General features: G+C 37.8%; 12 protein-coding genes, 1 long non-coding RNA gene and 2 pseudogenes across 17 annotated transcripts; 8 read left to right on the top strand and 7 right to left on the bottom strand.

Moving 5' to 3' along the window:
• Window positions 1-7855: 7855 nt before the first annotated feature.
• Window positions 7856-10514, top strand: LOC126610767 (ethylene-responsive transcription factor ERF054-like). Its single transcript, XM_050278897.1, has one exon. The coding sequence runs from the start codon at window positions 8356-8358 to the stop codon at window positions 9676-9678; it is 1323 nt and encodes a 440-aa protein (XP_050134854.1). The 5' UTR covers window positions 7856-8355; the 3' UTR covers window positions 9679-10514.
• Window positions 10515-14659: 4145 nt separating this feature from the next.
• LOC126610987 (protein STABILIZED1-like) lies at window positions 14660-19127 on the bottom strand. The gene is made up of 2 exons (XM_050279171.1): window positions 15961-19127; window positions 14660-15104 (listed from the first exon to the last, which is right to left on the bottom strand). The coding sequence occupies exon 1, from the start codon at window positions 19059-19061 to the stop codon at window positions 15981-15983; it is 3081 nt and encodes a 1026-aa protein (XP_050135128.1). The 5' UTR covers window positions 19062-19127; the 3' UTR covers window positions 14660-15104; window positions 15961-15980.
• A 6359-nt stretch (window positions 19128-25486) lies between these two features.
• LOC126611386 (probable polyol transporter 4) lies at window positions 25487-28349 on the top strand. Its single transcript, XM_050279622.1, has 2 exons — window positions 25487-25953; window positions 26573-28349. The coding sequence occupies exons 1-2, from the start codon at window positions 25716-25718 to the stop codon at window positions 27934-27936; spliced, it is 1602 nt and encodes a 533-aa protein (XP_050135579.1). The 5' UTR covers window positions 25487-25715; the 3' UTR covers window positions 27937-28349.
• Window positions 28350-31590: 3241 nt separating this feature from the next.
• On the top strand, window positions 31591-33930 carry LOC126611637 (uncharacterized). The gene is made up of 5 exons (XM_050279997.1): window positions 31591-31759; window positions 31982-32196; window positions 32663-32833; window positions 32982-33217; window positions 33490-33930. Exons 1-5 carry the CDS (start codon window positions 31690-31692, stop codon window positions 33737-33739), a joined length of 942 nt encoding a protein of 313 aa, XP_050135954.1. The 5' UTR covers window positions 31591-31689; the 3' UTR covers window positions 33740-33930.
• A 2547-nt stretch (window positions 33931-36477) lies between these two features.
• LOC126612480 (uncharacterized) lies at window positions 36478-38185 on the top strand. Its single transcript, XM_050280903.1, has 5 exons — window positions 36478-36645; window positions 36740-36954; window positions 37031-37201; window positions 37314-37549; window positions 37759-38185. Exons 1-5 carry the CDS (start codon window positions 36576-36578, stop codon window positions 38015-38017), a joined length of 951 nt encoding a protein of 316 aa, XP_050136860.1. The 5' UTR covers window positions 36478-36575; the 3' UTR covers window positions 38018-38185.
• A 4074-nt stretch (window positions 38186-42259) lies between these two features.
• Window positions 42260-43685, top strand: LOC126609646 (E3 ubiquitin-protein ligase MIEL1-like). The gene has a single exon (XM_050277499.1). It carries the CDS (start codon window positions 42390-42392, stop codon window positions 43038-43040), a length of 651 nt encoding a protein of 216 aa, XP_050133456.1. The 5' UTR covers window positions 42260-42389; the 3' UTR covers window positions 43041-43685.
• A 2809-nt stretch (window positions 43686-46494) lies between these two features.
• On the bottom strand, window positions 46495-48840 carry LOC126609645 (amino acid transporter AVT1I-like). Its single transcript, XM_050277498.1, has 3 exons — window positions 48643-48840; window positions 47351-47967; window positions 46495-47193 (listed from the first exon to the last, which is right to left on the bottom strand). The coding sequence occupies exons 1-3, from the start codon at window positions 48809-48811 to the stop codon at window positions 46675-46677; spliced, it is 1305 nt and encodes a 434-aa protein (XP_050133455.1). The 5' UTR covers window positions 48812-48840; the 3' UTR covers window positions 46495-46674.
• Window positions 48841-59047: 10207 nt separating this feature from the next.
• Window positions 59048-62226, top strand: LOC126610273 (uncharacterized). Its single transcript, XM_050278286.1, has 5 exons — window positions 59048-59285; window positions 59443-59615; window positions 60162-60260; window positions 60349-60500; window positions 61608-62226. Exons 2-5 carry the CDS (start codon window positions 59445-59447, stop codon window positions 61993-61995), a joined length of 810 nt encoding a protein of 269 aa, XP_050134243.1. The 5' UTR covers window positions 59048-59285; window positions 59443-59444; the 3' UTR covers window positions 61996-62226.
• Window positions 62227-62686: 460 nt separating this feature from the next.
• Window positions 62687-64664, bottom strand: LOC126610274 (B-box zinc finger protein 24-like). Its single transcript, XM_050278287.1, has 3 exons — window positions 64370-64664; window positions 63329-63634; window positions 62687-63178 (listed from the first exon to the last, which is right to left on the bottom strand). The coding sequence occupies exons 1-3, from the start codon at window positions 64556-64558 to the stop codon at window positions 62945-62947; spliced, it is 729 nt and encodes a 242-aa protein (XP_050134244.1). The 5' UTR covers window positions 64559-64664; the 3' UTR covers window positions 62687-62944.
• Window positions 64665-70840: 6176 nt separating this feature from the next.
• On the top strand, window positions 70841-109567 carry LOC126610272 (clathrin light chain 1-like). 4 transcript variants are annotated; one of them, XM_050278284.1, is made up of 4 exons: window positions 70841-71600; window positions 72352-72505; window positions 72658-73224; window positions 109283-109567. In XM_050278284.1, the coding sequence occupies exons 1-4, from the start codon at window positions 71119-71121 to the stop codon at window positions 109340-109342; spliced, it is 1263 nt and encodes a 420-aa protein (XP_050134241.1). In that variant the 5' UTR covers window positions 70841-71118; the 3' UTR covers window positions 109343-109567. The 4 variants fall into 4 exon arrangements, with proteins under 4 accessions (XP_050134241.1, XP_050134242.1, XP_050134239.1 ...); XM_050278285.1 differs by lacking the exon at window positions 109283-109567 and adding an exon at window positions 83262-83808 and having other exon boundaries at window positions 72658-73165; XM_050278282.1 differs by lacking the exon at window positions 109283-109567 and adding an exon at window positions 83282-83808 and having other exon boundaries at window positions 70842-71600.
• On the bottom strand, window positions 73906-119654 carry LOC126610269 (putative UPF0481 protein At3g02645). 2 transcript variants are annotated; one of them, XM_050278281.1, is made up of 3 exons: window positions 119648-119654; window positions 109929-111390; window positions 73906-73965 (listed from the first exon to the last, which is right to left on the bottom strand). In XM_050278281.1, exon 2 carries the CDS (start codon window positions 111358-111360, stop codon window positions 109933-109935), a length of 1428 nt encoding a protein of 475 aa, XP_050134238.1. In that variant the 5' UTR covers window positions 111361-111390; window positions 119648-119654; the 3' UTR covers window positions 73906-73965; window positions 109929-109932. The 2 variants fall into 2 exon arrangements, with proteins under 2 accessions (XP_050134238.1, XP_050134236.1); XM_050278279.1 differs by lacking the exon at window positions 73906-73965 and having other exon boundaries at window positions 109797-111390.
• LOC126610382 (uncharacterized) lies at window positions 74406-75232 on the bottom strand (annotated as a pseudogene).
• Window positions 82011-83247, top strand: LOC126610276 (uncharacterized). Its single transcript, XR_007618452.1, has 3 exons — window positions 82011-82045; window positions 82587-82740; window positions 82892-83247. It is a non-coding gene; the product is annotated as an uncharacterized LOC126610276 (long non-coding RNA).
• On the bottom strand, window positions 83692-89106 carry LOC126610271 (UPF0481 protein At3g47200-like; annotated as a pseudogene).
• A 5476-nt stretch (window positions 119655-125130) lies between the features above and the next one.
• LOC126609554 (expansin-B3-like) lies at window positions 125131-127500 on the bottom strand. Its single transcript, XM_050277400.1, has 4 exons — window positions 127185-127500; window positions 126554-126854; window positions 126341-126470; window positions 125131-125716 (listed from the first exon to the last, which is right to left on the bottom strand). Exons 1-4 carry the CDS (start codon window positions 127336-127338, stop codon window positions 125519-125521), a joined length of 783 nt encoding a protein of 260 aa, XP_050133357.1. The 5' UTR covers window positions 127339-127500; the 3' UTR covers window positions 125131-125518.
• Window positions 127501-133394: the final 5894 nt, after the last annotated feature.

The raw sequence follows: 133394 nt of genomic DNA, 5'->3' as shown, positions 1-133394 counted from the left end.
TTAAAGAGACACGCGATGAGAGAAACCAATCAAGAAGTTTAGGGAAGGCCCTTAACATCTCCGAATTCATGCCCATTTAGTGAACAATTGATTAAAGAGACATGTGATGAAAGAAACCAATCAAGTAGTTTAGGGAAGGCTCTTAACGCCATCCGAATTCATGGTCTATGTCCGGGCGACGATTATAGGGATCGCTATCTCTCACACTGATCCTGCTGGTCTTCCTTTATTAGGCCATGCTGGGCCAATCTCACTTGCGAGCCCTTCTAGACTCGTGGATACCTCTTGGCCTTTTACTAAGCTCACTGAGGCCACCAACTCCAAGATGGTCCAACACCTTGGTTTATAGGACTCCATCATGTGTGCGAACTACAAGGCTACAATGAGGATGTGGTTGGAAAACGTTTCCTTCGACGTTTTCAAGAACTCAGAAAAATTAAAGGAAGATGTAAGCATTTGTATTTAGATGCCGTTAATACAGTGTTGATTGGAAACACCAATTTGTGAATGCAAATTTCTGTCTTCTTCTTCTTGGATGAAAATGCACCTGCAAAACAATTAACATCTTCGGTCAAGGCCAAGAGCCTCACGCGCCCACGATGAATTGGAGGGGGGTTTGGCTGAAGAACCTCTGATACCAAAGTTAGAATTTGAGGGAAAAGTGTTGAGAGAAATTTGGAGAATTTAGCAAGAAAGTTAGGATTAGGTTTTTGGAGAAATGAGGTGGTATTTATGGGGGTGTGGCTAGAAAAGAGGTCCAGCCACTTATGATGGTTTTTGGGTGTAATTGTAAGATATTATGTCAAAATAATATTTTTCAATCAATTAGGAAATTAATTAATTAATTTAGGTAATTAATCCTATTTTGAATGAATAATTGAAGGTTACCTCGTGGGAGGATTTGATAAGGATGGATGAAGTATGTTTTGAATAGATACCAATTTTGATCACTTTTGACTCTGATTAAGTCATGATTGTCCGCTGCTTGGGTGTAAGAGTTCCCGATGTGCCCCGAGGATAATTTTATCTTTTTCACCTAAAAATCCACGTGTCGCCTTTATATTTTTTTAGATTATTTTTTGCTCCACAAATACGTCAATATAACGGTATTAATATGATGTTAATATTCAAATATAATATCGTCGTTCATGTTGCTCCGTGCATTATTGAAACTGCTCTAGAGCGAATCAACGTTACGTGGCGATCCATTTGACAAGGAAAAGAATCGAAGTTCCAACTTTGAAATTGAAAAAGCCTACGTCTTAGATTTGGACAACACTGGGCCACTCCTATTACTAGACCTATTATTTGTAATCGGCTCAATATGGTAGGGCTTCTCATAGAAATACAGGATCCAATAAGAGAGTTTCTACAAGTGCCATACCTTAAACAGTAAACTTGAGAACTATAAATTTTCTTGGGCCTTCACTAATAGCTTTTAGGGAAGGGATGTTTTTTCTTTCTTTTCTATAGTTTGATTCGTGAAGTTTGTTCTCACAAATATTAACAGTTGTTAAGGACTACACTAATTAAGTATACACACAACTCCATGACACTAGGGTAGCGGTTCTCTATTCGCCTTCTTAGTTCGTAATTATTTCAAATATAAATCCATGCTATAAACATAAAATATCTAACAAGATAGTATTTCATATGCAAAATAAGCTAACAACTGTCAAATTTGAGTCGCACACGTTGACCATAATGTACTAAGATGGTTCAAGACGTAACAGGATCGTCTTGAATCATAATTGGAACTAGGTGCTCATGAAAAACATTGGTACGCTTCTAAAGTAGTTATTTTATTGTATTTAGGGGGACTAGCCACCACAAAATGTTACTAGATCACATTACACAAGTTAAGTATTTATTTTGTTGTATTTATAAGTATATGCTTGTTCGTACGTACTTTCCAACATTCTCCGCTAATGATCGCAATTGCCAATACTTATCTGGGATTGGAGAACAAGTAGATACCCCCTTATGCTATCAAAACCCAGGTTCAAACTATTACCTGTCAGTGTCATGAATTATATATAATATTATATACAATGGTGTGTTATCTGATAAGCTTATGGGGCTCATCTTTAATTTAATATAAATTTCCGTTGATTATTTCTTTTTTATTCTTCCATTAAATATGTTCTTGATTAGGACTGGCTTCCTACTACAAGAAACAAACAAATTTCTGAAATCCCCCATATAGGGCGGATCTGTGACACCATTGTTTTTATACAATTTTTGGCACATGATTTAGTAAAGCCAATTTCATAATGTATTTTAATGATCCGAATTGTCTACCTTTTAGGTCTTTCCTACAAAAGATCATCTAAATCTGAAACCATATGACCATTGGATTAAGAATTTAGAGTTTCTTTATATAACTGTATTTCTCCATTTTTTTTCACTACAAATGAATGTTTTTGTTGTTTTGGATTGACTAATTTGTGGCAAGGATGATTTATGAATGAGGTTTTAAAAGATAGATAGTTCAGATCGTTGAAATGTATTACGAAGTGGACTCTACAAAAACATGTGTAAAAAATTAGTGTCACGCATATATATATATATGTATGTATGTATATATGTATGTATGTATGTATGTATGTATATGTAGATGTAACATGGTTGTCAACAAACTTCTGCATACAAAAGAAGGTGGGAAGAACTGTTGTTAATTAAATTAATAAACAGGAATATGTTTACCATGCATGCACTCAAAACTCTTGCAAGGGAAGCGTGTGGAGACCACCATTGTTCTTGATCAGCCAGCCCAGCCATAACCAATCCTCAACTGATCAGCATCAACAATTTGAACTAATGGTCCAACAAGGATGATTAAGACTTATTTCGGATCAGTGCAAAACACATCCCCCAATTGGCCGATTAGCTAGGGTTGACTTTCTAAACCTCATAATTAAGCTCCAGATTGATAACATAGTTTATAATTATATACATATATTATATGGAATGGACTTGGTTTCGAGGAAACCTATGTTTAGGAACTAGCCAATGGCAGCAGAACACAGCTTGCTGCATCCGGCATCACTCGCCATTGTTAAATAATAAGAGTGGTGTGAGTAATGATGTAGGTACAATTGTCTTTAGCATACGTGTACAACCTACATTGTGTTAGACATTGCTAGCACCAAAGTTTTGGAGAAGGATATTGTTAATAATTTGGGAAGTAATTAGCTAAATGTATATTATTGTTAATCGTACACATTAGGTTGAGAATTTGGCTTAATATGTAGCATCGTTTTCCACTACGAGGACTCAGTTAATTGTATAGGTAAAACTTTTTCATGCACTCACCACTGATGAGTATGATATTGACGAAAAATGCTAAAGATGAGACTCTTCATGAATTATCTGCCACATTATGTTGTACAGAAGCATATGCTATCATTTATCAACAAAAAAAAAAAAAAACCTTGTTTATCTCACATCTATAGCATATAACAACAGCTTAAACTCTCCTAAAAATTAATTAATTTGATCAACGCATGGTTATTATTCAACCGTCACTAGTTTTCATGATTTGAACTATGTAGACAAGAATATAAAATATTGTGCATGTCTATATGTAGTGACATGAGAAATGCTAACAAAAACCATTCGTTCACACGTAATTGTGAGCTATTTATGTGCATGTCATCTATTTCAAAATCTATTTATGTGCATGTCATCTATTCCTCATAAGAATTTGAAAGCCTTGTTGCTGAAGACTTTATCTTCTTCCCTATTGGTGTATGTAGCTTCAAAGACTTATAGGTTTTTACCTACATGATTGGAAAAGGATCATCGCCGGATCCTTTTCTTGGCGATCCTAGGGATCCCGCGATTGTGACCGTTCATTGTACATCGTGCGGTCAGTTTTTGTTAGATACTATTTAAATTTACTTTTAAATTTTAAATTTTGAAATGATTTATGACTATACGATGTACGATGAACGATCACGTTCGCGGGATCCCTAGGATCCTTAGGAAAAGGATCCGCTGAATCCTTTTCCTACATGATTTTCATTATTTTTGCCTATCCAAACTTCCATTGGATAGAAGCAATGTTACTCTCTATATAAAGGAATCTTTCTACTACATTTTTCTCACCTCATTTTCTTGTCTGATATCCGTGTAAAAAATAAAGAGAGAGATCCATCACTTCATTCTCTTTCCACGTCAATCTCTAGCAAAATCTCTCTCATTTTGTCTTACAACAATAGTTCCATGGTTAAATAACTTGTATTTATACATAAGGGCATATATATGTGATTTGTTTGTATGCCAAACAAGGAATTGAATCACATATCTGGAAGAGTCCATATCACTTGTGAATGTGACACACATTACATGTATATATACTTGGATTTTGCCTAGAACTATAGAAATATCGTCAGCCCAATTACTCCCCGACATGCGCATGCACTGCATGCCTAATGCCTTACTTTCGGTAAACTGTATTATTGGTGTACGTAGTCAAAGAAGAAGAAGAGGAGATCTTATATTTCTCTACTCTCTCTCTCTCTCTCTCTCTCTCTCTCTCTCTCTCTCTCTCTCTCTCTACTGCTTTCTAGATAGAGAGAGATGGCTGAAGGCAACCACAATGCATGCTCGAATGAACGCCACGTTTCATTCCCAACTTCTTTCTTTTTCTTTAGGTCAAATTTCATTCCCACAGCTTCGACAGAAAAGCTTCTTTTGGTTTTGGTTTTGGTTATTGTTTATGTATATATGCACGTGTCTAATAAGCTGGATAGTTTTTTTGTTTTTAAGCCATGTTTTGGTGGGATTTCCGAATCTCAAGAGATTGAGTTCAAGTTACTAAGGAATGTATTACAAATTGTTACTTAGAGATCGGGAATGTAGTTCACGAGCATTTGAAAGATATGTGAGATAAATTTGCAAATTCTTGCTTAGAATTAGTAGCCATTCGCAAATTCTTCTTACACGTCTTTCTCTTGCACTACAAGTTATATGTAGCCTTATATATATATAGCCTCTAAAAGAAGAACACAACAACAAATTAAATTCTAAAATTTATATCTTTAGAGGTCGTGTAACTGATATTTTTTGTTGTCCTTCTTTTTGGACGGAACATTCATGTGGCACTTCCTTGTTCATTAAATTGGCTGCACAAAATATCTTGGAGGAAACATGATACTTATAAAAAGATGAACGACTTTGTTTAGTGGACTTTGGACAAAGATTCATGGAAAAAAAAGAAGAGAGAAAAGAATGATTAGAGAGCAAGAGTGGACCACCGACAGGTGCCGATTCTCACCGTCCCTCGGATGAAACCGTTTTATGGTTGTTGACTTGCGGAAAGACAAGCGGGATCTCACAATTTTATTTTCTCATGCTTCCACCGAAAGTGAGAGAGAGAGAGACCCCCCAAGCGTGGACTCGTGGATCACTTGTAGTTGTGTTCTCCCTACTTTCTTTAGCAATCTAAGCGTTTGTAGTTTTTTTAATCTAGAAAATTCTGACGGTACATGAAAGTTTTTATTGGTAGTGAAAAAAAGATACACTTAATCGGGAAAACATAAATTTAACCTTTCATAATACAAGAAAAATGATGAAAAAATATATATGAAAAATAAAAGGACATAAACTTTACCCTCTAAACAAAAATAACAAAGATACAAGAAAAAAAGAGAAGGGACATAAAACCTAACTCCTCTAAAGCCGACCCTAAAGGTCTAAAAATATTTGAAAATTTTTTGTAAAGTGGGTCTCTCAGTCACTCACATTTTAACATTAGTTCTTGTACCAACATTTCACATTTTAACATTAGTTTTTGTACCAGCATTATAAAACACTATGCAAAAAAAAAAAAAAAAACATGAGATGACAAAGAGTCTAATTTTCGAGAGAGTCCTTTCATTTCTCAAAATATTTTAGCATTCCACCATGGTTTTGAGTTCAATTCTCTTCTCTTCCTATCTGTATAAGAAAAAAAGAAAAATATCGTCTTATTGCAAATTGTAATTTTTTTTTTATAACAAACAATATTAAATACACTAAAGGGGTGATAGAGTGAGCTAACCATAATTCGCATTTGGCGAAAATCGAACATAAGACCTCCAACTTACAAATAGAGAATAATACCACTAGACTGTATTACTAAATGATTATTGCAAATTGTATTAGATTTTAATTATGCACGTGTAAATACTTGGCTTCATGTAAACAACAAATATGCCTCATTGCATCTAGACACCTAAACTGGTGAAGTTTTATACAAGTTTAAAGGTAAGAACTTCTGTGACAATTGGATTAAATTAAAGGTGACAATATCGTTTAACTTAACATGGATAGTTCAATCATTGTGCACTGACAAAAATAAAATAAAAAATTGATCACTTTGCTAACAATGGATCAGGTTAATAAATTAGATAATCACATTGGTAGTAGGTGGATTTTAGACTACTTTATACATTTATGACGGTGGTAGCCTGTTAGGGTAATGAAAAGAATTGAATAACAACAAAAACAAAAACAGTGGGCTTGATTGATCATTCACTGCACAAGAGATTTTTTTTTAGAGAGTTTTAACGAAAAACCTACGGTACTGTTCATTTTAACGAAAAATCATATTTTTACATTAAAAAATCAAACTTGGTACCATTCACTTTACCCTTTATTTTGTCCTTATCATTAAAACTCAAAGTTTTCAAACCATTTTCACTAGTTTTTCTATTTTTTTTAGTGTACCGAATAAAAATGTTTAAGTATTATAATATAATTAGTTAAAAACTTGAATAATTGTGCATAATTAATAGTGGCCTTGATTGGTTTAGTGTTGAGGCTGAGTTTCCCGTATTGTATTTGTTCCATGAATTAAATGCGGATTAACTTTTCTATCAATAAAAAATATAGACAAAAAACATATATATATATAGAAAATTATTGAGTTATTAATTGTACTTTGATAAATCAAGCAGGTGGTCGGCTGGGGTTGGAATTTTGGTGACATATCTTTGTTTGAAATAGCTGCATGTTTGACCGTCTTGCCACCCCAAAAATTTGTTGTGAATTCTTCCTAGTAACTATTGCGACCCATTCGTTTTATGGCTGAATAATTATCTTCTATATGAGTTAGCCAAAGTAGCATTATTGATTTTTTTATTGGGGATGTAAAAACAAATTAGTATAGAATTTGTTATTTACAATATTTGGATTAGAAAAGAATACCATTAAACGGTACTATTAGATGGTACCCAAAGCAGCATTATAATTTTGTCGTAATCCTAAACCTCTCATGTGTTTAGATTTTCAAATTGTGTTCTAACTTATTGGATGTATTTTAGCAGTATTTGTACCCAAACAAATGGGCGAGATAACAAATTATTCATGTAAGTAATATTTTTGCTCATCATGCTCAAATCATGGTAATATCCACCGTCTTATTTATTATCGTCGAATGAGTTTAAAAGGATTTGTTTAAAAAGTTTGCTCCTGCTGATGTCCAACGACCAATGAGTACATGCCACGTAGGAGATAAGGTTGTTATTTTTTTTGGTAAACCGTGGGAGATAAGTTTGAATTTATTGAATCGTAAGACGGTAGAAGAAGAGAGGAGTTCAAAGGAAAATGGAAGTGCGAAATCGGAAAGTTTCTGGAACAAAATATTGTATTTGGTTTAATTAACGCAGACAAAAACAGAGAGAAAGAAAGATGTAGACACGTGGCTTGCTTCCGTTGGTGGAAGGTGGCAGAGAGAAATTGGAGTGGAAGCAAGGAAACCAAGAAAAACCAATCCGTGTGGGTCCCAATCTAAAGCCAACCAATCCCGAGCCTTGTACAAATTCTCTCTCTCTCTTTCCTCAAAAAGTCTCGCTTCAAATCTTTATCTGCTCTCTTATAAACCCTCCTTCCTCCTCCGCTTCTCTGCACAAAAATCATCTGTTCTCGCTCCCCCAGCTTCTTCGCCTTCTGCCACCCAACAATTTCATCCGCAACCACTCGGATATTCGTTACTTGCCGTCACCTGCTCGCTCTCTTTGTTGAATTCAAGCTACTGCATTCAGGGAATTGAGATGGGTTCCTCAAGAATTTCCGCTTTTGGCATCCGATTCTGTTTTTTGTTCGATCGGATCAGCTGTTGAAATCGAAACCCAGATTCCAAAATCCAGTCTTTGTTCTTTTTTATTAATTCTTAGACCAAAATTCCATCTGGGTACTTGAATTTTCTTTTCTTTTGATTTTCTGGTTTGATTTTTGGAATCATCGGATTCGATTTTTTTTTCCTTTTTCTTGCGTGACCCATCTCAATTTGTTTCTTGAATCTCCCTTCGGCTTTCGGAATTTGTTTGAGAGTCTCAAAGAGAAAGCGAGCAGGTAAAGCAAGCAACAATGGCTGCAGCCAAAAAGAGTGGTAAATCCAGGATGGAAACAAGCGTAGATTGGGAGGCTAACAAAGATGGGGAGCTTGATTTTTCCTTCGAGAGGCCGCCATGGAAGCCCGGTTTTAGTGAGGCGTCCATGGCGTCGAATAGGCCTCTCAAGAAAGTCAAGAGCCCTGAAAGGCAAGACCCAATTCAATCTTCACCTTCTTTAGCTCATCAAACACCATCGCCAATCATCGCTCCCTATCCATCTTCCTCTTCAAAAATAGTTTTTCCGTTTTCTTTCAACGGGTCTCAACAGCCTATGATGCAATTCCCCCCACAATTCAACCCCACAAATGTGCCTTTATTGCCCTCACCAATTCAACACCAACAGCAACAAAATCTGCAGCAAATGATATCTTTTGAATCCCAGCAGCTGCAGCAGCAGCAGATGAGTTATCCGCCCCCAGCGACGTTGACTTGGCAGCAGCACCAGCAAATTCTTCAGTATTGGAGTGATGCTTTGAATTTGAGTCCAAGAGGGAGGGCGATGATGATGAACAGATTGGGACCAGATGGAAGGCCAATGTTTCGAGCACCGGCAATGCCGTATAATACTACAAAACTTTACAGGGGAGTGAGGCAACGGCATTGGGGTAAATGGGTAGCTGAAATTCGCCTTCCTCGAAACAGGACTCGCCTCTGGCTTGGCACCTTTGACACAGCTGAAGATGCCGCCATGGCTTACGACCGCGAGGCCTTCAAATTGAGAGGAGAGAATGCCAGGCTCAATTTCCCTGAGCTTTTTCTCAACAAAGACAAATCAGATGTTCCAACTTCATCAGATCCAAGTTCAGCAGCTACTTCGCCTCCAACCCATGAGAGTTCAAAGCCAACCAGGCGCCGCAAGCAACCTCAAAAAGTCAAGAGAAGCGCTTCCAATGTGGAGGCAATGCCGCCACCACCAATTCCACATACCCAAGAAGAGAATAGCACTGACAATGATTCGGGACTGGAGTTTAGTGAGGCTAAAGTGATTGACGAAATTGAGGCAAATACGGATTGCGCAGGAGGGAATTCGCAGCAAGAGGAAATTGTTTGGGGGGACATGGCAGATGCTTGGATTAATGCAATTCCTGCAGGTTGGGGTCCAGGTAGTCCTGTGTGGGATGATTTGGACGCCAACAACAATCTTTTGCTGCAATCACATCTCCCTTTTACCAATCCAAACCAGCAGGACTATAACACTAACATTTGTCCTCAACAAGTGCTCCATAATTCGGGTTCGGGTTCCTCTTCTTCCTCTTCATATCCCATGAAGAACTTCTTTTGGAAGGACCAAGATTGAAAAGTTCATTTCTTTTAAATTTGAGCTTTGCAATTCCCACTCACACGGTCACACCTCTATGTTGTAGAACTAGTACTAGCCCATTTCCCTCATCCTTTCTCACAAGTTCCATTTTCCGGAACCCGGTCAGGAGTTGCATTTCAAACTTTTCCTTTTTATGCTTCTCCCTCCTCTCTCTCCTCTCCCTCCTCTCCCTCCCCCCCTCTCTAATTTTTCATCACACACACACACACCACCACCCCCTCCCCCTTCTCCCTCCTCTCCCTCCTCTCCCTCCTCTCCCTCCCCCCTCTCTAATTTGTCATCACAGCCGGTTGCAATGTTTCGGAAAACAACCTATGATCCTAGAAGCCTTGTGAGTTTTTATTACAAGGGATCCTTGAAGCTTCAAATTTCAGGCCAATCTGCTGCACAAAGGCTGCTTGTTTTTTCAGGCCTTTCAGCAGTGGCACAATCTGGTTCATGCTTTTTGTTGGGCCATGCCTTAGTTTTTGTTGCCAGAAAGTGGAATTATAGCCAATGTCTTGTAAAGTAAATAATAGTATGTGTAGTTAGGAAAAGTCACTGCTGTGTAATGTTCACGAGCATGTTTTTAGTTTCCAGTTTTTATCTTAAGGCATGACCGCTGTAGAGGGAGACGGTTTTGTGATCTCCTTCTCAAGCAGTCCGACCATCACGAGCTCTCGTTTTTCAGCTCCTGGAATGGAAAAGCCAAATTATCAATATTATTTGTACATTTTGGAGTTGGTCATCTATTTCTATTGTCATATTATGTATTTGTAGCTGTGTTTGTACAAAGACTAGTACTCTCTTTTATGCATTATGATTGTGTGCGAGCCTTCAGTTTCTTTTCTACTGCTTATTCATGATTTTCCTCAACAAAATAAAATAAAATAAAGGAGTAAAATTGTAGTTGAATTAAGACTATGAATGATAGGTTCGCAGAGTAAATATGAGAGCCGATTAATATTGTGAATCAAGACATTGATGGTTCTTGTGTCACATTCCGACCCAGGCTCCATCACATCCTAGGCTCAACTATGCGGTAGCACGATATTGTTCCGCTTTGGGCCCCGGTCACGCCCTCACGGTTTTGTTTCTGGGAACTCACACGAGAACTTCCCAGTAGATCACCTATCTTAAGAATGCTCTCGTCCGAACTCACTTAACTTCGGAGTTCCTACGGAATCCGAAGCCAGTGAGCTTCCAAAATGCCTCGTGCTAGGTAGAGATGAGAATATACATATAAGGCTTACATGATCCTCATCCCTGGACGATGTGGGAAGTTACCTCTTGCGATAGTTTAGGGCGTTTCATAATAATCTCATTTTTAGTTTTTAGTTTTCATTTTTTGAAAAATGAAATTAAAGGTAATTACCAAACAAAATTTCAATTTTCAGATTTCAAATAAGTTGAAGCTAAAACTAAAAAATAAAAAATGAAATGATTATCAAACGGTTCCTTATTAATTTATCTTCTATCAACACTAGTTTAAAATTTTGTATGTATAGTACGACGTAAAATTCAGTTGATGATACTATTTATAATGTATGATTTTCTTCTTCTCCAAATAACCAATGGCAATATGGGCAGTTACTCATCGAGACGGAGTATGATTCTCTCTTCTGTTTTTTGCCTTTCCTCTTATTTCAACAATCACTATTAGATCACGTCAATATATTATGTCAATTTTTTTATAGAAAGAAAGACAAAATGTAAAGTTCAAATCACGTGAATATCTTACGACTTTTTTTACGCACTTTGAGAAAATTTCCACCCAGATTTTTTTCAATTAGTTGCTGGACAAGACGGGGTGACACTTATGTTGCAGAGACCTTTTTTCTACCCAAAACAAACAACTACTTTTGGCTTTTCTCCTCCATTTCTAAGCACAATGAACAAAAAGACCAAGTCAGCAGCTGCACGGTGGTCATCCAATCACCGTCACAACTCACTTGTTTCTCATATATTTGTAACTTTCCGCTTTCAGCTTTTAGCTATTGAAATTTTAACACGTCCTGGAATGTCCTACGCACTAGAATTTTTAGTCGTTGAACCTTCTTATTGAATCCTTGATGAACGATTTAAGGACCAAGATGTATATCATATCTCAAAACATGTAAATGGCTTTTTAGGGATTTGTAATTCGAATGACAATTCATGTAAGCAAAATATATTTTGACATTGCTTTCAAATTTAGCAGTAAAGTAGAGAATGTCAAATCTCGTAAGATTTTGACATTTTCTTTAGAACACCAAAAAAAATATCTTTGTTAAAACAATTTGTGTATAATTTTTGACATCTCATTTTAAAATGCTCTAATAAAAACAATAAGAAATGATTGAATAAAGTTGTGGAAGAAGTTAAATGAGTTAGTAGCGAATTCCCTACATAAAAAATAAAAAAAAATAAAAAAAATTTAGAAAAGAAGAACACTTTGGACATTAATTGTTTTGATCAACGTGCTAAGAGGAGTGATAAGACTGAATGATGAGGGAGGTGGGACCGGTCGCCGTCCCATGATATCACTCAAGTAGCGACAAGGATTAAGGAACATGATATAATTACAAACCATATGCCAATTTCCCTAATCGAACTTATCAAGTGTTTTAGGTTGACGTTATTAAATTAATAAATGATTCCAAAATATCTCAAATAGTGGTGAAGCCAACAAACACTTTCATTCAGCCGTAACCCAATATTTTAATTTAATTATGTCACCACCAGAGGAGGGCTGCTACAAGATAATGATGATTATGTTGTTAATTGAGATTAGTTTTAATCGGCCGCGCATGGAAGGTGATTTGATCAACTAAAGTTTTGAATTGGATTAGGGAATAATGTTACGGAAATGAAAATTTTAAACTAATTCAGTTTTAGCTTTACCCCTAGAAGATGGATTAGGTAATTTGTGTGCATAACCCGAGAGTGTATCAAAAACTTTCTTATTCCAAAGTTTAGTACTTCACCAAATTCTTTAGGAAGATCCTAATTATTTTCACCTAGTAGGTTTGAGCTGAAATATCAACATCGAGAGAGAACTGAATTAAGACAAAAACCCTCTTGAAAATTCCAACAAAGAGTTCAAAAAAAAAAAAAAAAACAATAATGGAAGAACATAAGGAAAGTGTTTCTCAACTAACCTTTCTCAAGTAACCATGTATTGAAATGGTCACTGTCTGTTTTTTATCTATTGTTCTTAGAAGGTGACGGAAGCTCTCATCTCTTCATGTGCATCAAGATTCTTCCTCACTTTCCTTCCCCTTTTGTTCTCCTCACTCTTTTGAATGTGTCTCTCCCATTGAGCTTAGATCTGCTTAGATCTCGTCCAATCAGATGAACTAGAATATGGAAACGTCATTTAAACTTCGCAATTTTTAGCAATTATGTTCCATTGGGCGTTCCAAAATGTTGACCCTAAAATTACAAAGTCTGTGTTGCGCAGACCAAGTAACTTATGAGCAAGGTATAAAATATCGATGATATCGGAAATATCGGTAGTCTAAAAACACAGAAATTTCGATGGAAATATCGGGATATTATCGATATCGATAAAAATTGAGTAAAAACCATGGAAATTGTAAGAAAAACTTGGAAATTTTTATTGAAACTTTGCAGGATGTTTATTTAGTTAATTATCTATTAATTTATCACAAAAATTTGGAAGGAAATGCATTGCATGATGGATTTCACTGATTTAAGTTGGTTATATAGTGAGCTGGCAAATATTGTGAGTGTAGAAAATATGTAATAATTAATGAAAGAAGTTTAAACACACCATAATCACTTATATATAATAAATTAGTACAATTTTTTACACTTTATACATTGCATGGTAAGATACATGAGTGACTTAGTACCACATAGAGTTCCTATCAAGGTCTAAAATATCGATGATATCGGAAATATCGGTAGTCCAAAAATACGAAAATTTCGATGGAAATATTAAGATAATATCGATATTTTAAACCTTGCTTATGAGCTAACTACGATCTTCTACTGATTATGGCCTTGCCAATTTGCTACCGAGTTCGAGTGATAAATATGATCGTGTGATATAATGCACTTCTAACTTTTGAATGAGGCAATTTTGCCCGAGAAAGAAACACTCTCGGCCTTAGTTCTAAAACCTAAAAGAAGGTTATGATTTTTCTGTGAAATCCAAAAATGATTCCACCGTCTAAGTATTGGACATAAATGTAACTTGGTAATAGCTCACTTCACCAAGAAAATTGATGAAATGACCTTGTTCCATGAAGAATCGCCGGCAGAGACTTGAGTCAATAACTAGTTGAAAAAAGAGAACCTACTATTTAACCAAACTGTCAAAACTCCTTAGCCAAGCCGATTTTACGACTCTAGTGTTGTTTGACCAAACGTCACATTTGCCGGTTGCCTCTGAAAATTCTGTTTAACCAAATTGTAATCATCCGTCGACTGCCAACTCAAAACTGTTTAACCAAACTGAAATTGTGCTGGCTTGCTAGTGGAGCAGTTAATATTTTCCTCAGGGTGAGTGTTGAGTTGATGGTCTCTTCTACACTACAAATCCTCTTGTATTTATGGGGACAAATTCTTCGATGGCAAGTCTAAGGAATGATAGAATCCTACAGGGATTGCAATTCCTCGACATGTTTATCTTTGACCCAAGCCTCACCTTCTTCGACTCGTACTACAATTCTGATCCTAGATTTGCTTATGCGACTGATTCACATTTTAGTTAGAAACCAATCATGATCCTTTAGCAGCTCATTCAAATCTCGGCAGAAGCCAATCCTGATCCTTGACCAATCCTACCTCGTCTAAGACTCGGTCGCGCCACCACCAATGCATTACTGGGCCGAGACTCACAGCCTCCTTTCTAGACTAACTTCTACCAACTCGGCCGAAATCGGAGTTTCAGGCCCAGCCAATAATATACTCTTTTAATCAAACGACTCCAAACATATTTACCGATAGTGCAAGATCGGGTATAAACAGATTTGCAGAGGGAAAAAATTGTTCTTCTCCATTTCCTTTGACCTCAGAAAAATTCCCAAGAAATCTTCGTTTCCTCGACAATGTTTAAAATATCACTAACCTATTGCTTGAAGCCCTTCATACTCGTACAAATGCACGTTGTCAATCATCAATCTCACAGGTCGATGAGGCCTCTTTCATTGTACATACTCCTACTCGTTCCAGTCCTCTTCGATACCCCCTAGTCTGATCGGAAGAATTGTATTGGAAAGACAGACAATGAGACTGAGTTGGCTGCCGATGAGATTGTCTGTTGGATCCCGACTCACATAAAAGCCAACCAGATTTCATTAACTTAAGAACGTACCTACAGACATGTCATGATTTGGAATGAGAAATTTGGTACCATATAGTTCACTTGGCATACATCTGAATCGTGTGCGAGGGGGGAAAGGGGGAGGAGCGACCTGCAAAACACAATGGAAGGCCTTAGTTTAACCTTTTAGAAAATCCATACCAAAAGGAACAGGGAACTCGCTTCTATAAACTCAAACCAAAAACCAAACAAAGAGAAACATGATAGAAAATGCTTCTGATATGATAGCAGACCTCAGTAAATCTAAGACCGTTATTTCCCGTTACAACAGAAGAAGCTCCTGTTGATTGCCACGGCAGTAATACAGAAAGAAAAGTAGCACTAGATATAATCATTCATTTCATTGCCATATCCAGGTTAAATAACAAGGTGATCTAATACAAGAAATACATTCTTACAAGCAAGTGTTCAATTCGCATGCAAAATTCTGGTAGGGAACCTAAGAAGCAGAGTATTAACTGAATCTTGGATTACAAGGTTTAACTCAATCAATTCACAAGAAGATTCAAGATAAACTAGCAAAAGAAGGGAAAATGACGATAAGACAAAACACAGCCTGACACCATTGGATACAATCACAGGGGTAACCATGTGAGCTGCAGTAGTCATAACAAAAACTGCAACACAACCTACAATACGTGAATTGAAACAAGGAAAGTGTTTGAGAAAGCTAGAGCATCAAGCACACTCAGATTTCAAAAGAATCTACAACAGAACCTGACCATACAAAGGAAGAAAAACACACAACCATCGTAATTCAAACAATAAATAAAGATAAGTTGACACATGCCATCGTAATTCGAACAATAAATAAAGACATGCTTCATCATTGTTGATACTGAGAATTCATGCTATACAAATCAATAAAAGGAGCAAAGCTACAATTAATGCGATGTATGCTTCATCAGCGAATTTTTTTCTGTATTACAAGTTTTTAAAAGCAGAACCTGGAACAGAACAGCTTGAACTACTGTTTATTATTTTCAGCTGCACTCTCTTCCTTCCCAAGAGCAACCACCACTTTCTTCAAGATAGCTTCGGTTGGTTGGTGGGAGTTCTCCACGGCCTTTGAAATAGGTTGCCATTTTTCACCATGCTTTGGTTCTGCAGCTATGCATCTTTTAAGTACATCTTTCTGGTTCTCCTCGGTCCCATGTTGAAGTTCAAATTTGTAGTACAAAGCCCAGAAATCCCCAATATCTGGCGCTAGTGTCACTGCCCTGTTAAGCCAAGTCCTAGCTTTGTCAACCTTCCTGTCATGCCAAAATAACTTAGACACAGCAGCAATGACATGGGGATCATGATCACATTTCTTGAGGGCATCCATACTCTTTGTCTTCCGTTGCGGACGGGGTACCATCTCAATAGACGCAGCCCACAAGATACCACTATTGGGACACTCCTGCAAAGCCTTTGCCATCAAGATATCAGCTTCCTTCTTATTTCCATGCCTTAATTCAGCTCGAACAGCAGCAAGCCACAATTCAGGGTTCTGAGGATTCTTCTTCCTTGCCATCGTCAGAATTGCACGAGCTTTACTCAGCCCACTCATCTTCTCTTCAAGATTAGCAAGAGAAAGCCACAGTGGAATAGAACTGGAGCAGTGCTTCTGACCTGAATCATAGGCCTCCTTGGCCTTTTCCAAATGACCAAGGCGTTCCTCTAGCTGTCCAAGCATCAACCATAATTTATAGAAGGAAGGGAAGCGCTTCAACCCATCATCAAGCAACTTCCTCTCCTCATTAATGTTCCCTAATTCTCTCTCAACAATTGCTGATTTCATCCACACTCTTTCAGTACCTCCCTTTTCTCGGGCTTTGGCAAGAAGCATTCTGGCTCTCTCTGGTTCATGGTTCTCAAATTCAAGTTTAAACGCAGCAAGCCAAATTTCCTCAGAATTAGGAATGGCAGCATAAGCTTCTTGAAGGATGGCACGAGCAGCAGGCACATCCCCAGCAAGCCACTTCTCCTTAGCTCCCATAAGCCACAAGACTTCAGCCTGTGGTCGGTAAGTCACCGCTTTACGAAGTAAAGCATCAAGAGATTCCCTAGTACCATGGCTCTTTTCAAGCTGTGCAGCTTTGAGCCATATGCTCTTCTTGGTTAAAAAGACAGTAAGTGCATGTGCATAAATGGCCCTGGCTGTTTCAATGGAACCCCTTTTCTTGCATTCCTCAGCATCAGCAACCCATGTCCTCTTCCTATCCTCTTCCTCCACACCAATCCCAATCGTGTTCCGAATGATTGCTTGGCAAGTTGCAACAGACCCTGCACGTTCAGCAGCTTCAGCCTCCTTCATCCATGCCTCTCTATCAATCGCCAACCCTTCTCTTTGCAAAGCCCTTATACCCCTTTCAATAATCTTCCCAACCATGGCTGTGTTCCCATTAGCTTCCTCCAACTTCGCTGCTGTGATCCAAATGGCAGGCTCTTTTGATAGCTTCTCTCTTGCCCTATTAAGGACCTTCCTTGCATTCTCATAAGTTTCCAATCTTGCAAGTGCAAGCCATAACTCAATGTGCAAGGGACAACACTCCACAGCCCTATGAAGCAAAAGTCTCGCATCCTCCTCATTGGCAAGCTCCACCACCGCCTTCCATAACCTAACAGAATCGGGAATGTGTTCCAAACCTTTCCTCAATACCCTGCTCCTATTCAAATCGTCACGCTCCAATTTCGCAGCCTGCATCCACAACTTCACCGAATTGGGAATCGACTTCACTCCCTTAGAAATCACGGCCTTAGCTTCATCAGGGCTTGAAAGCCTACATGCCTCTAACCACACATCCTCACTCTTAGGACATTCCTCACACCCTTTCTGAATCAATTGTCTAGCTGCCTGAATCTTCCCAGCCACCTCCTCCAGCCTGGCAGCCGCAATCCATCCAGGTGGGTGCTTTGGATTCGTCTGTGTAACACTCTTAAGCAACAACCTAGCCTTTTTAATATCCGAAATCTCAGCATCACTAGTAATCTTCATACTCTTAAGATCAGTAAGGTACCCTTTCGGGTCCACAACCGTCAATCCAGAAACAGAATCAGAAAGCCTATCTAATTTTAATGACAAAACAGTACCTCTACCCTCACCTACAGCAGTCAAATCCGTAACCGGAGTTTGAGACCATGGAGTCTCCATACCACCAGCTCCCCTACTCTTGGGGTCCAATGCCGTAACATGCTCCTTTTCCTGTCTTGCCTTCTCTAAAAGTGTATCGGGCACCGGCACAAAGCTCTCGAATCTCTTCTTCTTGTTCCTCGACGAATAGTCTCCGATTTCAGGTATGCTCTCCCATTCCTGAGCAGACACGGTGTACAACTTCCTCTTCAGAGTCGCGAATTGCTCCGTGATCTTCGGGTTCGAAGCTCTGTACTTTTCAATCTCTTCTTTCAACCGAGCTTCTCTCCTGTCCTTCCTCCTCGAGTCCATTCTTTGCTCAATGGCTTCCCACACCGCATCAGCCTCCTTGTCCTCATCATCGTATTCCGCCGATGCAAACAACCCAACATCATTTCCTTCGAATTCATCAAACTTCTGATTCTCATCGTACCCCTTATCCTCCCCTTCGTCCTCCTCCTCTTCCTCGGGCTTCCCGCGTCCGCGGCCAACCCCAGGCGGGGCAGCAGGAGCAGCAGCGCCGCCGATTGTGGTGGCCGACCTGTCCGGCAGGTCTGGCGCAGCACGTGCGGGCCCGATATCGGACCTGGTGGTGAAGCCAGTGGCACCACGGCCGAGCCCAGCGACATAATTCGGGGGAGGCTTGGAATTGAGGAACTCGAGGCGGGGTTTAGGGACGGCGGGAGGTTGGGTGCCGCCGAATAAGGGAATGTGAAGAGTTAGGGTTGACAGGGGTCGGATTCCGAGGTCGGAGAGGAGGGAGGAGTCGGATTGGGTGAGTAACTGGAGGCTTTGGGAGATGAATAGGCGCTGCTGAGAAATGGGTATGTGAGAATTTTGCTCGATTTGGAGCTTTAAGGTTTTGAGGGTGGTGGTCTTAGGGTTTAGATTTAGGGTTAGGGTTTTGTGATTTGGGGATGTGATGAACACCATGGCGAGATCGATGTGTGATCCTATGTGTGAGTGCGAGAGACGATTACGATTTGCGAGAAGTTGGAAGAATATGAATATGGGTCAAATTTGATGCCGAGTCCGTCAAATATGGGCGGGCAAGCGGGTTCAGGTCCGATGGGCCGAGATTTTGAGAAGGGTTGGTTCAGTTCAATAAATAATTTTTTATATTTCGGTAAATAATCATATTTATTTTTTAGGGTAAATAATAGAAAAGGTCCCTGAACTATACTATAAGTTTAGTTTTCATCCCTCAACTCTTATATTAGTTTCTCTCGTCCTCCAACTTAAGTTTGTGTTGCACGAATCGTCATTTCCGTCAAGTTTGTTACATTTTCTAGTTAAATATGATCACATGCCTTGCACGTGACCTTTTTGTGGTGGGCAAATATGACATTTTGTTGGCCCAAAGGAATCTCACGTGCTATAGGATGGAGAACTCAAAAGTTTTGGGGAAGAGTTCAACAGGAGATTGAGAGCTCAGTTCTAGGGTTTGAGAAATTTGAAAAGGAAATTCACTATTATTGGCTGGGAATGCACTTTCATGATTAATTATTCACATGGCGACAACGTTTCGGTGGTCTGGAGAGCATCCACAATACAGTAAGTCTTTCCTTCATTGTTTAATTTTATATTTCATGAATTTCGTTTGGATTGTTTTTGTCTAAATATGTATTCTGTTATTCACTTTGGCTTTATATGTATGGTGGTACTCTGTCTTTTTGGTCAAATGCATTTATGTGTTGGCCTTATTACTATTTATTTTTCACCATTGCTCCAGCGTCCACCACACCCAATATGCATATATTGGAGTTTGGTGAGGGTATTTATTGTAAGAATTTGATTTTGGTGAGTGCTCAACCTCACATTGTATATTATATATGGCAGGTGGTCTGGAGCTATGTACTCTTGAACTTAACCATTATGGGTTGGTAGAAAATGGAGTTTATAAAGGTGGCAAGGTATGTTATGTAGACAATTGTGTTGATGACTATTTGTCATTGGTGGATTTACAAAAGATTGGTGTAGAACTTGGCTATAATGTTGACATAACTCAGAAGGTTACAAGTTAGTGTACTACAAGAAACCTGGTAAGTTTGGTGCAAGTGCATTGATAGAGGTGAAAGATGATAGTTTTATTCCAGGGCTAATTGCTTGCATTCCTGGTAATAGAATTGTTCAATTGTATTATCATGATCCAACTGATCTAAACACCATTGGGAGTCAAGCTTTTGAGGTATGGCCAAGTTTGGATTCTGAAAACTATAATGGTGGCACTGATGAATTTAAGGGTTACCAATATTGGCCTTTTATTGATCGCCTAGCCAATGCCGACAATTCAGTAAAGAAGGTCAACACATATGAAGCTGCATTTGTTGGTATACATGGTAATATTCAGGAATATAATGAAGATGAAGCAGAAGAGGATAATGAAAATAATGAAAAAGAAGGTGAAAATGAAGAAGAGGATGAAGTATTTGTTGACAGTGATTATGGGGTAAGTGACGATGAAGAGCCAATCAATGTTGAAGAGGTAAATGGTGTGGATGCACCAAATGAAGTGTTTGATGTTAATCATCCAAATGAAGTTCTTGATTTTCATCTTCCTAATGAAGCTACAGGGGAGATTTCATCTGATGGTGAAGACATTGATATTCCTTATTCTGGTAGTGATGAAGAGGAAGGTGAACAAAACTTTAATAAATTATCTAAGAAGAGGAAAAGGAAATTACCGAGTTTTAAACAGTGGGGGAGAGACACAGATTTGAGAAATCCAGAATTTCGATTGGGAATGCAATTCGCCAATAAAGCAGATGTGAAAGAAGCTATAAAGGAGTGTGCTATTATCAACGGACGAGAAGTCAAATTTGTAAAAGATGATAAAATTAGGGTGAGAGCGAAGTGTGTTGGAAATAAGAAAACGAAGTGCCCGTTCACTATATTTGCTTCCATCATAGATTCAGATGAGCCCACTTTTGCAATCAAGACTCTTTGCTTAGATCATCATTGTGGGAGAGTTGGTAAGCTAAAGTTTGCTAATTCAAAGTGGCTAGTTGAAAAGTTTGCTGACAAGATCAAGAAAAATCCTCACTGGAATGTCGGAGCATTTAAGTCAGAGGTATTAAATCAGTACCGTATGAATGTTAGCAGGCATCAAATATACAGAGCAAAGAGGTTGTCCAAGCTGATTATTGAAGGTAGCTATAAAGAACAATATGCTAGGTTATGGGACTATGCAGAACAACTAAAGGTGGCTAATAAAGGAAGCACAATGGTTATAAGCAATAAGATGGAGGGCGATCAACAAGTTTTCCGTAGAATGTACGTGTGCTTAGAAGCTTGTAAGAAAGGTTTTTTGGAGGGGTGTAAACCTGTGATTGGTGTGGATGGTTGCCACTTGAAAGGACCATACACGGGTCAAATTTTAACTGCTGTTGGAGTTGATAGGAATAATGGTATGTTTCCAATTGCTTATGCTATAGTGGAAATTGAAAATAAGAGTTCATGGATTTGGTTCCTTGAACTTTTGAAAGCTGATTTAAATATTAAGAATGGGGCAGCTTGGGTGTTTATAAGTGACAAGCAAAAATGACTCATTCCTGCCATTCAGAGTGTCCTTCCAACAACTGAGCATAGAATGTGTTGGAGACATCTATATAACAACTTTAAAGCATCGCACCCGGGACTTGCATTGAAGAATACATTGTGGGCCTTAGCAACATCCAATACTATTCCATGGTTTGATGTAGAGATGGAAAAGATGAAACAACAGGATGAAAAAGCTTGGATTTGGATTCAGAAAAGGCCTCCACAAAATTAGAGTAGAGCTTATTTTGCATTGCACTTCAAGTGTGATATTTTGTTGAATAACCTATGTGAATCGTTTAACTCTCGCATTCTAGATGCAAGAGACAAGGCAATATTAACATGCCTTGAGAGAATTATGGTATATATCATGTTAAGGATGGCAAATAGAAGAATTGCAGCTAGGCATTGGAAGCATCCGATTGGACCTAGGATCTTCAAAATCATTGAGAAGAACAAGTTAGGAGCTAGTCAATGCATTCCTATAATGGCTGGGGACAAGAAGTTCTTAGTACAACATATGTATGGGGCTGAGTTTGTTGTGGATCTAAAAGAAAAAACATGCTCTTGCAGAAGATGGGATTTGTGTGGGATCCCATGCCCCCATGCTATTTCTTGCATTTTTTCTACGGATGAAAATGTGTGTGACTATACACATGATTGCTATAAGCAAGAGGCTTACTTGATTTCATATGATCCCATTGTTCACCCGGTTCCATCTATGGATCAGTGGAAGAAAATTGGTTTGCCTGCAATTAGCCCTCCTCCATACAAGAAGCAACCTAGAAGGCCAAAAATGTCAAGAACTAAAGAGGTAGGTGAGGTTCAAGCACCTGCTCCACCCCCTCCAAACCCCATTCCACCAGATTATATTCCACCTCCTGCAAAGCTAAAAAGAATATTTGTAAAGGTAAAGTGTGGAATTTGTGGCCAACGAGGACATAATAGGTTAAGTCATAAAAAAGAAGGGGAAAATAGCTCTTCTAACATCCAAGAGGGAGCTCAGGTATATACAATTGCTTCTTTAATTTCTTTTGCTTTGTGAAGCACTATTTCTAATATTTTTACTTTATTTGCTTTGTGTAGGGTTATAGTGATCACTTTCATCAAATCAATGGGCCAAACCCTTCTACAGGGATAGGGAAACCAAAAGGTTGTGGTATAACAAAAGGAAAGGGCAAACAAGCAACACAAAAACCAGTAAGTGTGCTTCTAAAATGATTTGGGATGTATTGGTGACTATAGAAGGATTCGTAATGTATATGATGCATATGATGTCTAGGTTTCAACTGAGAAAGACAAAGAGATCTCATCATCAATTGCAAAAGGAGATGGAGCAAGGACATCATAATCACAACCACGTTTTTAAGAAGAAAAAACAACGGAAATCATGCTGGGGATAAAAATTGGGCATGATCAATGGGATCACTGATGTTGTTTTTGGAACTTCCTTTTTGTAGCATAAATCATCTTTTATGTGGTTGTAGAATTGGTACGTATTTTGTGTAGTAAACTTTGTATTTTGGTAAGGTTGGTATTTTTATTTTGGTAATGTTGGTACTTTTGATGAAGTTGTTATGTTATCAATACTTTCGGTGATCTTTAGCACACTTTGTTGTTTTAGTATTAATCTATTATTATTATTATTATTATTATTATTAAACTTAGATAACTCTTGAGTTATGCCAAAAAATTGTATAAGATAAACAACTAGTTTATACATCACTAAAAGACGACTCCTTAAGGCAACACTACGTTGTTAACTCATATGATAAACAATTGGATTAAATAGGAAAATTGCATATCACAATTGGACTTTTTTTTTGGGGCAAAAGCATATCACAATAAGCTTTTTTTTGGCAGGAAAATTAATCTAGAAAGGTATATAATTCACATATTGGGAATCTTAGAATTCATAACTTAAAAAGACCATTATACCCTTAAATTTAACACAAAATATAACATATTTGACAGAATGACCAATTGTGCAACACGGAGTTAAGTTGGAGGACATGAGAAACTAATATAAGAGTTCAGGGACGAAAACTAAACATGAGGTAAAGTTCAGGGACCTTTGCTACCACACACCCTATTTTTTAACACCTGTCTTCTCCTCAACTAAGGTTAATAAAGTTAAACCAAAAAAAAAAAGAAGGAGAAAAAGAAAGGTTAATAAAGAATTTAAATATTAACCTATGGCTAATCTAGAGATCAGATTGTTTCCCTCCATCCGTTCGGATTTGGCGGCCTTGAAGGATTTTCTGACTTTTTATTTTGCGTACATGCTCTAGCTTTGGTCTAGATTGGTCGACCGGCGACGTAGACAAGATATGTGTGATTTTTGTTTAGGCTTTGATTCTAATCAAACGATTGTAATGCGAGTGCGTGAATCAAGAGAATAAAAATACCATGCGTAAATTGAAATTGTGTAATGCAAAGAAAAAAATGAAATACAAGAGTGAGAAGGTAATTGCGTAAAAAAAATCTAGATAGGATTACATTGTGCTTGGATAAGAATCGAACATAATATAGAGTGACAATTTACGTACTTGATCGGGGTCCTTTATCTCTTCAAAACTTGTATTTGTAGAGTTCTGATACGTTCTAACATGGTTGGCCATTAGTTGGCTCGTGTTTACGCCAATCAATGAAAATCTCCCTCAATTGGTGATGGTAGATTATATGGTGGCAGATGATTAATTAATATTCTCGACTTTGTATTTGGTTTTGTAAAATTTTCAAATGTAATAAGTTTTAAATTAAATTTAACTTGTTGGATAAGAAAATGAAATCTTTACCCAAAAGAGGTGCATGCCACTAAGCCACTTAATAATTAGTGCAAACTAAGAATATTACATTGTCTTTTCATTTTATTGGGTATGAATGTTGTCTTGTCTGTTATGGTGGTGCTTGTCTTCTAGATGTGTCACAAAGAAAGAAAAAAAATTGGAAGATCCAATTTATGAGAGACCACACAAAGGAATTGTCTTTGCACCTTCACTTTTGACTCATTCTCCATTTGACTCCTCTCCCACAAACTTTTCTCCTCCAATTAGTCCTTTGACAAACTTACCATTTTATTTGGGGCGCAACCTTTTTTCTTCTTTTTTTTTTTTCAACACAACCTTGCATGCAAGCACATAACTATTCTTTCCCAAAATAAGGGAAATATTAAACCAAAATATTAAATAATTTCAAACACGTGAGGTAAAATATAAAATAAAGGTGGTGCTATTTACACATTTTTCTCAAATTTCACTCGAATGAATTGAAAAAGATCAAATGACATAAATTCACAGAGTTCGAGGGATGTAAAAATAAACGTGTGGATAACATCGCTTTAATACAAATGAGACTTGTACAGAACCTTAGAACAAGGAGACGAGTACTTAATATATAATTTCGTCACCACGTGACATTCTGATCTAATAATATATTGTCAGGTGATTGTAAAATTGTTTTATACAACTTGCTCTTATGAGAACCAACGACCATATTAATGAGATCGCTCTTCTAGATTAGATTCATTGTTTGGATTAATTTCATTATATGTAATTTACATACTCACTACACGTTGTATATTTGAGAATGAACGAAACAACGAGAAATCCCTTTCCACATTGTATTAGAAATGAGAGCGCAAAAATATCTAATATTTTACAGACAATCTGCACAGCTGTCACCTGGAAAGCGCCATTTGAGCAGCTGAGCCTGATTAAGTGAGAGGTCGAGGTCTTGTGACGGTAAATCGGTCGCACATGTAAAATTGCCGCAAGTGGGTTTTCTTTCTTGCATTGCAAAAAGAAAGGTCCCACCTTTGCCCGCGTCTCAATTTTTATTTTTCTATTTATCATAAATTAATTAATTAATTTTTGTTTCAGATCTAAAACTCAAGCCAATCCCATGGATCTCTTCCTCTAGTCTCCAAGTATTGGGCAGTCAAACGGAAACCAAACCAAACCAAACCAAACCCCCCAAAAAACATCTGACTTGTGCTCTGTTCGTTGAGTTTTCTGTTCAGAAACAGAGAGATTCAGAAAGAAAATCGAGATGGGATTGGTGGGTGTTCCAGAAATTGGAAATGGAGAAATGGGTATGTCTGGGATTCCATTGGGAACCAAGAACAAGTACAAGAGGATGGATTCTGAGCCCGAGGTCGAGCTCACAGAGGAAAACGAGGATGGTGCTTCTCGCCACCACCTTCAACAAATCAGGAGCAAAAAAACCAGGAAATATGTCCTCGCCTGCGCCATTTTTGCCTCTCTCAACTCTGTTCTTCTTGGCTATGGTAACTACATGCTTTACCTTTTATGTATGGATGTGTATCTATACATGTATCTATAGAAATGTGTGTATTTTTGTATGTAATTATGTATTTGTGTATGTACATCTGTTCGTGCGCGCGATAATGTCTGCTCTGTGCGTTTGTTTATCTATTCGAGCGATATTCTAATTACTTAATCTAAACTACGGGGAGGAGAATTCGAACTTGTGCGGAGAGAGGTGAGCTCTGTCTGTTAGTGTTATAGGAAGTTGATGCTGTCGGTGGACGTTGTTAATTGGCATGTACGTTCTGTTATGATCTGCTTTGTTTGGTTAACTGTAGTGCCTAATTGCTTTAAGAATCTACTGTTCCCTTTTATGAATAATTCCTAAGCTTGCTGGTAGTGCTATGTGATTTATTTGCTGGTAGTCCCTATTAAAATTTTCGGGTCTAATAAGTTTCCATTCACCACAAGGCAACCGTCTTCCTAACTTCATCAATCTTGTAACTCCTCCTTGCAACAGATTAGTAAACAAAAATGATGATGTTTATAACAGTTCGCAAGTACCCTAATTTTTAAATTGTTCGAATAAGGTGATTCTGAAGATATGTGTTTAATTATATTTTTTGTTTGAATCGGCAGATGTAGGTGTCATGAGTGGAGCTATCATATTCATTCAGGAAGATTTAAAGATAACCGAGGTACAAGAAGAAGTTCTTGTTGGGATTTTGAGCATTGTTTCGCTTTTCGGTAGTTTAGCCGGCGGTAAAACATCAGATATCATTGGTAGGAAGTGGACCATGGCCTTGGCTGCTGTTGTCTTTCAAGCAGGTGCAGCTACAATGACCCTTGCTCCTTCATTTGAAATATTGATGATTGGAAGACTCTTTGCGGGCGTTGGAATTGGCTTTGGTGTCATGATTGCCCCTGTTTATATCGCTGAGATATCACCCACCATTGACAGAGGCTCACTCACCTCATTCCCAGAAATATTTATAAATCTGGGAATTTTACTCGGCTACGTCTCAAACTATGCATTTTCTGGTCTTCCGGCACATATAAACTGGAGGATAATGCTTGCAGTAGGAATTACGCCTTCAATTTTCATTGGTTTTGCACTTTTCGTAATCCCCGAGTCTCCAAGGTGGTTGGTCCTTCAGAACCGTGTTGACGAGGCAAGATCAGTGTTGATGAAAACAAATGAGAAAGAAAGTGAGGTGGAGGACAGACTAAATGAAATACTAGCAGCCGCTGACAATTCTAGTGCGGGGAAGTATGAGGAGAAAAGCGTGACGAGTGAACTAATGAATCCATCTCCTTCACTTCGTCGGATGCTTATCACAGGTTTTGGAATTCAATGTTTTCAACAGATAACAGGAATAGATGCGACTGTGTACTACAGCCCCGAAATCTTCCAAGAAGCAGGAATAAAAAATAAACAAAATGTACTTGCTGCAACTGTTGCAGTGGGTGTCACAAAGACTGTTTTTATAATGGTCGCTATTCTTCTTATAGACAAGCTCGGAAGAAAGCCCTTGCTCTATGTCAGCACGATTGGAATGACGATTTGTTTATTCAGTTTAGGATTTACTCTCTCTTTTCTTGGGAAAGGACAGTTTGGCGTTGCAATGGCAATTTTATCCGTATGCGGAAATGTAGCCTTCTTCTCTGTTGGAATTGGACCTGTTTGCTGGGTTTTGACATCTGAAATCTTCCCTCTAAGGGTGCGTGCGCAAGCAGCAGCACTCGGAGGAGTGGGTAATAGGGTGTCCAGTGGCCTGGTTGCCATGTCTTTTCTCTCAGTTTCCAATGCAATTTCATTTGGTGGAACATTCTTTATCTTTTCTGCAGTCGCTGCTCTTTCTGTCGTATTTGTCCACACCTGTGTTCCAGAAACCAAAGGAAAGTCATTGGAGCAGATTGAGTCGCTTTTTCAAACTGAACATGATCAGAAAGGAGGTCAAGTGGAACTAGGAGATGTCGAGCACCTTGTGCAGAAAGGATGATTGTTCGGGAAAGCTCATTCGATGAACAGATATATCTTCCACATCTTACCATCCTTCAACTGGTTTGGAAAAGGATACAGATTAATCATTCGTAATTCATCGCAGTGTTCACATAACTGATGGAACTACTGTGAGTCTGAATTTGCAGGATGCAGATTTCGAAAGAGAACCTTGCGCTTGTATAGATGGTTCTTTGCAACCGAATAAAATAGCTACCAGAGGGAGCACATTACATGTTTGAGTTGTATTCTTTGTTAAGTTTACAGGTTTGACAATGGGATACTTGTATTATGGTCTACAACTATTAGATTTTTCGGAATCAAATTCGTTCATGGTAGTATGCTTGCTGTACTTGTCTTTGTATGCAATTTCACATCAATGAAAAATATTAACATTTGAAAGGTAAGCAGAAACATTGTTATATATATTTTTAGTGCTTCTGAATTATGAACATCCTTTAGATGCTTGTAGGGGTGGGCATAAAAATTGAGAAACTGTGAAACCGAACCGAATTAGATGAAAAAAATCATAAAAAACCAAGTTCACCAAAACCGTTCAAACTTGGACCAAAACTGAACCGAACTAGTTTAAAATGGTTCCAATTCTGGTTTCTAATTCTCAAGAACCGAAGAAACCGCACCGGAGCATCTCTATTAATTTTTTTTTAAAATCTAATTCTTTATCCCTTTAAACCGAGTGTAATGGCTTTCTAAGATTCACATAGCCGACCCCACTTAGTGAGAAAAGGCTTTGTTGTTGTTGTTGTTGTAATTCTTTATCCCTTTGTTTTTTTTTTTTTGGAAAAAGGCTTCTTCACGTTTATTACAACTAAAAGATACACAAAAGGAAACCCAAGGCCCAAAGATCACACATAAACAAGCAAAACATGGGCCAAAAAAGACAAACTACAAATGGCCAACCAGTAGTTGAAGCCCAAAACACACAAAAGAGGTTACAGACACCAGACAATTCTACTACTTTTGCCGCTGTTCTCGATCCGACCAAGTCCTTGTCCACAGCCAAGCATCGCCATATCAATTGCAGCATCGCACATCAATTAACGTCCTGAGCACAACCACAAAGAAAGGATAGCTAGCAAGTGATTGGAAGAAGCCAACTATCAAGATGAAGTTCGTGGCAACCCGCGAACAACACTGCCGGAAAAGGCAGAGACAATGAGAAAGTGGTGGTGTGGAACACCCGAGCCGGTGGGAACACTAGAACTCTATTCACCATCTTGAAATATCACAACAACAACAAGTCGTGGTTTGGAAGTGGGTGCAGAGAGGGGCAAGAAGGAACGCCGCTGGGGGTAGGAAGAAATGGCCAGATTGGAAAAGCAGAGCAGGAAAAAAGGAAGAAGCATTGGGAGAAGCAAAAAGAAAAGAAGAAGAAGAAGAACATAAGAAAGAGGACAAGGCAGAGAAGGGGATACGGGGAGAAAACAGGAGGAGGAAGAGAAGAGTGGCAACCGACTCCAGCCAAAGCCAGAGTCGACGCTAGACCTGGCATTTGTGTCGTGTTTCTCGTGTTCGTGTTGTTTTCGTATTATACCCGATGTTTAACATGTCGTGTCGTGTAATACCTGTTAAAGTAAACGGGTAATATGACCCAACCCGAAATCAACCCGTTAATATTATCAGGTAATATGATCAAACCCATTACCAGTTAAAAAAAAATATTTTAAATCAATAAAAATGAAAATGAAAAACATAATTTGACCCCACAAAATGTAAAACATAATACTAAATTTCGGAGTTGACCTCTTCATGAAAGTTGTAAAGCTTTTCATTACGAGTGATTACATTTTTCACACTTCTACAATAATTATTATTAATTTTGCACTCAAATAAAAAACACTATTCATGAGATTTGGAGAGTTTTAAAAATCTAAACGACCATGTAACCATCGTTTAAGCGTTGAGGATGCAATTATGAACGTAAATTATGCTTTCACATCTTTCAGACTTATACATTAATGATTATGAATTTTGTTTATTTTGAACTCCCTTAAAAATACTATTCATGAGAGTTTGTATGGTTTTAAAATTTCAAACGATCATATACACATCCTTAAAATGTAGAGGATGTGACTACGAGCGTTTGCATATTTTTTCATATTTTTTGCACATGTAAATGAATTATTATAATTTTTTAATGTGTTTGGTATTTTTAAATTACGTGATATTTTTATTTTTAATGTGCTTTTATGATTTTTAATCAGAATCTTTGCCTATAATATACTATAAAAATAAATAAATAAATAAAACTTAAATTTTAAAATTTATATAGAATAATAATTAATGAACAATATATACATATTCATTATATCTATTGTATTTTATAGTAAGTTTTTTTTAGTAGTTTAAAAAAAATTAAAATCATCAAAATAACTTTTTTCTTATCGTGTCGAAATAGGTTATCCGCGTGTCACTCTCGTGTAAACCTGTTAAAGACCCGTTATTAAAGAATTATTATCGTGTGACCCAATTAGTTATCATGTTGATCCGAAACCTATTATTTTCGTGTCATTTACGTATCGTGTAAGAAATTACCATGTCTAGTTGGCGCCAAAAAAGGTGAGCAAGATGAAGACCCTCACCAAAAGGAAGGGAGGAAACTCTCACAAAAGGAGAGAAGGGCTCTCGCGGAAGGAGAGATGCCTTTATCCCTTGTTTTATATAAATACCAAGCCCAAACGAAAAATTTATATAAAAAAATTTCAAGCCCAAAATAATTACCTCAACCCATCCATTCCACCATAGCCGGCAGTTCACATTCCAATTTTCATCCCTCTCTCTCCTCTCTTATTTTCCTCATTTATCTATATGCATTATGTACATTTTAATTTCATTCCAGGATGTACACTTTGGTCATGATAGGAAGCTTTTTATCTTTTGATTTATATTTATATGTAAACTTTCTATCTTCGGGTCACAATTCTAGTAGATATAGTAGTGAGAACTCAAATTTGCTTGAATTTGTGTTGAAATATGTGTTTGGTTAGAATCGTAAACCGGCATAAACTGAATCTGAATCGGCGTAAACCAAACCGTACGGTTTTAATAATAAATTTAAGTAAAACCGCACCGAACCAAACCTTTGATATTTTTTTATTCCAATTTGAGGATGAAACCGGACCGTGCTCACCTGTAAATGCTCGTTGGGGCTCGAATTTATACCACCCAGCGGCTTCTACTTTACGACTAGTGCCTCCCATTGTACCACCCACTGGCGTCGCCATTGCTACTTCTTGCTCGTTTTGAGTTCCCATTTGATGGTGCAATCCAATGTGCCCAATTGTTTCTGGTTCTCTCAAATTTTTACTTTTTAATTTATAAAGAAATAAAGTTTTGTTCTTCCCTCATGACAATTGCCAAATTTTTATTTCTGGAATAAATGAAGAAAACTTTTCCCATGCCCACTTCGTGTAGTCATAATTTTATGTGACTGTTACTTCAAATTTTCATCCGGGAGAAGGGAGAGAAGAAGAGACAGAGCAGGTTGCAAGTTAAAAAAATAAAGATAAAATTTGGCCGCCGATCTACATCAACGGCCAAGATGCATTGGCCGACAGATCCTCACAAAATGGTCCGGGTAAGTGTCAACGTGAAGACAAGAAGCAGTTGACCAACAATGCTCATCATCTAACTACTTAATATTCGCTCAGCTCCAAGTCTCTCTCTCTCTCTCTCTCTATCTTGATTAATTTTCTCCTCTCTCTCTCTCTCTCTCTCCCCATCTGTTTCAGTAATGGAAAATATCGAGCACAAACATGTGGAAGTAAGAGGACTCAAGCTTCACGTAGCTGAAATCGGAAGCGGTACGTATGATCCTTCCAAAAGTTGTCATTTGATCTTAACACAACACCAGACGTTTTTGCGAACTTAGGACATAAAGTATAACGTTCTTTATATTAGGTTTTATAATTTCCCGAAGGAGGTCATATACCTAGGGTTTAAAGATCCGACGAGGATCTTCCTTGTAATTTTCTTTCTGTTGTCAACAAGGAAAAGAAAAATGATATGCTGATGAATTTGTGCAGGTCCAAAGGCTGTGGTTTTCCTTCATGGATTTCCGGAAATATGGTACACGTGGAGGCATCAACTGGTTGCTTTGGCAAACAAAGGCTACCGGGCAATAGCCATTGATTTCAGGGGCTATGGACTTTCCGAGCAGCCGGCTGACCCTGAAAAGGACACCTTCATTGACCTTGTCCACGATGTCGTTGCCCTTTTGGATTCTTTGGCCATTAACAAGGTAATATTAATTTAGGAGGATTTTAAAAGACTTAGATTTGATAGGATTTGAAAACTCCTACAAATTCCATATGGATTTTTAAGGATTTCTATATGGATTTTGATGGATTTCTGTGGACTTGGTTTATGATTTTGATGGATTTTTGTAGGGACATTTTTTTGTATTTCTCTTTAAGATTTATCAATGTAGTGAATGTTCCTGTTGATCTAACTAAAGTACACACACCAGTATCCCGTAATCGAAATCCAACTCCGTACTTTCATTTTGATTTAATGCACATCTGTTCTCATTTCTCTGCCCTACATGTAATTGGAATAAAAAATTAAGGCTATCGGGCGATATTTAGGGGTAATTGTGTGAGTCCATATACAATACATATGTCTAAGAACTCACACTCAGTACATTTTCGTCAAGAACTTGAAGTTAATTATATGCACACAGCCTAACAGAATGTTATTGGCACTAGGCTTTTCTTATTGGGAAAGATTTTGGAGCATTGCCTGCGTACTTAGTAGCTGCTCTCCACCCGGAGCGTGTATCTGGTGTCGTTACACTAGGTATTCCTTTCTCGCTACCAGGTCCCTCTGCTGTCCAAAATCATCTCCTTCCTGAAGGGTTCTACATATCAAGGTGGCAGGTATGTATATACATTCAATTTTCCATCAACACCTTCAGTTTTCGGCTAATAATCTCCACACTGGCATGTTCCAATCATTCATAAGCTTAATTATTCGTCTATGACATATAATTAAGGTACTAATTAGGTTCCTATTACCTAATTCCAGGAACCAGGGAGGGCAGAAGCAGATTTTGGTCGCTTTGATGTGAAGACGGTGATTAGGAACATCTACATTCTCTTCTCTAGAAGTGAGATCCCAACAGCTGCTCCTGATCAAGAAATCATGGACTTGTTTGACCCTGCAACTCCTCTGCCGCCAGGGCTTTCGGAAGAAGATCTTGATGTCTACGCATCTTTGTATGAAAAATCTGGATTCCGTTATCCATTGCGAGTTCCATACAGGTAGGTACCAAAACATAATTCTGTTCTCACAAGAAATGCTACCCTTTCTCTAGTCTAGCAGTTAACTAAGATGTGAGTATGTGTTGGGAAGTACTTATGTCTAAATACGATGCTTAATTATTGAATGACGTAGCAGTATTTGATTGATCCAGTGTCGCTCCACTTAAACCTTATTTATCAATAACAAGATGCATGTTGACACGTCATTTGGTGAACAAATTTGAAGACTCCCGAAATATCATTTCATTATTAAAGTGCCTTTGTTGCTGCAGAACCTTGGCCGTGGATTGCGGTATAACTGATCCCAAAGTCTCGGCTCCATCGCTGCTGATCGTGGGCGAGAAGGATTACGTCTTAAAATTTCCAGGGATGGAGGACTACATTCGCACTGGGGCGGTGAAGCATTTTGTGCCGGATCTGGACATTACATTCATCGAAGACGGGAGCCATTTTATGCACGAACAACTTGCAGAGAAAGTTAATCAGCTGATCCTCACATTCCTCGACAAGCATGCTATCTGATGAGTATCTGCTCAATGAGCTCAATGCGCCTGAGGAGCGAGGCATGATAAATAAGAAGTAATTAGATTTAAAAAAAAATGTGCTTCGCAAAGGTACTTGGCTACTTATTTATTTTTGTTAATTATCGAATATTTCGGAGAAGGTATTCGAATCCGGGACCTATGATATAGTGATAACTGCTTTAAACTCGAGCTATAAAGCCCCACATTTATGACGTACTTCTTAAGTAATAGATGATGGATAAATATTAGAAGTTGGAGAAATATTTCGAATACAGTCAATCTTACATCATTACTAGTTTGCATCAGTTTTTAAACATAATAACAAATAATGTGACAACTACACTAAAATTATGTAAATTACAGGAATAAAGATTTAAACTTTAGTGCAGAGAATGTAACACACCTCTCCACACAAATGGCTAAACATAAATGTAGATGTCAGTATCTTTGGACAAAGAAATTTGTCCAAAGCATCCACTTGCCGTCCAATTTAGTTTTTTTTTGGGTAAATCATATTTATGAAAAGAATGGGAAGGAAAAAAAAAAAAAAAACAGAAGAAAACAAACCAAAAACAGTGACGCTGCACCAGAAATTTCCATGTAAGACATTAACGTTTTGGTTAACAAAATTGTTGATATTCCCTATTCCAGGAAACAAATAAAATAGAGAGCTGTTATTCTCACCCCAATGTCTTATCTTTCCATCCATTTTTTTATGAATTTTTTAATTACAAATTTGTCAATTTGTAAAATGACTAATAAGGACCTTAGTTACCCTCTTTTGCATTACTTTTTTTTTTTATAAAAAATAAAAAAGAAAAATTTGGGTATGATAACTCTCACGCTATGTTTAGACGATTTGTCTCTCTTAAACCCTAACTCATCATTCCCATCTCCTTTCATTCAAAGAAAACAAAAAGAATGAACTTAGAAGATGATGTTTCTACAGAAGAAGTAGATGATTATGTTTCCGTCAAAGAGGTAAAAAATAATTTTATATGGGTCATCTTGATTTGTCGAATCGTATAATTGAAGCATAACTCTGTGACTTTTTATCTCTAATTATATATATATATATATATATATATATATATATTAGGAATAATAGTGGGTGAGAAAATAACATTTTAATTTTTTTATAGTGGGTGTAATATAAGGTAGGTGGGAAAATAAGACAACGGGGTGGGTCTAGCAGCTCTCATAAAATAAAAGCAAATTATTCGAACACTAACCAGCTAGTCAGTTAAGGAAATGGATCATCTTCGAATCCCTTCCTCTTAATTCACTAAGTCTAAAGATCCGAATCATTGAAATTCGATCAAATGGTTAAAGTTATTATAACTTTTAAAGTAGGCCCCTATTTGTAATCGTTGGATCAAATTTCAATGGTCTGGATTCCCGGACTTGATGGATTACGAGGAAGGGATCCGAAGAGGATCCCTTTCTGTCAGTTAATACACCACAATGTCACTTTGGACCCACCCCACAACATCATCTCATGAACCCAGATCCTCGCCAGTTCCTCTTTGTGAGGATCTGGGGATCTGTCAATCCTGTCCGTTCATCGTACATCGTGCGGTCAGAAATTATTTTAAATTTTTTTATTTAAAATTAAACATATATAGTACTTGACAAAAATTGACTGCACGATGTATGATGAGCGGACACGATTTACGAATACTCAGAATCCTCATTAAAAAAATCTAGAAAGGATCATGTTGGATCATCTCATAATCCAAACCCGTCAATGTTTTAAATAATAAGTCAAAAGATCACTAATGCAAAAAATGAAATAACCAAATCAAGCAACATTTAATCATCTAACAAGCAAGTGCAAGTGGTGTTTTACCATAGTGGTGTAAAGGTGTTGTGTCCTTGCATGACGGCGCGGGTTCAAACCCATTAGTGGCTAATCTAACATTTAACTTACTAACGATATTGTTTCACTCAAAAAAAAAAAAAATATCTAACAAGTTAAATAGACAGACTTAACATTTCATATAAACAATGAAACTTTTTACAAGAAGAATCAAACGGCAAAACAATTTCTGCATTTTTTTCGCAAAAGTCTTCAAGGGCTTTTTAACTAAAATGGTCTCTGAGATTTGTTTAACTCTTCATTAAGGATCAAAATGATTGATGTTGGACAATCTCATAGACCATTTTTATTGATTTTAAATTTCAAATACCAAAATAACAAGTTATACAAATGTTAGAAACCACTTTAGCTAACAAGTCATCTTCAAAGATGACTTAAAAAATGAAATGTTCATGAGACGACGTTGTAAGTGGACCCAAACGAGTGACAGTTGTGACGTCTCGATGTCATCTAAAGTTAAAAAGAAACATGAGAGCAACTCCAGCGGATGCTGGTTGCTCGGGCGACAGGGGAGGAGAAAGGGCCTGAGGGCCGGTGGGAGCAGCTCCAGCGGGGAAGGGCCCGAGTGAGGGTGGGAGGCCGAGCGAAGGGGGGTGGGAAGTCGACGGGCCTGTGGCCCGAGGGCTTTGTAATTGTTTATTTTTTTTTGTGTGTCAGAGAGAGAGAGAGAAGGGGGTTTTTTATTATTTAAACAAACAAAAAAAACTATTATTTTAATTGCTTATTGCCAGGGGAGGGTTGCAAGGGTGGAGATGTAAATGGAAATTACTGTTCATTAATGGTAGTTACTATTCATTTAAGGCAGTTACTGTTTAATAGGGTGGATTGAATAGTGGATTGTCAGGGGAAGGGCTCCATGGTGGAATTGCTCTGAAAGACTGAGAGATGACAATAAATTAACGCTTTCTCCTCTCAGTGCTGCCGGCTGATCTTCAGGAATCTCTCTCTGGCTCTCATGGAACAGATCCAGCACAGACATGTGCAAGTTAGAGGACTAAAGCTTCATGTAGCTGAAATTGGAAGAGGCAAGCTCCACAATTCTAATACCACCTCAACATCCCACCCACTTTCTTTGTCAATTTGCATCACTGATTCCCTGCTTTCATGCTGTTTCTGCAGGTCCAAAAGTGGTGCTGTTCTTGCATGGATTTCCAGAGATATGGTACACATGGAGGCATCAAATGGTTGCTGTCGCAGACAAAGGCTACCGGGCGATAGCCATTGACTTCAGAGGCTTTGGGCTTTCCGAGCAGCCGGCTGAACCCGGAAAGGCAACCTGGAAAGACCTTGTTGACGATGTCGTTGACCTTCTTGATTCTGTGAGCATTAACAAGGTAAAATATTAATTACAAGAATTTAAACTTCATTAAATTCAAAAATAAAAAGCTAATGTTTAACTATTGAAACCAGGTTGTTCTTGTTGGGAAGGATTTTGGAGCTCTGCCTGCATACCTAACACCTGCTCTCCACCCAGAGCGTGTAGCCGGCATGATAACAGTAGGTGTTCCTTTCCTTAACCCGGCTAACTCTCCTGTCCGATTTGATCTCTTACCTGAAGGCTTCTACATGTCAAGATGGAAGGTACATTCATTTTTTTCCATGAAAATTTTTCATCTGTCATGAATAAGAACAATACAAGGTTGATCACTTACTAATTACTATGCAAGATATTGCTATTCTTACCTATTTCCAGGAGCCGGGGCGGGCAGAAGCAGATTTTGGCCGCTTCGATGTCAAGACCGTGATACGAAACATCTACATTCTCTTCTCCGGGAGTGAGCTCCAAGTAGCCGCTCCTGATCAAGAAATCATGGACTTGGTAGACCCTGCCACTCCTCTACCACCATGGTTTTCGGAGGAAGATCTTGCAGTCTATGCATCTCTATATGAGAACTCTGGATTCCGTTATCCCATCCAAGTTACATACCAGTAAGTAACAAGAACAAAAACTCTTACTTTAATTTCCGTTTTCACCGGACATAAGTTCCTTAATTTCTCCCAAAGTTTTAAGCCTTCAATTTCCTAGTATGTTTCTGCTCCTTTTTTTTTCCAACGAGAAAAGGAGATGAGGAAAATAGATTGGTCCTAACATAACACATCCATGAACAGTATAATTTCATCTGAGTTTTTTTCCACAGATCCAGAACTAAGGTCGTGGATTACGGATTAAGCAGCCATCCAAAAGTGCCGGCTCCATCACTGCTTATCATGGGTGAGAAGGACTACTTCCTGAAATTTCCGGGAGTGGAGGACTACTTACGGACTGGAGCAGTGAAGCATTTTGTCCCTGATTTGGACATTGCATATATTGCAGAAGGGAGCCACTTTGTGCACGAACAATTTCCTGATCAAGTTAATCAGCTCATCATCAGTTTCCTCGAAAAACATGGTATCTAATGCAGATGCTCAATGTGCCTAAGAACAACATTTAACTAGCAGAGGAAATATCGAAGCATTACCTAAAAGGCGACGCCTTGCATTACATATTTGGGAATAAAGAAAATGTAGCTCGGGTTCCTCTGTACTGCTATCTCTACTTGATTGATTTGCTTATTTGTTCTGGAAGTATGCTCCCTTAATTTTCCAGAGAAAATTGCTATTTGTTTTCTTCTAATTTAGGTTAATGAGATTTATTAAAGGAAATGGTGGCCCAACAAAACCAGCCGGCACATCCAAGTCACATATGACGGCAATAAATCCCAACAGGAAAACACACCAGCAAACTCTCAAATTTTCAGATCAAATTGATAATATGGATGTATAACTCATGTGATTTCATTGACATTTAGTGAAAGAGATTGATACAACCTCCAATTGATCAAGCTAACAAATTTTATTGCTACTGTAAGATTTAAATACAGCTTATAGAGAGGTAACTGAACTAAATGGAACCGCATATCTTCGGGTTCCTGGTCAGAAAGGTTTGCATGTATACACATATACTCAGTAGTAAATTACAATGAGTGATGGTAATTTCTACACATGAGGCTTCCCCTTGTACAAAGACCTTTCAGTGTTCGTAAGCAGGAAATTCGCCTAAGAAGGTTCAACCATGTCGAAAAAACGATAAGCCATAAGTCCAACTCCTTCAAACAAGGAGTAGGGGCTATCACCTCCATGCTTATCACCCTGTGATATAAGCTTGTGAGCTCTATCGAGTAAGAAACAAGCAAAATCTTTCGCTCTGTATAAGAACATTTCCTGTCGGTTGGTAGAGCGAGAGGAACACGTACGCGTTTCCACTAATGCCATGGCAAATCCCCACTCTTTAGTAGTCAACGTTTCCAGACAACCTCTGCAGCATCAGAAGCTGCTTCCAAGGCATTTACCATATCTTTAATCTTAGACTGACTCACAGAGAAGAGGCAATACAAGTAAACAGTGAATAATTTGAAGAAACAGACAAACAAATGTTTGATTCAGTGGGAGAAGAAGAGACAAAAATTGGAAAAGAATATCATCTGATTCCTCGATCCTCAAAAAAACATCATGAGGTTTATAATGCAAGTTCAAGGGAAGAATGAGTGCCTTGAGGAAAAGTTTCTCTGGGAAGCAGCGGTTGTAGCTCATTAACGTTAATGAAATGTATTCATGATCATATAATTCATAAGTGGTGTACGATAAATGTTTACTTAGAAGCTCAAATGTAAAAAGCCAACGAGTTCAACAGTGTACTGAAGAACCATTTTGAACAAAGACAACCACATGAAGTTTATTAGCAAACAATTGAAAAGCAGCACATGAAACTTTATGCATGAAAAGCACAATCAAATTGATACCTTGCAGTTTTGGCAAGCGTGAGGGCAATTCCAGGTCCCATGACACCTGTGCACAAGAACATCTCGATGTCTATATGACAGCAGTGTGCATTGGCCTGCCTCGTTTTGTGTGTCGCATTTTTTATGTGACAAGCCAGCTTCGTTCTGCGTGCGACGATTCGTTTTGTGTGCTAGAAGTCCGATTCATTGTGCATGTGACAGCTTGCCTCATTTGTGGGCCTTATTTTGCATACGTAACCGTCTCGTTTTGCGTGCCAAAAGCCCAACTTATTTTTTGTGAGTAGAGCCCACTTCGTTTTACGTTTGCCTAGTTCTACGTGTGCAGAGTCCGTCTTATTTTGCATGTCGAGTTTGCCTTGTTTTGCGTGCTCAAAAATCTTATAGTTTTGCGCCCACCAAGCAAGACTTTAGGGTTTAGGGTGAATAATATGTGAAGGCGTACAAGTGCACTATAGGGAGAATGGTAGTTTCACTCATAACTTCCCGAAACGGTGAATGGTAACCTTTGGCAGGCTTGTTCGTGCCTTGCCTTTCTCATGTCTTTTCCACGCTTTGCCATGACATGTTTATTTGTGCCTGCCTTTGTCATGTCGTGCTTGTTTGGATCTATCCTTCACAAAAATGCACAATTACCTATAAAGGCGCAACGAAGGGAAGGGACGAACGAGTGTTTGATTCCATGTATGACCAAAGCATAACATTCCTTGCAAAGGCACAATATTTTTAAAGGAAAACTAATGAAAAAGGTTTGAAAACTTTGAGTTTTAACGATAAGGATAAAATAAAGGGTAAAGTGAATAGCACTAGGTTTGACTTTTTAATGTAAAAATATGGTTTTTCGTTAAAATGAACAGTACCGCGGACTTTTCGTTAAAATTCTCTATTTTTAATCCACAAACAAGCATGCGACACCATGATATGCTTGGGTTTAGCGGAAAAAGAAAATAAATAAATAAATAAATAAAATGAAGTGTAATTCTCACTTTATTGATGATGTGATTCATTGACCAGGTGATGAATGTGCATTCACGTGACATTGTGGCTCTACGTGGACAATTAAAAGTAAAAAAAAAAAAAACCTAAATAAGAAGAAAAAAAAATGTTAAAAAAAGGGTATTAATGATGTGGCAGTAAATGGACCCTGTAAAGAATATTAATATGTAACAAAATAGGAAGGAAAAAAAAAAAAAACTAAAAGAGAAAAATCTCCTCCCTCATCCTTTCTCGTCCTCCGCTCCCCTTCTCTTCTTCTGCTCCAGTCCTCCCTCACTAACCATGAGAACACAACTCCAAGCTTCTAGATTTCAAGAGCCCATCATATATCCGCTTCGGTGGCTACTCTACCTCCTTCTTTTGGCACGCCGCCGCAAACCTCCCCTATAGTCGTGAGAATATTTGACGCCGTTGACGAGGTGAAGGTCCGCATGTTTGACGCCCCTCAAGAATGTTCTTATTGCCCTTGCCCTTCTAAAACAGGTGGACTCACTCTTATGTGAAGGTAGTTACGCTCCTAACATGTGGTATGAGATTAAGTTTTACATTGATGCTTATGATGGTTAACCGTGATTTTGCTCAAGTTTCTTCACTCGATTATGAATGAGTTTGTTCTTTTGTTTTTTGGTAACGTTATTAAGGAGTTTCATTATTTTTTCTTTTAATAAACTATTTGTAAATCTAGGTGATTAGGGCAATTCCAAAAATTGTTTTCCCTGATGAATTATTTGCTAAAAATATCTATTTTCTACATTTGGTTTGTGTTTCTCACATATACATTCAGTAAGCAGTTTGACCATACTCGATAAAAAGATAATAACTAAACCCACAAAAGATTAAGAAAATTAAGAATTAAACATCAACTATTCACTCAATTTCTTTATTATAAGGAATGGCGATGATAACTTCAAGCAATCCAGAGTACATTAGAGCATATTTAAAGACAATGATTAAAATATGAAATGATTTCCATCTCCATACAATTGTTAGTTTTTAACAATTGATGAAATGAGATCAATTGCCTGAAATGCTCCCAATCTTTCTCCCACACAATGCCCTCATAATCATTAACGGCGTTGGCAGCAACGGGATCAACCATCGACTTGTTCTTGACGGAAATGACAAGCTAATAGTTGATGTCTGTCACAACCTGAGTGTCACCCCGAACAACAGGGCCAGGATAGGTAGCGTAGTACCGATCTTTCCCTATTTCAATTTATTTATTTATTTTCTGTTTTTTTGTTTTTTCCTTTGAATTTTTTTTTTCATATGTTACTTTATTTTAGTAACCACTATTAAATTTAAATATATTTAAATTGAGTTTTTAAATCGTTGATTTTAAGTGTTTAAATATGAATTATACTTTTGCACGAAACAATATGTTTATATCATATTTAGGGCCTCGTATTTAGACCTCGTATTTAGACTCGATGGACTTAAATGTAATTATGTGGTAAAGGAAAGGACAAATATGTAATAAGTGAGGAGTCCTTATTCTATAAAAGGACCCCTCACCCTCACAATTAGGAGAGACCATTTCTAGAGCCTTCTCACCCCTCTCACATCCCCTCTCATTACAGTGGCTCTGTCCCTCTTCTCAGAGAAATACAATAATCAGTGTGGACGTAGCCCAAACCTTGGGGTGAACCATGATACATCTTGTGTTATTTACATTATTTGCAGATTCACGGTCGGATTTACGTTGTTCCAAGACCTCCGATTTTGTGCATCAACATTTGGCGCCGTCTGTGGGAATCAATACGAAAAGTTGTGTCGGTTCTTTTTCATTTTTTCACCTCCACCATGAATCTGCAAAATCTGCAAAATTTGCAGAAACCCAGAACCTCCCTGGGCTCTCCAAGAAAACCCCCACCCCAAAAGCTAAAAGCAAAAACACACAAAAAAGAAAAGCCAACAGAGCCAACCCATCCTTCCCAAATTGGGAAACTTCCATTTATTCTTTAGCCTTCCCCTTTGCAATTCCTCCTCCAACTCTTATGGAAGGCTCAGCCAATGAACGTCTTGATTTTGGGAAGATGGGTTACGGAGGTAAGCATTACAGAAGAAGATGCCAGATTCGAGCTCCGTGCTGCAACGAGATATATCCGTGCCGCCATTGTCATAACGAAACAACGAGCATGTTGAGCGACCCCTTTGATCGGCATGAGCTTGTTCGCTATGATGTGAAACAAGTTGTCTGTTCAATTTGTGACATAGAGCAGCCGGTTGCAAAAGTTTGTACAAACTGTGGCGTCATTATGGGGGAATACTTCTGTGACATTTGCAAATTCTATGATGATGATACCACGAAAGAACAATTTCACTGCAATGATTGTGGGATCTGCAGAATCGGGGGTCGTGACAAATTCTATCACTGCAAGAAATGTGTTAACTACCAGTCAAGTCACTGCTCCAGCTTTCCCACACCTCCCGGGCACTCAGGGTTCAAAACCAAAAACCAGAATTTTGGAACCGGAGCCCTTGTTGATCGTGACTTCCTGCCCCGCGGCCCTGACATCTGCACTCAGGTTACAAATATACACCCACCTGATCTTTTTAGCCCCTTATATATCTCATCACGTACTGGCGCCCAGTCAGCAGGTGGTGCCCAGCCAGCAGGCGGTGCCTTATCTGTCTCTTTATCCTGATTTTTGTTTTCATAAGTTGTTTCTGCTTTCTCTGTCTCTGTCTCTTGATCTCGATCTCCATTCTCCAAGGCTGAGTTAAGTGTTATAAACTTGGCTTATTTAAGATTCAGTGGACCTAATAGATTTCTGGGTTTGTAAGTTGAAGCCATTCAGGTGCAGCCGTGCAAGTCCAGGTCAGTCAGGTTGATGAACTTTGAAGGAAGGAAATCTCAAAGAGTAATCAATCGAGAAAGAAATGGGTGGGAGTAGGAAGGCGCTGGGGACGACATGGGAGTTCTTCAGGAGAAAGGATTCCGCCGTTGGTTGCGCTTTCGCAGATCTGGAATGATCAAAAGCAGAAAGCAAAAAAATAAAAGCAATCAAGTGAGCTGCGGCACAAAAGCAAAAGAGAGAGGTGCAGTGGAAAACCAGGCAGAAGATAAGATGTCTTACAACAATTCCATTATTATTCCGCTTTGGCATTGTCTGCCATCTGCCAAAAGAGAAAAGATAAAGAAATGGAATGGGAAAAGCAAAAGCAAAGCAGAAAAACAAAAGTAAGGAATAAACACCCACACTGCAAAAGCAAGGAATAAACATCCCATCAAAATGATGTGATTTACTTTTGTTGTTTTTGAATGATGTAATTTTTTTTTTTTATCTTTCGGAGAAATTTGTAAAAAACCCATCAGAGGGTTAAAAAAAAACGGCAAAGCCCAAAATAAATGGGTTGGAATGTTGTGTGGAGAGCAAAGGACCATATGCCCAAAAGAGCCAGGCTCTCTATTATCACCAACTAGGTGACCAAAAGTACGCTCAGTACTCCAAAATTATTCGGCAACCTGCCGCTATTAGCACTAACCCGGTGATCAAAAGTACGCCCAGTACTCCAAAATTATTCGGCAACCTGCCGCTATTACCACAAACCAGGTGATGAAATGTACAACCCGTACTCTAATATCATTTGGCAACTAGCCATTCATGCCACCAACCAGGAGATGAAATGTACAACTCGTACTCTCCTTCATGCCACCAACCAGGTGATCAAAAGTACGTCCAGTACTCCAAATTATACATGAGCATTACTCATGTCATTCATACATAAACATTCATGAGCATCACTCATGACAATCATACATAAACATTCATGACCATCATTCATAAGCATCACTCATGACAACATCCATGAGCATCACTCATGTCAATCAACAAAAACATTCATAAGCATCACTCATGTCAATCAACTTCATTTACAGAGCTCTAGCTTCAAAAGCTTCATTTACAGAGCTCTGGCTTCAAAAGCTTCATTTATAAAAGCTTTAGCTTCGAAAACTTCATTTACAAAGCTCTAGCTTCAAAGCTTCACTTGCAAAGCTTCACCTACAAAGCTTCAGTGTAGGGTATACAAATACCGCTTCCTAGCCAACAGACTCTATTGACCGAAGACTTGGGGGACTACATTATGTACCATATATTGGGCCTCAACTAGGCCTCATAAAAATACTTGGGGAACTCTAGCCCATCACTTATGTATTGAGGAGCGATCCCTTATTTTATAAAATGGACTCCCTCACCTTCATTAGAGAGCAACGCCGCTAGCTGAGCAACCGTCTCACCGCGAACATCACTCATAACCCATCACTTATGTATTGAGGAGCGAGCCCTTATTCTATAAAAGGGACTCCCTCACCATCATTAGAGAGCATCGCCTCCTACTGAGCAACCACCTCGCTGCGAGCATCAACTCTAGCCCATATTTATGTATTGAGGAGTGAGCCCGTATACTATAAAAGGGACTCTCTCACCTTCAAACACCACAAGCCGAGCCAACCAAGGCAACATAAGCCACGAGTCTCGCAGTGTATGCTACTTCTAGTTGAGCGTCATTTCAGATTGAGCACTGCATCATATCGAGCATCAGTTCAAGATAGCATCTAGTTACTTTGACCCACACATGGACTGAATTTCAAGTCTCCAGCCAAAAGACTCTCTTGACTGAAGACTTGGGGGACTACTGTTTATACCATATTTAGGGCATCGTATTTAGACCTCGTATAAATACTCGAGAGACTTAAATGTAATTATGTGATAAAGGAAATGGCAAATATGTAATAAGTGAAGAGTCCTTATTCTATAAAAGGACCCCTCACCCTCACAATTAGGAGATGCCATTTTTGGAGCCTTCTCACCCCTCTCACATCCCCTCTCATTACAGAGGCTCTCTCCCTTTTCTCAGAGAAATACAATAATCAGTGTAGACGTAGCCCAAACCTTGGGGTGAACCACGATACATCTTGTGTTATTTACATTATTTGCAGATTCACGGTCGGATTTACGTTGTTCCAAGACCTCCAGTTTTGTGCATCAACACAATATATTTTGAAGAACATAAGTATGATAGTTTGTTGTTATGGTAGGATAAATAAAAACAAAATTACCAAAAAAAAAAACCACAAAAGAATTTTTTTTTGAAAAGGAGGGTTAAGTATGCTAGCGATTGGTATAAGTTATCGTCACTACTTTGCTAGCAATTTGTTCAAGATACTGTCGCTACCTTGCTTGCCACAGTTCTTGTGGAAAATCGGTAGGGAAGTACCAATCGTATCCTTTTTAAAAAAAAAAAAATTTCTCTGTTTTTTCTTTTTCCATTGATTTTTTTTCCCACGTTACTTTATTTAGAACATGAAGATGAAAAAAGAAAATTTTAACAAAAATAAAATTGATAGTTTAGGTGCAGGGAGACACAATAGCAACTCAAGCCCAGCGAGCTTAGTCGTTAGCCTCAGCCCAAACTCATGCCCTCGGGAAGGCCTAAGGTGCATTAGAAACATTGAAGGCCCATGGGAATGCCCAAGGCACAACAAAAGCATTGATGGTTGTTAGATGAGATTAATTTTGAGATATATGTTGTCAATAAATAATCAAACTTAATTAACTGCAACTAGTAAGACGGTGAATGTTACCACCATTTTAGGATGGTGAGCTAAAATGTACTCCTCAAAAGAGAAGAAAGAATTTCTCTGTCACGGGAATGGATGCTACGACAATAGTGTATTATAACTAAACATCTGGAGACGCTAAGTTGGCAGTGTCCTAAACCAATAATTAATGAGATTGTTGAGAATGAATCTCACACTGATGAGAAAAGAGACATTGCATGAGCTATAAGTAAGTTGAGTTACTGCTCATATTGCCAATTAGTTTATTAGAGGAATCCCATATTCTCAACACGCACCCTTAGGTGTGACAGATTTTATTTTAAGCCGAACACGTAGACAACACAACGGGGTAATGTGAAGCGAATATGGCAGTTTGGCTTCACATTGCTCTGATACTATGAAGAAAGTTGGGGTTCCACCATAAAACCAATTGACAATATGGGGACTAGCCTAACTTACTTTAAGCCCATGCAAGGTCTCTCGTCTAATCAATATGGAATTCACTCTCTCAACAGACAAGTCATGCAGTTTGAAATATACGATCACAGCAGCAGATTCAGCCGGAAGATTTTATTTATTTATTTATTTATTAAAAGCATCTTATTAGCTAAGGTTTGAAAGAAATTTGGAATTCTGGAAAAGATTTTCATCTCAACAGCAGCTAGCGCAAACATTGTGAAAACAGAGGAGCAGTTATGTGAGCTGCTTCATCAAGTTTACAAACGCTGTACAATTTGTAATAGAGACGTGTAAGTACCAAATATCACGACCACAACTCCGATTAAAATTATACACCAAACAATCACCATCTCGCATCCGATCTTTCGATAAGTACCCGAAATCTTTAGGTAGCAAACGCATGGTATTATAAGCGAAGCCATGACGCTAAAAAATGCTCCAACCAGTGACATGAGATACCCAAAAAAGGGCAAAGCCAAAGCTACTGTCACACTGCTGATTACCAAGGCAGTACTCAGTAATAGGCTTAAAGGTATCTTATTGTTGTGGTGACCAGGAAACCGATTTTTCGCTGCATTTAGAATTGGTGTAACCATCAGTGCATATTTGGACAGTGGATTGAGAAGAATGGTGCATATTGCAAGTTTTGAGCTAAGTTTTTGAGTTGGAAGGTTTAGAGTTATCTGGGACTCAACCCTTGACCCGAACATTAAGTACCCTAAAACTGCCATTGATGCATAACTCGCAGTGCATACGATAAAGCTCAGGAGGAGGACCTGCATCAGTTAACGAAACATCAGGTATTCGAAACTGAGCAATTAACCAGTACTTATATAGATGTGGGACTCAACGCTCACCAGCACTACTAACCAAGATATCGCATTTAGATTATAACCAAAGTAGCTATAGAGTAACATGTTTGTAACTACTTACATTTGAAAACTGACGTTTGTTTGTCATTGATGTGTAGAGGGTAGGAAACACGGGATGCGCGCAATAACAAAGGACATACAAGCTAACAGCTGTAGGGATTCCATTCCAATTAAGTGGTACAGATCCCTCGTGGTGAAATCCAATTCCATCAAAAGCGCCAGCCCACAAAATCGAGCCGAGTATGATAGCAGAGGCAAAAACCCCAGTTGCCGATACATAAGAAAGAAGACTCAGGTTATCTAACCACACAGTCGGCATTACAACAATTCCAGCGATCATAACAAAGCATTGTTTCCCACTCACTGGGAACCCTGAAGCAGCCAACTGCAAATCCATGTTTGGAAATAAGCTGTGCAAGTTATCACCCTCTATGATTAGGAAAGCTGTTGCAACTAAGTAGAGTTCTATGTTCATGAAAATCGACAACACGATTCTTCCTGTTTTCCCAAATGCCTGTTCCCCTATGTCGGGATAAGTTTTTATACTCGTATCCACGTCCATGCTTCTTTGCATTAACAACCCTGAGTAAAATGCAGCAGCAGCAGTAACAAAAAGAAGTATCAAGCTTAGCCATCCTCCTGATGCTAGCGCATAAGGAACTGACAGTATCCCAATTCCTGAAACCACATTAAAAACAGTGTATATAATTTGGGTATTAAAACTCCACAGGATCGCTTGAGCTAGCACTAACAAAAGTACTTACAGTTGCAATAGAATGTATACATGAAAGGTCTGTAACCCAAAAAAATAAAGGTTCTTAATTAGGTCAGATATCAATATATTCCCCCTCCTAATTTCCTGCGAGTGTTTGCAAATTATAACACATTAAGTAGCAGCTTGATAATCATTTTATTTTTAGTTTACAAAGAAATGAAAACTAAAAACTGAAAGCCATTTTTTTCAGGTTTCAAATTTTGGCTTCAGTTTAATTTTCAGTTTTTTAGAAAACTAAAAACTAATATCAAAAGGTTTTAGTTTTCGAAAAAAAAATAGAAACTGGAAACTGAAAACAAAATGGATATCAAACGAGCCTATGAATTTAGAGTGCAGGACACATACTTGGAGTACAATCGAATAGCCCTTTCAAGTAAGAAATTGTAGGTATAAAAAATGTCTAAAGGAGGAATTGAGATAATTGAACAAATTTACAAGCTGTCACATATACAACGTAGTTGGAATTTCATGCTCACACAAAAACAATTAAAATGACAGGAAGAAATGCTAGAATGTATACGGCCAACAGAGAACATGCATGCATGAAAATTAAAGAAGCAGAATGTACATAAATATACCTGAGAGGGCATTGAGACCATTGAAAAATGTTTTCAGAAAAGACGTAGTTGTGTTTGTAGTAATTTGGTGATCGCAGTTTGCTGCCTCTTCTGGTGGTTCGCATCTTTCGTCGTCCCTCCCGCTCAACACAAGGGGCGAGGTCAAGGACGCATGCGCATCATCATCCATTGGAGAGAGAGAGAGAGAGAGGGCTTCGAGAGCTGTTTGACGTTGTAAATTTAGCATTAATAAATAGAAAAAAAATACTGATGAATTAATTTAGAAATTAAGCACATTTTAATGGTGCCCGCACTCAAGATTCATGTCATATTCTTACATAATATATAAGTTTTTTAGTTTATCACCTTTTCTTGTTTTTCTTTTTATGAAATGAAAGTGGACATACTTTTTCAAAGTTGATAGAGTTGCCAAAGCAAAGCAACTAAGTAAATTAATATTCGAGCTAAAAATTACACACTATACTAGAGTTACAACTATTGTACCATTTTATTTGTTTATTTATATGGTATTTTGATACACTTCAAATCATCCCGATTAATCATAAACGTTCTTCGTCCGACAGGTCCCATGAGGATGCGGAGGATATGAAAAAAGATAGAGAAAGAGAGGGATTCCACCCCCGGCCACCGACCATTTCCTTGCCACATTACATTCCAACCCCTACAAAGTCAGTGCTGTCTTTCTCTGTTGCATGTTTGGTGGTGGTCCTGACGGACTTCGGCAACCATCCCCTACTCCCACCCCCTACCTCTCCTCTCTCTCTCTCTCTCTCTCTCTCTCTCTCTCTCTCTCTCTCTCTCTCTCACATTTTCCTGAGAGGATAAATTTTTTAAACCAAATTGCAAACTAAATGATGTGTCACCAATAAGAAACAAGTACGTTAATCGACATTTATTTAATAATCCAATCTTCTCCAATCATATCATTTATTTTGCAAATTTAGAAAATTTGGTCTCCCTAACATTACTCATTAATTAACTCTTCTCCTTTTCACCATATGTAGTAGTGTCTACATTGGTGTAATATTTATTAATTGAAGAATTAGAAGAACTAATGAAAAAGACTTGAAAACTTTGAGTTTTAATCAAAATGACAAAAAAGTGTTGTAAGTGAATAGTACCATGAGTGACTTTTTAGAGTAAAAATGTCTTTTTCGTTAAAAGTAAACAGTACCGGGAGTGTTTCATTAAAATTTCCTAAAAAAATTCTGAATTGAAATATGTGTTTTATTACTCGACAAAGTGAAGTAGCATTAAAGAAATGTTATAACGAATACGATACTCTGATGTAACAAAAAAAAAAATCGATTATAACACAAATCGAATGTATATCATTGTTAAATTAGAGGTAATCACTTTGGAACCCTCTCTGTATCACCGTTCACAACGTTCACTCACTCCTTCGAGAACATAAGGGGGCATTTGTTTGCCCTCACTATGTGGGACTGGACTAGATTGGACTAAGTATTATATAGTCCAATGTTTAGTAGGTAAAGGGACTATGTTTAATGAAAGAGGATCCTCGCCGGATCCTCGCCGGATCCTCTTTGTGAGAATCCCGAATATCCTCCAATCACATCCGTTCAATCCTCATTCACATTTAAAGTGATAAAACCGGACTCGCTCGGACAAACTCCTTTGCTAAGAGTTCTTAATGAGGACCCCCAAATTTCACAACACTACTAAGACCGTCATGCAGAGAGAATGTCGTCACTCATCCTACGAGAGAGACGTCGCACAACCTGCGAGAGAGACGTCCTACTCTTTCACCCTCCTCATGCTGGCCCTCATCTGCATCCTGCTCGCTCTCATCTGCATCTCGTCAAGTAAATTTCGAATATGATGATTTTCTTCTTTGATTTTGTTTTGCTGATCATGAACGACTTCGATTTTGTCTGGTAAATTAATTCTGGGTTATGAACGACTTCATTGTTTTGGGTTCAAAAACTTTCCAATAATTGACCTGTGCAATTGAAAAAATTAGGGTTTTTATTTTTAGGTTCAAATTGATATTAGATGGGGTTTTCAAATTTCAACTTTTCTGCGTTCTCACTATTGTTTCTTCATATGATCGACACCTCTAGATCTCTAATATTTGTCATAAAGTAGATTTGATATAAATTTCATCTGGTAGTTCGTAGTGCTTTTATTGGAGTGGATTTGATATAAATTTCATCTGTTAGTTGTCATAAAGTGGATTTGTTTGTTCATACATATATATATATATATATATATATATATATATATATATATGAATTTCATCTAATATTTGTACTGCCATCGTTGAATTTCATTTAATAATTGTTATGTATATAGTCTGAGTGTATGTGTATGTATGTATGTATGTACTGTGTGTGTGTGTGTCCATGTATGCTGATTTTGGGTGCGTGTGTGTGTCGATGTATACTAATTTTGTGTGTATGTGTGTACTCTGTGTATCTATGTACTTTCTATGTGTGTGTTGATGTATGCAAGTTGTGTGTGTGTGTGTGTGTGTGTGTGTGTGTGTGTGTTGTGTGTTTGTACTAAGCAACATAGATACAAACAGGTTCCACCAGGGTCTAACTCCATAAATACTTAATAGTTTCACAGGTAGTAACAAGAAAAGAGACCACATAAAGTGATTCTCAATCTCTTTAAATTGATCCTTCATCTGTTTATTGTATGAGCTAAAGCAAAAATGGCAAAACTGAAAGATGGTTTAGTTAATGATGGATTTGGGCTACGGGTACGAGCTAAAGCTAAAAAAGCATACATCCACATTACATATAGAAATTATATACCTATTGGATATAAATAAAGCTTGCTAACTGGAATAATTAGCATATTTTTGTCAAGTATTTAGATAAATAAACTGGCATAATTAAGATAAATTGCATGACAATTATAAAAATTAGAAATCATTCCCATTCAACATAAATAAACTATTAACAATGGATACACCTTACTGTAAGGATCTTTATCTTAGGATATCCAATGAGTGATTTTTCAAACTTTCACTTTTACAATGCAAAATATCCATTGTGTGTATTCTTCAAGCATGTTATCATTATTTTTAGATTGTAGGATAAAAAGAGAGTGAATGATATGATTTCATGACTTTAAAAAGCCAATCTTTGTAGCACTCTTATCTCTTAAAACTGTTGTCTTTTTAGCTAGTTATGGATACTATTGTATGGTTCTTGGTGGTTAGCTTGACGTGCCCACTAAGCTTTTGCTAACGTTATTCCTTCAGAGCAATTCCACCCTAGCCCTTTAGGTTGGCACCCAGTCCAAAAAATGGACCAGCATCTTGTATATTTGCTCCACCCCAGCCCAAGCCAGGCCACAGGCCAGCCTATAATCGACAGAGGGAATGGACGGCCTATTTGATGTTAGCGTGACGTCGAATGGCCTTTTTTTTTTTTTGTGCCAGGGGCGTGGGAAGGACGCGCGACTGGGCGCGTTTCACCGACAACAAAACAAAGGCAGGTCTGCTTGTGCAGGCGCACTAAACCTTTCTGATGGGAGGCCATGTGGGCAGTCCTCGGTCGTTGGATTTCCAACTGCTAGATTTTTGGACCGTTGGATTTCTCCAACGGTCAAAAAATTTTGAATTTGAAATCCAACGGCTAGTGACGTGGCTTAATATGGACTGTTCAATCCATATATCAACGGTCCATATTTTTCCATCATAAATTATAAAAAAAAGGCACAACGGTCAAAATTATGACCGTTGGCCACGTGTTAAGGTATAGGCTGTTGGATTTGAATCTTTTTCAAATCCAACGGTCCAGATTAATTACCTGAATTAAAATTGATAAAAAAATTAATAAAAAATTGTTAAAAAATACAGAAAAATTAAAATTTCTTTTTTCCTATAAATACCTAACCCTCATATTCCACCTTACACCACATTTCAATATTTTCAACAATTTTTACCAAAGCTTTCATATAATTTTCGAGAGAAACAAAATGACTACATGGAAGCTCATCAAAGATCTTACTTTGTGTGAATGCTAGGTTCACACTACTCATAACCCGATTATGGGTAATAAGATGGATAAGCGAGAAATGTGGAGTAAAATTACGAAAGCGTTTTGTGAAGTACATGGAAAAGACGCTAGAAGTAGTCAAGTCTTCAAGGCCGTTGGAAAAAAACTCAACGCATCCTTTGCTTGTAGGAAAAATGCCATCTCTCATGCTTCCGGTAATCTGCGTAGTGGGACAAGTTTAGCGGATCATGTGACAATATTTTTATTTATTTATATGCATTCCACCCGCATCAATATTTTAATTTATTTATTTGTGTTACACCCGCATTTTATAATACTGTCTTATCCCACATGACACTACAAGCACAAATATTCTACAATGCGAAGAACTAGAACAAATCATTCAGCAAATGGGAATGTTGGCAAATTGTCAAAGATTTCCCCAGATACAAAATTGTGGCAACCGGTCCAAAAGTTCGCATGCATGACATGGGTTTACACAGTTCGCCAGAGGTAGACACGACCGAACAAGAAGACGACACATTTGAAGAAACGGAAGGGACGCCTGAAGAAGTGCTGGAGACCCAGCCGATTCGTCAGTTCCTCAGGCCTCAAGGTAACAAGGCATCAAAGAAAAAAGGTAGTTCTTCCAAAAATGACTACACTAAATATATGGACGAACTTGCTCGCCAAGGTGAACTGAACATGGTGCGGAAAACGGCTAGAGATGAGGAAAAAACTGCTGCTATGGCAGCAATATTAGCAGCTACTGAGAGACATGATGCGGCGGTTGAGAGACAAAGAGAAATACTTAATCGAGAGAACGAGATGATTAGAGAAGCACTTAATTGAGAAAATGAGATGCTTAGAGAAGAAAGGATGGCTCAAGAAAATGGTTACATTATGAAAAAGCCTCTAGTAGGACTGTCTCCAAATTCAAAATTTTTTTGGACTTCGGAAAAAAAAGACGTTGTGCGAATGAGGTGTGCAAGAGATGCGGAAACAAGTCGAGGGGGTTCTAGCTACACAGATCCTAGAAACGAAGATCCTAGCTCCATAGACTTTGTATAATTTCATATTTATTTTTAGTACTTTATGGCCTCGTTTGGCAGCTCGGACTGTACTGACTATTTCAATCGGATATGATAAATAGTCATCGGATAGTACTGACTAAATTAGTCGGGCGTTTGGTGTAATATCGGATTATAATCGTATTATTTATACTGTGTTTGGTACTACACCGGATTAAAAAAAAAAAAATTGACAGGAAGCAAATCATATCTACACGATAGGAAGCAAATAAAAAAACCCCCAAATTAGAGCAAAACCTAATTTGAAAAAAAAAGGTAAATTAAGGATTTTTCTTTGGTAGCCTTCGTCCCCAATGGTCTGGTACGATGCGGGGGCAAGGCTATGGATTTGGTGCTTTCTGGGTTTGGGTTCATGCAGTGGTTCAAGGCGGCAACAGTTTGCAACCACAGGACCTTGTTTCAATATACAACAGCAGTGGCTATGTCAGGCAGACGGTGCAGAACATATTTGCGTGCAAGACGATGGTGCGGGCAGTCATAGAGAAGCAGTGGATCATGGGCAGTGATGATGAGGCTTCTAAGAACAAGTTGATTATACAGCAATGATGGCTCTGGAGTAGCACAGCTCTTCGATTCTAGTTCAACCCAAGACGCCATGGCCTGAGTTTAATTTGCCACCTATGATTTTCTGTTTGTGTATGCTTGATGTTGATCGGAGGTGGGGAGGGAGAAAAAGGAATATTTGGATGAAGATTTCGCGATGCGCAAGAGAGCGGAGAGGTTGGAGAAGGCGAGCGTGATTTGGGACCCGACTAAATTACACGGAGGTTTTGGAGGGTATAAATTAGCGGGTGTGAGGGGTATTAAAATGGTGGGACCGGTTTAATTTATTCGGTGCTTAATTAGTACAGATGAGTACCAAACAACTGCAACCGTATTATTAATACTATCTGATCCTTAATACGGCGTGCCAAACGAGGCCTATGTAATTTCATCTTTATTTTTAGTACTTATTTATTTTTATTAATAGATGTAATTTTTTTATTTATTATTAGTATTTTGTGTAATTTCTTATTTATTTTTAAAACTTCATGTAATTTCAAATTTATTTTTGGAACTTTATTTAAACACATCAAATAAGATTACCTAAATTCACCAAATAAACTTAAAAAAAACACTCAATAAAATTACATAACCTCACCAAATAAACTTAAAAAAAAACCCAATAAAATTACATAACCTCACCAAATAAACTTAAAAAAAAACACACTAAATAAAATTCATAAACTTAAAAAAATACAATTTATTCTTTAACCAGAAGCTTATTTTAATTATCTTCACGTTGTTGCAATCCCTACTGGTGCTCAATCAAGTCATTCTGGTGGCGTAGGTGCTAGTATGGCTCTTGCACTGTAGTGTACCGCTCAACGATCAATTCATTATAACGTTCATCCCGTTCTAATAGCTCGTGTTGCACGGGATCTTCGGTCCGATCATGAGCATAGTAGATACGTGTTCTTGTGTTGTTCATCGTATCTGGCTCGTATTCATTGACAACATCATAATCATACTCATCTTCCACAATCATGTTGTGGAGAATAATATATGTTATCATGATGGATCGAAAAGCCTCGACATCAAACATTCTAGTAGCAGCCTTGACAATCGCCTAACGAGCTTGCAGAATACCAAAACAATGCTTCACATCCTTCCTACACCCTTCTTGACATTTTGCGAAGTGTTTTTCTTTTTTCACTCTATATATGTGAGACTGTTTTGACAAACGTTGACCACCTTGGATAAATGCCGTCTGCAAGGTAGTATGGTCCATCGTATTTATGACCATTAACCTAATATGTGCATCTCGACGCTTTTTCTTGCAGTAGTTCGTCGAACACTGGAGATTGGGCAAGGACATTTAGGTCATTCTGAGCTTTTGGAACACCAAAAAAAGCATGCCAAATCCATGTATCAAATGAAGACACTGCTTCCAAAATGATACTTTTGGCTCATTTTCTGTCGCCAACAATCTTTTCTGTTGTGCCAACAATCTTTTCCGTTGCTCCTTAAACTGTTTATACACTTTCCTTGAAAAAGACATTGTAAAAAAAATTCAAAATTTGAAAACGATGAAGAAGGATTCTGAGCTAAAAAGAAGGATTGAGTTTGGTGTGAGGATGAATGTAGGGATATAGGGTTTATATGGACAAAAAAAGAAAGGATGAGGTTCTAGACAATGCCACATGACACTACATGATTGGTTGAAAATCTTATCGAAACCTTGGCTAAATTATTGTAAACAGATAGTGACACGTGTTGCATCAGGATTGGTTGAAAATCTTATCGGAAATCTATTCCTAAAATAGTACATTCAGATAATGACATGTGGCGTGACAAGATTGGTTGAAAATCTTATCGCAATCTTGGCTAAATTATTGTAAATAGATAGTGACACGAGGCACGTCGGGATTGGTTGAAAATCTTAGCAGAAATCTATTCACAAAATAGTACGTTCAGATAATGACACATGGCGTGATGATATTGGTTAAAAATCATATCTGAAATTAAAACTATTTTATTTATCTATTATTTAAAAAAATATTTTAAATGGGTTGGGTGCCAGCGCATTTTGTAGGGGTGGATATGCATTTGGCCTATTACTGTTAATTGGGGTTTATCATTGTTCATTGAGTGGATTAAATGGGCTGGGTGTTGGTGCATTATTTTAGAGGTGGAGTTGCTCTCAAAGGCTCCCTATGCTTTCCTAGCTTTAAAATTTGATGCTCATGCTTTTATGAGTTTTTATAAAACCCTAATTTTTTTGGTTATCTTTAATCTATAACCTTTCAGGCACACAACAGGAAGCTGTTGAGGCTTATGATATAGCTGCAATCAAATTTCGGGAACTGAATGATGTGACCAACTTTGACATAACACGATATGATGTGGATTGGATTATGTCAAGCAATACCCTCATTGCCGATGAACTTGCGAAGTGAAATAAGAAGGTTGTGCCTGTTAATGAGATTATCAACTCTGTTTAAGATCTTTGCTACTGTAGTTTTTACATGCTATGTATACTGTTTATACCATACTTAGGGTCTCCGTATTTAGATCTCGTATAAATACTTGGGGGGACTCAAATGTAATTATGTAATAAAGGAAGGGGCAAATATGTAATAAGTGAGGAGCCCTTATTCTATAAAAGGACTCCTCACCCTCACAATTAGGGGAGGCAAATTCCTAGGCCATCAGAGACCTCACTCTCTCCCTCAGAGGCTCTGAATCTCTCTCACTCACAAACAGAGAAATACATAATTAGTGTGGACGTAGCCCAAACCTTGGGGTGAACCACGATACATCTTGTGTTATTTACATTACTTGTAGATTCACGGTCGAATTTACGTTGTTCCAAGACCTCCGGTTTTGTGCATCAACACGTGGGCTAGATCTCTAGTGATTATTATTATTACTAGTTCAAAAATGTATAAATTGTTCATGATCTTTTCCCTTTGCATATTGTTATTGGTTTTCATTAAACTAGTTGGAACAAGCCAATTTACGTGCTTGGAATCCAAATGTAGCAATGATCAAGGCTTGGCTATCCATTTTCCATTGCACCTCACGCGTCATTATGGTCTTGGGATTGAATGGAATCAAACCAAAGGTGAATAATTAAGAAAAACATTTTCAGCCCCGTTGATTGTTAGGAGAACACCTTTGTTATATTGATATTTGGAACAATGTTACTCTTGAATCATGTATGTTTCTTTTGTTGGCAAGAAATTTGGTTTTTGTATTTTTTATTGTGAGTCTCACACTCATCCAATATTATTAATTTTGATAATATCTTTAATAAAAAAGAAATTAAAATAGAACAATAATTTAGTCTCAGTTCATACAAACACCAAACTAGTGGCAGTAATATTTTTATTATCATGCTTCTTAATCCGACACTGCATCAAACATTTTATTAAGTTAGTCCAGCTTAGTCTAGTCTAAGTGATTCCAACTTAGTCCCTAAAACTAATCCGGTTGAAAATAGTCCGGTGCAACAAACAGAGATCAAATTTGTTCATCAGTTGGTCTGTTGTTATTCCCCCAGAGCTATTGCACAACACCTAGCCTTCCCCCGGGGGGGGGGGGGGGGGCGGGCTTCCGAGGGAACAGCAGCCAAGACTTACATTTCCTTCAGGAAGACTTGTTTCTTATATTAACACATGAATTGAACCATATCGAAACATCCAACTTCGATTTGCATTGCCTACTTGCTGAAAGCACAAATAGAATTGCCGATCATTCATTGTATGAAGTTTTTAAGACCTCACTAATCGGCCTTACACTTTTAAGTTCATAATGAATGAAATGATCCCAGTATTATAGAAATATAATTTTCAATTGTAATTGGTGTAAGATTCCTAGAAAGTTATAGGGTTTCGACAACAAGTCTACTCGACTTCTGTTTCATTCCAAGACTAATCGTTCTTCTTCCTTATTTTATATTATTCATTCTAATGTGTGGATGTCTTCAATTAGTTCTGTTATTTGGTTTGGTATTATGTGTTTTTTACTGATGATTTTTCTCGCTACCCATTATGGTGACGATGGAGTATAAGAAATATGAAATCTATCAAAATCTTAAGGGGAGATGTTGAATTTGTTATGACAAAAAAACTTATCACAAAAGCACTTAAAAATCCATGGCTTTTAAATTTTTTTAAAATAGATGAAATTCTGAATACACTTTATAGACTCACAAAAAGTCATAACTGAATACCACAAGATTTTCATAGTCATTTTAGAAGTCATATAAAGTCTTTATTTACTACCAGTGATTTTTGTTGATTCCTTAAAAGTTTATATTGAATACACTTGTATTTGAAGTCAAGCAAAGTCTATCAAACTCCATATATACAATACACCCCCAATAGGCAATCCAACACGCATACAACCGCATCCCCAAATACTCTCCCATTCATTGCCTCGTCAATCTTCATGTTTATTCGGATGAGAGCATAACATCTTATCTTGCAGGATTTTGGTTCCAACAATCATGATAGATCCATTGCATAAACATCACATTATCATTTATATTGCATCATTAATCCCTAGATTTAATTTTCACAAATCATACGATTAGTGAACAAAGGGAAGCTAAGCAAGTTCAATTAGATTTTGTAAAGAGAAATTATACGTTAGAGGTGCATGTTGCTCAAATTGTTGGGGATTCATACAGGCCTGTAAATTGGGTCGGGCCGGCCCAGGCCTGAGTAGTGGTGACCCCAAGCCAATTTCTTGTAAGCTCTTCACAGTATTATTGCCACATGGTAGTGCCCTATTGGCCGAATGATGAAAGGCTTTTATTTATTTTTTTTAATGAAAGTTTTGACACTAAAAAAAAAAAATTAAATAAATAAAACTGAGAGAGATCCCTTGAGCTACAGACTTTCCAAAATTTCTCAAATCCGACGCGGTCGCTGCCAACCCGCGGCAGAAATCGACGCCGCCTCAACCTCCAGTCTCCCATCTCATCCGTCATCAGCCACCCACGAATCCCTTCTCCTCCTCAGTCTCTTTCTCTCGGTCTAGCGCGCCACCGCCTCCTCCCTCCACCTCAACCTCCAGAATCCAGATACAGGTGTTATACAAATCTTGTGCTAATTAGCGGTATTATGCAAGTACCTAGCAGTATTGAGACTTAGATTAGCAACGTCGTCGATTAATTTCAATAGAGATTAATCATCTCCAGTGATTTTTATATTTTCCCCCTTTTGCGTGTGTGTGTTTAACTGCAGAAATGTACAACAATGTGGGAAGCCAGCCTGGGGTGGGAATGCCGACGGCATCTCCGCAGCCGGGTCCGTTTGGGAATACGTTGTACGGTGCTAGTTCAGGACTTATCCGTGGTGGATTGGGTGCATATGGAGAAAAGATTTTAGGATCAAGCTCTGAGTATGTACAAAGCAATGTAAGTAGCCAGAGTCCACTATTATGATCTTGGTTAACTATGAAATATGAAGAATTTAGGATCAAATTGTAAAATTTCTGAATCAAGTTTTGATTTTTGCGAATCAGTTTTGCCCCTAGGGTTTATAAATTATTATCAATTTAGAATACTTTTAATTTGTTATGATTTTTCTTAAATCTCGTGATGCTCTTTATTGGGTAAAAGGTTGAGGATCTGTTAGTTAGATCGATATACATTGTATTTGTACATAATTTCCCGATGCATAAGTTTGGAGTTTTGTTTGAGATGCTGCTATATGTACTAGTATTCGATAGAATGCCTCTATACTATTATGCTACCTAAAACATTTTGCATTGATATCTAACTCATGTAAGCTATATTGTCAACTGCTTTGAACACGGTAATTGCCTAGTATGATTGTCTTCAAGTGACCAGATTTGCGTTTTTAATTTCTAGTACTTTTTGGATGTTAGCAAGGGCTCTTAAGTTCGTACATAATCCAAGGTAATCGAGTTAAATATTGATTGTTTCTGTTGGAATGAGTAGATCAGTAGGTATTTCTCTGATCCGCAATACTACTTCCAAGTGAATGACCAGTATGTGAGGAACAAATTGAAGGTCGTTCTATTTCCATTTCTCCACAGGGTAAGTGCTACCATTTGAATTTTTTCTTGTGAAATCAAATTACCCTGCTACAGAACTTACTCATTCCTCCTGCCCTCTTTTATTTCAGGGCCATTGGACCAGAATAACTGAGCCGGTAGGAGGCAGGCTTTCTTATAAACCCCCAATCTATGACATCAACGCACCAGATCTATACATTCCGTTTATGGCATTTGGTACCTATGTGGTTCTGGCTGGCTTCTCATTGGGTCTTCAAGGAAAGTAAGTTTTATGAATCCTAGATGTACTCTATGCAGTTTTCTCTTCTATTTAGGTTAATGCTTTCATGGGAAATCAGTTGCTATAAGAACGAAGGGGTTTTCTTTTCACTGTAGAAGTGAGCTATGCATTTGTTTATTTTGCTGTTGTTTCCTCTATTTGCAATTCTGTATCCTACTATTAGTTTTCTACTTTCATCAAAGTTTGGAAAAAGGTTCTATTTGGTATGGAACAGATGTGGTCCTTTTGTTTCATTGTTTTATAGTCTAGCTGCATTAGGTTTTCCCTTGTTCATGGTCTTCCTTCATCTCAGTTCAATATCCAGTTATGATAACTGTAGAACAATTGTTTTAACCTCTTAAACATGTTATGGGAGGCCCAAAAAAGGTAAAAGTAGATAACAATAAAATATCTCTGTCAAATGTTTCGTGGGCTTGGTACAATACAACTCCAAAATAATGTAGGTCAAGAGTAAAATGTAAAACTCTGAACACTTTGCCTTTTAGTTTCTTAAGGCTTTTTAAGAGGACTTTCAATATATCATCCATAATAGTGCTCAGATTAACACTGATTTCCATGATTGTGCTGTGACTTTCAATATATGATCAAAATGTATGCTGCTGATGCAACAAATCACTCTTTTAGCAGACTATACCGTTCTTTGACTGGTAACCTGTGGGCAACTATAGCTGTTGTGTTAGAGAAAGCAGGACCCCCCATTGATGATTTAGTTTCTTTCCCGTTCCTTTGTTTTTGTTTTTTCGTTGCTGTAGCAAATGAATTTAGATTTGGGAGTCTTCTAGGTGTTGACTCTTGAAGAGAGAAATAATTTCCACTTGGACATCGATGTGAAACAATTAGTTATTGGATCAACCTCAAGATTTTGTTACCATTCTTTTTTATATTTTTAATTATATTTTTATTGTTGATTGGTCGGAACCTCAGAGGTTCCTGAACTGCATCACGGTTCCATTTGTGTTTTTCTTTAAGTGGCTTTGTTTTTGTTGTGTGTATTTATGTTTTTGGCATTTCAATCTGTTAACATCAGAACTCGTATAAATCTTGGCACTCATGATATCTTAAAATTGTTTGTTGTTATCTGCCTGCCAGGTTTAGCCCTGAAGCTCTAAACTGGTTGTTTATCAAGGGCTTGCTTGGCTGGTTTATGCAAGTTGCACTACTGAAAGTATCATTGCTTTCCTTGGGTGGTGGTGAGGCACCATTGCTTGACATGGTGGCATATGGTGGGTATGCTTTCACGGGGTTGTGCTTGGCTGTACTTGGACGGATTATCTTTAGCTACTCGTACTACTTTTTGATGCCCTGGACGTGTATATGCATGGGAGTCTTCTTGGTGAAGACTATGAAGAGAGTTCTCTTTGCGGAGGTGAGGAGTTCTGATACAAGCAAGCACCATTATCTGTTGATCTTTATTGCTTTGGCTCAGTTCCCCTTGTTTACATGGCTTGGCAACGTTACTGTTAATTGGCTCATATGAAACCGCTTATTCTGTACGAGTTAGAACCCGTTCCTGTTTATAAGTTTCTGAGATCTTGTATACAGTTTCTTTGTATTAATTTCGGTCCACGACTTTTGCTCCCAGACTAAAGAATTTTAAGAAATTTCTTTCGAGTGTTTTTAGTGCTGGGGGTTATCAAGTAATTGTAATCAAAAGCAGTAAATCTGACTTGAAAATTTGTCACTGAAGGGAGAAACCTCATTCCGATTGTTTTTCGTGCCCCTAAAAATTATTATCATTTAGTTTCATTGGAAGTTACCTGGTCTGTCCTTGATTTTCTTTCTTGTCAAACGATAAATTTTGTTGGAAGTTAGATTAGTCACCGACGGCGTTCGAATGCATGTCCTTATGCAGGGGCTCAATTATTTTCCACCACTGTGGTAAATGGCCACTTGCCCTTGTCTGTCCTCGTTGGGTGATGAAAGATATGTGCCTGACTAGAAAGGAGTTAAATTTCTTGAAGGGGTTAATCGAAACGTTACGCTGAATAACTTTTGAGGTTAAGCCTGCTGTTGCTCATTTTGTAACTACAAGTGTCTGAGCCTATTTGAGATAGAACCTTGGTGTAATGGAAAAGTTGTTCTTTTGTGACAGAAAAGTAACGGACGGATTTGAGTCATGGACATGCTTAGGAAGATCAAGCTTAATGCAAGGTAGGCAGGCAAGAGTATATATCAATTACCCACAACAGTTTTATTTTCAATCGACATGAACTAAAATAACAGGCATATGTTTCTACGGAGTACGGTCTTGTTGCCAGAGTAGGCGAAATTACATGCCGATGGATCAAATAAAATGGTAAATCCCGAAAACGCATTATAAATTCTTGTACACATACATAAATGCATACAAGCATTTACTTTGTATGGACATTATGTAATTCAACGTGTCAACTAATACCATGAAACCAGTTGATATGCGTTTAAAATCAGCCAAGATCAGGGACAGTAAAATGATCATCATCGTCCTCCAGCATTTCGATTCGAGGCTTCTTGTATGGACTGTTCGATTTGGCAGGTCTATACGAGGTAAAATTGGTTGCCTGCGACGGTGGAAGCTGAGGAACTTCAGCTGCTGCCAACGCTTTCTGAGGAAATTGCTCTACGCCGAAAATACCCATATCTGCTATCCATTCAAGCTCACCAAACTCAAAAGACTCTTTCTGATGAGAGCATACACAAGAGATTTGTTTAAGGATATGAACAGATGAGAGAAAATGCAAATGACATCATCTTTTAGAATGTAAGCATCTTTACGTGTTGCGCTCAACGCGTGTACAACTAGAGCAAATATATAGAGGGATATTTCTAACCTTGTCGGAAGATTCAAAATCGGATAATTGCAGCAAGTCATCAACACCCCAAGGGGACGAGAAACCAGAAGCCTGTGGTGTTGGAACTTTTGTTGAAACGATCGTGTGTGAGCTGTGACTACTGGGTGGCTCCAAGCTATTCGGTTCAGTGTCCTTAGAACAACCGGAGTTCAAAGCCACTCGGATTCCAGTGGCTAGGAACCTCTGGTGGTTTGCAGCGCGGCTATTCGCTGAATGAATCGATTCGTCGCAATCCTGACAAATGAGGGCTCTGTCTTCGACGCAGAATATAAAAGCTGCCTTGTCCTGCAAATCACAATATATATGAGAGAAACAAACAACCAACCAACCAACGCGAGACTGAAACTTGAGGCACTATAAGAGAACTTGGCAAACTCATCAGATCATTTAGTGATGCTAACACGAACATTGAAACCTCATTCGCATATCCGATGCTAGCTACAACTATAACATAGTATCAGAGCGCGCGGACAATTCATTCACGCCAAACTCAACTTCGAATCATGCGCTCAACCTCACTCAATATAATTAATCGACGTGACATGAGAGGAGTGTGTTGAAAATTTGAAATACCATATGGGCATGCATCTACACTGGACATCTCAGTATACTAATTAAACCGTGACATCCAGTACTTCTGCCTCTCTATTGGTTTTCACTTGGTTTTGGGAAAAACTACTAGCACTATTAAAATGTTCAAGGCCTTGGACGGGGTTCAAACCCTAAAAACTTATCTGCATTAAAAGGTGAAGTTACTACAATTTTTTATTTTACAAACGATAAGATAAATTATAATCTACTGATTCATCTAAACTAAAAGAAAAAGGATTTGGACTTGGTACAGATATTAGCGAAAAAATTACTACAATTGAGCACAGAGAGATAATATATTACTTGAATGAACAGATGAATTTCGAAAAGTAAACAAAATCCAGCAAAAATAAGGAAAATCAAAATTGGTGATTGGAATATGCTCACTCAGAAGAAAATGGGGAATTAAGTGAAAGAAAAAGAAATTACTTGGCATATGTCACATCTAGGGAGTTTGTTTGACTTTGAGAGACACTCGAGGAGAAGCCTCTGGTGCTTGCTTGCAAGCTTATTCGCTGCATGTACTTCCACGTCACATTTGGCGCACAGCGCCGCCTCATCGGCGCAGCAAATCACCGTCGCCTGAGCCTTCTCACACACATCGCACTGAATTTTCATCTCCAACGTATATCCTCCTCCTCCTCTATCTCCTCTTGAATGTTTCAGAAAAACCTCCTAAACCCTTCACCAAAGATTAATGGAGAAGAAGAAGAGAGAAACAAATTATTGGAGTGGAGCGGGGGCCATCAGGATATATCTTGTGGCTGTAGAGACACTTGAGTGTCTGCATGGTTTACTTGGTTAGCATTGCATGCATGAACTAGTGGCTACCAATAATTCTGACTGTTCTAAACCTTTTTTTATCAAAAAAAAAAAAAAAAAAAAATTTGCCGACTGTTATTTAATTCGCATTGATTTAGGTGGATTGTGTGAGTATGTTTGCTTACACGTCTCCGCGATGGAAAGATAAACGCGAATTAGACACCGTATGATATCATATCATATCATATCATTTACCAGAAAAATAAGGCCAACCTGTGACTTTATTAGTTTGCCTAGTTTGGGCAGAGTTGCTCTCTATAAATTTGACTTTGAGAGGTAAGACGGTGGTCATTTAGTGAGCTAATTTTTTTGTTTTGTTTTTATTTTTTATTTTTTGTAACGAACGATATTATCTATACTAAAAGTGAGAAGGTGGTCTAAGCTTCATAATGTATTAGCAATAATATGATTTAAATTCGTTTTTTACGAGAATCGAACATAAAACTTCTCACTTACTAGTAAAAGGGAATATTAATACACCATTGTTCTAAGTGATGTGAGGTACTTTTTTAATCGGAAAGGGAATGAAGATGAGACACAAGTAAGGGTAACAATCAACCTATTGGGTTATTAATGGGTACCATTAAAACTCATTTAGTTTGATTTCACCTTATATCATCATCACAACTACCAGTCTCATCTCTATATTATGATAATATTAAATTAAATGAGTCTTAATGAGTACTTATTAACAACCTAATGGGTTGATTTGTCACGAGTCATTGCATCCTACTAGACTACCAGTGAGGAATTATTGAAATTACACATTATTCTTTATGAAATTGTTTAAGAAAATATATTATCTACACTAAATTTAGTGGCTTTGTATTGAAACTGATGGGTTAGAAGCATGGGTTAGATGTCAGTGGCTCAAAGTCAAGTTGTGACTACAACTCTTTCCTTATTTTCGGGTAGAGTTGCAGCTGCCACTAAACCGTCACTTTGTGTTATTCCTTAATTCTAGGGTTTATGTCTTCTAGTAGATTTCTTGTGAGTTGTATCTAGGGCTAGCCTTTTTTCTCTCTAGTTACTACTATGTAGCTGTTTGCATTTGTTTATTGGGTAGGTTTTTTTCTTCCTTGCTTTGTCTCCTTTTATGAGACCTCTCCCTTGTAATTCTTGTTTATGAAAAATATACACACTTTGTTGAACTCAAAAATCAACATGGTATCAGAGCAGGAACCATAGGGTCCTGCCTCTGTTGTTCAATCCATTCCATTCAAATTTTTTTTCTTTCTTTCTTGGTGTTTTCTGCTCTTCGTTCACTATCATGGTAAAAGACCAGACTTTAAGCCGAGAGGCAGCAAGCTTGTCAAACACTTTACCTTCCAGTGTGATTCATGGTGAAATCAATCCAAATCTGCGCCTATGCTCAGTGTTATTAAACGAGTTTAATTACCTACCATGGTCTCGCGCCATCTCTCTTGCCCTAGGTGGAAGATCGAAGCTAGGGTATGCCAATGGAAGCATTAAAGCACCTGAACCATCCTCTACATCGTATGGTGCATGACATGCAAACAATCAGCTTGTTATGTCCTGGATACTTAACTCTATGGAACCTAAGCTGTCTGAACTCTTTAGTTACTCAGAATCTTCTCATGTTTTGTGGAAATCTATCAAAGAGATGTATGGCAGCCAAAACAATGCTGCTCGTATATTTCAACTCAAGAAGGATCTCACTGGGCTAAGGCAAGGTGATCAATCCTTCGTGCAACACCTTGGGAGCATGAAGTCCATGTGGAGCGAACTTGACATGTATTGTCCACATACAACAGATTCCGCTGCACTCCTCATAAGAGCTGATGAAGACAAAGTGTTTCAACTTCTGGCAAGCCTTGGAGCAAAATATGAAGATCTTCGAAGTCACTTGCTGATGACTGCAGATCTGCCCTCATTTAATAGTGTTTGTCAAGCTGTCCAACGGGAGGAAACTCGAAGAAAAGTCATGCACATTGAACCTAAGTCCAACTCTGAGTCAAGGGTTTTCACCAGCAATCATAAATACATTGGTGAAAAAAATTTTACTGGAAAGAAGGCAGATTGGAAATGTACCAACTGCAACATGAAAGGGCACATAAGGGAAAAATGCTGGATCCTACATCCTGAGTTAAAGCCAAAGTTTGATAAGGAAGAATGATCAAAGAAGGCAAGGGAATTTTTCCAATGGCTTTCCATTCAACTAGCTCGTTGACTGGTGGTTTTCCAAACTTCACTGCAAATCCCATAGATTTGATAAATGAATTTGCAAGCTTTCTTCAAAGGAGATGAGGCACCACTAAGGAAGAGGAAGTGATCTCTAAGAATCCTACTGCCATGCTTGGAAAATTTGCAGGCTTCTTGAATGAGACCACAACCCAAGACAATGGTTCAGGTATTATCTCTGCCTCTCCACTGCTCTCAATGAAATTACACATGATTGTTGGATCATAGACTTAGGTGCCACAAATCATATAACAAATAAGTCATCTTGCTTAGATAAGTTTCAAAATATGCCCGAGTCTTCACTTATGTCTGTAACAAATGGGAAAGGAGAACCTATTATGGGAAAAGGTAAACTTATACTGTTAAGTGATGAGATTGAGTCAACAGCTTTGTATGTGCCTTCATTTCCCTTCCAGCTTTTGTCCATAGGAAAACTCGCAACCACACTAAATTGCCTTGCCATATTCTCTCCTCACAATGTTGTATTTTAGGATCGAGTCACCCAGAAGAAGATTGGTGAAGGGTTTCTATTGAATGGACTCTACTATCTTTCAAAGAAGCTCAAGCATGTTAAGCATCTTTTTGCCAGCCTAAGTCTTCCTCAAGAGTACCAACTTTGGCACCTTCGATTGGCCCATCACTTAGAACATGTGATGAACTAACTATTTCCAAATTTTTGTAAAACCACACATGAATGTGTAGTCTATCAAATGTCAAAAGCTACTAGGCTTCCTTTTGTTTCTTCCAAGTCTAGAACCAGTAAACTGTTTGAGGTTGTTCATTCAGATATTTGGGGTCCTTCCTGTGTAGAATCATTTGATGGATATAAATATTATGCCACCTTTATTGATGACTATTCTCGTAGCACTTGGATTTACCTCTTGAAATTCAAAAGTGAATTCTTTGATGCTTTCAAAGACTTTCATCAATTAATCTTAAACCAATTATCCTCTAAGTTAAACATTTTACAATCGAATAATGGCACTGAGTATACATCCAACAATAGGTCTAATTATTTAAGCAATCATGGGATTTTACATCAAACCAGCTGTGTTGGTACACCATAACTGAATGATGTAGCCGAGAGAAAAATCCGTGACTTATTAGAGAAATCCATATCTCTTATGCTTCAAATGCATGTTCTTAGAAGGTTTTGGTCTCAGGCTTTCCTCACTGCAGCCTACATCATCAACGGGTTACCTAACCGTGTATTGAATTCAAAATCACCTGTTGAAGTAATGAAGGGAAAAACTATTAACATCTCACACCTGAGAACTTTTGGATGCACATGTTATGTCCATATTCAAGCCGCACATCGAGACAAGCTTGATCCCAGAGCTGTCAAGAGTGCCTTTATGGGATACTTGAGCACTTAAAAGGGATACTAATATTAAAATCCTCTTAATGGAAAGATTGGTGTCTCAAGGGAAGTTCGATTTGATGAGAATGCCCTTTTTTTTCACAAAAATAGCATTGAAGAACCTCAGGGGGAGAACCTACTGGACATTTTTCCTTTGCCCACTCCAGCAAATCTATATGAATTCAATGTTTATCTCGACCACTACTCAGAATAACATGATGGTGAGGAAACATCTCCTGATCAAGGAAGCTCAGGCACTACTCCTCAACCTGTCTTGGCATCACGAAGAAACCCTACTTGTGACAGGCATCATCCTCTAAGGCTGCAAGAGTATGTTACGTACACGGCAAGACATCCCATCTCCAAAGCCTTAACCTATCAAAATTTGTCACCATCCTATGCAGCTTTTCTACATCAATTGTCCACAAATGATGAACCAATAAATTTTAATGAAGCTGCTCACATTCCAGTATGGCCGAAAGCTATGAAAGAAGAGCTTCAAGCACTGAACAACAACCAAACATGGAGTTTGGTTGATCTTCTAAAAGGAAAAAGAGCAGTAGGGAGTAGGTGGATATACAAGACCAAGTTTCATTCAAATGGCAACATTGAAAAACATAAGGCTCGTTTAGTAGCCCGTGGCTTTACTCAAACTTATGGCATTGACTACAAGGAGACATTTGCTCCCGTAGCCACAATGAGTATTGTACGAGTGTTGTTATCTGTGGCAGTCAATCTTGATTGGTCCCTATTTCAAATGGATGTGAAGAATGCATTTCTTCATGGTGACCTCGAAGAAAAGGTGTACATGAAGCTTCCTTCTGGACATCCACAAGAGCATGAAACTAACAAAGTTTGCAAGCTTCATAAGGCCATATATGGATTGAAGCAATCTCCCCGAGCTTGGTACTCGAAGTTAAGTTCAGTCTTTGAAGCTGCAGGATTCACAAGGAACCATGCTGATTCCTCGTTATTTGTTCGCACTGGTATAAGTGGCAAACTAGTTGTTCTTATATATGTTGATGATCTTATTATAACAAATGATAACATAGAAGAAATAAATGCCCTTAAATCCTCTCTTCATCAACAATTTGCCATTAAGGATTTAGGAATCTTAAAGTACTTTCTTGACATTGAAATGGCTACTTCCTCCAAGGGTCTGTTCTTAAATCAAAGGAGGTATGTTCTTGATCTGTTGGATGAAGCTGGCATGTTGAATTGCAAGCCCGCTTCTACTCCTCTGGTGAGTAGACTTCAAGTAGATACACATAGTGAACCACTACCAAACCCTAGGGTTTATCAACGTATGGTAGGAAAACTAATTTACCTCACTATCACCAGACCTGATATTGCTTATTCTGTAAGTTTTGTCAGTCAATTTATGCACTCTCCCTCTATGATTCACTAGGAGAGTGTCAAAAGGATACATAAATACTTGAAGAGACCCATTGGCAGAGGCTTACTCATGCAAAAACATGGTTCAAATCATATTATGGTATGCACTGATGTTGACTGGGCGGGTAATGCCCTCAATCGCAAGTCTACCACTAGTTTCTGTACTTTTATTGGTGGCAATCTTGTGACATGGAAGAGTAAAAAACAAACTGTGGTTGCGAGATTAAGTGCTGAGGCTGAATATAGAGCCATGGCAGCCATGGCTTGTGAATTAATTTGGTTAAGAAGTCTCCTAACGGATCTTGGCTGCGTCAATAAGGAACCTATGTCCTTGTTTTGTGACAACCAAGCTGCCATGCATATAGCTTCAAATCCGGTCTTCCACGAAAGAACAAAGCACATTGAAGTTGATTGCCATTACATCTGTGCACAAGTCTAATCCAAAGTCATCAACACCGTGTATACTCGAAGTTATGATCAACTTGCTGACTTGTTTACAAAAGCTTTCGACTCTACTCCTTTCCAAAGATAGCTGAGCAAGCTTGGATCAATCAACCCCCTTGATCCAACTTGAGGGGGAGTATTGAAACTGATGGGTTAGAAGCATGGGTTAGATGTCAGTGGCTCAAAGTCAAGTTGTGACTACAACTCTTTCCTTATTTTTGGGTAGAGTTGCAACTGCCACTAAACCATCACTTTGTGTTATTCCTTAATTCTAGGGTTTATGTCTTCTAATTGTGAGTTGTATCTAGGGCTAGCCTTTTTTCTCTCTAGTTACTACTATGTAGCTGTTTGCATTTGTTTATTGGGTGGGTTTTTTCTTCCTTGCTTTGTCTCCTTTTATGAGACCTCTCCCTTGTAATTCTTGTTTATGAAAAATATACACACTTTGTTGAACTCAAAAATCAACACTTTGGGAGTCTGATATTCAAATCTCAGGGTATGCAGGAAAAATGACAAAAAATTAGAAAGAAAAAAAAAATTGAAAAATACACCTCGCATTAGATTGCCTTTTGCATCGCTTCTCATTTAATTTTTTAATTAAATAGGAGATAACAGAAGACTTAACAAGTATTAAGTTTTGTTCGGTGAATGAATAGGTGTCAAATTTTCAAGATAGTCACAAGAGTCCCCATGCACAAATGAATGCCAAAAGATTCGAACTACAAATGCACGTAGCAACTCCAAATGCTCCCATCGCACCAACAATTATGGCTCCAACACACGTAGCAATTCCGAGCGACAGAGAGAGAAACTCTCATATGATCATACACTAAATGATCATTCACTGCCACGCACTCTCTCTCTCGATCCGAACATGCCGATCGCACTTGATCAAAACAAGTTTTAAGGCCATTACCTCAATTACTCTGCGACAAGACCGTTTCCCCTCTGAACGATGTCGTCCTTCGACTCCTTCCCCAACGACGACGAATCCAACGACCTCCACAGCCACTCCCCCGCCGGCCAGCCCTTCGACGACGATGCCTACATGGCTCACGACCCCGGCCTTCCTTCCCATAACTACGACTCGTCGTTCAACCCTCCCACCCACCACGACGACTTCTCCCCCGCCGCCGTCGACCCTCCCCCTCCCCTCCACTCTGATTTCCAGGACGACGTCGTTCTCCCCGGTGGCGACGGCCACCACAACATTGATCAGCAGCAGCAGTCCCCCGAGGTGTACGGCTTCGGCATTTCCACCCCTAACCCGGAATTCGTGTCACCTTTTGATTCGGCGGTGCCCGAGGACAATGGCGTCGTGGGTAGCGGTGGCGGCATTGCTGATGAAGACGGGGACATTTTCGCCTCCGGTGAGCCGGTACTGCCGCCGCCCGAGGAGATGCGGGAGGAAGGCTTTGCTCGCCGTGAGTGGCGTCGGTGAGCTCAGATCCTAATTTGTTAATTTGACCATATAATTATTAAAGATTCCGATTCTGAATGGAAGTTGTTCGCTTGCAAAAACAGAGCTTAATTATAACCATGACACTAATTATTTGATTAAGTTGGATTTAAAAGCTGTTTTATGATTAATAATGTTGTGCATGCATGGGATTAAGGGGCTTAAATAACATCTTGTTCTTATTAGTTTGGGGTCTGAATTAACGATGTTGAGCTTAGTCCATGTATTTGGTAAGTGGGATATGTGGGTAAGTAAAAAAGTCGTCTTTACTGTAGGAGTTTTTGTGCGTGTAGATTTGAAATGGGGTAACTTTGATTGATTTGCTTGCAAAATGAGCTTAGATCTTGACTGGATCATTGCATATGTGCGAATTCGTCTTTCCTTTTTTGATTGTTTTCGTTAGCAGATTCCGACCGTTGGTATCGGAACTAATGGCAAGTAACAGACCATGATATTACATGGAGACAATGTCTAGTCTTCAAGAGGAACCTAGTATTCACTTCTGGTTCACTGGATAGAAACTAGATGTTGAATTGCCAATGGGTTCCATGTTACCTAGGTATATTGCTTCTTTTGGGAATATGGGTTTCTGAATTAGGTATATTGCTTGTCGGTTTTGCTTTGTATAATTATTTGAAACAAATGAGTTCAGAAATCACATGTTTTCCCTTGCACTGATAAAAGTCATTGAAAATATTTTGATTTGACCTGTTGGCTCAATACTTGCAGCCTAAATGTCATTCATCTAGAGGAAAAGGAAAAAAGGGAAAGGGAGATGCGGAACCGGATTATTGAGGAAGCTGAAGAATTTAAGCGGGCCTTCTATGAGAAACGGAAGCTCAATTGTGAAACTAACAAAGCTCACAACAGAGAAAGGGAGAAGGTAGTAATTCTAAAAACCCATCATGTTGTTCTACCTCTCCCGTAATCATAATTCTCTCACCCTCCCTCCCTCTCCCTTATTTGCTTGTACATGCATTCTTCGATCACCATCAGTGCTTCATATCTAAGACGTGAATTTGACTTTCTGTGCAGCTGTACTTGGCCAACCAAGAGAAGTTCCACAAAGAAGCTGACAAACATTACTGGAAAGCAATATCGGAGCTGATTCCTCGTGAGGTTCCTAATATTGAGAAGAAGAGAGGGAAGAAGGATCCTGACAAGAAGCCCTCAATTGTTGTCATCCAGGGCCCAAAACCTGGTAAACCGACTGATCTTTCAAGGATGCGGCAGATTTTCCTGAAGCTGAAACAGAACCCACCGCCACACATGATGCCACCCCCACCTTCCAAAGATGGTAAGGATGCAAAGGGAGAAAAAGATGGAAAGGAGTCAAAGGATGGCAATGATACAAAAGATGCAAAGGGAGGAAAGGGCGCAAAGGACGCCAAGGAAGGAGGAATGGACGCAAAGGATGCCAAGGAAGGAGGAAAGGACACAAAGGATGCCAAGGAAGGAGGAAAGGATGCAAAGGAAGGAAAGGATGCGAAGAATGGAAAAATTAATTCACCAACCGCAGCTGGAGCTGCAGCTGCAAGCGCACCTGTTTCACCTGCCAAGGATGTTACTGCCAATGGTACTCCCGGCTCATCAAAACCAGAGGCTTCAGCTGAACCAGAGGGTGAGCAACATTTGGAAACCACGCCAACTCCTGCGGAGTAATGACCCTTCATATTTTGATTTTTTATTTTTTAAGTTATCTTTGATTCTATTGCTTAGAAATTACTACGAAAGAATAAACAAAATCATTTGTCAATGATCCAGAGTCTGCAGCATGGAATGTACAAACTGCAGAGATTTTCTTCCTAACTTGCTCTAGAGTTTTGTAGGCTTTGTTTCTAAGGGAAACCAACTTCATCGAATTCAATTTTTCACATTTATTTATTTTTGCATAAACTTGCATTCCCCCTAAGGGATAAGCTCATTCCCCCTTTGTGAAAAACATATCACATATCTTTGACCATACAAATTTCATAATTGGAACCGTTCAATTTCTTAATTTTCATTTGAAAGATCACCCCTACAACAAATCATTTCAATTGAAAATCATTTAGTCATTCAAATGAATGAAAACACCAATTTCTTAATGATGAAGTGTTGAATGATGATAAACAAATACCAAATAGTTGTACAAATTATCCAAAAGTTGAAAACAATAAATGGCAAGATAGTTTCAAACTGTGTATGACTGTCACACATAATCAATTACATCACTGCTTTATTTTATATGGAAAATAACCAAACAAATGCAAACTCAAAGAGTGATTATTTCATAATTTTGCCTGCAGTCAAGCAAGTCTTGTTCAGTTTTATGTCCTCCGGCGAACATTGACCGATTGGAAGGTTACTACTTGTAGTAGGGGAGAACACTATATATGGTATGACAGGCCCTTTATGCAAAGGGATCTCCATTTTTTTCAAAAAATGGGGATTACATGTGGGGCTCACTCCACATCGAACTTCAACGATCCAAACCGTCTATTTTGTAAGTTTCGATTCATAGATCATCCTTGCAAAAATTCAATTCAATCCGAAACCATTTGCCTATTTAATTATCAAGATAAAATTTCATTGTTTCTTATATAACAAAGTATTCGTTCATTTCTTTGAACCCAATTAGATGTCTTAAACATTTCCGATTTGGCTAATATTTTGTAAGGATGATCTATGAGATGCAACTTGAAAAATACATAGTTCGGATCGTTAAAGTTCGATGTAATGTGGACCCTACAACTAATCCCCATTTTTATAAAAAAATGAGAATCCCTTTCCTTAAAGATTTTCTATGGTATGATGATAAGAATGAGAACAAAGATGATAGCATTTGAAACTGACCAGATTGACAAAGGATTATCTAGATAATCCCTTTTGATCCCTGCAAGCCAACGCCTTAGCCAATGACGGTCATAATATCTATCCACATCGTTTGCGAGTTTAGAGTAAAGGAACGAGATACATTCAGTGTCATTGCAAAGCCTTCTGAACAAAAAAAAAAAACAGTGTCCTCCTTGCTCAACTCGGTGTCCATAATTCCTTTCTGAATGAGACGGCCTAAATCTTTGGTAGACTTGATAAGCTGATTGAACATCGTGGCATAAGACAAAATGTAACGGGGCATCAGTGAACATTGTTCGTAGGCTATGAGGTTTCTGAAGAGAGATTCTGCGTTTGCTCGAATTTTCATCCATGGAATTTCCATCACTCCCTTTTTGAAGTTGAAAGTTATGTTCAACAGACATGTCTGCAGGGGTGCACATTTAAATTGAACTCCAATTTCCTCAAGATGTGTCACTGAGGCAATAGCAGTCCAGTATTCGTAACGCATCACCTCAGTGTCCTCATTCCACGTTGATGATCCAACAAGCAATTCCCTTACGTCCTCATTCCTCGTTGATGATCCAACAAGCAAATCTCTTACATTGGTGAGTAAATGTCTAAATTGCCATGTCGCCCTTTGCTTATTCATAAATTTGTATCCTAAGTAATAAGTAATACCGGATTATTCATAATTTCGCAAGTTAGGTCCAAAGTAAGTTCATGTAGAGAATACTTGTCTGATGTTGCTGTGAGGTTGAATAAACAGTCAAGAACTTTCCACGGAAGTTGGTTTTCAAGCAGCAACAAGTCGATTTGAACTCTCAACAACATCCCTGGCAGACTCAAAACACCATAAGGATCACGATCTGTTCGAGCGAAGATTTCTCTGGAGAGGGATCCTCGGACCTCAGCACAGCTCCCCAAGGGATTGACATTTTGGATGTGTAGTCGGGCTCTTGCTTGATGATGTACTACAAGAAGAGGACAAAGTTAGTTCTGAAATGTGCATTTGTGGGACCTTAGGTATAGGCCTTGAGGCTCGAAATCAAAACTAACCAAGTGCTAGGCGTGCCACTACTATCTCAGTATAGTAGATGTAGAACAAGAGTGTTTTTAGTCGATTATTTGCGCCCCAAGTTACTCGGACTTCTTGTTATCAAATGATTGTCGTGGATGGGTTAAGTCCACTTTAAGTTCTTTTTCTTGCCTTGTAAACAAGGACTTTCAGTTAATAGTCTTGTATGTTCGAATGAAGGGAGTCCAAATCCCCTTAAGTCATTTACTTGGTTCTTGATTGATTTTAATGATAACATATTCATTAAACTAACCAGATCCAGATACAAATGGAACTCTTATAATAGGAAAACTGATGGAAATGACTTGAATACATGTTGGAGAATACATTAAGCAATAGATCTATAACTTTAGAGAACAAACAAAGAGCCTTGGGTAAGATTTCACCTTGTTTGGCAAGGTTGAACTTCTTGCAGTCATTTCTCTTTGAGATTACAGGGTTTATATGCTAAAAATGGATGGATGGTAAACAAGTTTACACAAGGGAATCGATACTACACCACTAAGGGAGGTAGCAGAGCTTTAAACTAGACAAAAGACGACTTTTATAGTGAATAATCTTGAAAATGACTGAGATTTGGGTTGATTACAGCTTTTGGATGCAAATCTAGCTTGAGAGTAGAGTTTGTATGTTTGTTTGTTTGATTGGTTGATTGTCATTGTCTCTGGAGCCTCTTCCTCCTTTTATAGGAAGATTAGCCCGACTACAGTAGCTTTGTTCTTGCCCGAAAACAACTGGAGGGTAGTGAGTCATCAGCTTTTTACTTGTAATGCCACTGAAAAGTGTTCTTTGGCTGGTAGTGGGTTAGTCTGCATCACTTGTCACTTCAATGGTAAGCCCATGCCATATATCTGGCTGAGAAGACTTCCATTCGCCCTTGGGCTCGACGCTGGGCTTCGGGTAAGTCTCCTTTAATTAGGCACTCTTGGGCTTTACCTTCATTTAAGCCCAATGTTCAAATATTAACCCAAACACGATCTTTATTCATCATGCATGCTCAGATAACTTGTATAATAAAGCAACCATCGACCACCATCATTTCTACAAACTGATCACTACTCAGATGATCAATCTTTTGGTCATAACAGCTACGAAGAAACTCTTCTCTGCTTCTAATTTTTTTGACAAACTTCACCAAACTGGTGTCTGGAGTTGGTTTGCGATCGATGAGGCGTTGCAAATTTCGTAGCTTAATTTGTTCCATAGCTTGCAACTTTTTTCCTCCGTGGTGATACGGCTCGATTGAAACCACTTGTGGAACAAAAACATTTTCATTGTGCCTGACAAGTTTATTAATTGACAAGTGTTAAATTTATGAATAAAATTTTTAAGGAGGATTGAGTTTATAAACACATATCAATCAATGATTTTTTTTTTTTTGTCAAGGGGAATATTTTATTATACATCAAACACACACTTACAAACAAACAAAGGCTCAACCTTACACTTATAAACAAACAAAAAAAGGACCTGAAAACAAAGAAAAAACAAAAAGTGAGCCCAACAACAGTAAAGCCCAAAAAACAATAGAACTTCCAAGAAGCATCCACTGCTTTCTCCACCACCAATCCGAGAAACATCCAGCCATCCAATTCTCTGTCCACCACTGATCATCACCTCCTCAAACGTCACTTGTCCACAACCATAAGCAAGAGATAGTCGACAACCAAGAGAGAGAAGCCAACCACCTGTATGAAGCTCTGAGAAATCCCTAAGCGACACTGTCACACTCCAAACCGATATACGTCCAAGATCGACGCGTGACGTCACCTAACATCTGTATATCTAACAGATCCCGCCTTCGGGATATGTACAAGGCATAACTCCAGATCCAACTGCGTAATAATTTTTCATATGCTTTATGGCTGTATCTAACCTTCTCGTTAGACTACCTACGTACCCTAAACAGGGATCAAGCCATTCGTAGTTCATCGTTTCACTACACTTGAACATTCATCACATAAACCACCATGTCTCAACATAATACACAATTCAACGCATGCAGCATCTCAAGGAACAAACGACAAAGTGCAATAATAATCTCTAGTCACGTTGGTCAACGGGTCTAATCATAATCATAACAATTACATCCAACAACATCCAATAATCACACCCAATAATAACACGTATAATACATTGAAATGTAGGGCTAAAGCGACACAGTTCGGCCGAAGCCTACATCTCTGAAGCTGAAAACAAATCCAATGAACCAACAAGTAAAATGATAACTCAACGAAATCCATTAACATCGGGTTCTAAACCACTCAACGGAACCAAGACACCAAAGGGATTTCGGACCACTCAACGGAATCCAAACCAGGATACGATTTCGGACTATCACTCAACGGAATTCGAGTAGATACGATTCCGAATTATCATTCAAAGGAATCACAGAGTACAATGCATATAGAACCACTTAATGAAATACAAGTTGGATACGATTTTGGACCATCGCTCAACGGAATTGCGGAATATAAGAGATTCCAGACCATCACTTAACGGAATCCGAACCAGGATACGATTCTGGACCATCACTCAAAGGAATTGCGAAATACAATGCATAACGAACCACTCAATAAAATCCAAGGCAGGAAATGGTTCTAGACCATCAGTCAACAGAATCACGGAGTATAAAGGATTCTGAACCATCACTTAACGTAATCCAGACGGAGCAGGGAACCGGACCTCTCAACGGAACCCCAACGGATACCCAGTTTCGAATCACTCAATGGAATTGAGTGGAAGGCCAAGGGATATAACAACGGCTCGAAGAAACAATACAAGAACCAAGTACTCAATTTAGAAGGGTTGAATGAGACAAAAAGTGAAATAAGGAAACAAGTGTCGAAACAACAAACCTCATGACAATGGGTTAACGGTCCACTACTAGCCCTCACATTTCATCACATCAAGCCAATCATACAAATCAAATCACACATTCCAGGTATGAAAACTCCCACGAAACATATGAAAACTCCCACGAACCGCCAGAAACCCTTGATTTGGTTGTTCTTGATTCAATTCCAAAACAACTATGCTGCCCCCAAACTTGTTTGGGCTTTGTTCCTGGGCTCAAGATGATGCTATTGGTGGTGGAGATTGAATGAAAACGTTTAAAAAATGATGGATCGAAGGCATGGGCCGTCGCACCCATCAGTGCTGTTTTCACAAATTCCAAGCCAATGTTCATCAACTTTGGGGTGGAAATGGTAGAGGGGAGATTGGCTAGGTGTTTGGTAGAAGTGGTAGGCCGTGAATTGCCGGAAGAATGGACGAAAAACCCGTCAGAAATTGTTCTCTACGTGGGTCGGGTCGCGGGTCTTCAAAGGGACCCCATTCCCTCATTTTTCTTTTTTTTTCCTTTCCCCTCCCTTCTTTTGTTTCTGATTGGTCCTCTTCCCTAATCATTTCCCTCCTTTCTCTCCTTTCTCTTCTTTTCATTCCATCACAGCCGTCCATCTCCCTTATTTCTTTTCTTTTCCTTTCATCCCAGCCACACACGTGGCAATTCCTTTGCTCCAGAAAATCTGGAGCCTTCTAAATGAGAGCCAAATTACAAAAATGTCCCTAACTTCAAACGTTAATAATTCTTTCGTTACAACTTCACTTCACAAACGGTTTGCGTCTACGCGTTCTTGAGATCGAGCTCTATTCAAAAAATAAATTGTGACCTCGAAAGGTTTACAAATTTTAAATAAATAATTTTCAAACTTCAAACTTCGTAACTAGTTTAATTAAAATCTAAATTCAAATAAATTGATATAAATTCTCGAAAAATAATATAAAATCTTAATAATACAAATACGTAGATTATAACAGTGAAATCCAGGAATGAGATTTCCCAGAAACTGCCGAAAACGGCAGACAACAAGGAGAACGTGGTGGTGTTGGAAACACCCGAGTCGGTGAAAGCGCCGAAACACTACACACGAACTCAATAGAAAACATGGCTAAAGATTGAAGCAAGGAAGAGCCAGGAAGAGGTATACCTACGGGGTTGAGTAATTCGATAGGATGGATTGAAAAATTGGGAGAACCACCAGTAGATGCAAGGAGAAAAGAAGGAAAAGAGAGAAAAGATGACACAACAACCGACCCCAACTGAAACCATAGCTCGTGCCATCGAAGATGTTTAGATCTGAAGGTGTCACATAAGGAATGAGAAGGATTCTCACTTCAGAGAAAAGAGCTCACAGATTAAAGCAAACACAAAATAATCGCAAAAGATTAAAACTTGGACTCCCTATTGCACCAACAATTATGCTTCCCTCAACAGTCTCACACGTAGCAATTGAGAGAGATAAATTCTCATGTGATCATCCACTGCCACGCGCTCTCTCTCGATCGAACACGCTGATCTTACTTAATCAAAACAAGCTCAAGGCCATAACTCCAATTACGGGTGTAGTCAAGGACGAAGCCAGAAATTTAACTAAAAGGGGACACCTTACAAAATTTGAGCTCCTTTTTTAGACAAATAAAACTAGTTCTTTTACAAATGCTGAAAAAATTAATTACAAGATGCTAATTTTATTACTCTATTGTCTAATTTTGTCTTTAATTGTTGACAATCCAATGCTCATTTATACTAATTAACCAAATACATGCAACTCAACAAGATTTAGACATTAGTGCATGAGAAAAATATACAAGATGGGGAACATTTAAAAACTAAAAGATGATTTTTACTATTTTAATATGATTAATTGAATAATCTGCAAAGCAAAAAAAATAGAAATGATTAATTGAATAATTTGTAATTTAAAAAAAAAGGGATGAGAGGGGGCATGTGCCCCCACTGGGCCTTACCTCCCTCCGTCCACGGGTAGTCAATATAGTTTTCTCAGGATTTTAATATATTGTTTTTCAATGACAGATTTCAAAGGATTTTGAATAAATTTTACAATTGTTTTGGATTTTAGCATATTTGTATGGGTTTCTATTATAGATTTGTATGAAGTTTTTTCATAGATTTCTTAGGCCATTCAATTATAAATATAGTTTGCTGTCATAGTCAAACTCCTGCTATATAAAAGCTACAAGGAAATCATAAATTAACATCAATTGAATTGTTGTCCAGCAATTCATCATCATCTTCTCGACTGATAAATGCTTTTCTTGTCCTTAAGTAGAACCAGTTGCCTATGTATTGCTTATTTATTCAGCATAATGCAATATACAAACCAAAATGAATTACATGGGCAGCACACACAAGGAGAAAGTACTACCAATCACTGAAGCAGTTGAGTGCGTCACCTGACCTAACTCGAAGGTGCTCTTATTAGAACCTTTGCAGGTTGCAGTAGTCCCCCAATATGATTCCCATATACTTCTTGGAGGCATTTAATCAAACAACTTGGAGGCCAAATATGCATAATACCCACAAAAGTGGAAAGCGGAACTGGAAATGCAGGGACTCACAACACAAAGATAAATTGTGATTCCCGTTTCAATTAACAACCACAAGTTCATTTTCGAAACATACAACGCAGGAAAAAAATTATTCAAAGTTCGGAAGAATTGAAAAGAAAATTTTCAAGGCCTGGATGAAAAATCATACCTGAGACATTTCAGAGAATCAACTCGACTGGAGTCGGAATGACGTCGTACTGAGCAGAGAGATCAGAAGCCAAATAGCGTCAGACACTTTCTTCTACTCGATATGAGCATCGGTGAAAATGGCAATAGCTTGACAGATAGATGGAATGGCATGTTCATCTTCGTCTGGCGTGAAAAGAAATCAGAGGGGTTAAGATTGGATTTTGGATGGCATTTGGTATACCACCTCTTTCAAATCCATCAAAATCCTTCACCTAATAAAATCCTACTAAATCTTTGAGATTTTGACTATACCTATACTCGTATAGATTTTTTAAAATCATAATTGACTACCTCTAAATTTGGATGGATTTTTAAAATTCTCTTAAATCCTAATTTGACTACATCATAATTTAGAGGTAGTCATTCTCTCCGGTGGCGACAACAACCACAACAATTGATCAGCAGCAGCAGTCCCCCAAGGTGTACGGCTTCGGCATTTCCACCTCTAACCCGGAATTCGTGTCACCTTTGATTCGGCCGTGCCTGAGGACAATGGCCTCGGCAGTGGCGGTGGTGGGGATGATGGTGACGGGGGCATTTTCGCCGTCAGTAGTCGGTGCTTAAAATACACAACAAAATCTTTCTAATTCTCTCTAATTCCTCAACTTTTCCAAATTCTTTAAATTCAAATTCAAATTTAATATGCATGCATGGGATTAAGGGGCATAATAACATGTTTTTTTTAAAATTTGATTTCTGTATATGTGATTCTGCGTTCATTATCAGTTTGGGGTCTGAATTAATGATATTGAGCTTTGTCCCTGTATTTGGTGAGTGGGATATGCGGGTAAATCGTATTTACTGTGATTTATTTGCTTGCAAAATGAGCTCAGATCTTGACCGGATCATTGCATATGTACTAATTTGTCTTTCCATTTTTTATTGTTTACGTTAGCTGATTCCGACCGTTGGTATACGAACTAATGGCAGGTAACAGACCATCATTTAAGATGGATTACAATGACTCTTCTAGTCTTTAAAAGGAACCTAATATTCACTTCGGGTTCACTGGAAAGAAACTAGATGTTGTTGAATTGCCAGCGGATTCCATGTTAGCTGTGTATATTGCTTCTTTCAGGATTAAGGGGTTCCAAGTGCTAGCGTTTCCCAGACTCCATTCCATTGTACTATCGTACTAGGCTATGCAACATTTTTATACTAATTTTTTCTATTGCGATCACCCAATCCTGTAGATTTTCGTACCTTTATGGTTAAACCAACGTTGGAGTTCCTTGTATGGTTGGCCGAGAGCCTGAGAACATAGTGAACTCCTGGGTCTCTGCATTATTGGTTTTACTTGTTAGATGGTTAACCAAACGGGATAATGAAAGCTTGTTGGTTTTGCTTCTTATAATTATTTTAAACAAATGAGTTCAGAAATCACATCTTTTTTTTTTTCCATTGTTTTCTCGTACACTGATAAAAGCATTGAAAATATTTTGATTTGACCTGTTGGCATTAATACTTGCAGCCTAAATGTCATTCATCTAGAGGAAAAGGAAAAAAGGTAAAGGGAGATGCGGAACCAAATTATCGAGGAAGCTGAAGAATTTAAGCGGGCCTTCTACGAGAAACGGAAGCTCAATTCTGAAACTAACAAAGCTCACAACAGAGAAGGGGAGAAGGTAGTAATTCTAAAACCCTTCATGTTGTTCTACATCTTCCGCAGTCCTAATTCTCTCACCCTCCCTCCCTATCCCTTGCTCGCTTGTACCTGCATTCTACGATCACTATCAATGCTTCATATCTATGACGTGAATTTGACTTTCTGTGCAGCTGTACCTGGTCAACCAAGAGAAATTCCACAAAGAAGCTGACAAATGATTCCTCGTGAGGTTCCTAATATTGAGAAGAAGAGAGGGAAGAAAGATCCTGACAAGCAGCCACCCACCAGGGCCCAAAGCCTGGTTAACCGACTGATCTTTCAAGGATGCGATAGATTTTCCTGAAGTTGAAACAGAACCCTCTGCCACACATGATGCTGCCCCCACCTGCCAAAGATGGCAAGGATGCAAAGGGAGAAAAAGAAGGAAAGGATACAAAGGATTCAAAGGATGGAAGGGATACAAAAGATGCAAAAGGAGAAAAGGAGGAAAGGATGCAAAGAATGGAAAAATTAATTCACCAGCCGAAGCTGCAAGTGCACCTGTTTTATCAAAACCAGAGGCTCCTGCTGAACCAGAGGGTGAGCAACATTCGGAAACCATGCTAACTCCTGCAGAGTAATGATCCTTTATTTTTTATTTTTTTTTGTTCTTTACATTATCTTTGAGTCTAATGCTTAGAAATTTACTATGAAGAAGAAGGGTAAACACAATCAGTCTGCAGAATGGAATGTACAGACTGCAGAGTTTTCTTCCAAACTTCCTCTAGGGTTTTGCCGGCTTTCCTTCGTAAGCAAAACCACCTTCATCGAATTCAATGTTGTCTCATTTATTTTTTGAATAACGTATCTTTGACTGTACAAATTTCATAATCGGAATCGTTCAATTTCTTAATCTTCATTTGAAGATCACTCCTAACAAAAAATCATTTCAATCGGAGATTATTTAGTAAATGTATAGAACAAATCAAAGTTATAGATACCAATTAATATATTCATGATAAACTGTTGAATGATGATAAAAAAATACCAAATAGTTATACAAATTATCCAGAAGTTGAAAGCAATAAATGGCAAGGTAGTTCCAAAATGTACGACTGTCACACATAATCAATTACAGCACTGCTTTATTTCATAACTTTGCCTGCAGACACACAAGTCTTGTTGAATTTTTTGTCCTCCGGCGACACATTGACTGATTGGAAGGTTACTACTTTTGCTTGTAGTAGGCGAGAACACTATATATGGTCTGCAGGGTGGTAAGAATGAGAATAATGATGACTGCATTTGAGACTGACCAGATTGACGATGGATTGTATAGGTAATCTCTTTGGATCCCTACAAGCCAACGCCTTAGCCAACGATCTCAATTATAGAAATACACGTCCAAGGAGAGTCGAGAGTAAAAGAAGGGGATGGATGCAGTGTCATTGCAAAGCCTATTAACCAAACAAACAGTGTCCTCCTTGCTCAACGTGGTGTCTATAATATCATTCTGAATGAGAGAGTCTAAATCTTTGGTAGACTTGATAAGCTTATTCAACAGCATGGCATAAGACAAAAAGTAATGGGGCTTCATTGAACACCGTTCGTAGGCTATGAGGTTTCTGAAGAGAGATTCTGTGTGGGCTCCAATTCTGATCAGCGGAATTTTCATCACTCCATTTTCCGCGTTGAAGGTTATGCCCGACAACTCTGTCTCCGAGGATGCACATTGAAATTTGACTCCAATCTCCTCAAGATGTGTCACTGCGGTAATAGGATCCCAGAATCCATAAGGACGGTTCTCATTCCTCGATAATGATCCAACAAGCAAATCTCTTACATTGTCAAGTAAATGTCTGAATTGCCATGTCTCCCTTATATTACCCTTAATTACTAACATTAACTGGACCTTCTCTATTTTATGCATAAATTCGCAAATTAAGGCCCGAGTATGTATATGTAGAGAAGGCTCGTATGATGATGTTGTGAGGTTGAATAAACAGTCGAGAACTTTCCCAGGAAGCTGGTTTTCAAGCAGGAACATGTCGCTTTGAACTATCGACATCATCTCTGGCATACTCAAAACATCATGATATCTGCAAATCGAACTTCTTCTGCACATAAGTTCTAAAATAAAGCAACCATCGACCACCATCATTTCTACAAACTGATTGCTACTCAGATGATCAAACTTTTCATCATAGCAGCTACGAAGAAACTCTTCTCTGCTTCTAATTTCTTTGACAAACTTCACCAAACTGGTGTCTGGAGTTGGTTTGCGATTGAGGAGGCGTTGCAAATTCCATAGCTTAATTTGCTCCATGGCCTCGAACTTTTTTCCTCCGTGGTGATATGGCCCGATTGAAACCACTTGTGGAACAAAAGCATTTTCATTGTCCCTGACAAGTTTAGGAGGGACTCTGAATATGCAAGTAGGATCTGGTTCTGGAAATTCCTGGGGAAGCTTTGTTCCTATCTGGGACGCCAATAGTTCGTCTTCATTGTTTTTGTTTCCGCTCAAAGTTTGGTTACCCGCATCACTTGTTTCTATCTCACGTCTCTCTCCCTCATTTCTTACTTGAATTACGAAGTGATCACCGTTTGCATTGTTGCTCTCTTCAGTTGAGTTCGTCATTGTCAACTCTTTTCAACTCCAAATAGGCCTGGCAAACGGGTCGTGTCAGTCGTGTTCGTGTAATACCTGTTATCTTAACGGATCGTGTCGTGTCACACCTGTTATCTTAACGGGTCCTTAAGGGTAAAGTGACCCGACCCGTTATGACCCGTTAAGAAAAATATTTTTTTTCCTTAAATTTGCACATACCACACATTATCACATAAATATTACTTCAAAACATTAAAACACATTTGTCGCTTATGTACTCGAAAATAAGAGCCTCATAAAAAATACATTCATATACTACTAATCTATTACAAATATTAAATGTGCAAGGATATGCAAAATGAAAGCGTTTTTGTTTTCAAGGTTGTGAAGCATTTCTCAAAAGTTTAAATCTTGTCAATGGAACTCAAAGCTTAATGAAAGTGACCCACTAGTGTGTTTATTCGTACTTTCATTAAGTATAACATAAAATTTTGTGATATCCACTAGTGTAAATATTTTAAATTGAAGATCGAATTCAATCATTGTATTTATATAGGGTCAAGGAGTGTAGTTGTAAAAAATCATCAAAATCGGAGTTAAAATAACCGTTAAATTGTGATTTTTCGTTTATAACCGTCGAAAAGTTTTGTCCCGTTACTTAATCTTTAAATGTTTGTTTTTTGCAATTTTTGGCGTATGCAATTTCGAAACATATACAAACAAGTATGATGGTTAGATCGTTGAAACTAGTTTCGTAGAATGCGTATCCCATCAAAACAATAGATTCACTAACACTTAAAAGTTTATTCTTACTTTTATTAAGTATAACATAAGATTTTGTGGTATCCACTAGTGTAAATATTTTAAATTGAAGATCGAATTCATTCATTGTATTCATATAGGGTCAAGGAGTGTAACTGTAAAAAATCATCAAAATCGGAGTTAAAATAACCGTTAAATCGTGATTTTTCGTTTATAACCGTCTAAAAGTTTTGTCTCGTTACTTGATCTCTGAATGTTTGTTTTTGCAATTTTTGGCATATGCAATCTCGAAGTATATACAAACATGTTTGACGGTTGGATCGTTGAAACTAGTTTCATAGAATGCGTATTCCATCAAAACAATAGATTCACTAACACTTAAGAATTTATTCATACTTTCATCAAGTATAACATAAGATTTTGTGGTATCCACTAGTGTAAATATTTTAAATTGAAAATCGAATTCATTCATTGTATTTATATAGGGTCAAGGAGTGTAGTTGTAAAAAATCATCAAAATCGGAGTTAAAATAACCGTTAAATCGTGATTTTTCGTTTATAACCATCGAAAAGTTTTGTCCCGTTACTTGATCTCTGAATGTTTGTTTTTTGCAATTTTTGGCATATGCGATCTCAAAGCATATACAAACAAGTTTGACAGTTGGATCGTTGAAACTAGTTTCGCAAAATGCGTATCTCATCAAAACAATAGATTCACTAACACTTAAGAGTTTATTCATATTTTCGCTAAGTATAACAAAAGATTTTGTGGTATCCAATAGTGTAAATATTTTAAATTGAAGATCGAATTCATTCATTGTATTCATATAGGGTCAAGGAGTGTAGATGTAAAATATCATCAAAATCGGAGTTAAAATAACCGTTAAATCGTGATTTTTCGTTTATAACCGTCAAAAAGTTTTGTCCTGTTACTTGATCTATGAATGTTTGTTTTTTGTAATTTTTGGCGTATGCGATCTCGAATCATATACAAACAAGTTTGACGGTTGGATCGTTGAAACTAGTTTCACAAAATGCGTATCTCATCAAAACAATAGATTCACTAACACTTAAGAGTTTATTCATATTTTCATTAAGTATAATATAAGATTTTGTAGTATCCAATAGTGTAAATATTTTAAATTGAAGATCGAATTCATTCATTGTCTTCATATAGGGTCAAGGAGTGTAGCTGTAAAAAATTATCAAAATCGGAGTTAAAATAACCGTTAAATTGTGATTTTTCGTTTATAACCGTCGAAAAGTTTTGTCCCGTTACTTGATCTCTGAATGTTTGTTTTTTTCAATTTTTGGCGTATGTGATCTCGAAGTATATACAAACATGTTTGACGGTTGGATCATTGAAACTAGTTTCGTAGAATGCGTATCCCATCAAAACAATAGATTCACTAACACTTAAAAGTTTATTCATACTTTCATCAAGTATAACATAAGATTTTGTGGTATCCACTAGTGTAAATATTTTAAATTGAAGATCGAATCATTCATTGTATTCATATATGGTCAAGGAGTGTAGCTGTAAAAAATCATCAAAATCGGAGTTAAAATAACCGTTAAATCGTGATTTTTCGTTTATAACCGTCGGAAAGTTTTGTCTCGTTACTTGATCTGTGAATGTTTTTTTGTTTGTAATTTTTTGCTGATGCGATCTTGAAGCATATACAAGCAAGTTTGACGGTTGGATCATTGAAATTAGTTTCGTATAATTCGTATCCCATGAAGTTCAATGGTGTGTGTGTGTATATATATATTTATTTATTTATTAAGTAGATTTAAATCTATTTATTTAGTATGTATAATTATTATAGTTTTTAGGGGTATAAAATTTAATATATATATATATATATATATATATATATATATATAGATAACTATTATAGTTAATATTTTGGGGGTATAATTATTATAGTATATATAATTATTATAATTATTATAGTTTTAGGGGTATAAAATTGTTAAATTAATATATATAATTATTATAGTATTTTTTTAGGGTTATAAAATTATTAAATTAATATTCTGTTTATCGTGTATCGTGTTACCCACGTGTATACCCGAACCAACCCGTTATCTTAACAGGTGCTTATCGGGTTACCTGATAACGACCCGTTTCGTTATCATATCGACCCGAACACCTGTTAATTTCGTGTCGTGTCGTGTCGTGTCGGGTTATCGGGTCGTGTCAGGAATTGCCAGGCCTAACTCCAAACATGACTCACCTAATCAAGTATTATATATTAACAAGAACAAAAATTACAAATAGTGTCAATACATTCATTAATTAAACTACCAAATTTATTATTGGAACCATACAGAAATTTTATAATGTTAGGTTTGTTTAATGTATTTATTGAATAAATAATAATCCACCCAATATGGAAGATGGATTATACTAATGTCTCTTTAGTAATATTCCTTTTTCTAATTATTGGAAAATAAATTAAAAGATATAGAATATGTCAAGGAGGATGGGTTTGGCTTAACCTCCAAACCTCCATCCTTCAAACAAATCTTTCCCTACGAGTTCGATTCTTGCAAGGTGTAGGTGAGAGAACTATGTCGGTTTGGTTTTTATTTCTAGCACAAAGTACGTAAGCAATCTAATTGGGCTAAACGCAACTAAATCCTACAAGTAGTGACGTTTGTGCTAGCGAACAAAGAAGTCTTATAAGAACGAAACGGTGGTTTGGAATTTGTTAATTCCGCTAAATCATAACCTAACTGAATTCCATTTAATATACATGATTTTCCAGCATTTAGTATAATGAAAAATAGAAAAAAAGGCAGAAATTTCATACTAATAATGCCTCTAAATCTTATATTTATAGGCAGTTGGTAGGAAAACTTACCAGGATGATCCAAGAGATGATTATATATTCAGGCTGAGAAACTTATGAGGTCGAATGAAGAATTATTTTCGGCCCCCTCCTTCCCACAGAGCATACATAGGTCTATACTTCTAGTCCCAGACTAGTGTAGAATGTGAGGAAGAAACACTTTCTACTGTGCACTGCCTTTTTCTAGTGTTGCTTTGGTTGTTTGCTTCGTTGTAAGCTTTTGGTTTCCTTTGGCATCTTTGTCTGGTAAATGAATTTTCAAGTTTTCCAAAAAAAAAAAAAAAAAAAAAAAAAAAAAAAAAACACTTTCTACTGTGCTAACACTGTCAACTATAAGTCAATTGACCTTTTTCTAGTGTTGCTTTGGTTGTTTGCTTCGTTGTAAGTTTTCGGTTTCCTTTGGCATCTTTGCCCAGTAAATGAATTTTCCAATTTTTCAAAAAAAAAAAAAAAAACACTTTCTAGTGTGCTGCCACTGTCAACCATAAGTCAATTGACTTGCAAGTCCTTTTACACTATTTCATTTCATAAAATTCTTTCTATTTGCCCCCACAAAAGAAAAAAGAAAAAAGAAAACAAAAAACTCTAACCACGTACTCACGTCTCTCTTGCTTTACTCTCACTTTTTTGCCCCTTTCATTTCTTTTTCTTTTTCTTCTATTGGTATTTTGTCTGGTGGTCCTGGTTTTCATTTAATTGCTTGTGAAGTAAGCTTCGGTTTTCACCGTTTCATTGCGTTGTGGGAAATTTTATTCAAAACCACAGATTTTATCTTATGAAATTTAGGTTAAAATTAATAGATTTTTTTACGATATATTTATATGAAGGAGTTGAGGGAAGAAATAGTATCAATTTCATCGTCTACAAGATTCAAATATAAAATATCTTACTTCCATGTGAATATAATAAAGTGTAGACCTTGTTCTAGTTTCTAAAGGTGATGTTTGGTTTGTGATCGAGGCGGCGTTGCAAATTTCTTAGTTTAATTTGTGAATTCCTCCTGCAGTATGTGAAGGGGTTTAGGGAATAAATTGTATTAAGAGATTTTAAGTTTGATTCTCGTTAAAAGTGAATGTAAACGACATTATTGTTAGCTCATTATTCTACTCCATTTCTCTTAGTGTAGATAATATAGTTAAAATAAATTTAAAAAAAAAATAAATAAATAAAATAAAAAAAGCCTCTTCATCAATAAAGATCAAACTTAAAATATCTTATTTATAAAATGAAAGACAAAAAAGTGTAGACCTTTCTCTAGTTTCTAGAGGCGACGTTTCGTTTATATCGAGTCGATAACTTAATTTGTTCCATAATCCAAATAGTTTTTATGAGATTTATTTAAGACTATATTATGTCCACCAAGTTCAGTGGGCTTTTGGTGTCAGATTTTCAATACTCTGGGTAGTGGACTTTCAGATATTACGGCACGTAGGAAAAAAAAAAAGTATGTGCTACATTATACCGCACTTTATTATTTTTTAATAAAGATAAAGCTCACTAATACACGTAAATCTTATTTTTGTTAAAAATATGATACAAATGTGATAAGCGTATAATTTAAGAAAAAATAATCACAGAAAGTTAGAAAGAAAAAAAAGAACCTCATGAGCATTATAAATGCATGTAATTTTGGATTTGTAAATATAAAAACTAGCGATTGTGAGTTTAAATCTTTTGCACTCATTTTATGTGTAGTCTCTATTGTTAATTGACACGCTTTAAATTTATGAATAAATCTTTAAGGAGGGTTGAATTTATAAACATATGCCAATCAATGATATAAACTATAAAGAGATCGTACACAAAATAAGGATTAGAACTTGTACTCCCTATTGCACCAACAATTATGCTGCCAATTGAGAGAGAGAGAGAGAGAGAGAGAGAGAGAGAGAGAGAGAGAGAGACTCATATGATCATCCACTGCCACGGGCTCTCTCTCGCGATCTAAACACGCCGATCTCACTTATTAATCAAAGCAAGCTTAACGCTATACCTAATAGTTTTACAAATTATTCAGAAGTTGAAAAGAATAAATGGCAAGATAGTTCCAAATTGTATGATTGTCAATATAATCAATTACAGCACTACTTTATTTCATAGCCTTGCCTGCAGTCACGAAAGTCTTGTTGAGTTTTATGTCCTCCGGCGAGCATTGACCGATTGGAAGGTTACTGCTTTTAGTAGGCGAGAACACTATGTAGGATCTGCGTGACGGTAAGAATGAGAATAATGATGACCGCATTTGAAATTGACCAGATTGACGATGAATTGTATAGATAATCCCTTTTGATCTGTGGAAGCCAACGCCTCAGCCAACGATCTTCATAGTATTCGTACATGTGCCAGGCGAGTCGAGAGTAAACGAACGAGATGGATGCAGTGTCATTCGAAAGGCTAACAAACAAACAGTGTCCTCCTTGCTCAACTCGGTTCGTACAATTCGTTTCTGAATGAAAGAGTCTAAATCTTTGGTAGACTTGATAAGCTGATCGAACAGCATGGCATAAGACAAAATGTAATGGGGCTTCATTGAACACCGTTCGCAGGCTATGAGGTTTCTAAAGACACACTCTTTGTTAGCTCCAATCGTCATATATGGAATTTTCATCACTCCATTTTCCCTGTTGAAGGTTATATGCACAACAGCTCTGTCCCCAGGATGCAAGTTGAAATTTGACTCCAATCTCCTCAAGATGTGTCACTGAGGGAATAGGAGTCCAATGTTCATAAAGACTGTCCTTATTCCTCGATACTGTTCCAACAAGCAAATCTCTTGCATGTTGGAATGTGAGTATGTTTTCACACGGTTAAGTTATTGTGGATTAACATAAAGAATTTATTGATTTTCAAGGATTGAATTGTATTTCACTCATAAGTTCTTTTACAATTGTACAGCAATATATAAGAGGATTAACCTCTTGCTTTACGCAACAACAGGTGGCTTAGGAAAAATAAATAACAGCCCCTTAAATTAAGGGAGTTGACAACTTAGATTAAGAAGTTGACACCCTTGAATTAAGGAAGTTGTCTGGCTTAGGGAAAATAAATAACAGCCCCTTGAATTAAGGGAAGAAGTTGACAACCTAAGGACAAGCCCCTTGAATTAAGGACCGTAAGCTTCCCTTAATATTCAGAAACCGACTTCCAATACTCCCTCTCAAGCTGGATCCAGAAGGTTTATGGATCCAAGCTTGGACAGAAGCCATTGAAACTGATGAGAAGCCAAGGGCTTGGTGAAAATGTCGGCCAGTTGGTCGAAGCTTCGTGTATACCGTGTCTGAATTACCTGCGCCTGCACCTATGCCCGAACGAAAAGACAGTCAACCTCAATGTGTTTCGTTCTCTCGTGAAACACGGGATTAGATGCTATATGCATGGCTGCCTGATTGTCACAGAATAAGGACATAGGAATAGTTGCAGGAAACCCTAAATCACACAGAAGACTCTTGAGCCAGATCAACTCACATGCAGTGGAAGCCATTGCACGGTACTCAGCTTCGGCACTGGATCTAGCGATAACAGTTTGCTTTTTACTTTTCCAGGTGACCAAGTTTCCACCAACAAATGTACAATAGCCGGAGGTGGACTTACGATCGATTGCGTTGCCTACCCAATCAGCATCACAATACCTTACGACTTGAGTGTTGTCATTCTTCCGCATGACGATACCACGACCCACTGAACCTTTTAAGTAGCGTAAGATCCGTTTAACCAGAGTCAAATGTTCAAGAGTCGGGGAGTGCATGAATTGGCTCACAAGACTTACAGAATAGGTGATGTTAGGTCTAGTGATTGTGAGGTAGATCAATTTTCCAACCAATCGCTGATAATGGGTGATATCAGTGAGTGGCGTGCCCTTCAAGCTAGGTTTTTGCTTACTGTCAAGAGGAGTGGTGGCTAGTTTAGCATCGCTCATGTTAGCATCCTTGAGCAAATCCAAGACATACTTTCTTTGGTTAAGAAACAGTCCCTTGTGTGAGGTTGCCACTTCTATACCAAGAAAGTACTTCAATATCCCAAGGTCTTTAATTGCAAATCTTTGTCTGAGAGACTGTTTGAGAGTGGAGATCTCGTCAGTATTATCACCCGTAATTATCAGATCATCAACATAAATCAGCACAACTAATGTGCCCACAGCTCTTGTGCGAACAAATAATAAGGAATCGGCGTTGCTGCTTTTGAAACCAACACTAGTGAGAACTGAGCTCAGTTAGGCATACCAAGCTCATGGGGACTGCTTTAGGCCATAAATGGCTTTGTGCAATCTGCACACCACATTCGGTTCATTGCTTTGTGGATGCCCTGGTGGCAATTTCATATAGACTTTTTCTTTGAGATCACCGTGCAAGAATGCGTTCTTCACATCGATTTGGTACATGGACCATCCTTTGTTTACAGCTACAGACAATAACATTCTTACTGTGTTCATTTTGGCCACAGGTGCAAACGTTTCTTTGTAATCCACCTCGAATGTTTGAGTGAATCCCCGAGCCACCAGTCTTGCTTTATGTCTCTCAATTGAACCATCTGACTTGAATTTAAGTTTATAAATCCATTTGCAACCCACTGCTTTCTTGCCTGTTGGAAGTTTGGTGATGCTATAGGTATTGTGTTGATCTAGAGCTTTAAGTTCTTCTTGCATTGCCTCTTTCCACACCTCTTGGCTGTTGGCCTCGTGGAAATTCTGAGGCTCCTGGTAACTGGATAGTGCTTAGGAATGCAGCATGATCCAGTGTCACTCTCTTGTATGACACACAATTGGAGATGGGATGTGTGGGTTTGTACATGACAAAATCCTGAAGTCTTGTGGGAGTTTTTCTAACACGCATTGGATTGTGTCGAGGAGTTGGAAGAGTTGTTTCACACTCGTTCGCATCATCTTGATTGTCACAATTGTCATGCAGTGTATCCTCAGAGTGAGACCCTTCATTGCTACCTTAATTGGGAGAAACATCAACGTTGACATAACTGAGCTCGCGTTGTTGTGGTCCCTCCAGTTCAATTCTTGGTAGTGGGAACACATCCAAGATGCCATCCCCTTGGGCTGTGATTTCACTTGACTTGTTGAAAAAAGGGTTAGTTTCATGAAATCGCACATCTTTGGACACAATCAATCTCTTTAGTTAGGGATTATAACACTTATATCCCTTTTGTGTAGAGGAATAACCAAGAAAAATACATCTGGCAGCTCTAGGATCTAATTTATCTCGGTGAAGAGATTGAACATGCACAAAACAGATGTAGCCAAACACTCTAAGATGTGAGAGGTCAATTTTCCTTCCTTTCATGACCTCGAGTGGAGACTTGAATTCCAAGACTCAGCTGGGTAATCTATTGATGATATATGCAGCTGCCATAACACCTTGAGACCAAAATTTCTTTGGTACATTCATTTGTAGCATTAGTGCTCTTGTTTTTTCAAGTAGGTCACGGTTTTTGCGTTCGGATACACCATTTTGTTGAGGTGTTCCAACACAACTTGTTTGATGCATGATGCCATTAGTGCTCAAATATTGTTTCATGATATGGGACATATATTCAGTGCCATTGTCAGACCTTAAGGTTTGAATTTGAGAGGAGAAATGGTTTTTAACAAGGTTATGAAAGTCCTTAAAAACTTCCATAACTTGATTCTTAGACTTTAAGAAATATAACCATGTGACTCGAGAGAAGTCATCCATAAAAATCACAAAATACTTATAGCCATCAAATGATTCACTAGTTGGTCCCTATACATCTGAATGAACTAGTTCAAAACATTTACTAGTTCTAGACAAGGAAGAGTTAAAAGGTAGTCGAGTGGATTTAGACAAGTGGCATGTTTCACATGAAATAGCATCCTTTTCTAAGTTTGGAAATAGAGTTGACAAAATGGGTGAAGAAGGATGAGCTAAACGTTGATGCCACAATTGATTATCTTGAATGGGGTTGAGCTTGGCTTGAAACCCTCTCGGATTGCTTTTTGATATGTAATAGAGACCATCTAAATAAAACCCTTCACCAATCGTCTTCTTGGTCGCACAATCCTGAAAGATAACATTGTGAGGAGATAAAATGGCTAAGCAGTTCAAGGTATTTGTGATCTTTCCCACAGATAGAAGTTGAAATGGGAAAGAAGGAACATATAAAGCCATTGATTCAATTTTGTCTGACATTAATTTTATTTTTTCCTTTCCTAAGACCTTTACATTATCACCATTTGCAATTGAAACTTGAGAAGGGTTTGCAAATTTTTCAAATTTTTGAGACTTGGACACATGGTTGGTCATATGATCTGTGGCACCCGAATCTACAACCCAAAAATCATGCAACATATTTATTTTAAGAGCAGTTTTAAATGCTTTCATGATACCTTGCATGTCCTCTTGGGGTACAGGTTTCGTGTCTGCCAAGAACCCTGCAAACTTGCCGAGCAATGCTGTCGAGTTCCCTTCTTCTTTGCTATAAGCACAATCACTTCCAGCACCTACTTTCTTGCTTTGAAGATACAACATAAACTCGTTCATGAGTTCAGCTGGATTCGCTGTGAAGTTCTTGAGTGGATTTGGCCTATTTGAGGTGGAGGTAGACGCATGATTCGCTTGATGTGGAGTACAGTTCATCCTTTGCACACCCTTGTTATCCTTCATGAACTTAGGCTTTAACTCTGGGTGTAAAATCCAGCATGTGTCTTTGACGTGACCCGTATTATTGCAGTGTTGACACTTCAAGTTCAGATGCTTTCCTTTGTACCTCTTTTCGTTGGTTATATATGCCCTAGCCTCAGGTATACTAGTCGTTGTACCCATGTTCATAACTTTCCTCCTTACTTCTTCCCGTTGAATCGTCGCACACACACTGGTGAAGGAAGGAAGCTTAGTGTTCATTAGTATGTGACATCGAAGGTCTTCATACGTTGAATCAAGACTGGACAAGAGTTGAAATATCTTGTCTTTTTTTGCTCTCTTTCGTAGTAGTGCTGAGTCGGTTGTATGAGGGCGATAGATTTCCAACTCATTCCACATGCTTTTCATGCTTCCTAGGAGTTGCACAAACGGTTTGCCATCTTGCTGCAGATCGGAGATGTTCTTCTTTAATTGGAAGACCCGTGCAGCATTGTTTTGGCTGCCATACATTTCCTTGACCGCTTCCCATAGCTGGTACGAGGATTCTGAGTAGTAGAATATTTTAGCTAATTTACGTTCTATGGAATTCAAAAGCCATGACATAACCAGCTGATCCTTGCTAAGCCAGGATTCATAGTTTGGTGAGGAAGCATCATGTACTTTGATGCTTCCATTTATGAACCTCAGCTTGGACCTTCCACCTAGCGCCAAAGACACAGCTCTCAACCAAGGCAAGTAATTAAACTTATTCAACACGACTGAGCTTAATCTTTGATTTAGGTTGACGTTCACCTCATGCACGTTCATGGAGGAAGGCACCTATAAGCTTTCAGCTTCAGATATCAACAGATTGTCTTCAGACATTTTGAGGGTTGAACACGCTCGGATAGCAGTATAGCAGACGCAGGTTAATTTTCCTGCTCTGATACCATATTGATTTTCAAGGATTGAATTGTATTTCACTCATAAGTTCTTTTACAATTGTACAGCAATATATAAGAGGATTAACCTCTTGCTTTACGCCATAACAGGTGGCTTAGGAAAAATAAATAACAGCCCCTTAAATTAAGGGAGTTGACAACTTAGATTAAGAAGTTGACACCCTTGAATTAAGGAAGTTGTCTGGCTTAGGGAAAATAAATAACAGCCCCTTGAATTAAGGGAAGAAGTTGACAACCTAAGGATAAGCCCCTTGAATTAAGGACCGTAAGCTAACCTTAATATTCAGAAACCGACTTCCAATAGAATTCTCAATAGGTTTATGACAGTGAATCCTATTTGGTTTTGGATTAGAGCTCTGTTTTGGGACATGAGTTTAGTACTCATGATTATACAAGGATTTAGTATCATATTCCTTGTAGGATTGTTATAGGTAGTCCGGAACTTGTAGTATAAAATCACAATCCCTGCTCTCACAAAGGTATCGCTCCTATTGTTCCAGTAGCCTATAAGTTGGAGAGTATTGTGTTTTGCAGAGAGAAGAAGGTTGTGTGCAGAATACATATGGCTTCTACATCCACAAACATGTCTGCAGGTATGCTTCGATCAACATGTTTTGTATCTTATTTGCTTCTAGTTTATATGGTTCAAGATTTGTGATTTACTTGATCGATCCTTGTGTTCCTGGTTGTTATATTGAATACTTGTTTATTTTAACATGTGGTATCAGAGCCAACGGTTTTTCATTTAAATTCAGTCTTGAATAAGTTTTTCGAATCTGCAAGAACCAACTGCAGACTAAGTTAATAAGAACAACTCTAATCTATACGACGTCGTTTTGAGCGGATAAATTTTTTAAATCAAGTGACCGTTGGTTGCCCAAAAGAAAACTGGGTTTTTTTTAAACTGTTTTTAAAAGTTTTTAACTGTTAGCGATTAAAAGAGGAAAACAACCCTCGATCCTTCAAACATATTTGCAAACATCTTCATCTTGCTTGTCTCTAGAAGATCCATGTCCTGATGTGATAAAAACAAATCTCAACGAAATATTATAATTTAAATATTTCTAGTACCTATTGCTTCCGTTGCGTTGTTTATGATGTCTGCAACTTAAGATATTGTTCTGTTTTCCTGATCTCTCATGTATTAATAATAGTCATATATATAGAGATATGTTCTGGGTTTTCAAACCATGATGTCTTATGATACTTATGAAATATATGGAGTCTTTGTTTGCATTTTATTGACACGCATACTGTTTCTTTTGGTTTTTGGTGTTTCAATTGAAATTGCGATCTGTGTAATGACTGTGATTCACAAATGAGTTGTTTAATTTGTATATGGTTTTTCATGACTACGAAAAATCCATATATATGACTAAATTGATTCATATGAGTTGTGAATTAAGTGAAAGTAGATTGAAATCAAGAACTTTTGGTTCTTCTATTTGAGATTTCGTTTTGAACATGTATGCAGTTTCACTCAAGACTTTCAATCTTACAATTGTGCTGATTCTCACTGGAGGTAGTAAATGGAGACGAGAGATAGGTCTCTTACTGACTCTCAACGAGTTTGACATTGCATTAGACACTCTCAAGTCACCAGTGTTAACAGATAAGAGCACCAAGTCTAAGAAAGCTGAATATAAGAAATGGATAAGAGCCAGCAAAATTGCTTTATCTGTTTTTGAAAGTGCAATGACTGACATGGTGAGGGGAGGCATAATTAAAGAGACATGATCTTGCAGTAGACTACCTCAAGGCTATTGAGAGCAAATTCAAAGAATCTGAGAAGGCAGAGATTAGTCAATACATGTCAATGTTGACAACCTACAAGATAGAGGGAAACACTTCCATAAGAGATTGTTGATGCACAAAACCGGAGGGTCTTGGAACAACGTAAATCCAACCGTAAATCTGCAGAAAGTAAAGAACACAAGATGTATCGTGGTTCACCCCAATGTTTGGGCTACGTCTACACTGATGTTGATTGTATTTCTCTCTAACTGTATGTATGGGTTACAAGGGTGAGGGGGAGTCCCTTAAATAAAAAGAGAGTTTGAGAGAGCTCTCTGTTTGTGAGGATGAGAGCTTGAGGTTTGTGAGGGTGAGGAGGCCCTTTTATAGAATAAGGACTCATCACTTATTACATATTTGCCCCTCCATTTGTTACATAATTACATTTGAGTCCCCCAAGTATTTATACGAGGTCTAAATACGGAGGCCCTAAGTATGATACAAACAGTAGTCCCCCAAGTCTTCAGTCAAGAGAGTCTTTTGGCTGGAGACTTGAAATTCAGTCTATGTGTGGGCCGAAGTAACTAGATGTCGTCTAGAACTGAATACTCGATATGAGGTGGTGCTCAATGTGAAATGATGCTCAACTAGAAGTAGCACATGTTGCTAGGCTGCTTGGCTTGTGGCTTATGTTGCCTTGGTTGGCTCGGCTTGTGGTGTTTAAGGTGAGGGAGTCCCTTTTATAGAATAAGGGCTCGCTCCTCAATACATAAATGATGGGCTAGAGTTGATGCTCGCAGCGAGGCGGTTGCTTAGCAAGCGGTGATGTTTTCAATGATGGTGAGGGAGTCCCTTTTATAGAATAAGGGCTCGCTCTTCAATACATAAGTGATGGGTTAGGAGTGATGCTCGCGGTGAGGCAGTTGCTCAGCAGGCGGCGATGCTCTCTAATGATGGTGAGGGAGTCTCTTTTATAGAATAAGGGCTCGCTTCTCAATACATGAATGATGGGCTAGATTTGAGGCTCGCGGCGAGGCGGTTGTTCAGCAGGCGGCGATGCTCTCTAATAATGGTGAGGGCGTCCCTTTTATAGAATAAGGGTTCGCTCCTCAATACATAAATGATGGGCTAGAGTTGACGCTCGTGGTGAGACGGTTGCTCAACTAGCGGCGATACTCTCTAATAGAGGTGAGGGAGTCCCTTTTATAGAATAAGGGTTCGTTCCTCAATACATGAATAATGGGTTAAGTCCCCCGTGTATTTTTCACGAGGCCCAGTTGTGGAAGCCCAATATATTGGTACATAGTGCAGTCCCCTAAGTCTTCAGTCAATAGAGTCTGTTGGCTGGAGACTTCAATTTCAATCCATGTATGGGCCGAAGTGGCGGTTGTTCGAAGGCGGTCTTTGTATACCATGCACTGAAGCTTTGTAGGTGAAGCTTTTAAAGTGAAGCTTTGAAGCTGGAGCTCTGTAAATGAAGTTTTCGAAGCTAATTGACATGTGTGATGCTCATGAATGTTTATGTTGATTGACATGAGTTATGCTCATGGATGTTGACATGAATGATGCTCATGAATGTTGACATGAGTGATGCTCATGAATGTTGACATGAGTGATGCTCATGAATGTTGACATGAATGATGGTCATGAATGTTTATGTATGACTAATATGAGTGATGCTCATGAATGTTGATGTATGATTAACATGAGTGATGCTTATGTATAATTTTAGAGTACTGGACGTACTTTTGATCACCTAGTGGGTGATAATAGCGGCAGGCTGCCGAATAATTTTGGAGTACTGGACGTACTTTTGATCACCTGGTTGATGATAATAGCCGAATAATTTTGGAGATCTGGACGTACTTTTGATTACCTGGTTGGTGATAATAGCGGCAGGCTGCCGAATAATTTTTTGTAATACTGGACATACTTTTAATCACCTGGTTGGTGATAATAGAGGCAGGCTGCTGAATAATTTTTTGTAGTACTAGACGCACTTTTGATCACCTAGTTGGTGATAATAGAGGGCTTGGCTCTTTTAGGCATATGGGCCTACGCCCTCCACATAACACTCCAGCCCATTATTTTGGGCTTGCCGAATAATTTTTTGTGTTTTTTGTTTTTTTGTTTTTGTTTTTTTTATTACCATCTAATGGGGTTATACAGATGTCTCCGAAAGATAAGAAAAATAAATCACATCATTCGAAAATAAATCCGACCCTCTGCTCAATGGACCATGCCCATAATTTCCTTTTATGCATGCCATCACCACCGCAATTACGTCTGCTTCTTTTTATCTTCTTTTGCTTTCTGCTTTTGCTTTCTACTTTTGCTTTCTGTTTTTCCTTTCTGCTCTTCTTTCTGCTTTTTCTTTCTGCTTTTCCTTTTGCTTTTCTTTCTGCTTTTCTCCAGACATCCTTTTTCTTTTTCTTTTGTGGGAGTGGTTGAGCTGTCTGATAGTTTGCAATGATCTCTGAGACTGATCGAGTAGTGGGTTGTATCATGAAAGTTCATCATTCTCTGATAGCTAGAATCAGTGATGGCACCACTTTGATTTAATTCCCAAAACTCATTGCTCCCACTATCTATACCCATCATCAAATATCGGGATGGCAAAATGGGACGTAGGAGGTTAGTGAAGTTGAAGCTTACTCTGTCAATATGATGGGATGATTTTTACAGAGATAGAGAGATATATGAGCTTCGCACTGTACTCTTCCCACGTCACAGACCTAGGAGGGTAGTTTCGGCATTTGAAAACTGGAGCAGAAAAGAGCCGGTACTGCGGAGAAAGCGAAGGTACATTGTGTGAGCCGCTGACCAAGCTTGCTGTGCTTTCACCAGCTGCTTCATGTACCACTTTCTCGATCTGCATCTCGACACCATTTCTTCCCGTTCTACCCTCGAATAACAGCACCCCATTTTTGCTCCTGATCAACTCAATTGCTTCCAAAAATTACAGTGTTTTAGCAGCTGCTAACTAACTTCTCTGATGGTTTTCTGGGTTGGAAAAGTAACATTTGGAAACTTGGATTTGATCTAAAAACTCTAAAGCTTTTGATCTATGTGTGTTTATGTCTCTGAGACTCTGAGTCTTTGAGTCTCTCTCTTCTTTGTGATGGTTGTTTCTCTCTCTAGAGGGTAGAGATGGAGTTTGGGAGTTATCTAGGATGTGGTTGAGGAACAAATGACACGAGCATCGAGCTGGAGTAGGGCCACGATTTGGGGGATGATTAGATGGAGCTGCTGGTGTTGAAGACGCTGTTATCATCGAGCTATCATTTATGGCTTCTTTCTCACTGCCCCTGCATTCCACACCAATTCCTAGCTGACCCATTTCTTCAATCTCCCCCATCTCCAAAACCCAATCCTTGCTTTGCATCCAAAGCGTCGTAGAACAACCCACAATTTGCAAGGCAAGACATTCTTATCGGAGGGCTAGGAATATACGGCAGATCAAAGATGAGCGAAATCACAAGGAATTTTGGCGAATCGGCGGCTGTCGAGACTACTCCAAACAGGGTCGTCGAACTCAATGAGTTCTGATCACTCTGAACTCGGTTATTAGCGTGATCGTGTCGCGGCCAAAGAAGTCTAGGACCAAGGCGAAAAAGGGAGCAGAAGAGGAGGTGCTGGCGATTCAGGGGATCGAGTTCGTAGCGGATGACACCGTGAAGTTCGATGTTCACGTGAACGACGACGAGGACGCAGTTCCGTCCAGTTTCGGCCCCAGCCTGAAGCGGGTCGAGCGGAGGAGGCCATTAAGAGTGGGGAGCTGCTTGATTTCTCGAAGTAGGGATCTTTTGTGGTGGTGTCATAGAAGCAGCAGCTAGTCGATTGGGGAGAGAAGCCTGGATCTTGAAGCTACGTTTTGGTATTTAGAGAAACAGGAAGAAAAAACTAGAGACAAACTACAAGACAGATAGAGGAGAGATAAGAAACTGTGGTTGAGTTTAGGAGTTTTCATTTCTGCATTTTTGAGAGATGGGTTTTGCAGTGACTTTGCGAGTGTTTGGTTCTTAGGTTTCTGCAGATTCACGGTGGATATTGTGGTGATGTTTCACGGTGGTAAGATGAAAAAATGAAAGAGAACCGACATAGTTTTTCGTGTCATTTCCCATAGACGGCACCAAATGTTGATGCACAAAACCGGAGGGTCTTGGAACAACGTAAATCTGACCGTGAATCTGCAGAAAGTAAAGGACAGAAGATATATCGTGGTTCACCCCAATGTTTGGGCTACGTCCACACTGATGTTGATTGTATTTCTCTCTAACTGTATGTATGGGTTATAAGGGTGAGGGGGAGTCCCTCAGATAAAGAGAGAGTTTGAGAGAGCTCTCTGTTTGTGAGGATGAGAGCTTGAGGTTTGTGAGGGTGAGGAGGCCCTTTTATAGAATAAGGGATCCTCACTTATTACATATTTGCCCTTCCATTTATTACATAATTACATTTGAGTCCCCCGAGTATTTATACGAGGTCTAAATACAGAGGCCCTAAGTATGGTACAAACAGAGATCATATCATGAGAATGACTGATGCAGCTAAGAAACTCAAGTCAATGGATGTCACTATTGGAGAAAAGCAACTTGTTTTTATGATTATGTAAGTACTTCCAGCAAAGTATAGTTAGTTGAAGGTATCTTATAATACTCAAGATAAGACTTGGACTGTGGATGAATTGATTGCTCAGTGTGTGCAAGAGGAATCTCAGCAAAGACAAAAGAAAGGCAAAGAGATTGAAGCTATGAATCTTGTGCATCTTGGGAATAAGGAGACCACTAATGCTTTTGGTATGACATCTAAATCTCTTAATAATTTTGTTAAGCCTAGTAGAACTGATAAAAATACTAAATCCTTCACAATCTTAATGTTAAGCCTAAAGATGTTTCTAAAATCAAATGTCATCATTGCAAACTCAAGGGTCATTATAGGAAGGATTGTGAAAGATTTAAAGACTAGCTGGGGAGCAAAGGTAGAACTAATGTCTATGTGTGTGTAGAGTCAAATTTAATTGAAATTTCTGCTAACTCTTGGTGGTTTGAAACTAGATCTTCAGTCCATATAACTAACACATTGCATGGTTTTCAAAAAACAAAAACAAACTAGTAAGGATTCTTATAATGTTTTTGTGGGAGAAGGGTCAAGGGTTGCAGTTGAGGCTATTGGAATTGTGAAAATAAAAATGAAGTCCGTTTTTGTTCTTCAACTAAATGATGTTTTGTATGTCCCAGCCATGAGAAGAAATTTGGTTTTTGCATCAAAATTAGTTAAACAAGGTTTTGGTTTTATATGTGATGATACCTGCATTAATTTTTTCCAAAAAAATAAGAAAGAGTTAATGTTTTGGACTACTGTTTTACATGGGGAATTATGGAAAATAGATCACATTGTTGATGAAAAACCAAGTTTTGTTTTAAATGCTACTGTCAAAAGAATGCATGACATTGAGTTCTCATATGATTTATGGCATAAAAAGCTGGGACACATCTCAAAGGATAGAGTTTTGCAATTAACCAAGTCAAATTTGATTCCTGCACTCGATTTTAAAAATGGAAAGGAATGTGTGGATTGCATGAAGGGAAAATTGACTAACACAAGAAACTTTGAAGCTAAAAAAAGTCAAAATCTCTTAGAAATTATACATACTGATGTCTGTGGTCCTTTTTCTGTTAAAACCATATGTGGAAATAGCTATTTTGTGAATTTCATTGACGACTTCTCTAGATATGGTTATACTTTTCTCATTAGTGAGAAATCAACAGTACTTAATTGTTTCATAATCTTTAAAACTGAAGTTGAGAAACAACTAAATAGGCAAATTAAGATTGTGAGATCCGATAGAGGAGGAGAGTATTTTGGCAGGTACACTGAGGATGGACAACAGAAGGGGCATTTTGCACTCTATCTTCAGCAATAAGGCATTATAGCACAGTACACCACACCTGGGACACCACAACAAAATGGTGTCTCCGAGAGGAGGAATAGAATTTTCATTAGGATGGTTAGAAGCATGATATCAAGGTCAAAATTGCCTAGTTTTCTCTAGGGTGAAGCACTCAAGACAGCCAATTACATCTTGAACCGAGTACCAACCAAGGCTGTCAAAAGTACACTATTTGAAGTATGGACAGGGAAAAAGCCAAGCTTTGGACACTTCCATGTATGGGGATGCAAATCTGAAGGCAGATTTTATAATCCTGGTGAGAGGAAGTTAGATTCAAGAACAACAACTTGCTATTTTATTGGATATTCAGAAAAATCCAAAGGACTCAAGTTCTATTGTCCACAAGCACATTCAAGAATTCAAGAGACTCATAATGCAGTGTTCTTAGAAGATCAAGATGGTTTAGCAGTTGAGGAATTTGCATTTGAAGAGATAGATCAAACTGCCATTGCCACCTCTTCAAGTGATTACATACAAATTCCAATTTACACTAACCCTTCAACAATAATCGATGAAGAAGACACTTCAATGACTGAAAATAGTTTGCAACCACACATTGATGATCCTATAGAGACTGAAGATGAAGAAGTTCAAACATAGAATGATCAACATGTGCAGCAATCATTGAGACAGTCAGTGAGAAATAGAAAACATGCGATTTCTAACAATTATATATATCTTCAAGAAACTGAATATGACTTTAGGGATATTGATGATCCATTAACATTTCCTCAAGCAATGTCAAGTCCTCAAGCAGCCTTATGGAAGAAAGCCATGGAGGAGGAACTAGAATCTATGTCAAAAAACAAAGTTTGGACATTGGTAAATTCTGATTCTAGCATTAAACCAATAGGCTGTAAATGGGTCTATAAGACCAAGAGAGATTCCGAAGGTAGAATAGAAAGATACAAGGCCAGGTCGGTGGTAAAAGGATTTACACAGAGGGAAGGAATCGATTTCTATGGTACTTTCTCTTTAGTTTCTTCAAAAGACTCTATGAGAGTAATCATGGCTTTAACAGCCTACTTCGACTTAGAACTACATCAGATGGATGTCAAAACAACGTTTCTTAATAGAGAGTTAGAAGAAGACATTTACATGTGCTAGCCAACTGGATTTGTTGAAAGGGGGAAGGATAACATGGTTTGCAAACTAAATAAATCGATTTATGGGCTTAAACAAGCAAGTAGGCAATGGTATCTCAAGTTTGATAGAGTGGATACAACACATGGCTTCAAAGAGAACAAGCTAGATGATTGTATATATCTCAAGTTCAAGGGTAGCAAGTTCATTTTTCAGGTGCTATAAGTGGATGACATATTGATAGCAAGTTCGAATTTGCAGTTGTTGCAAGAAACCAAGAAAATGCTCAGTGCCAATTTTGAAATGAAAGATATGGGGGAAGCTCACTATGTACTTGGCATAGAGATAGTCCGAGATAGAAAAAGAAAGCTTTTGTACTTGGCATAGAGATAGTCAGAGATAGAAAAAGGAAGCTGCTTTTGAGACTTTCATACTAATTTTTTCTATTGCGATCACCCAATCCTGTAGATTTTCATACCTTTATGGTTAAACCAACATTGGAGTTCCTTGTATGGTTTGCCGAGAGCCTGAGAACATAGTGAACTCCTGGGTCTCTGCATTGTTGGTTTTACTTGTTAGATGGTTAACCAAACGAGATAATGAAAGCTTGTTGGTTTTGCTTCTTATAATTATTTTAAACAAATGAGTTCAGAAATCACATCTTCTTTTTTTTCCATTGTTTTCCCCTGCACTGATAAGGGCATTGCAAATATTTTGATTTGACCTGTTGGCGTTAATACTTGCAGCCTAAATGTCATTCATCTAGAGGAAAAGGAAAAAAGGTGAAGGGAGATGCGGAACCAAATTATCGAGGAAGCTGAAGAATTTAAGCGGGCCTTCTACGAGAAACGGAAGCTCAATTGTGAAACTAACAAAGCTCACAACAGAGAAGGGGAGAAGGTAGTAATTCTAAAACCCATCATGTTGTTCTACATCTTCCGCAGTCCTAATTCTCTGACAAGGATAGTCTGCCCTCCTATTTCCGGTGTCCTCCTGTTTATGTGGTTACGGTTAAGTCACGTCAATATTTTATATTACTATTCATTTTTGTCTTATTATCTCTATAAAAAAACCAATATAAAATATTGACGTGGCTTAACCGTGACCACATAAAACAAGAGGGCACGGAAGGGCACCGGAAGTAGAAAGGCAGACAATCCTTGTCCCTAATTCTCTCACCCTCCCTCCCTATCCCTTGCTTGCTTGTACATGCATTCTTCGATCACTATCAATGCTTCATATCTATGACATGAATTTGACTTTCTGTGCAGCTGTAGCTGGCGAGTAATTATTAAATATAGCAAAAAATTAACTCTTAGTTTAAAAAATGTCACTTTTTATGAAAACTTTCAAATATATCCAAAATTTCACTCAAATAGACACAAATACCCCCAAATTTAACAATTAAATAAATTAAAGGCTTTTTAGCTACTGTCGCCTCAAACTCCGATCCAACTTCACCTTCGCTTCAAATCCACCACCACAACCCTATCCCCTTCGACCCCTTCATCACTGACATTGAGTGCCGCCGCGATTACCGCAAGTGGGAGCAGCATAATTTCAATCATGCCTTCTACGCCTTTTTTTTTTTTTTGACTAATATCATTTTTAGTTTTAAATATAAAAATAGTTTTTAAAGTTAATCCATATATCATTATATGATTGTATTTGTGAGACTCACGTGGCACCACATCATCACACTAACAAAGCAATTGACAGATTTTTCATGAAAAAACTAAAATGATCACGATGGACAAATTCAAATAAAGAATAAAATGATTCACGATAGACAAATTCAAGAACACTACTATTGATTATCATTAATTATTAAAGACCATATTAAGGAGTTATATCAATGTCACAAATCATTTTGGGTAAAAAGCCTTTAGTTTGTTTAATTGTTAAATTTTGAGAGTATTTGTGTATATTTAAATGGAATTTTTTATATATTTGAAAGATTTTATAAAAAATAATATTTCTGAAATTAAAGGTTAATTACCTGGCCAACCAAAAGAAATTCCACAAACAAGCTGACAAAGGATTCCTCGTGAGGTTCCTAATATTGAGAAGAAAAGAGGGAGGAAAGATCCTGACAAGCAGCCCCCAATCGTTTTCACCGGGCCCAAAACCTGGTAAACCGACTGATCTTTCAAGGATGCGGTAGATTTTCCTGAAGTTGAAACAGAACCCTCCGCCACATATGATGCCGCCCTGTAAATGTGAATTTACTTAGAAATTGGCTAATTTCTTAGACTTGTAATTGTGTCCTCGTTCCGTTGATTTAGGCCTAGTTTTTAGGCAAATTAATTTGGGGCACAAGACTTATCCAAATTAAGCAAATCAAGGGTTGACTATGTCTACAAGGTAATTTGCATTTGCATATCATATTAGGAAAACTATATTTTTGTGATTAAGTTTTATTAGGAATGAAATTCCTAATGAAATCAATCAGCAGAATTGTTTTCTTCCTTTTCACGCTAAAACCAATTCTACTTTTTCCTACTCTTTTTGGAATGTGATTGCTCTTGATTAAAAAACAGAGCTTGAAGACCTTTGTTACTCACTTCTGCAAAAATTGATTTGGGAGATTTATATTGAGAGAAGCAAAGGTGAGTTCATGGAAAATTAGAATGATAAAGCAACTTTGTGAAGCTTTTTATTTCTAGTTTGCATCTTCATATTTCATATTCCATATTGGGAGCTGTGTGCAATGGAAGTTGTGTGCTGGCATGCTTGTTCGTGAGGATCATCGATTTGAGAGAGTTCAAGCAAGGACCAAGTAAGGCAAGACACAAGTGTTGGAGGACAATTCAGAAATAAACAATATAACAGAAATAAACAGAACTTGAAATTCACAATTTTATTTCACAAAAAATACTTGTTATACAGAATGAAAAGTATACAATAAATACATAAATTAATATAAGAATATCAACAGTACTAACTTGATTACAGAATATAGAGGCTAACGTAAAAGCTATGTCCTTCGAACAGTAATTCCGTCTCACTCTTGTGCTTGTGGTTCTATATCGTCTGCTCGACCAGGATACAACTACCTAATCCTACAACCCGCACTGGATTATAGAATTCTAGCAAATTGCTTTGTGTGTTTACTCTCTCTGGAAAGTTTGTACGGAAGAAAAGGAAGAAGAAAAGATACGGAAGAAAAGGAAGAAGAAAAGATGAAAGATGATGAACTGAGGACTCCAGTTATATAGGCTCTTTCATACCTCTTCAAATACCTTTTGGATGTAATTGATCAGATTAATTAATATTAATATTATGGTATAATCATCAAGCCCAATCCACAGAAATGGTGGCCCAAGCCTCAATTCCCATTCCAAGTGGTCCAACACATAACTAATATTGTAGAAGACAAAACATATATAAAGGTACTTTGGAATCTTGTTTTCACCAATGTGGGACAAGAGTCTCAAAACTTCCAACAAAAAGTATTGGGTAGATTCTTGTTTAGAGTTTATCTTTTTGAGTCTTGTAATAGTCCATTCTTAGTGGATTTCTAGAGGTTTTTCCCCATTGGGTTTTTACCTTGTACCATTGGGTACAAAAATCCTTGTGTGAATTTACTTCTGCTGCAAGATTTTATTAGTTTAATTTGGGATTGAAATCCTTGTCCAATCATATTCCGGTTATCTATTTACTCTACCTGAGACACGATTTCATGCCCCCACCTGCCAAAGATTGGCAAGGATGCAAAGGGAGAAAAGAAGGAAATGATGCAAAGGATGGAAAGGCTACAAAAGATGCAAAAGGAGAAAAGGAGGAAAGAATGCAAAGGAAGGAAGGCATGCGAAGAATGGAAAAATTAAAGGAAAACTAACGAAAAGTTCAAAAAAACTTCCATTTTAATGAAAAGTCATTTTTAAAGGTATAGTGAATAGTACCAGGAAAAGGTATAAATATGGTTTTTCGTTAAAAGTGAATACTACCAGAAGTGTTTTGTTAAAACTCCCAAAAATTAATTCACCAACCGCAGTTGGAGCTACAGCTGCAAGTGCACCTGTTTTATCAAGACCAGAGGCTCCTGCTGAACCAGAGGGTGAGCAACATTCGGAAACCGAGCTAACTTTTGCAGAGTAATGATCTTTCATATATATATATATATTTTGGTTCTTTACATTATCTATGTGTCTAATGCTTAGAAATTTACTATGAAGAAGAAGAATAAACACAATCAGTCTGCAGAATGGAATGTACAGACTGCAGAGTTTTCTTCCAAACTTCCTCTAGGGTTTTGCAGGCTTTGCTTCATAAGCAAAACCACCTTCATCGAATTCATTGCTATTGCATTTATTTTTTGAATAACGTACCTTTGACCGTACAAATTTCATAATCGGAATTGTTCAATTTCTTAATCTTCGTTTGAAGATAACTCCTAACAAAAAAATCATTTCAATCGGAGATTATTTAGTAAATGTATAGAACAAATCAACGTTATAGATAATAAGTAATATATTCATGATAAGTTGTTGAATGATGATAAAAAATTACCAAATAGTTTTACAAATTATTCAGAAGTTGAAAACAATAGATGGCAAGGTAGTTCCAAACTGTATTACTGTCACACATAATCAATTACAGCACTGCTTTAGTTCATAACTTTGCCAGCAGTCACGCAAGTCTTGTTGAGTTTTATGTCCTCCAACGAACATTGATCAATTGGAAGGTTACTAATTTTGCTTGTAGTAGGCGAGAATACTATATAGGGTTTGCATGATGGTAAGAATGAGAATAATGATGACCGCATTTGAGACTAACCAGATTGACGATGGATTGTATAGATAATTGCTTTTGATCCTTGCAAGCCAACGCCTTAGCCAACGATCTCGATTATAGAAATACACGTCGAGGGCGAGTTGAGAGTAAACGAACAGGATGGATGCAGTGTCATCGCAAAGCCTATTGAACAAAGAAACCGTGTCCTCCTTGCTCAAATTGGTTAGTACAATTCCTTTCTGAACGAGAGAGTCTAAATCTTTGGTAGACTTGATAAGCTGATTCAGCAGCATGGCATAAGACAAAATGTAATGGGGCTTCATTGAACACCGTTCGTAGGCTATGAGGTTTCTCAAGACACATTCTGTGTTGGCTCCAATTATCATCCTTGGAATTTCCATCACTCCTTTTTCCCTGTTGAAGGTTATGCCCAACAGCTCTGTCTCAAAGGATGCAAGTTGAAATTTGACTCCAATCTCCTCAAGATGTGTCACTGAGGGAATAGGATCCCAAAATCCATAACGACGTGGACGGTCCTTATTCCTCGATAATGATCCAACAAGAAAATCTCCTGCATTGTCAAGTAAATGTCTGAATTGCCATGTCTCCCGTTCTTTATCCACAATACTCACGACAATTTGGTAATCTGTGATCATCCAATTAGGCATAACTCCGCCAATTAATGGCAAAGTTTGTCGATATAGAGAAATCTCTCCTGATTCTTTTGTCAGGTTGAATAAACAGTCGAGAACTTTCCACGGAAGCTGGTTTTCTAGCAGGAACAAGTCGTTTTTAACTATCGACAACATCTCTGGCATACTGAAAACATCATCATATATGGAAATTGGATTATCTTTGCGGATAAGTTCTAAAATAAAGCAACCATCGACCACCATCATTTCTACAAACTGATCGCTACTGAGATGATCACCAAGCTTTTCGTCATAGCAGTTACGAAGAAACTCTTCTTTGCTTCTAATTTCCTCGACAAACTTCACCAAACAGGTTTCTGGAGTTGGTTGGCGTTTGAGGAGGCATTGCAAATTCCATAGCTTAATTTGTTCCATGGCTTCGAACTTTTTTCCTCCGTGGTGATAGGGCCCGATCGGAACCACTTGTGGGACAAAAACATTTTCATTGTCCCTGCCAAGTTTATTAGGGACTCTGAATATGCAAGTAGGATCAGGTTTTGGAAATTCCTGGGGAAGCTTTTTTTCTATAAGGGACGCTAATAATTCGTCTTTATTTGTTTCATTTCCACTCAAAGTTTGGTTACCCACATCACTTATTTCTATCTCACGTCTCTCTCCCTCCTCCCTTACTTGAATTACGGAGTGATCTTTGTTTGCACTATTGCTCTCTTCAGCTAAATCTGTCATCATCAACTCTTTCCAACTCCAAATGTGACTCGCCTAATCAAGTATTATATATTAACAAGAACAAAAATTACAAATAGTGTCAATACGTTAACTAATTAATGGGTAAATTACGCTTTACTTCAAATAGTGTCAATACAAATAGTGTCAATACATTTCACTTTCATACCTCACGTACTATTTTATTTCAATATAATACCTCCGTTACATTTTCCATCAATTGGTCCGTTAAGAGTTGACGTAGCTATCCCATTTGTGCCACGTGGCTAAATATTTAATAAGATAATTAATTAAAAAAACAAAAAACAAAAACAGAACCCAGAAACCCATTCCACCCCCGACCCACCTCCCTCTCCTCCACTCTCTTCACCTCCCCTCCCATCCAAAAACCCACCTCATCCCTCCCCACCCCCGCCTCCCTCGCAACCCCCTACCCCCCCCCCCCACCTCCTCGGTGGTTGCTCCCACCGTTCATCGTCTTCTCCGACGATTCCCGACGCACCAAGACGACTCCAACAGTGGCTTCACCGTCGTTCCCCGTTGATATCAGACCACCACCATGATCCAATGTTTCTCGTGGAACAAACATAAGTCTGTGCTTGGTGATTTTCAAACCCCAAGCCCTTAAATCGAAGAGCCCCGTCTCGGACTCGACTTCCCTCGGCGAAGTTCTTGTCGTTTTTGACAATGGTAAGCCTCGAGGGCCACAGAGGCTCCAACGGCCTCTACACATTCGTCCCCGACACCTCTCGTTCTTCAATTTGTTCAAACATTGGGACCCCAATTTCAGGGACCTCTGTAACACCATCTTCAATTAACAAGCCTCTTAGGTGGAGAAGAAGATGTGGGAGGAAGAAGAAGGAGATACCTATGAAGAAGAAGAAGAGGCAGTGGGGGTGGGTTTTTGGATAGGAGGGGAGGTGAAGAGAGTGGAGGACCAGGAGGTGGGTCGGGGGAAGATGGGATTTTGGGTTTGCTCTTTTTTTTTAATAGGGTAAATTATTATAATATAAAATAAATAAAAATTTGCCACGTGGCACACAAATGTGGATCCTATATTTGCCACATCGTCACTTAACAGTTTACTTAACAGATTTTTCTAACGGATGTATGAAATTGAAATAAAATGATAAGTAAATGTATGAATTTGAAATGTTTTAAAGATATTGTAAGAAATTGAAATTGACCCCAAACCTGAGGGGGTAAAATGTAATTTACCCTTACTTAAACTACCAAATTTATTATTGGAACCATACATAAATTTTATAACGTCGGGTTTATTTAATGTAATTATTGAATAAATAGTAATTCACTCAGTATAGAACATGGATTATACTAATGTCTCTTGAGTAATATTCCTTTTTTAAATATTGGAAAATAAATTAAAAGATATAGAGTATGCCAAGGAGGATGGGCTTGCCTTAACCTCCAAACATTCACCCTAACTCTAGCAAGACCACTAAGGTGGTCTGAAATTCATTAATTCCACTAGATATGAACCTAAACGAGTTTCATTTGATATGTATGATTTTCCAACATATACTATAATTAAAGATAGAAAAAGCAGATATTTCATTATGATAATACCTCTAGATCTAAAGCGAGGAAGAATAATACTAAGTAGATTAAATTTGTAAATTAAACAATGTATCACTAATAAGAAATAAGCACGTTAATCTACACTTGAGTAATAATCTAATCATCAACTTTCATATTATGTAATTTACAAAATGTAGTGTCTCTAACATTTGTAGGCAGTAGGTGGGAAAACTTACCGGGATGAGGAATTTATGAGGTCGAATGAGGAATCCTTCGCGCCCCCTCCCACCCTCCCTCAGAGCATACATAAATCTATATTTCTAGTTCCAGACTCATATATAATGTGAGAATGAAACACTCTCTCGGCACTCAAAGTCGATTCCCTTGCAAGTCTTTTTACGCTATTTCATTTAATAATCGTCTTTCTATTATTCCCCTCACAATCAAAGGGAATAAAAAAAGCTCTAAGTCACATACTCTCGTCTCTCTCACGTAACACTTTTGCCCTTTTAATTTCTTTTTTTCTTTAACTTCTTCTATTGCTATTTTGTCTGGTCGTTCAGATGGTTTTTATTTAATTGCTTGCGAAATGAGCTTAGGTTTCACCCTATCATTGCGTTAGAGCAACTCCACTCTTTTGGCAAAATAACAAAAAACAACTCCACTATTTAGAACGATAATTGCTCACATAATTAGACAATTGTTGTAGTCGTATTAGATTAGGAATGTGATTGTGTAAATTCTAGTGAATTTAAGAATATCTCTTATATTCCTATTAGGAGTTGATTACCTATTAAGAGTTGTAATCATAAAAGGGTAAAGATTTTACCTATCCTATTACTATAAATAAAGACACAATGGGGTGGAATAAAATAGAACACATCCACAATTACACATCTCTCTCTTCTCTCTCTATGTGCCGCACCCCCTCTCTCTCTATGGTCTTTATACAGTTCAGTAAATTATGCCTACAACACATTATCAACACGCTCTTGACGCTACGCTAAAGAGAGTTTATTCTTCAATCAGGGGAGTATTACATTTTAATATTTTTTTTTATGATTAAATTAATTGATCTACATGCTATTGATTCAATTTAATTTATCTTTGTTGAACATGATACAATGCATTGGAGATGCAATTTCGGCTTTCCGAGAAGATCTACTACAAATTCAAAGGCTTTTATTGTTTTCTACCAACCAGGTACGCTTAAAATAAAGGAAGATATTTGAAACGACCATGAAGCATGAAAACATTCTCCATGATGCATGAACTCCTCTATGTTTATATTTTCCTTACAATATATATATATATATATATATATATATATATATATATATTGTATATATTTATATATTTGTTTCATGCGTTACACAATTATATTTGCTATGTGGAATTGTGAGTCAAAGCATATAAAATAAATTAGAAGCAATTCTAGTTTTTTTTTAACCCTAACATGTCGGAAAAAAAAATATGGGTTGATTAACCCTAGGGCCTGTAGCCCTCGATCCAAACCCCTGAGTCCAACACGGCCTGACCTATTTGATGAGCCCTTGCCTCACCTTGGCCCACACGACGCAAGCCCTTATCTTGCTAGGCTTGACCCTCCTAGCCCGCGTGTCACCAAGCCAGCCCAGTAGGCTGGGCTTCTTTTGCCCCGAACCCAACCCATGGCCAACTGTTGCTAGGCCTGACCCATGCCCCCCTTTCAGCCTAAAACCAAGAGCTGATGCTGCTAGGCTCCCTTGCATATGGCCCGTTGCCTGAAGTGTGACAACCAGTCCCTAATTGTACGTTTTTATTAATTTTTAAAATGTGAATTTACAAAAATGCCCTAAAGGTAAGGACTTTGACTTCCGTTGACCATCGATTTGAGAAAGGTAGGACTTATTATTTTAGTGTACCCTCGTAGTACTCGTCATTATGAACGCATAAGCAAAAGCCGTTTGCGAGTCCAGATTATAACAGTATAGTTACAGACATTTGAATTTGGTTATTTATATTTTGGTTTATAAGTTAATTGAATTCCCACCTTGTGGGAAAGAAGCCTAATCAGATTTTAGGCTTAAATAAGGGGGACCAATCACATAAAAGGAAGGAAAGCCTTCAGAAATTAGATCAGGAAAAGGAAAAAAAAAAAAAGGACCTATTTTCCAAGGCCGATTCCGACCAACTCCAGTGAAGTTTTTCGACGCCGCCACCACCTTCTTGAAGCCCTCACTCCCCTCTACAAAACCCAACCTAAGAATCACCTTTAGAAACCACCACATGTGGCGGGACGAAGCCACGAAATCCGACCCATCAAAACCTTGTCCGACCACTCTTTTCAATTTTCAGGCAAATCGGCAAAGCAATGCCGATGCCACCATTTGGGCTTTGTAGCCCATCATCTCAGGAGAAAATCCCAACCAACCTTGACCCCGTTGGTCCACCATAGACGACGAATCGACGCCGGGAAGTTTTAGGCACCCTTGGCTTTGTGGGCAAAATTGACCATCTTCTGTCCACTTTTGGACTTCATGGCAGGTATGAAAGTTGTTCATCTCTTTGAGATCTTTATTTCTATAAAATTTGAGAATTTTAAGAAATAGTGGAATTCTCTGGCGAACCGTGGTAGCCAGCCACCACGCGCGGCAGCGCGTGGGCCGAGACCCCATCTAACTGCCTTAGGCTAATTTTGAAGCCCTTATTCCATATTTGTCATCCGTTTAGTGAAATTACGATGTTTTCATGTAGTTTCGTAGTTGGCCGTCATAGGGTCCTTGCATGAATTGACGATCCAACCGTTGGATCGTCACCAAACCTTAGTACCTTATAGAACGTAATATTTGAGGATCATAGAAACTTATGGATCGGGAAACCGATGTACGGATCTTCCCGAATTGAATTTGTTAGTTCACAAAATAAAGTGTTGACCTCCACTTAATTTTGGCAATTGGCGGAGATCCGACCATTGGATCGTTCTGAAACTTTAGAATGTTGTTCTAGAAGCATAATGTGAATCTTTGGAAGTTACGGATTGAAAATCCGAGGTGCGGAGCTTCTGGATCAAGTTATGTAGGGTTGTGAATCTTTGACCGACAGTTGACTTTTGGTTAATGAGTTTCAAATCATTCTAGAATGCCCTTGGGGATGTGTTTTATGTCAGTTGTGTGTTCTATCGATAAGAATCCTGAGTTGTGATTTGATAATTGTTCTAGGCAACGTTTGTTCATGACGTCTTGATATTCGTGCTAAGGAGTCATAGCACAGACTCCAGGTGAATGGGCAGTTTATTTTTATATCTATACGTATTTATAGTTTCTGGAGTTGCATAAATACATCACTTTATGTATATATTGCCAAATAACTGATAACTGCGATGTAATTGTGATAAATGCTGCTATATGGTTGAGATATTATTGTCATGACATTCATACATATTTGTACATGCTCATCTTGCTGCACCGGTGTTAGTACTCACCCCAGGGCCAGTCCTTCACGTGTATGTTCACATCGCACCATTCACTAGCCTTGGATCCAAGTTAAGTGCCAGTCTTGTCAGGTAGATTGCATTAGGCAATCCGACTTGTATGTGACCGTGCTTCTGCACCAGCCTTCACGTGATCGTAGTACTAGAGCATGTTGATTACACCCAGTCCTGTTCGTGTCAGAAATTATCTGTTCGAACTCGTGTGTCAACCTAGATGGAGAAGCACTTAGCTATACTTGATTATCACATGATTATATTATTGTGGCATTTGATATCGCATGACTTGGCATATTTCTAGTTATAATGTTATTGTATTGTTGTTTACATACTTACGTAGTATGTTTTAAGGAAACTATACTTGTTTTACAGCGAGAGGTTAGTATATTCGGAAATAAAGGTTTTTTACAAAACGTTGTTTTACTGACCCACTCAACTTTATTTTTCGCCCTTCTAGGTTTAGTAGGTGTGCTTGCATGTAAACGAGGACTCTGGCAAGATCTTAGTAGATGGGTACCTTAGTGGTATAACCCTCACCCTAATTACTGTACTGTTCTTATGCTTTACCATCACGTGTGAAATGGGTGCAATCCCGCTCACTCGCGCACTCTTTTGTTTTAGGCAATTTTAGATTTAAATTTATTCACTTTTTCACATCACTTACCCTTATGGTTACGTCACCTCACGATGATGGCCAACATGCTTCGACCTTCCCAGGTCGAGGTGTGTCATGAAGCCATCCCTTGGGCTACATACTGCAACCGAACCTACACGGCACCCAGCCCAATTTTTTGGGCTATGGTTTTTTTCGACCCAATGCTATTATTTAGCATTTTTAAATAATTTAAACTCGAATGTTATTATTATTTTTGCTTCTACAATCGACCATGTATAGCCTGATTTATTGAATTAATTAAAAGTGACCTGCATTCCATTAATCTGATAATGAATCCAAAATTATTAACCTGAAGACCAGTTTTGGACATTAACGATTCAATATTTTATTTCTTTTCTTTGAACCATTGACATCCTTTCGTAGTCCCGAAACACTCACACTTGAGTTTCTAAAGCAACTCAAATCCACTACACTTAAATCAGCATATTACATTATGTGTTCTTGCAGGAACCTCTCTTTTATGAACTAAACGTTAATAAACTAAATTGAACTTGTAGATTCAAATTTAGTGCCTTTGAAACCCGAAGTTTTCATAAAACAATACACCCATGAAAACACAACGTTTTTCATGTATACCATGTCTTGGAACTCGAATGTTCTAATTTTGATGCTTAGTGATGATTCATTCCCATAGCACCAATCACAATCTTGTTCCCTCTAATTCAGTGGATTCTCGAATCGTCACAAGTTGGATTTTCCCTGATTTGGATGTTTCTAATAGAAACCACTTTATGTGGGCTACAAGACGTGAATCTCCCCTTAACTATCGAGAAGCTGAGAAACCATTGTAGTCAACAATGGCAAGGAAGAGCTTAATAAGCCTCCACCATGATCTTCATTCGAAGATTTATGCCCGAAGCATTACAAACGGAAGTACCTCTCGAACCATCATTTCTGGGCTCTTTGGCTCGCTCATAAGGACTGTCTAATCATGAAAGATATTGCCCGAAACACACCATGATTACGTCCATAAATGAGTACAATTCTAAAGTTTATAAATCCGATCGAATTTTGACTGGAAAATACTTGTCTCGTCCTTCCTTGTTTCTAACTTACTCCTAAAGCAGTAGTGTAGAAAGCAGAAGTTTACCAAATTTTCGGATCTGATTACTACCCAAAACGTGAGAGAAAGGTATGGACTCAGTTCGGCTGGAGTCCACCGATTGGCTCAACCCAGTTTGATCAAAGCCTATCGAACGGTGATGCCTTGCTTCGGTAGAGGCGCATCGAATGGTACTTCTCTGTTTCGGCAGAGACCTACCGAACAGACCCTTCTAGCTTCGGCTGAAGTTTCCAATTTTGGGTCTGTCTCTCACAATCCAATTTCTAGTTTGTTTTTACAACATATGGTAGAATCAGGGCCTGACAAGGTGTGGCATCATGCCCGAAGCATGATCCTTGACACCTAAGACCTAAAACTTCAAGAATAAGGGATAATATTCCCAAACCTCAACCCTGTAGAATCTACTTTCGTCTCGATGGAATAGATCATTGGTTATGCACTTGCTCGTGCCTTTATCAATGTCGTTGAAGAGTACCGTTCTCGTAGTCAATATGTGAAACTAATTTTGCTCCACCAAACACCGTTGGAATAGCAGAATTTTGACATGGATGGCCTTGTTGGCCGAATCCTCTTAGTAAACCATTTACTTTGTGAACATTTTTCCATGTTCTTGGATTCAAGTTTGGTGTATGTTTTAATTATGGATAATCTTATTGATATTGTCCTCGAATACGAGTTAATTAAATCATGTGTCTTTATACATGTGACCCAATTCAATTAAACACATGATTAAGTATGAATGTGGGAATGTTAGTTGTCTGGATGAATGCGATACTACGCATAGTAACTTTACATCTAAATCACATCTCTAGCAACGACTTCAGGTGTATCCAACCTGATTAAGAGCATTAGCACACTCCTCGTTGTATGAATGGTACTGCATTACCATTTAAGGGACCTTAAATTCTCCCTGTCGTTGAGTTTTTAAGGATATTCTAGAGAACAATGATCATCAATGAAACCACTGAAGAAAATAGAGTGAAATGTTTTTACACCACCTCCAAAAATGAGCCTAAAGCTTTGATTTGGGGCCAACGGGTTGTCTCCCAACTGGGAAACACACCACATGTGGCCGGCCTAGAGCTTGGTGATTCGAGCAGTTTACTTGCTTTGGCACAACCTTTTGGGACACTTAGGTCGAACAATGATGCTACGACGCATCTCCTTACCCGAAGTCAGGATCTTGTGTTTACAAGCACACTTTGCCTGTGCCAAAGCTCGCTCGTTTGGGAAATTTGATTTTTATATCATCCCTCGCAAAGATAGGAAATGACTCTCTTTTCACAATGGATTCAAGGGAATATATATGGACTAATCCAACCAAAATGCGGACCATATAAATACTTATGGTTTTGGTTGATGAATCAACAAACTGGTCACATGTTTGTCCACACACATTGCTGCTAAACCTCCTGGCCGATTAAGGGTTCACCACTCTACTTATCCCATAAAGTTCGGGAGACTGGATAATGCCGGAGAGTTTATATCGACTAATCATACGTTTAGATCTAAAACGTGGAATATTTATAGGCAGTTGATAGGATACCAGGATGATCCAACTTTGATGTAGCCTGAGATGATTATACTTTCAGGTTGAGAAACTTATAAGGTCGAATGAGGAATCCTTCGGCCCCCCTCCCTCCCTCAGAGCATATATATATGATCTATACTTCCACTTCCAGACTCATATATAACATGAGAGTGAAACACTCTGTAGCCTCTATCGTGCTGCCAACCAATATACTCGCAAGTCTTTGTTTATATTCCCAATAGCCTTTTTGATTCCCAATTGTCTTTCTATGATTCTCCCCCCCTCCCGACGCGTGCTGCCAACCAATTTACTCGCAAGTCTTTGTTTATATTCCCAATAGCCTTTTTGTTTCCCAATTGTCTTTCTATGATCCTGCCCCCCCCCCCCCAGTTCCAACCGGTCGTTCTCATTCGGATGGTTTTCATTTAATTGATTGCGACATGACTGTAGGTTTTCACTGTATCATTGCGTTTGGGGATATTTTCATTTAAATCCGCAATTTTATCTTAAGAAATTTAGGTTAAAACTAATAGTTTGTGTAAGTTCGTAACGTTCCCTAGTAATAACATACGTCTGTATTGTAATAGTATGCGATTGGTGTACAATAAATGTTGATTTTGTAATTCAATCACGTTGAAATAGAAAAACTTACATTGACAATGTAATAGAACGTCCACAATATAACTACCAACCTTGTTATGTTAAGTAATAATCACATGATTCTCTATAATTAACTTGATTTTTATCATAATTACGTATTCTACATTGCAACCCACTTAATAAAATGTTTTTTGATCCTTAGTGATGTTCCTCCTAGCTATTGGTTTTCCTTGCATAATATCTTCTTGAGTTGGCAAAAGTTCTATTGGTGAGGATCCCCAAGATACTTTAATCATGTCTTTTCATAGTACATCGTACGGTCATAAATCATTTTAAATTTTATTATTTAAAATTGAACACGAACAGTATCTGACGAAAACTGACCACACGATGTATGATGAACAGATAGGATTAAAGGATTCCTGGGATCCCCATAAGAGGATCCAGCGATGATCCTATCTCATATATATTTACCCAAAAAAAAAAAAGATTTCGTTCTCCAAGACCTTATGGTTCAAAAAAAAAAAATATGCTCATCAACGGTTCAATTTTAATCTGACAGTAAATGATTATTTAACTTTTATTTTTATACTTCTCTAATAATTAAGATCAAAATCAAATAGTAAATAACCGCCCACTATTATTTTTTAGATCTACTCTAATGCTTGGAGTAAAACTCAAATTTGAAGTTATAAACATACCCCAACTTGCTCCAACCGATGGGTCAAATATGAGTTTTAACAAAAAAAACTCATTTTTAGAGCAAACTTAGGCCAGAATTTTCCCTGAGTTGGTGGGGTGGAGACTAGTCCACCATATATGTGTAATTTTTTTTTTGTTTTATATTTATAAATTCATTGAATGTAACGGCTAAAATCTAATATGATCAAATTTAAAAAAAAAATAATAATATCTACTGGTCCAAATTTAATTCCAACGGCTAAAATAATTATAAAAAAAAATTTCATGTCTTTTATATCTTTTGTAACAACCCGTCCCGGGATTTGCGGAACAAAAAGGGTATTTTTGTATTTTCACTAAGTTTGGGGGTATTTTTCCTTTTAAAAATGGTTTTTGGGTCTTAGTTGGTGAGCCCAAGGGGCCCACCCCATTATTTGTGTCCCCCGGTTCCCTTCCCCTTCTCTTTCTTCTTCTGATTTTTTTATAACTTTCCCTCCCTTTATCTCTTCCCTCACCCTCAGACCTTTCTCTCTCTCCCCGTGCACTCCCTCTGTGATCTCTCCCTCTCTTCTCGATTTTGTCACTCACACAAGCAACAACAACAACAACCCCAAACCAACACCAGTGGACGTAGGAACCTCGGGGAAACTCAAGCAAACCTTCGTGGAACCCCAACAGTGATGGTGTCACTGTTCATCATATTCTTCGACGTGTTTTGAATTTTTTCGACATTGGTAAGCTTCTAGAAACCTTTTGGGTTGTGTTTTAGGGTTAGATCGAAGGTTGTTTTAAGTGGTGTATATGTGTGAATCGCAAAACTCGGAGTAGCTTTTCCAAATTTTCCAGCAAGCACCACCCATTTCGAGGCAATTTTCGGCCAAACCACGGTGAGTTGGCCAGTTTGAAAGGTATCAATCTCTTTGTCTCGCTGATTACTACAACTTTCCTTTTTGTTTCACCCAATTTCGTTAAGTATTGAAGAAGTTATATCCATTTGAATCTTACCTAGTTTCCAGCAACCACTGCGGCTTTCGAGACATTTTCTGGTCAAACCATGGCTAGTTAGACATCGTGTGAGGTACCATTCTCTTCGACTTGTCGAGAACTATGATTTTCATTTTTGAATCACTCGATTTCGTTGAGTATTGACAACGTTATGAACATTTAAACTTTGTTCAATCTCTCAGCCAGAATCCGGCCTTCTCCTTGAAATGGTTCCAGCGACCCACATAACAAACGGGCTAAAGAACCGGCCTGAGGTAGCCCAGCCCAAACCAAAGATGAGCCCAACCTAAACCTAATTTCCTAGGCCTAATCAAATGAAACACTCATTAGCCTAAAGCCTAAACCCCTAACCCTTTGTCACTTAGGCCTTTGGGTCATTTAGAACTCGGGCCTTAGGCCCGTGACCCCCAAAGCCCGAACCCCTTTTATTTATTTATTTATTTATTTTATTGTTTTTCTGGAAACCAAAGGCTCTTGGGCTTTGCGTCTGGGCCCAGGCTCGTCACTAACCCAGCACTAAAACCCTTTTTAAATTAGAAACCCTTAAAGCCCAACCCTTTTAAAAGCCTAACCCAAACTCTTTTAACCTAGGGCCTTAACCACTAAACCCTTTAACCTTTCAAACCCTAAACCCTAACTAGCCCATACCCTTTTGGGGAATATTCTGTTAGGGAATATTCCATATTCATGTTAGGGAATATTTCATTAAAGAATATTCTATTGACTTTTGCGAAATTTACCCGGGATCCTTCTTAGGATAATTCGACGTCCTGAACTGTTTCTGACGTCCGTTTTCCCAAATTCAATTGTTATAATAGAGTTTTATTAATTGGACCTTTTATGTGCTTAAGGGCAACTATTTGTGACGATTCCGTGTTCACTAGTTTGCGTGGCTCTTCGACGGCTAAGTATCTGTGAGTGGACCCCTTCTAAAATGCATGTTTTAATAGTAGAAATGCATACATGAAAAACATGATTTAATAATCACGTTTTAGATAACGTTTTTTGAGATATTATGCTTACTTAGAATATTTTGGAATTACCATATTTTCTATCGAACTCATTTTCTTCGTAGGATATCTGATGGATGACGATATACTATTTAGAACATGTTTTTACACACTTCTTTATAGTATAGATGATGAATGAATTTATACTATGAAGAAGTTTTTGAGATATATGTACCTATGTTTGGAAATACTATATTCAATGTTTTGTGCATATCTAGTGGTCATTGTTTTGCCTCCAGGCAATGATACTTATATTGGCCTTTGGGTCGGGTGATGTAGGGGCCTCCGGGTCGATTGAAGATTATTATATTGGTCTTCGGGTCGGGTGATGTAGCGGCCTTCAGGTCGATTATGATACCACTAGTTAGCACACTATATACGAGATACATTTTATGAAAGGTTTTATGGCATGCTAGGGTTTTCAGAAAAACCTATCACATATTATGCTATTAGTTTTCATAAAACTTTGGGGGTTAGTATGTTGATAACTATTTTATTATATCTATATCAACTTGGTCCACTCATGTTTGTTTTGCACCCCCTTCGAGGCATACAATCCCGGCGTTAGTATTGAGGCATACAATCCCGGCGTCAAGGCACTTCTGCATCAGCATCTTCGAGTCCTCTCGGTGTAAGACCCACATTCCCTTGTTCATTCAATTTTATATTCTTTCTTTTGGTGTTCTAGATTAGATGTGTGCTCTGAACACGTTCCTAAATTGCATATTCATTATATTTAAATCTCTATTATTCTTATTTATATTTTTAGTTCTCAACATTTGCATTCAATAAATGGCTTTCGTCACCCTCGGGTGTCGCCCAGCACGTGCCTGTCCTGGTATTCGGGGAATATCGAGATTAGGGCGTGTCATCTTTCATAGTGTTCCACAAGTTTCACGGTGTCGGTTTACTAATTTTTTAATATTTATCGAAATCTAAATGTTTTTAGGTTAAAATGTTCATAAAAGTAAATTTGGATAGTATACATAATTTTTTTTAAGTTACTTTAAGAACAAAAATTATTCTAAATTTCTTCCTTAATAATTTCGAGCTAGATATTTAATCCAGAAAAATTAGAACGGAAAACTTTTGGGATAGAAACTTAAATTTTCTGAGTTAAGAATTTTAAGTTTTAAACCAAAAAATGAATATGGTCTTAAGACCATGGTGCCTCAGAGAACGGAACCGGCAAAAAGACTACTCTAAAGATCCCGGTATCTTGGGGGATTTTCCAGCCCCACCACCCCCGACCCCCCCCCCCCCACTTGTGGTGGTGACAACAACCCTTTGAATACTTGACCCTTTTCGTCACTGGCAATGTTATGCATTACAAAAGTGAAATTTTTTTTAGTGTACCAAAAATACGATTCGATATAGTAAGTATTATAATACAAGTAGTTAGATATTTAAAAATAAATATTTTAATTACTTATATGATGCTACTTGATATGATGAGAGTATTCCCAGCGTCCTAAAAATTCTCGACACAAGCAGCCCTTGCGAATTGTGAGAGATTTGAAGGTTGTAAACACGTCAGCATGTGGATGATCATATATGTATGTGATGTGACCAATACATCTCCATTTTTTTTTAGTACAACAATATATTTTACAATAAAGGGAGGGGAGAGTTCAGTTAAATCACACAATAGGGAACCCAATTTGGTATCGAATTCGTTATTCACGATATTCAAAACTAAGACCTCTCACTTACATATGAAGAAGAATATCATTATGCATTTCAATTACAGGTTCTGACATTCATTTTTAGGGCTGTTACCCTTTGGAATAGGAATAGAAACCCCTGGCCCCTTCTATGAACTCATAAATTAATGTTCTACAGCCGAAAGTACGTAGTCTAAACTCTATCTTGTTCCTTCACTTACTTTGCCGCACTAGATACTATATATACTCGGACAACCAAGCTAGCTATTGTGTATGCGAGTGTCTGTTAATCGTTGATGCAACTAAATTTACATGAGTGATTGTCCGTAACTTCTTTTTTAAAGTGTTTAACATCACCCTATACATAAGGACAATAGTTTATCTATACATTGTTGTATATCTTCTTGTTTATCTTATTCGTTATATATTTAATTATGTGGCAAAAGAGATAAAAGCAGATAAGAGATATAGTTAAGTTTTGCTCTCCAACATGAGTTCTTGTATGCTCAGAGATCTCCAATGGTACGCGACATTAAAGTGCAATCAAAGGGTCCAAATTCATTAAAACACCATTGGGTCCACAAACTTACATATAGCATTAACAAAGCAAGAACACACGCTCTCTCTCCTTTTGGAGAGGGCTGGCAACATATCTCAGTGTAGTCGGAACAGCAGGAAAGTAGGAAAAACAATTTCTCAAAAGTAAAAGAAAAAAGAAAAAAAGAAAGAGCATTGGATGCCATTATAATTAATTAGTGCAATCCAACGGCTACTTTTCTTTAAAAACCAAAAACACCAACCCGACAACGGCTACTTTTGTCTCATGGGGACAACCGGACAAGCCTTTTTTGGGCCTAGAAAATGCTTAGTCAAAAAAGTGCTTATATTCTATATATCATGACCTGTTTGTCAAACATTAAGCCAAGCTAGTAGTGGAAATTGAGGCGAGAAGTGTAAGTGGCTTTTGGAGACCAATTACCGGGAATGACATCTCTGGCTGAGAGAGTTTTTGCTGTCGAGAGAGTTGTAATCTTCACTGAGAATGGTCCTTTTAGAGGACCCCCATTTATGCACCAATTAGCTCCCCATACATGACTCATCTCGATCCACTCGCTTGAACTTGCCTGCATCATCCCACCAACACAAAAATATAAATAAAAAATTAGTGAACTTTAAATTCTTTAATCACTTAATTAACGCTAAAATATGGCTTTGCAAAATTGTTTCAGATTGAGGTATGAGATAGGAATTATGTTGTTTCTGGAAGATAACAATTCAAATTACTCAATTACATATCACGAGTACATTGTTGATGCAACAATATGCTCATAACATGTAAGTCTTGCTTCTCATGACTAAAATATTCACTACACAAGTATCATTTTCTTTGAAGGTTTGTAAACCAGTTTGGACATGTTTACACTGCTTTTTATTTGAAAACGTGGAATTGTACGACTAAGTACTTCGTTATATTTCAAGGAAAAACTATCTTTAATTTCGTTGATTTGGCATGCATTTTCTTTCGAGTAATGTTACACTTACTATATATTTGTACCATCATTTGTATCATCTCTCTAATAAAGGTAAGGCACACCAATATATGTGAGTCTCATTTTTATTAGATATATGATACAAATATATAGTACGAGCAACATTTTTGTTTTCTTAATAGCAAAAGTAAATGTAAAAGTAAAGTAAAGTTGCTAGAGGCATGCAGCAATGTATAAAAAAGAGAAAGGACAACGTGCCGGTCTTATATGCATTGATCCGACGTCTCCATCTCCATCCTCAAACTCTACTAGCAGTGATAGCCAATAATTTGTTGAACCTTCATTTACATGGAAGGCTATCTGCTTCCCAGGATACTTACATGGTGTCCTGTAGGTAAAATAATTAAATTGACATATGCGAACGAGGACCGTTAAAGCAAACAAGCTAAACATGACATATGCGAACGTTACCGTCGGTAAAGGACGGAGAGTTCGCCTTGGTTTCTGAGCAAACCGCCTTCGCCGGCCACAGCCATGCGCCCAAAGGCGGCGCCGCTGAGGTCGAACTGGGCCGGCCCCTTCGAGCAGCCCGGACACTCATCTGTCACGATTATTGTGACGGGTCGTCTCGAGCAGATGCTCTGGTCGAGACACTTGATTTTGTAACACGCGCCGCACCCCTCGCCGCTCTTGAACAGAACCGGGTTCACCGCACCAACCCTCGCCCTGAACGGCTTCACGTCCACCATTGACCCGTACCCACACGCTCCGCCTACCAAAATTAAGCACATGCCGACATAATTAATTCACGACCAATTAAAATAATTTGTACCATCTCAACAGAAGAAAAGTATAAAAAATTCACTTTAATTACTCTAAATTTATCTTTATTAACGGAAAAGAAAATTCAAACTTTGGTGCAGTGAAGTTCAAGCACATTGATCTAATCAACTTGACTAAATTTAAATTGACGCAAGTATAATACAACTGAGATGTACTAAATCTGTTGAGACTGTACGTACAAATGATACTTTTGACTGTCTAAACATGCGGCATTGTAAGCTAAAACCAAATTGAATTGTGTTTGAGGGTAGGCTCTTACCGTCGCTGCCGTCGCCTTCGGGGTTGCCGTACCAGGTGGCGATGGCTGGGAGCCAGCGGGTGCTGGCCCGGGGTTGCTGAACTTGACAAGACACAAGCAGAAGCAACGAATTCATAACCAACACAAGGCCGAGGCCGCCGTGGAGGAGCTGCATTGTGAGGTAGAATGTTTGATTAAGTGGGTGTTGAGTGGCGGCGGCGGCGGAGAAAGTTCTGAGCACTGGTTTGGGTCAACAGTGAGCACAAAGCTCTGCCGACAAATGTGTAGTGAATTAGAGGCTTTTTTATGCTTTGGATTAGGTTATGTTCTGTATCGTATATAACTATATATAGGATATATAGCACCTGCTGCAAAGCTGCCACAGTAATAAAAGATTTTTTAATATAACCGTTATACGAAATGGTATATCACGTGTTTTTATAAAAATGATGGTTTATAATATTAAAAGATTAATAACTTAAAAATTAAAATTTTTTATGTCACTTGCATAAATCATAACTAAAAATTTCTCTACAGAAAGAGCTTCAATAATTTCACTATGACCATCGCCCCATGTCCTGTCATTGTATTAAGATAAAAGCCACTGAAACCTGGGCCCTACCGACGGTTAAGGCGTCAATTCCGCCTGACTCTACCCTACGTCGTTTCTTTGTTCAGTTGTGCATTGGGGACGGAGTCACGGAGGGGAGGGAGGGGTGTTTTTGTCGTTTCTGAGGAATGAAGTAAACGGTGTGCCGTTAAAAGATGAGGACGTGAAGGGCAGTTGTGCAACAAATACTGGGAGGGCAATTGTGGCCACGGAGGACGCCGTTACAGAAAACGCATTGTGAACAATTGGCTGACACATTTTCCGGGATATTGGCAGGTTTTGTTGACTTTTTAACTGATTTTATCTAGAAGAGTAATGTTTCATTTGTTAGAGTTCATCTCCGACATCTCATGTTTTTTACATAATATTTTATAATGTTGTCACATAATTGTGCTAAAACAATAGATGACAAAGAGTTTATAGAGAATCTCAATTTTAAAAGAGTCTCCTTAACATATCTTAATTAAGTGAAACAACGTACAAAAACGTATGAGTTATGTTAAACAAGGAAAACTCTTTAAAATTAACCGGCACTAGTAATGATCATAAAAAGCAACATTAAAACTGAAAAAATTGTTGATGATGAGTTTTAATATTATGAAAATGTCGCATGATGGTTGCGTTACCAGTACAAACAAAAATATCTTTGCCAAATGTATGTAACAATCAAGCTATTACTCAACTGCTCAATTTTTAGATGGGTAAAATCTCATATGATTGAGAAAATTTTACGATATTTGTAGGCAGCTGCCCACCTTGCCATGAAAGAGGGGGAAATAGATTGAAACTAAGCAAATAGAGAAACAACAAATATGGAAATAACTTACGAACAACTGCACTAATTAAGAGCCTGGTTGAAAGTTAGCTAAAGCGATTAAAGTTCATTATTAATAGCCAATAGGGAGTCGTTTTGTGAAACATCTTGATCTGGCATCTACTTTGGTTTGCTCCCTCCAAGGGATCGTAGGGGAAGAAGACTCTAAACGAAGATTCAAACTTGAAATGTCTTTCAATTGTGAGAAGGAAAATGTTAGAAAAAACTAGGCCCCAAAAAACTTTTAAGTGTCATACAATGCATGCTAACACCCTATGTCACGTACATCCTCTTCTTAAACATGGAAAGAAACACAAACGAGGCGGCCTATAGGTTTCTAACTGACCATAAACTCTTAGAACTAGAGCTTTAATAACATGTTTGACAAACACTAGCCTCTAAAAACTTAAACTGCCATGAAACGAAACCAACAATATTTACATCAAGCTAATGAAGTACTTTGCACCAAAAGTTAGTTGGTTAACAAGCAACAACCAATCTAAAGAAACAAAATTGAACTCAAATGAAGCTTTCCCCTTGTTCTTATCAATTAAACGTATTATATTACTTTGGCTATTACTAGTCCTTTACCTGATCCTCTCTTCTTATGGAAACATGTTACAGCTAGCCCTCTGTGTTTGAGTACTTCCATTAAAATTGACAGTTTATATGGTTTTAGTCAAAGTTCCTAGTGTAGAAAGAATAACACCTTTTACCAATAAGTCCTCATTAGGGTTTCCATATTATTATTATTATTATTATTATTATTTTGAAAGAGTTTCCATATTATTAGTTATCTTAAAACACGTGTACTTGAGAAATCATGACGTAAAGCCACGATTTAATATTGGTTATAATTTGTGTGGCCCAAGAGACAAAATGTTGTCTGGTGCACGAACTAAGTTTGTAGTTTATCAATCCTAACAAGTGGAGATAAGCTAGTGGATGAAGCGGAATTAAGCATCTATTCATGGATATATAATTATCCGGTTTTTGTTTGCTTGTTTATTTTCTAAGGTTGCACTTGGTTGGTTCTTAGCGATATATATTTATTGATCCAAGAAAAAGGACCTTGAAAACAAAGAAAACTGCTGCTTAGCGGCCAAAGTAGAAGGAAAATCACCAGTTTAAATCAATCTCTTAATTCGTCCATAAGCCTTTCCAAAATATGTGAAGGACTCCGGCCATGTAGTAAATTAGCTAGAATTAAGAATTGAATTTTGTGCTGATTTCAAATTGGATGGTAACTTACAATGAAATAGGGGAGAGATAATTTAGACTCGATCTAATATTCATATAAAAATGTTCTTAATCAACTTAACTACAAACTCTTTCAAGATAGTTACAATAACAATCGACATATCTATGCTTTGGATTTATGTTGACAGCATTGAGATCATGATATTTGTTTTCTTTCATCAAAGTTCAAACAATACATACATGGCTAGATTATAACTAAATGGTGTAAATTGAAGCCAACGGCCTACAATAATAAACCTGTTAATAATGTGTTCTTATTGGATGACCTGATAATGATCCGATTAGTATCATGTCGATCCAAAATTTATTATTTTCATAACGTTTTAGTATCGTGTTTATAGATCAGGTAAGAAATTGTCAGGTTAATGGCAACTGCCTCCAATAATCATAGATGGGCTAAACTGTAAAAATAAATATTCAGGACCCTATATGCACATGCATGAATAGAAAGAACCAAATAAGAATCCTAATGTGCGTGCGTCACGAGTATCATCATACGGAGGTGGATTGTCTGCTGTCCTATTTCCATACTCTTTTCATCTCCTCCTGTTTTGTGTGGTCACGGTTAAGCCATGTCAACATTTTATATTTCTATTACTTTTTGTTTTTGTTTTATTATTTTTATAAAAAATCAATATAAAATGTTAACATGCCTTAACCGTAACCATACAAATAGAAAAGAATGAGAAGAGTATGAAAATAGGAGGGCAGACAATCCACCTCCTCATCATACTGCCAATGACTGCATATCATCTTGTCACATGGGCTAAGTTCTTTCACTGGCCTACTGTGCGTGCGTCACGAGGATCATCATATTGCCAATGACTACATATCATCTTGTCACATAAGTTCAAAGGTGTAATTATTTATTGTGTCACCATTATCTAATTTGTGGTGTTTATAACAATAGAGTCTTCTATATAGGACATCATTTCTAATTTAGTGGCTGCTTAGTGGCCATTAAGGTTTGCCATTAATGAAACTATCCACAATTGACAATAGACACCAATAAAAAAATGTGTCTTTTAGCCAAATTTCTAGTAGTAGGAGTGTGAGCAGATTTACGATAATGCTCCTCCTGCTGAGAAATAATTACAAGTTTTACCAGCCAATTCTTTCCCTTGAAGCTTGTGCGAGGTGATCAAGCGATATGGGTATTTTAGACATCATCTACATGAGGGTGTCAAGTCTGAACAGATTCTTTTTGGGCACTCACTTTGGGAAATACTCATGTTTCTTAGGAAATGAACATTTGTTTTATCGTTAAAATTAACATGGTTTTTAAGTTATTATTTAATATTACGGTTTAATGGTATTTTTCTTCATTTGTGGCGAGATGTCTAAAGTTCAAATATCAGAAATGACAAGTCCGCAAGCCTCTATATGCGCAAAAAAGTTCATTACAAATTCATTGTTCAAATTTCGTTTTATTAAACTGTTGATATTTTTTATCTTGTATAGTGTTCTTTATTTTGTTTTCAATAAAATTGTTCTCTCTGATTGTTGTGCCGCCAACATTCATAAAAGACATTAATCGATTTGAAACACAAAGGAGTAAACGTACATTTTTCACAAATCATAATGACAATTGTGATAAAAATCCCTATTTGGCACCAAAACAATCAATTGGTCTTCACACAACCACTTAAGCATCATGTTTTTATTTCATGCATAATGAAGAGTGGATGAAGGATGATGAGCAAAGATGTATAAGAAATGAAGGGAAAGGCACACATAATGAAAACTAAAATTAAAAAACAAAAATCTTTGTTGAACTGTTTTCACTTTCGAGATTCTTTTTTCGTTAATTCTTTATTTCTTTTCCTCTCTCCCATCACCCTCCTTCATCTCTCCTTTCTCCCATATACTTTTGTCATATATATCTCAACACAAAATGTAAAAACGAAATAGTTATCAAACAGTCTTCAATCTCTTTGAAGGCACCTTTTTGCATATGAATGTTGTGTATGAAGCACATATACAAATGAGCGTTAATGTTTTGAACGCGAGGGGCCAAAGTGTGTAAGTTTTTGAAAAAAAAAAAAAATTCTAAGAGAAGATGTTATTTGGTTAATTTCACCAACTAATTGTCCTATCTGCTGAATTTCATGTTTCTGCCTTCAATCTTTCTTTTAGAATTCTATTCGCGGAGTGCGAATATAAGGTGGGTGGGCAACAAGAATCGAGCATAAATTATATATTAGCACTGTAACCTCCAATTTTGAACCATAGTTAATATGAAGCTAGCTTAAAGTTTGAGGTAACAATTCGAAGCCCTTCCTTGTGCTTCTTCAAAAGTCATGTTGCACGATGATCCGATCAAGCATCATAAAATAACATTGAAGTATGTGTGGGGTGATGCCCCGACCCAGTAGATAACATTCTTTAGTTAATTAAACGTACTTGATTATCGCTAACCGAGTAGTTAATTCAGACTAACTCCATTACAGAATCACATCTCCAATAAGATATAAAGCATGAGTACAATGCATCGAACAAATGAAGAGTTAGTTTGTGCTCTTAAAAGAAATATATTATTCAATAAAGCAAGCACGATGCATTTCCTAGATAAAGCTTAATTAGAACTGATTATATATAAGATTGTGTTTTGATTATGCTAATAAAGTATGAATTTCCGGTAGTTAAAGTAGCGCAACTGTAGAAGAAGATACTTTGCGAATCCATTCAGCAAATACCACAAAAAAACTGTCTCAATTTTTATTTTAATTAATGCTCATCTCTGTGACAATGAAGAACCAAGCTACGCACTTACTATATTCAAGAACATGGGGATCTTCTTAGAAACAGAAGCTGAATCATGCTTTCCTGAATGAAAAAAATATCCCCTCCCTCCTTTGATACGAGCAATCTCATATGCAGGAGTGAATATTATTAATGAACTGATATACAAGCCCCTACAAGAAGAAGTCGAACATACTGAACCTCAAATACACGTTTAGGTAAATTATAACCAACGGAATTATAAACTCATTGCAATTGTTTTCCTCTTATTATGCCTTCCCTTTTTTGCGTGTTTTGGTTTGTGACTTTAAGTTATAAGTGTTTTTAAGTGTTGTATGGGTTCCTTGAATGGAGAGTCTTAGATAAGGCTGTACTTTGAGCGAGCACATTTACAGAGTGTGCAACCATATCACCCAAGACTTTCCATCTTGTGCTAGCTAGGGTTTAAGAGAAGTTGAATTTCTTGGCACATGCCTTTTTATAAAAGCAAACAGAAAGATTTCAACAGCAACAATTATTCAACCCAGTCATTGGGTACATTAGGAGGGTAACATGCATGGTATGATTGAGGAAGTTGAAAATTACGTGTCTTCAGTGGATGGATCATGGATCAAAACAGGAAGAATGTTAGAATTATACTTTTGAGCAAATAAATTATGAACACAATTATGCAACCCAGTCAGATCGAATACGTAGATATATGGGCTGTGTATAATTATTGAATAATGCTAGGAAATCAAATTTTTAAATCAAATTTACAAACCAATATGTGTCACCAATAGGAAACGTTATCAACATTTTAGTA

This window comes from Malus sylvestris, chromosome 17 (genome assembly GCF_916048215.2).
Source record: "Malus sylvestris chromosome 17, drMalSylv7.2, whole genome shotgun sequence".
Taxonomy (NCBI): Eukaryota; Viridiplantae; Streptophyta; class Magnoliopsida; order Rosales; family Rosaceae; genus Malus; species Malus sylvestris.
This window is presented reverse-complemented; position numbering and strand designations above follow the sequence as displayed.

Excerpts from the sequence above, each read along its gene's own strand:
- LOC126610987 (XM_050279171.1), bottom strand. The coding sequence starts at position 19,061 with ATGGTGTTCATCACATCCCCAAATCACAAAACCCTAACCCTAAATCTA.
- LOC126612480 (XM_050280903.1), top strand. The coding sequence starts at position 36,576 with ATGGAACAGATCCAGCACAGACATGTGCAAGTTAGAGGACTAAAGCTT. Across the intron at positions 36,955-37,030 it reads ATTCTGTGAGCATTAACAAG|GTTGTTCTTGTTGGGAAGGA; the intron begins GTAAAATATTAA and ends TATTGAAACCAG. Across the intron at positions 37,550-37,758 it reads CCCATCCAAGTTACATACCA|ATCCAGAACTAAGGTCGTGG; the intron begins GTAAGTAACAAG and ends TTTTTTCCACAG.
- LOC126610272 (XM_050278284.1), top strand. The coding sequence starts at position 71,119 with ATGTCGTCCTTCGACTCCTTCCCCAACGACGACGAATCCAACGACCTC. Across the intron at positions 71,601-72,351 it reads GCTCGCCGTGAGTGGCGTCG|CCTAAATGTCATTCATCTAG; the intron begins GTGAGCTCAGAT and ends CAATACTTGCAG. Across the intron at positions 73,225-109,282 it reads CCGGCTCATCAAAACCAGAG|GCTCCTGCTGAACCAGAGGG; the intron begins GCTTCAGCTGAA and ends TCAAGACCAGAG.
- LOC126609554 (XM_050277400.1), bottom strand. The coding sequence starts at position 127,338 with ATGCAGCTCCTCCACGGCGGCCTCGGCCTTGTGTTGGTTATGAATTCG. Across the intron at positions 126,855-127,184 it reads CGAAGGCGACGGCAGCGACG|GCGGAGCGTGTGGGTACGGG; the intron begins GTAAGAGCCTAC and ends TAATTTTGGTAG. Across the intron at positions 125,717-126,340 it reads GATCAATGCATATAAGACCG|GCAAGTTCAAGCGAGTGGAT; the intron begins GCACGTTGTCCT and ends GGGATGATGCAG.
- LOC126610767 (XM_050278897.1), top strand. The coding sequence starts at position 8,356 with ATGGCTGCAGCCAAAAAGAGTGGTAAATCCAGGATGGAAACAAGCGTA.
- LOC126610274 (XM_050278287.1), bottom strand. The coding sequence starts at position 64,558 with ATGAAAATTCAGTGCGATGTGTGTGAGAAGGCTCAGGCGACGGTGATT. Across the intron at positions 63,635-64,369 it reads CTAGATGTGACATATGCCAA|GACAAGGCAGCTTTTATATT; the intron begins GTAATTTCTTTT and ends TGTGATTTGCAG. Across the intron at positions 63,179-63,328 it reads ATTTTGAATCTTCCGACAAG|AAAGAGTCTTTTGAGTTTGG; the intron begins GTTAGAAATATC and ends TGCTCTCATCAG.
- LOC126609646 (XM_050277499.1), top strand. The coding sequence starts at position 42,390 with ATGGAAGGCTCAGCCAATGAACGTCTTGATTTTGGGAAGATGGGTTAC.
- LOC126611637 (XM_050279997.1), top strand. The coding sequence starts at position 31,690 with ATGGAAAATATCGAGCACAAACATGTGGAAGTAAGAGGACTCAAGCTT. Across the intron at positions 31,760-31,981 it reads CGTAGCTGAAATCGGAAGCG|GTCCAAAGGCTGTGGTTTTC; the intron begins GTACGTATGATC and ends GAATTTGTGCAG. Across the intron at positions 33,218-33,489 it reads CCATTGCGAGTTCCATACAG|AACCTTGGCCGTGGATTGCG; the intron begins GTAGGTACCAAA and ends TTGTTGCTGCAG.
- LOC126610273 (XM_050278286.1), top strand. The coding sequence starts at position 59,445 with ATGTACAACAATGTGGGAAGCCAGCCTGGGGTGGGAATGCCGACGGCA. Across the intron at positions 59,616-60,161 it reads CTGAGTATGTACAAAGCAAT|ATCAGTAGGTATTTCTCTGA; the intron begins GTAAGTAGCCAG and ends TGGAATGAGTAG. Across the intron at positions 60,501-61,607 it reads TCATTGGGTCTTCAAGGAAA|GTTTAGCCCTGAAGCTCTAA; the intron begins GTAAGTTTTATG and ends TCTGCCTGCCAG.
- LOC126609645 (XM_050277498.1), bottom strand. The coding sequence starts at position 48,811 with ATGGATGATGATGCGCATGCGTCCTTGACCTCGCCCCTTGTGTTGAGC. Across the intron at positions 47,968-48,642 it reads TGGTCTCAATGCCCTCTCAG|GAATTGGGATACTGTCAGTT; the intron begins GTATATTTATGT and ends ATGTGGTTTCAG. Across the intron at positions 47,194-47,350 it reads ACAAACGTCAGTTTTCAAAT|GTCCTCCTCCTGAGCTTTAT; the intron begins GTAAGTAGTTAC and ends TAACTGATGCAG.
- LOC126611386 (XM_050279622.1), top strand. The coding sequence starts at position 25,716 with ATGGGATTGGTGGGTGTTCCAGAAATTGGAAATGGAGAAATGGGTATG. Across the intron at positions 25,954-26,572 it reads CTCTGTTCTTCTTGGCTATG|ATGTAGGTGTCATGAGTGGA; the intron begins GTAACTACATGC and ends TTGAATCGGCAG.
- LOC126610269 (XM_050278281.1), bottom strand. The coding sequence starts at position 111,360 with ATGATGACAGATTTAGCTGAAGAGAGCAATAGTGCAAACAAAGATCAC.